This window comes from Narcine bancroftii, chromosome 1 (genome assembly GCF_036971445.1).
Source record: "Narcine bancroftii isolate sNarBan1 chromosome 1, sNarBan1.hap1, whole genome shotgun sequence".
Lineage (NCBI taxonomy): Eukaryota > Metazoa > Chordata > Chondrichthyes > Torpediniformes > Narcinidae > Narcine > Narcine bancroftii.
The window spans coordinates 302,222,007-302,366,185 of record NC_091469.1 but is presented as its reverse complement, the minus strand read 5'-3'; positions in this window follow the sequence as shown (position 1 = coordinate 302,366,185).

Sequence of the window (144,179 nt, the reverse complement as noted above, 5' to 3'; positions counted from 1 at the left end):
ACTGAAAAGGGATCGGAAGTGTTCTGACCATCGATTGAGGATGGAGATCTTGTCGCTGAGGAGGACTTTGCCGTCTGAGCTGCGCAGAGGGCTTTGGACTTGGGGTGAGGGGCCGTACACCGCCTTTAGTGTCTCATAAAAACCCCTGAAGTCGCCAATGTCGGCATTAAGCTGGGTTCATTTGGCGAGGCTAGTCCACCACTCATTTTAGATCTCCCGGAGTTTGCGCTGAAGGTGGCTGCATGCGAGACGGAAGGCTCTTTTTTTTCTCTGGCCAGGAATGCTTTGCAAGGTGAGCCTGGTGGGTAGATCGCTTCTTTGCCAGCAGCTCCTGGATTTCCTAGTTGTCTTCGACAAACCAGTCCTTGTTTTCCCTGGAGGAGAAGCCCAGTACCTCTTCAGTGGATTGCAGTATGGCCATTTTCAGCTGATCCCAGAGGGTTTCAGGAGGAAGTTTGCATCCTCGAGCTTTGCTTTATGTAGCAAAGGTAAAAATACATAAGCGACGTTTTGGGCTTGAGTCCTTCGTCAAATCTGGAAGAATATCAGCCTCTTTAACTTTTTCATACATTTAAAGACTAAACAGGATTTATACAATGCTCTCAAGTATACAACACCAAATACAACATGGCGGCTGCCAAGGTTAGGTATCACGAGACCTCCTTGTTGCCAATTTTGGTGAGCTCCAGCACCTAAAAAATTACCACAGCACCCCTAGGTGTAGCACATGAGCATGCTTGTAATGTGTGTCTCCAAACACATCTTGATATTCTATAAAAGCAATACAATAGGATAAAATAAAGTCAGGTGTACACAATGCTATTTTCTGGTATCTTTTGAAAGCTGTCAGTTTTGTAATGGTTTTGAATAGCTGTTGTGTGAAAGAAGGCAAATGTAATTGAATTGACCCACACATGTTATTTTATCGTTCCTTTTGAAGATTGTCACATTTCATATTGAAGGCATAATTTGCAATTCACCATCTTGTAGAAGCTTCGACATTTCTTTGTGAACAAATGATAGCATTGCTTTGAGGAACAAAAATACATCTAGCAACATTCATGCCTAATGCTTATTCAAAATGATAAAAATTGCAGCAAGATCAATTCACAAATGGCATAGCATCCATCCACGTCTCAGCTCTTCCAATATCATGCTGTTTGTCCACCTGCTTTATGGTACTCTCAGTCCCTGGGATTTCTCTGTTATCAAAATGGAAACAATTCCATGCACACTAATTAGGTGATGATTTGTAACAAGATTTACTTGTGTTTCAATTTTAAAATAATCATGGTATTGATAAACAGATGTGAAAAGTGAGGCATCTATTAAGAACCATTCGTTTATCTTTTAGTATTCTCTTATAGGTTGTGTCAGTCTGCAAAGGAAACTGTTGGAAGATTTAGCTTTGAAGTAAGTGATTACTGAGAATTTGGCTTTGTTAGCAACACTGAAAAGAATGCAACTGCCATACTTGTCAAGCAGAAAATCAACAGCGTTACTGGTATAAACTTTCTAAATGCTCAATCCACTAGGCTAGTGGACCTTTTTTTGGTCTAAGGCACATCTGGCTTCCAGCCTCACATCCATGACTCATTGGTGGCAATGACAGAGCAATCTTTTCAAGTCAAAGGCAGCTCTGTAAGAAACACAACTTTATTCAAAGCATATTATTCCACATTTTTCAAGACCTGCATGGAAACACACTGTGGCCCATGGCCCATTGGCCTGATAGTAAATATTTAAAGGAAAATAAATAGCTTCATCCTTTTTCTTGCACTGGGATCACCTTCATCTCTTATCGCTTTCCTATACTTCATCAAAGATCCTTAATTTAACTGGTATATGTTTATATTTTAGAATAGTACTGGTATTCGAATGTATTTCATTATCTGTAAAGTGTTTGGGAGATTGTATATTCAACAAAGATGGAAGAGACATTACTTTTTTTTTCTTTTACATTCCTGAAAATATTGAAAATATTTGTGCATTTATTTTTGACATAAACGTGCAGGTGCATCATCAAAATTGCACTTTAATTACTCTGGTCTTTTGCCTCTAAATGACTTAATATCTCAACCTCTTTACCCTCCTATAGTCTACCAAACAAAACACTAATAAAGGCAGAAGTCATCATTACATTTTAGTTGGTTGCAGGCTCTGATAGCCCAGTAGTTAAAGCACTGGCCTTGTAAACCAGGGGATGCGAGTTCGTTCATCACTGGGGCCTTATTTGACAAAGTGGCGACTGTCTGTCTTCCATATGGTAGATAAAGTTAAAGAATTTCATATATGTTACATTCTAAATGTAGTATTACATGACAATAATGAAACGTTTACTCAATGCTTCAGAATCAGTCAGCGGTTGGCTATTTTTTGGCTGTTGATGGTGGCTTTGCATTCCAACATTCCACTGACACTGCTGAGTACTTCCAGCAACTCTTTTTGTTTCAAAAGACAGTTTTCTTTTATTTTCAAACTGCAGGAAAATGCTGAGAAAGGATAAAAGCAAGCACAAGGAATATGATAGAAATTTTGGGAAAAAAAAGAACACCATTTACAACCCCTTCAGATTATCATCAAAGTTATTTGCAGCAAATAATTTTCCATCAATTTATTAATATTATTGCAATGGAGGAAAAAGGCAGAAAAAAATTGAAGGATTTTGTCAAACACTGTGCTGGAGTAATTAAGTGGCCAAATTGAAAATACAGGACAAATGTAGGAACAAACGTTTAGTTGATAGAAGATGGAAGTGGTTTGATCGGAATACTAGAAGTGCTGGAATATTTAGCAATACTCTGGCGATGTGGAAGAAAAAGAGGCAGTTTGACCCCAAGTTTAAATAGAGATTGCCCTGCTGACAGTGTAACTGTAGAGGATTCCCACACAGTTACGACTGCACACCATTTCCAGTCCATGAGGCTTTTTGTAATTGTCCTTATCACCGGCATTGGTATCCAAAATGAAAGGGGAATTCTGGTTAAGATTTAATACGGTGAGGTACTATGCTAAAACAGTAAGACTCTAAAATGCATGACTGGTTTCCTTAATTTGATCTTGATATCTGACCTGCCCCCAACAGCACCAGCCGAGATTTATGAACACCTAACAGCTATAGAAATTCTCTTGAAAAAAAGCACTCCAAAAAAGCTCAAACCTTGACCAGTTCTTTGTAGGAACAACTTGAGCAATGGCCTTGAACAACGCAGATCAGATTAAGCCCCAGCGCACCAGAGCAGATTAACATTGCAGAGATTTTTTTAAAGTGCAGATTTCACATAAACATTGCAATAGAAAATCATACAATATAAACATCCAATACATGAATAAAAATCTGTAAAGGAGCTTATCAAGTATGAAGTTTTTTTTTATTGGTGCTCTATAGGTTTTATGGAATCAAATCCCTGTTCTAATGTTTGGTTCCTGGATATCATGAGGGAAATAATATATTTCAAATTTTGCTTATCTCTGCCAAAGATAAATTTCAATCCTTATTTTTTTTATGGGTTGTGAAGCAAAACATTTTGCTCTGCAAGCAAATATTTGATGGTGCAATGGAAACTGCATTGTTAAGTAATATATTACCTTTTGTAAGTTTCCTTAAACTTTCCTAAGAAAAAAGCTTTGTTCCAAAACCTCAATATCCAATTGTCCAAAGCATTTACTGAGATTGACAGGTTAATCATCTATAAGACAAAGCTGATGTAGCCTAGAAATTGTTGTTGCTTTCTAATATAATGGTGCGAACTTCAATTCATACCACAGAATGACTACACAATATTTTCATCTGCACTTCAGACAAATGATTATATATGATGTCAGATACGCAATTGTGCACATCTCTGTTTCAACAACTGTAGTGACATAAAGACTATATTTCAGATTGAAATGATAACTTAATATTTTGTATGTATATGTTTGCAACTCAACATAATTCTTGCCATCGATATGTTTTCTGGACTACTGGATGTAAATATAACTTGGCAAGAAGATATCTATTTAAGGCACTTTTTAGCAGATTATTCACAAGATATGCAAAACCAGGCACAGTCAGTCACTTTGCATTCTTAACGTTTTATGCTCTCACTCCTGTCTCCTTGAGTGTTTTTCTGTAATTCTTTCTGGGCTTTTTTGCATGTCACTAAACTTTGTATCTATTTATGTGAGATGGTATTTTCTCATCTCTTCTTCAAAGAGCAGAAATGTTCACTCCTGCACCAGTGTTTGAACACAAAAGGAGCCTTACATCAAACCATCAGGTAATTGAAACCAAAAGTATCTTTGATTTTCATTGTGCTTCACTCTTAAGACTTCATATTTCATATTTCAGATTTATTGTCATAATACATACATGATATCACATACATTGCTGAGAATCTTTTTTACTGTGGACGAAGCAGAATCACCTCTTACTGGTACCCTGTAGTGCAAAAAAAGGTAAAAAAATAAAGAACTGTAAACAGATAATCAATGTAAACAAACCAACTGTGCAACACAGAGTGAATATTTTTAAAAACCAATAAAGTGCACAAGTAAAAATCCTTAAATGAGCCCCTGATTGAGTTTGTTGTTGACAAGTCCATTGATGGAGGGGGAGCAGCTGTTCCTGAACCTGGTGGTACGAGTCTTGTGGCACCAGTACCTCTTGACGTTCTGTTGACTCAATACAGATTCCAAAAATTAAAATTTACTTTGTACATGATTTTAGGCCCTAAAATAAATAATCCTGCCACTCTTGCCCACGACCGGAGATGAAGTCTCCGGACACTATTCTCAGAGGACACATGTTCTTCAGAGGTGGCCAGAGCTGATTTATTCTTCCACCATAAAACAAAGTCTTCATGAGACCCCAAAATCAAAATAGTTGTTGAGAAAATAGTTTTTGGTTGCCGAGTATGCTGATTTGTTGTTATCATCAAATGTAATCACTCCATTCTGGTTTTGAATCTTCAGAAGATATCAAGGATACTTTTTGCAGTTCTGAATGACAATGAGTCATCAAAGTTTTTCAAGGATATAAAGTGAAGCTGAGAATCTTCTCCTGACATACTCATTCAACACAAAGGGCAAGGGTGAAACATGTATCCAGACTAGTGCTAACTGAAACTTAAAGGTCTGATCTTTCTAGATTAATCTCAGCAATAGCAAGTACAGTTTACATCCTTGATTGCATTTCTACTGCCACAGGGAGACAGGGAGAAGTGGGATTTGTAATCTCTGCAGTGCTTCGAATTTTAGTTCATTTATGGTTTATCTTGCTTGAGATCCATATTAATGCCTTTTGGGACCCATCTTCCAGAGGGTTTTGAAACCAAAATTGTGAGTGTTTGATGTATATGTACTTACCACATTGCTGTGGGAGCTCAACTTGACTGCTTGTTTCAAACTTTGAATGTTTCCAATGGCTGTATAGAAAGACAGTTTGTTGTTCAATGCTCCAAAATATTGCCTGTGTTACACTTTCTAGAAGAAGCAAATCAATGTCACATGGGGATTAACCTACTAATTCAGCAGACAGTCTATTTTTGCTCTGCCTATGACTGTCTGAGCTCTTATCTTCGAGCTTGAATTAAATCACTCATTACAGTTATGCTTTTCATTAAGATCTAGCAAATTAAGATTTGGATGCCTTGTGTTGTTCATAATGTGCATTTAATATAACCATAGAATGAAAGGAGGGTAGTTAAACAAGAAACTGCAGACACTGGGGCCAAATGTAACACACAAATGGGCAGATTATATGCCTGATGAATGACTCGGGCCCGAAATCTTGGTTAACCTTTGCTTCCTATGGATGCTGCATGACCTGTTGTGAAAGGGGTCATTGGCCCAATGAGTCATAATCAGTAACAGGAACAAAATGTCCAATTCCACATCTCGCCTCTTCTTGTAGCCCTGCAAATGTTCTTCTATTGGATACTTTCCATCAGATCTTTGCATTGAATCTGCCTTCACCACTAACCTTGGCAATGCATCCCAGATCCAAACAACCCATTTCATTAAAAATAAATTCTCCTCATGCTAGTTTTGGTTCATTTTACTTCTCATCTAATGGAAAAAAAATGTTCTATCGATATTCTTCATAATGCATGGGGATGTATTATGTATTCTTCTTAACACATGCTAGACAGTTGGAGGGTTCTGTCATTGCCTCATCCTGTCTTGTTTCCCTCCTGTGTGATTACCTACCCTGGCCTAATGTATTTCACCTGTGTCTGATTACCCACCTGTATCTCGTCATCTTCCCTCCCTTTGTGTATATAAGCTGTTGTAAGCAGTCCAGCCTTCTTCCTGAGTGTTTGCCTACTTGTGAGTGCTTTTAATCTTTGGGCTTTTTTTTTAAATTCTGCCTTACCCTGCTGATTTCTTTTCCTTTCCTAATCAACCACCTGTTTACTGAACCTGTGATTCCAAGTAATGATTCTGATAATTGCCTTACTGAAGTTTCTCTGAGTTGTGTATTTAGCTTGATTTTTCTGTGAGCCTAATTCCTTGATGGGTTTGAAGCTCCTATTTCAATGTTAGGAGTATTGGGGATGAATTTAGAGCATGGATCAATATGTGGAACTATGATGTTGTGGCTGTTACTGAACTTTGGCTGGAGGAAGGGCAAGATTGGTTGATGCAGGTTCCAGGATTTAGATCAGTGCTTCTCAACTTTTTTCCACTCCACATACCACTTCAAGTAATCTCTTAGGAGCAAGTGCTCTGTGATTAAAGGATTTGCTTAAGATGGTATGGGAAAGGTTAAGAACCACTGCTCTAGACCCAATTGTTACTGAAATATTTTGAGAAAAATTGTTAGTGGCTCATTTCCTTAGGAGTTCTGAAACTGCACATAATGAGTTAACTAGGTATAATTAAAACAGTGGTTTCAAACCTTTTTCTTCCAACTTGCATACCACCTTAAACATCCCCTTAGTAATTACAGCACTTGTGGGATAGCGAATACTTAATGGTATGTGAGTGGAAAGAAAGTTGTGAACCACTGATTTAGATGATTTAGAAGGATAAGATAGGAGGAGTAGCATTACTGGTCAGGGATAGTATCATTGCTATAAAAAGGAAGATGCTGCAGAGGGAGTGTCCACTGTGTTGTGGGTGGGAGTCTAAAACAGGAGGGAATTATCATTGTGCAAAGAGTAATCCCAAATAGCCCAAGGGATAGAGGAGCAGAAAAGCAGGCAGATTTTGGAATGGTGCAGGAAATGCAGGGTTTTAGTTATTGGTGATTTCAACTTGCCTAATATTGTCTTGCAGCTATTGACTGCAAGAGGAATAAATAGGGCTGAATTTGTCAGGTGTGTGCAAGAAAGATTTCTGGCACAGTATGTAAAATGGCTGACTAGAAGAGAGGCCATAATGGTTCTGGGAAATTAAACTGGTCAGGTGGGGGAGCATTTTGGTGATTGACTACCACTCCCTTAATTCAATGGAGCTGTAGAAAAGGATTAAAAACTTTCAAACTTGGAGTACTTAACTGGGGAAGGGCTAATTATGAATGGGTGAAGCAGGTACTAATGAGAATAAATTGAAAACTAATATTTAAGGGTGAAGGCACAAAAGTTGTATGGAGGATGTTTAGGGACCACTTGCGGGGTTCAAGATAAGTTTGTCCAACTGGGACTAGGAAAAAGAAACTGGCTTTTGAAACAAGATAATTTCTCTTTGAGGAAGTAGGAAGCAGGAAACAGGAAGGCTCATGGTGTATATGGTAGTCAGGAAGGCTCATGGTGTATATGGTAGTCAGGAAGGCTCATGGTGTATATGGTAGTCAGGAAGGCTCATGGTGTATATGGTAGTCAGGAAGGCTCATGGTGTATATGGTAGTCAGGAAGGCTCATGGTGTATATGGTAGTCAGGAAGGCACATGGTGTATATGGTAGTCAGGAAGGCTCGTGGTGTATATGGTAGTCAGGAAGGCTCGTGGTGTATATGGTAGTCAGGAAGGCTCGTGGTGTATATGGTAGTCAGGAAGGCTCGTGGTGTATATGGTAGTCAGGAAGGCTCGTGGTGTATATGGTAGTCAGGAAGGCTCGTGGTGTATATGGTAGTCAGGAAGGCTCGTGGTGTATATGGTAGTCAGGAAGGCTCGTGGTGTATATGGTAGTCAGGAAGGCTCGTGGTGTATATGGTAGTCAGGAAGGCTCGTGGTGTATATGGTAGTCAGGAAGGCTCGTGGTGTATATGGTAGTCAGGAAGGCTCGTGGTGTATATGGTAGTCAGGAAGGCTCGTGGTGTATATGGTAGTCAGGAAGGCTCGTGGTGTATATGGTAGTCAGGAAGGCTCGTGGTGTATATGGTAGTCAGGAAGGCTCGTGGTGTATATGGTAGTCAGGAAGGCTCGTGGTGTATATGGTAGTCAGGAAGGCTCGTGGTGTATATGGTAGTCAGGAAGGCTCGTGGTGTATATGGTAGTCAGGAAGGCTCGTGGTGTATATGGTAGTCAGGAAGGCTCGTGGTGTATATGGTAGTCAGGAAGGCTCGTGGTGTATATGGTAGTCAGGAAGGCTCGTGGTGTATATGGTAGTCAGGAAGGCTCGTGGTGTATATGGTAGTCAGGAAGGCTCGTGGTGTATATGGTAGTCAGGAAGGCTCGTGGTGTATATGGTAGTCAGGAAGGCTCGTGGTGTATATGGTAGTCAGGAAGGCTCGTGGTGTATATGGTAGTCAGGAAGGCTCGTGGTGTATATGGTAGTCAGGAAGGCTCGTGGTGTATATGGTAGTCAGGAAGGCTCGTGGTGTATATGGTAGTCAGGAAGGCTCGTGGTGTATATGGTAGTCAGGAAGGCTCGTGGTGTATATGGTAGTCAGGAAGGCTCGTGGTGTATATGGTAGTCAGGAAGGCTCGTGGTGTATATGGTAGTCAGGAAGGCTCGTGGTGTATATGGTAGTCAGGAAGGCTCGTGGTGTATATGGTAGTCAGGAAGGCTCGTGGTGTATATGGTAGTCAGGAAGGCTCGTGGTGTATATGGTAGTCAGGAAGGCTCGTGGTGTATATGGTAGTCAGGAAGGCTCGTGGTGTATATGGTAGTCAGGAAGGCTCTTAAAGAAAATAGGAGAGCTCAAAGGAGGCATGAGAATGCCCTGGCATGTAGAATTAAAAAGAACCCCAAGGGATTCGGTGTATGTGAAGAATAGAAGGAGGACAAGAATGAAGGTGAGACCACTAATAGATAAAGGAGGCAACATATGCCTGGAGGCAGAGGAGGCTTAGGAGGTCCTAAATTAATACTTTACCCTGTCAATAGTCACAAGAGAAGGACCTTGATCATGGTTGGGTGAAAATTGAACAAGCCTGTGTGCTGGAGAATGTGGAGATTGTGGAAGTGTTGGATCTTCTGAAAAACTAAGATTGACAAGTTTTCAAGGTGTGATGCAATGTACCCAAGGTTGCTTGAAGTGAGAAGAGTTAACTGGGGCAGGAGCTGTAATCTTTGAATCCTCTTTGGCCACAGGGGAGGTATTGGAGAATGGCAAATGTAGTCCCTTCAAAAATTGAGAATCCTGAAAATTGTATACTAGTGAGTTTTGCATCAGTGGTGTGCAAACATATGGACATGATTCTTAAAGATGGGATCCATGTGCATTTGGAGATGTACAGTTTGCTCAGCATATCTTTGAAGGGAAGGTTATGCCTCATGAGTCTAAATGAGTTTGAGGTAGGACGGTAGAAAGTCATGAGACTTGGAATCAGTGGAATCTTCCCTGTGGATTGTAAAAAAAATGGCTTTTAATATTAAAGTGGAGTAGTAGTGGGAAATAGTATTCTGCCTTGAGGTTGGTGACTAATGGAGTCCAGCAGGGATCTTTTCTGGAACCTTTGCTGTTTTATATAACTTGGGTGAAGAGGTGGAAGGATGGGTCAGTAAGTTTGCAGATGACAAGAAGGTTGGAGTTGTGGATGGAGTTGAAGGTTACAAGGGGATACAAACAGGATGCAGAGTTGGGCAGAAAAATGGCAGATGGAGTTCAATCTGGCTCAGTGTGAGGTGATGTAGTTCAGAAGAACAAACCAGAAGGTTTGTTACAGGGTTAATGGTTAAGCTTGGCTGAACAGAGGGACCTTGGGGTGCAAATCCATGTATCTGTCACTGCACAAGTTGAGATTAAGAAGGCCTATGGATGCTGGGCTTCATTAATAGGGAGTTGACATCAGGAATAGAAATGTCATATTGCAACTCTATAAATCTCTGGGAAGACCACACTTACTGCATTGTGCACAATTCTGGTCACCTCTTTATAGGAAGGATGTGGAAGCTATCGAGTGGGTACATTGGAGATTTACCAGGATGTTGCCTGGATTGTGAAACAAGTCTTCTGAGCCAAGGTTAGCAGAGCTGGGACTTTACTTTGTTTAGAAGGATTAGAGGAGACTTGACAGAGGTCTACAACATTGAGAAACATGGATGGGGTAGGCAGCCAGCACTTGTTTCCCAGGGCAGGATCAGCAAACATCAGAGGACACAAGTACAAAGAGATAGAATTTTAGAGGAGATATCAGGGGTAGGTTTTTGAGTTGTGGGTGCTGGGGGGGTGGTGATGAAGGCTGAAACATTGGGGGCATTTAAGAGACTCTTAAACAGGCAATGGATGAAAGAAAAATAGAGGGTTATGGGGTAGGGAGGGTTTAGTACTTTTTTAGGAAGGAATACATGGGTCAACACAACATTGAGGGCCAAAGGGCCTGTACTGTATTCCATAATTTAAAATGCTTTCTTTAAATTCCTTCAACTTGTTCTGTCAAGGTGAACTACAGTTTTATCTAGTTTATCCACAATAACTATCATCCATCTTTATTAAATATACAGCACTGTATAAGCCCTTCTGGCCCCTGAACCCATGCCACCCAATTAAAATCTAATTGACCTGCAATCCCTCTGTTTTAAAGGATGGGAGGAAATTTGAGCACCCTAAGCAAACCCATGCACAATGATTGATGGAATCGTTTCAATAAAATGTTTGTAGTACATCTGTAAAGCCTGTCTCCCAAAACAGGGCATGTTTGAATTGAGCCTGAACTAAACTTTAAAAGTTTATCATGACTTCCTTGACTTTTTCTGTGTATCTGTTTGTAGCCCAGGATCCCATTGTCCTTTTTCAGCACTTTCTCATTGTCCTGTCATTTCCAATAAACCACTTGCATATAACCACAGATGTTTCTTTTCCAGTCACTCTAAGAAATGTACCTAATTTACATTGAGCCCTTGACTTCTATCATGATGCAATGTTGCACATTTCTCAGCATCACCCATTCCACCAGCCTGTCCTTGTATATTAATGCCTTTGTCATAGTTCATTATACCCCTTGTCTTTTATCATATCATCTGCAAACTTGACATCTGCAGATGTTTGGAAGATAATTACCTAGTCCAGTGGTTCTCCACCTTCTTTCCACTTGCTTACGACTTTAAGTATTCCCTATGCCACAGGTGCTCTGTAATTAGTAATGGATTGCTTGAGGTGGTATGTAGTTGGAAAGGTAAAGTTTGAAAACCACTGTTGTAAACATACCTGATTGACCAATGGCAATTTTTCTCAAGCAAAATAGTTCAGTAACAATTGGGTTGAGAGCAATGATTTTTTGACCTTCCCACTCGCATATCACCTTAAGCAATCCCTTACTAATCACAGAGAACTTGTAGCATAGGGATTGCTTGAAGTGGTATGTGGGTGGAAAGAAAAAGGTTGAGAACCACTGTCCTAGTTTTGAATTTCTTTGCTTGCTTCACATAGCAACTTAAGATGAATGTTGTTTGAATAAGTTGACCATGAAAATATGGAGCCCATATTTACAGTATGTTAGTTTGAAAATTTGAAAGACTCTCTGAAAGCCTGTCCTATTGATAAATCTTGGTTCCATTGTTATTTGTATTTTTATGCATCTTCCTAACTTTCTCTGATACTTTAGAGGAGGGTGCAAGGGATAGTTTATATGTACATTGCATTTGTACTTAATTTTAGTTTTATTGATTGTGTAGATGAAAGTGGTTCTTTTAAAATTCTTAAATAAAATGTTTAAAGAGAAGTTGACCATTTTATGTATACTTAGCCATTCTAGTGTCTCATAACTTTTAGCCAAAATTGCATCTCTTCTGCAGATACTCTGGCAGCATCTTTATGCATGGTTAATATTGATAGAAAATTTTCATTAATACCTCTGCCTTAACTTTTGCTTCTCTGATTGTATTTCCCTTAAGGTCTTTTGAGATCCACCTTACCTCTTGCAATGTTTCTCCTACTCACACATTTAGAAAACATTTTTGGAGTTTCCTTTTATGGTTTATTCTTTTGCCTCTAATGTTCTTTTCCCTTCAGAGCTTTCAGCCATCAGCCTCATTCTTGCTTGTGCTAACAACAAGGTGTTATATATTTTTCTGCTGTGAATTCTTCAGCTCTTTGATGATCAAAGGAACTCTGGTTTTACTTTCCTGACATTGCTCTTTCGGACATGTGACCAGGCAGTGTATGAAAATTCCTCTTCTGAAGATTTGTCTACCAAGCTTTGATTCCAACTTTCCAGTTTGTATCTGTTCTCATTTAAATGAAATAGGGCCTTATCCAATTGATTTTTAGCTGGCAAATCCTCTATATTCCTTTGCAGAGTCATTCTAAGCTACATAGCCTGTTTACTGAATATTCCCCCATTGATGGTGGTTCTACTTCTCCTTGCTTTATTTCTAGGCACCAAGTCCAAGCCCCTGCTTTCCTCCATTAATATTTGTTCCATTTGGCCTGGCACATTTCCAAGAATCAAAGCTTTATGATTCTACCTCATTCAATCCATCTCTTTGATTGATGGCTTCAAATATTTTGAAACAAACTTTGGATTTTAACTATTTATTTTTAGTTTTCCCTTCTGAGAGGACGACAGATTTTGCTTCCTAAACTTTTTTGGGTGTATTTTATGGATTTTGAGCTGCTGATCATGAAAATCACTTAAATTTAATTTTTTTTTTAATCACATACTGTTTTTAGATATAACCTATTTTTTTTGTGATTTCATGTTGTATTCAAGTCTACTTCCAGCAAACAAAACCATGAGGAGCAACATGCCATTGAAAATTAATTTTCTGCTTTGTGATCAAATATGCTAAATTCAGTAAATGTTGATTTAATGTTTCTAATTTTCAGATACAGCACATCTGAAATTCTGTTCAGCTTTGTAAATCATAATCCAATTTTTTTTTAGGAAGCAAACCTTTGTGTGGTGGTGGGGGGGGGGGGGGGGAAGGAAAGAGAGAGAGGGTGTGTTGTCCAGTATAATCAGTGACATTTGGAAACAGAGCCTTTTTTCCAGCACAAAACATTAGAATACTATTGAAATGAACCAGGGCATGGCCTTTCTTCCGCCCCCCCCCCCTCCCCCATCACCATGCCCCTGCTTTTGGTTGCTATTCCTCATGAGGCAACCACAGGTACAGCACTTGGAACAGCTCAGGAGATGTACAAGAGGCAAGTCCAGCTATGGGGTTGATCATGAAACTCTGGCAGGTTCAAGCATGACCTGACCCATTATTTGAAATTCAGTACCTTGGAATTGGATTGAATACTAAATCCTCCTCTGATTACAATTACATTTTGATCAGGCTGATCTTTTATCTTTGCCTTGCCATCTAATTATTCTCATTTGGCTGAACATTTCTCCTGATCAGCAGCTTCAATAGATCTGAAAAAAAATTCCTTGAAGGGAAAATGATGAATTTGCATGACAATGCAGTATTGTTTAACCTCCCTGAACTAGCATCCCTTCTGAACATTTAGAAATGCCATCCAAATTGGGACAAATCCTTGAATTGCCTCAAGGCAGCATTTGTCCTTCAGTTAATTGGCTTCCAAGCAATTTTTCAAGGGAATATTTGAGGTAGGATCAAAGAAAAAAAAGTATCCTGATGCCATACTAGACCTTTTCTGTACAACTTGATGCAGACAGAATGCGAACTTCATGCTGCCTTGTCATTTTCATAATTGCAGTGTCCTGTTTGGTTTTCTGCAGTGATGTTAATCAGTATCTTAACATGGTCTGGTGACTGTTCCAATCCACTGACTCTGCTTCACATCACTCGATGCCAGCCAGCACCACTTGAGGTTTAAGAACTGCTGGAAGAGAGCGGAGAGTAGGGCATGGCATTGCGAGGCCTACAAAGTGCAATCACATGGCACACTTGATGATTTATTTGACAGATTGGTTGTGGAAGTGATGAAAAGAGGAGTCCTTTATTCAGAGAATCACTATTTTGCACGTCAAAAAAAGCTGGAATAGTTGGCCAGCATTGATGGATTCCAGTTGCCCTGATAAAACTTTTCTATAGTCGCAATATTCTAGTAAAACCTTTCCCCGTGTTCGTCACTGACTGCCATGTTCAACAGGGAAGTTGAGTGCAGAAAATGAATTTTCAGTGACATCTGCGTCTCGTGGTTTTGTGTGCTTGAAGTAGACATTTAAAAAAAAAAGGAATCCCAAATGAGTTGTCTTTATATTTTTAAAATTTATTGGAAAATTTAAATGATTTTTTATGATCAGCTGCCCAAAATCCATAAAATATTATTGTTCAGGATGTTGTGAAACTATCAGGCTTCTATTAACTGAACCCTGGAACAACTATCAACAACATTCTCTTCTCGAAGCAAAGGGAACATGAAAAGGGGCCATGCGTAGGATTGGTCTTGAGGTGTCCAGCCAGCAGCCAGCTAATCCTGGCACAAGTCATTTACCACAAAAGGGCTAGTATGAGGAATGATTGTCAACTCTTGGACTGTACTCATTGAAGTATAGCAGGATGAGGGGGACCTCACAGGCCATTCAAATGCTTAAAGGCCTGCACAGAGGAAATCTGGCAAGGATGTTTCCCATGGTAGGGGATTCTATAATAAGAGGACATAATTTCAGAATAAAAGGGTGTCAATTTAAGACAGATGTGGAAAAATTCTTTAGTCAGAGGGTCGTGAGTCTGGAACTTGTGCCACAGGTGAGGTCATTGGATGTATTTAAGGCAGAGATTGATGTCAGGGCATCAAGTTTACTGGGAGAAAGTCAAAGTGGGGCTCTGTGGGTGGATAGATCAGCTCATGATTAGAATGGCAGAGCAGACTTGATGTGCTAATAGGCCTACTCTTCCTATATTTTGTGAATATCTCTTGTTTAAGAAAGATGTTCTGGTGGCTCCATTTGGGGGATGGAGGCAATATCTATCTTTTCAGTGCCATCTCTACCATGTCTGCTAGGATGGTTACATAATAGAAGGGGACCCACCATTGACAGTCAAGCTGTGGGATATTTCTACCACCCTAAGAACTTTGTGCTTGACAGGAGGAAGGGATGTTAGTTGTTAAAATGACTGTTGAGCCAATTCATTGATTGCTACTTTGTATCTCTCCCTCTGCCTGCCACTCCGAATGAACAATGGGCCTGAATGTCACATGCAAGATTGCTTCATAGCATTATTAGCTCAATAAGCTCTTGTTTAACCTGTAAAGTGAAGGCCAATTTCCTGCATTGGTCCATGTGTTCACATGACTTGTAATGTTATGCATTGCCCTCTGTTGAGAATAAAATGTTCTTAAGATTGGATGATCAAACCATACTGCACTAATTGTGTTAGATAATTATCTAATTTTGCTTGATCAGCATACTGCTCCACTCAATGAATTTTCAGATCCTTGCTCACACATCATTTATTCCACGTGGAATTGTATCTTTTGCTCATTAAATAAATAAAAGATCAAGACTTTTCTGAATCTGGCTTCAATGATTCTCGTTATTTGTTTGGCTCAAATTTTGGTCATCGAGTACCAGTCATGGAACTTGATCAAGTTTGTGATGCAAGAACAAAGTTTACAAGGAATTAAATTCAAACCAAATCTTCTTGAAGTTAAATAATGGAAGATGTCATTTATTCCTAAGGTGTGCCTATTTGCTGATAGCATTTTGATAAAAGAAAATAATAGGCTAAACTGGAACAAGAATTTCCAGTTGTTCAGTCTACTTCAAGATCAATTGAATAAATGCCACCAAGTTTTAATTTCCCTGAGAAAATTTCCCTGTCCCAAGCTACTGGATGGTCCTCATTGAGGCTTTTCCACACTGTGTTCCAACAATGACCTATTATATAAGCAATCTGTTTATTTTGAAACAAATTGGCTGTAAAGTAAAAATTTGATTAACTTGAGTTTTCATAAATCTTTAATTGTTGTAGCTATTTAGTGTTTTTCAATCTCTTCCAAGTTGTAAATAGTTACAAAAGTTCCTGAAATTCAGATTTATTCAAAGGTCATAATTGGTTTACTCACTGATTAAAGTTATTCCCAGCTGTTTTGGAGGCAAGGCCTATTCTGGTATTATGCAGCACAAAGCTCTGCCACAGTATTGGGAGAGGGTAGTACTGATGAAGCATAGTATTTGCAGCATAGTATTGCTGCATGATATTGACAGAAGAATCTTGTCCGTTATAAGTTTGGAGTGTTTGGGTCACATGACCTTGTGTGGCAAAGGGATTAAATGTACCAGTTTTGCAGAAAATAAACAATGCTTTCATGACCACTGATTAGTAGGATTTGAAGCTTTTGTCTAAGGACTCGATCACTCAGAATTGCTCTTTTCCATGGTTTACCTCATCCCTTGCAAAATTGAATGGTTTATACCAATGGGCATATGATACAGTAGGTTTATTGTTTAAGACTCTTGTACCTTGAGCATCTTTGGGTTACCCCTTGTGTAAAAATGCATTGATAGATTGACTGTTAGACTTCACAGATTTTAATGTCACTTACTCACTCTCTCTACCATGTCTGCTAGGATGGTTACATAATAGAAGGGGACCCACCATTGACAGTCAAGCTGTGGGATATTTATACCACCCTAAGAACTTTGTGCTTGACAGGAGAACAAAAAAAGTAACAAATGATTAATGCAAAAATCTAGACCTTCATTCTTAATCAGTCAGGCTAAAGATAATACATGTAATGCTGGAAAACTGTATTCAATCTGTTGGATTCATCCTCTTCAATTCTTTAGGATGAAGTTTGGAGACAGATATAGATGGTAACAAGGTTACCATAAAACATTTTTAACACACTGATGGAGTGGAATTCTGGACACATGTTTAATTGAAGGATTAAGGTCCTCTCACATTATTTTCTTCTGAGATGAATATTAAGAATATAACACTGAACTTGAATGTTATTCAATGAACATTCTTTAAAAATTGCAATTCAGTGAGTGTGCCCACAACCTGAATGTATTAACCGGTTTTGAGTGTGCATTCATGCCAACATTTTAATCAGGATGGAGAAAAAAAATCCATTGATCATACATCCATTATAGCATGTTGGCTGTCATAAAACATCTTGTCAGCGCTTTTCAGCATATACTGATTGAAATGGCAAGCAAGGTTGTAGGTTCAATGCTCATTTCCATGCTGGGGAAGGTGCGAAGATTAGACTTTGGCAACGCTACAGCAAGAATGTGTTGAATTATAGAGATAGCATATGCCATGCTCTATATTTGCTGGTTTGTTCTAAGATGGAAACTAATAATTTAAGTCCAAGGCAGATTAAAGATGAATGAGCTTCATGCACAACTGCTTATTAACGGGGCAATGATTTGTATTGCAATTAGACTGAAAAATATAGCACTAGTAAATTATAGAAAGCTGTACTAGTACAGTAAAAGAGAATTGCAGTCATTTTCTGAGGTATGTTTTTTTTAAACATTGTTCCACTTCAAGAATTTTGAGCATTTTGAATAAAATTGCCTTTGTATACAGAAATGCAGATGAATAGAAGCTAGGAACATAAGTTAACTGCTTGATGGTGATTTTTAAGATGACTAATTTGTTTTATTTACACCATTCTTAAGATGGCTCACAGTCATCAAGATAATTTCTTCGTCTTTCAAAATACTTGGACTTTTAAGACATAATCGTAAAAAATAAATCACTATTGCTCTACCACAGCTGAGGAAACAAAAACCAATCTCAATATTTTTGCTTGTAATTTCCAATAAACTGATGAATAGTGAGGTAAATAAGGTAATCTGCAGATGTTGGTGTCTAGTGCAATACTGTCTCGAGAGAAACTCAGCAGATCATGCAGTATCCATAAGAAGTGAAAAGTGTGGATGTTTTGGGCCTTGCCCCTTGATTAAGAGGGTTGAAAATCAAGCAGAATTAATGGTTGGGGGGAGGAGCACAGGCTAGCAGATACAGGTGGGAGGGTGGAATAGAAAGTTGAGAAGTGATGTGGAGAGAGCAAAGAGGGAAGAGATGGGGAGCAGAAGGAAGGGAGATAAGTGTGAGATTGGTGGAGGGGTTAATTAATGTACATATCAAATTTGATTTAAGCTGAAAATGCATTAGATCAGTTCTGTTTACGGAGTATGCAGTTGCATGTCTACAAAATGTGACGCACTGAAGTAACAGCAAGCACAAAACTCGAAAGACTGCACAACAGGCTTTATTCAGGTAGAAGTCTGAACACCAGTTCATGCTTTGGTGGCTCCCGTGTGACTAGCTCAGGAGGGGCCGGCTCAGGTCTATATTTGGGTTGGCTGATTGACAGAAGACTGTTGGAGTCGGCCCTTGGGTGGTCTTCCTGCAGGTACAGAGATTGCCCCCTGCAGTAGGCTGGTGGTCATATCACCACACAAATACTCTTCAGCTCCTCTGGATATGTTGTATTAAAGCTAACTGTAAGCTTACACCAGTTTTGATTCTCAAATCAAAAGTAGTACATTCCCAATTGGTAACTCTAAATATTTTGAATTACCAAGAATGGTCTTCAAACCCCTTTAAATTTTAATTTGCAAATTTGAAGAGAACAATGATTTACTGTAGCTACCAATGAACTTTTGGAAAGAAAAACCTGATGGTCTGCTAATCGATGTACTGGTTATCTTTGGTTAAAGATAATACTGTGCCACTAATAAATTAATGCCATATTTCAGTCTGTATTAAGATCCTAAAACTCAGGTTAAATTAGTGACAAAAAAGCATTTAAAATGCATCACACTTTTTGATGAAGCATTCATATCTTATTAACTCGCATCTAAAACAATCGTCACTCAGTCTTCATGACAAACAATAAAACTCTCATCATAAACTTTCACAGTGAAGTTCTTAATAGTGAGGTAAAATCAATCTGTCTTCGTATAATTGGATCTCATGAATAGATATCTCCAAGCATGAAGAACTTTTCATCTGCTGATTCTGCTGTTTTTATTTTGGTGATGGTATTTTCAAAGCAATTTTTGACACTTTAAGATTAATTCAGATTTTTGTAGTAATATCATTGTTGAAGGTTGAAGTTTAGTGAGTGTACTATATATGCCAGGGTATAGGATGACTCCTGTGAAGTTGACCTCCCGAATTTCCACTTAATATGTGGGTTTTGAGATAAACGTGCTATGTAAGACTACCCCAAGCCTGGCACTTACCACTGACCAGTGGAGTGACGCTGTCACAATTCGTGTATTGTCTTTTAAAATCAAATGACATAGTAAACGTTTAAATTTTATCAACTTATTTTAAAGCTAACCACCACCAGCACTTTTCACAGGCCATTTTAAACCCTGTACAGAGCCAATGGCAGTTGGACTGGGTGAATGGAACCAACTGAGAAGTGCTGAGACTTTGCTGTCAAGGTTCGCATGGTATACTTGCTGCAGAAGAGCATTGAGACATTGCTGTCAAGTTTCAGATTTTATTCTTGGTGTATAAAACGACCCCATGTTTTGGGGTGACATTTTTAAGTTTCAAGTTTTGTTGTATACACTGCATGCATGTTGTATTTAATTTTGAGATGATTGGGAATAGCTTAAAAGGCATCTCATGAAATGCTATTTGAGGGAAAAATTGAACTGGTTCTGATTTTTTCCAAAAATCCAACAGAAATGAAATGGAGTTGTTCCAAATTAAGCTTGGATCAGAGAAGAAATGAAAATTTTCAAAACTCTAAGTAGTGCTAGTTTTGCCTTTAATCTCAACATGCAGCATGTCTAAGTTTGGATTTACATGTAAAATACAAGTTCAGGACGAAGGTAGCAAAGTCTGCAGGGAGTAAACTGATTAATGTAAACATCAAACTCTTAAATAAAACAATTTAACAAAGCTAAGATCTTGGAAAATCAATAAGAAAGGAGAATCCTATTAATGAATGAAACCAAAGATAGCGAAGGAACAAAATAATCCAAGGTTTCAAACAAGTCAAGAAAACAGCAGAGGAACTATTGAATATTGTTTCTAGGACACATTTAAATATATAATTTCAATGCAGTGGAGTATAGTGTATTAGATACCCCACTGTAGATGTAATCAGTCCTGGCATATGCATATTAGAGATGCAACCGAATGATATAATGGGAAAGCGAATTGTAAGAAGACTTGAGATGATGGACTGATTTTTCTCTAAAGCAGAAATTGAAAAGTTTTAAAGGTTTTTTAAATCAAGGTTCCTGATCTAGTGAAGAGTGAACATTATTTCATTTGACAGGAGAGTCAATGTTGGGGATATCAAATTAAAATTACTGCTAGAGAATGAAGAGATTTTGAGGAACTATATTTATGTGGAAGATTGCACTGGACAAAATTTTTAAATTAAGAAAAAAAAATTGGGGATTATGAGACAACTTCAATCTTCACAAAGATAATTTCAGATTTTGTCATGTAGTAAGTTGGAGAAACATTAACTTTTATTGAATTTGACAGGTTTGATCGCATAATGATGCTGGCATGTTGCCTTAGTTCAACTGACCTAAAAATCTTTTGCTGCTGGTTTTCATTTGTACTCAGCATCTGATGCCTCTTGTGTTAGTATCCAAAAATAGTCAGCCAGCATTTGAATTCCATTTGCCCTGATGCTGCTTTTCCATGGTTGCCATGTCCTGGCGAAACCTTTCACCATGTTTGTCACTGATTGCATCAGAATTTTTTTTCCTCAAGGTATCTGTTCAAAATGTTGAAACATTTTAATCCATTCATTTCAGTTTTATTTGGAAAATTGTATGTCAAGGTGGTTCATCTGAAATCTTCAATGCAGTGGTCATGTTGCAAACAATGGTAATCTTCATCCAGGAGCTGCTGGCAAAGAAGCGAGCTGCCCACCAGGCTCACCTTACAAAGCCGTCCTGTCCAGAGAAGAAACAAGCCTTCCGTCGCGCATGCAACCATCTTCAGCGCAAACTCTGGGAGATCCAAAATGAGTGGTGGACTAGCCTCGCCAAGTGAACCCAGCACAGCGCGGACATTGGCAACTTCAGGGGTTTCTACGAGGCCCTAAAGGCTGTGTATGGCCCCTCACCCCAAGTCCAAAGCCCGCTGCGCAGCTCAGATGGCAAAGTCCTCCTCAGCGACAAGATCTCCATCCTCAACCGATGGTCAGAACACTTCCAATCTCTTTTCAGTGCCAACCGCTCAGTCCAAGATTCCGCCCTGCTCCAGCTCCCTCAAAAGCCCCTAAGGCTAGAGCTGGATGAGGTCCTCACCCAGGATGAGACATATAAGGCAATTGAACAACTGAAAAGTGGCAAAGCAGCAGGTATGGATGGAATCCCCCCCAGAGGTCTGGAAGACTGGCAGCAAAACCCTGCATGTCAAACTGCATGAGTTTTTCAAGCTTTGTTGGGACCAAGGAAAACTGCCTCAGGACCTTCGTGATGCCATCATCATCACACTGTACAAAAATAAAGGCGAGAAATCAGACTGCTCAAACTACAGGGGAATCACGCTGCTCTCCATTGCAGGCAAAATCTTCGCAAGGATTCTCCTAAATAGAATAATACCTAGTGCCGCCGAGAATATTCTCCCAGAATCACAGTGCGGCTTTCGCGCAAACAGAGGAACTACTGACATGGTCTTTGCCCTCAGACAGCTCCAAGAAAAGTGCAGAGAACAAAACAAAGGACTCTACATCACCTTTGTTAACCTCATCAAAGCCTTTGACACCGTGAGCAGGAAAGGGCTTTGGCAAATACTAGAGCGCCTCGGATGCTCCCCAAAGTTCCTCAACATGGTTATCCAACTGCACGAAAACCAACAAGGTCGGGTCAGATACAGCAATGAGCTCTCTGAACCCTTCTCCATTAACAATGGCGTGAAGCAAGGCTGCGTTCTCGCACCAACCCTCTTTTCAATCTTCTTCAGCATGATGCTGAACCAAGCCATGAAAGACCTCAACAATGAATGCGCTGTTTACATCCGGTACCACACGGATGGCAGTCTCTTCAATCTGAGGTGCCTGCAAGCTCACACCAAGACACAAGAGAAACTTGTCCATGAACTACTCTTTGCAGACGATGCCGCTTTAGTTGCCCATTCAGAGCCAGCTCTTCAGCGCTTGATGTCCTGTTTTGCGGAAACTGCCAAAATGTTTGGCCTGGAAGTCAGCCTGAAGAAAATTGAGGTCCTCCATCAGCCAGCTCCCCACCATGACTACCAGCCCACCCACATCTCCATCGGGCAAACAAAACTCAAAACGGTCAACTAGTTTACCTATCTCGGCTGCACCATTTCATCAGTTGGAAGGATCGACAACGAGATAGACAACAGACTCGCCAAGGCAAATAGCGCCTTTGGAAGACTACACAAAAGAGTCTGGAAAAACAACCAGCTGAAAAACCTCACAAAGGTGAGCGTATACAGAGCCGCTGTCATACCCACACTCCTGTTCGGCTCCGAATCATGGGTCCTCTACCGGCATCAACTATGGTTCCTAAAACGCTTCCACCAGCGTTGTCTCCGCTCCATTCTCAAGATTCATTGGAGCGACTTCATCCCTAACATCGAAGTACTCGAGATGGCAGATGCTGACAGCATCGAGTCCACGCTGCTGAAGATCCAGCTGCGCTGGGTGGGTCACGTCTCCAGAATGGAGGACCATCGCCTTCCCAAGATCATGTTATATGGCGAGCTCTCCACTGGCCACCGTGACAGTGGTGCACCAAAGAAGAGGTACAAGGACTGCCTAAAGAAATCTCTTGGTGCCTGCCACATTGACCACCGCCAGTGGGCTGATATCGCCTCAAACCGTGCATCTTGGCGCCTCACAGTTTGGCAGGCAGCAACCTCCTTTGAAGAAGACCGCAGAGCCCGCCTCACTGACAAAAGACAAAGGAGGAAAAACCCAACACCCAACCCCAACCAACCAATTTTCCCCTGCAACCGCTGCAACCGTGTCTGCCTGTCCCGCATCGGACTTGTCAGCCACAATCGAGCCTACAGCTGACGTGGACATTTACCCCCTCCATAAATCTTCGTCCGCGAAGCCAAGCCAAAGACAAAAAGACAGAGAAAAGATTACACTGGACAATGATTTTTTTATATCAAAAGGTTTGCTTCCACATTTTAAAAAAAAAGCTTGATAAATAACTTCAAGCTGCTAATTTCAGATTTCTGAATCACATAGGAAGTTGGAGAAACATTAAACATTTTAAATTCGTTAATTTAAGCACATAATGACGTGAAGCCAAGCTTTTCTGTTGGTGGCATGTGTTGAACAACAAACTTGAGGATTCCAGGGTTTGTCTTATTCACCAATTTTGCAACCCTGTGTAATGAGGTGCAATAGATAATGAACCAGATAGTGTTTAATTTTAGAAAACTAATTTTATTTCCTACTTTTAAACTATATTCTTGATTCTTTTGCACATACACACTGGTGTGGGGGGGGGGGGGGTTCAAAGTTCAGACTTTTAAATTCAGTGTTGAAATGTCGGGGTTTGAAATTTGATGCCCAGAATTAATGATGAACTGAGAAGACTGGAGTTGTAGCTACTACAGATTCAAATTCTTTGGTGTTGCCTTTAAAGAAATGTCCATCCACACGAGCTGGGGTCATAACATTCCTGGTACTTTTGTAGGTGAGGCTCTAACTGGGCAGTCTCCACAAAGCTTCCAAGACCCTGGCACTGGTCTCTCCAAGTGACCTTCACTGTTAGTCACAATAAAAATGAGCACTTGCTTGCCAAAAGACCCTCCTGGCACAGGTCAATCCACCAAAAAGGCCCAGTCATTCAGAGCATGCTTTGCCCTGAATTCTACAAAAATAGCTGGTCACAAGAGCTGCTTCAAAGAGCTGCTTTCTCCAACATTCAGGGTGGTTCTTCCTTGCAACATCACAAGGGCTTTGCAAATGTATCGAATCTGGAACAGACTGTGACAGACCTCCCCTCAGTTCTTGCAATGTGACTTGTGATGTGTGAAATGATAAATATTAACTGTGACCATTCAGTCCCTCCTGCCTATATTTACTAAAATGGGGAACTTGTAATACAACATTTTGCATTGGATTCACCTGGACATGCTTGGACTAACCCAAACAACTTGTTTGGTGGACAATATACTGGTAGATTTAAAATTTGACAGGTAATTATAAAAAGATAAGTTGTATCTTAAAAAAGCATATGAGGAGGCCAAAATCTATAAAACACCCAAAAATGTTCAGGAAGCAAAATCTACATTTCAAGGGAATGTTTGTTCTGACTCAGATGAATTTGTTGAAGTTGCATATTTTAGTTTATCAAACCAGAAACTCCAAAGTTTCCTCAAATAGAATTAGTTGAATTTAACTCGCAAACGATCCTCTTGCACTTTTTTCAAATGTATGATTTTTCTCCAATTATTCTACTTGAATTTACTTCAGAGTATTTGAAATGTGTCTAAGTGGAAAGAATGATTTTTCTCTGGGACCAGTGGTATTACATGGTTTACAGGGTATTTCTTAAAATGTGAGCATTTCTTCCCTATCTATATTAATGACAATATTCCAAAGAGTCATGTGTCTGAACACCATTCCTATTGGTTTAAAAATCTTCTGCACACAGTATCTAATCTCCTTTTTCAACCCAATCAATTAATCTCTTCTGATGAATAGGATTAGCTGATCATAAGAGAGACTAACTAAATGGTCTTCTGCAAATCCAAGGTGAGTATTACTTCATTTTAATCATTATAAAATCAAAAATTCTCCAATAATGTTAAACAAGCTGCAGGAAAAATTAAGATCCCTCACCATAGCTGTTTGCAGCAGGAGAAAATGAGAACTGTCTGAGGCAGCAGAAAAATGTCTTTGAATGATGCTGCCATTTGCTATTGCCTAATTGAAAACTTGATAATTACACAGAATTGACTTGAAAAGGATGCATTCATTTATTGTTTGATTTAATTTTAAGACCTCATTATTAATTTATATTAACACCTTGGCACCATTGCAGCATTAAAGATGATTTATGTTTGACAAAGTATGCAGCCTTTTGAATGGAATAGTTGACAGCATAACAATGAAAGGATTCTATATTTGATCAGTTTTATTTTCTAATGCTATGTAACATTCATTTGTGAAGAGCTTATAGATTAGTATTGATTCTTCATCATTAAGCTGTTGGTTATGGATCAATGGAAAAATTTGTGGTGAAAGAATGATGAATGAGCAAGTCAGAATTCAATGCATCACCTCATGCAGGATATTTTACTATTCCTAACCATAGTCATTACTATGTTTCTATAAGCAGGTTAAAGGAATGTTAAAGAGTGAAACATGAAAGTCTGCAGATGTCAAAACACCAAAATGCTGGAGGAACTCAGCAGGTCCCCATCGTTCATAAGAGGTAAACATGTATAACCAATGTTTCTGGCCTGATCTCTTGTGAGCAAAAAGCAGGCAGTTGCCTGAATAAAAAGAGTGGGGAAGGGAAAAAAGGACAGGATGAGGAGTGGAGGTCAACAGGAAAAAAGGCCATTTTGGACATGGATAGGAAAGGTGAAGATTGAGATGGGGGTGGCTGTGTGAATTCAGCTAGAAGAATGGAGACCGAGGGAAGGAGCAAGAGAGGAGGAGACATTGGGATAGAGGAAAGGTGGGGTGAACTAGTGGAGAAATCTGATAATGCAATCTACTTGGAGGTTGCCAAGACAGAATATGAGGTGTTGTTCCTCCAATTTGCAGGTTGTTTCAGTCTGGCAGTTTGAGACCATGGGCAGCCATGTGAGAATGGGTGTGGAATTGAAATAGTTGGCCACTGGGAGATTCCCACTATTGCAGTAGGCAAAGTGCAAGTGCTCAACAAAATCTCCCAGTCTATATCTTGTCCCTCTGATGTAGAGGAGGCCAAAATGGGAGCATCATATGCAGTCAATGAATGGTAAACAATGATGGGAATATTCTAACGAGTCAATAAAACAACTGATATTATTGCTCACTGGAATAGTTTAAAATAGAAAATAAGGGGAACTTCTTCCAATTTTTTAAATAAACTTTTATTTTAATGGAGGTAACAATTCAACTATTTACTGAATTATTTTTAATACTAAAACTCCTATTGTCTGGAATGAAGCAATCTCAAAATGGGTTAAAAAAAACGCAAGTTTAAAATTGGTGTGCCTCGTTGTTAGTTCGCCAAGCCACACAATCTTAAGCAACAGAAAATTTACATGGCATCTACCAATCCCAATAGGTGCCAGATACCAGGGGTTTTACTATATTTGGGCTTTGATGGATGAGATATTGTAGGTGGCATCACATGCTCACCTCTGGTCACCTGGCAACATTGCTGACCAAAACCACCCAGAATTCCAAGGGCAAGGCCTGTGGCAGCAGGACCATGGATGATGCAAGTTAGGAAGTCCACCCAGCAAGCCCCTTAATACTCTGATATCAAGCAAAGCTCCACCCTGCCACATTTTGCCAGCTACAATATCTTAACAATATTTTAAACAAATTATTGGCATTTATGATGTTTGAATTTTAAAAATCCTATGATACATAAATGAATTGCTAAACAGGTCCAAAATAATTTTAAAAATGGAAATTGTCCTTCTCAATAAACTTTGAATTCAATGGAGTCATCACAGTTTGAGTGCCACTTTCCAGAGAATGAATTGTTGGGGATCTCAGCAAGATTGAGCTCTGTTGTTGGACTCTGCTGCTTGACACTGCAATTAGTGCATGGAAACCTATGGCAATTGGTATCATTCAGTACATTAGGGTCATAAACCTTTGACAGTGTATGTATAAAATTCCTTGTCTTGACACCAGGTAGTGTTATTTACCAATAAAATCTTTACCATTGGGTTTACTCTTTGAAAGCAATTGCAAAGTGTGCAGTGCAGCCCAGGAAATAGAAAACGACAACAAATTAAACAGCATGATCAAATTATGCATCCTAATAACCTTGCAAAAGCAATTTGCTGACTTTGGAAAAACTTGAATGTTTGAACAATGACCATCTTTTATGGAACACGCAGTAGAAATTTCTCCCAGGCTATATGTAGTTAATGGACAAAATTGAATGTACAGATTGAAGTGAAATTTTGGCATGGTGTTCATTTAACCAAGCTATCTTGGATGCTCAATTCACACACCAGGAAGGAATTTTTACTCCAGGCCTTCAATTCTGACAGGAGTTAAAACCATTCAAACATAATAAACGTGGCTTCCCCTCCATCACGACTCAGCCCTCACCTGCATCTCCTCCATTCCCTGCTCATCTTCCTTAGCCCCCCTCCCCTAGAAACAAACACAGAATCCCCTTGTCCTCACCTACTACCCCACCAACATATTATCTGTTGTAATTTCTGGTACTACTACAGGACTCCACCACCAGACATATTTTTCCTTCTCCCTGGCAGCCTTCTGTAGGGATTTCTCCCTCAATGACTCCCTTGTGTACTGTTCTCACCCATTGCTCCTGGAGATGTAATACCTGCACCCATACCTCCTCCCTCACCAAGGTCCCAAGCAGAACTTTCAGGTGAAGCAACACTTCATCTGCACCTCCAAAGAACTCATTTACTGCATTCAGTGCACTCACTGGCTTTCTCTACACCAGAGAGAGCGGTTGAAGATTAAGGGATTGCTTCACCCAGTACTTCCACAAAAGTGACCTTCTAGTAGCCACCCATTTCAATTCTGAGTCACACTCTCAAGCTCCCATAGCATTTCACTCAACCCCATCCTGATCACCTGCAGATTGGAAGAACAACACTTCATTTTTCATCTGGGTATTCTCCAATCCCAGGGCATGAATATTGAGTTTATTGCATTCCACAAACAAGCTTGCTTTTCTTCCCCAAATTAGTTATTCCAGTTCTTTCTTCCATCTCTCCACCTAGCCTAGACTCCTCCCCCTCCTCTGGTGTCCCCTTCCCCCTTTTGTTATGGCATCTCTCATGTTCCCCATATCTTGAAGGGCTCAAGCCCAAAATGTTGATGTATCTTCACCTTTGCTACATTAAGGCATTGTTTGACCTGCTGAGTTTCTCCAGTGTTTGCATCTTTTTCTTAAACCATGTAAATCTGTTTTGGCAACAATCAAGACTATTTTAATTGATATTCTTAGTTCTTTAGAAGGCATGCATTTTTGACCTTCATTTATCCTGGAGAATTGGTCTGACATTTGGGCATGTGGCATTTTAAAATTTATTGTGTACTTCGTGTGTGATGGGCATTTACTGACAACCCTCAATTGAATTTGAACTTGTTGGTTTCCTGGATCATTTCGGAGGGAGGTTGAGACTTTTGTTTTTTGCAGAGGACTTGTGATTGTATTTGGTTCAAATGGAGTAATGACAGTAGGTTTTAAGACTTAAAAGATATTAATGAACCAGAAGAATTTTATCACCATTTCTAATAGTTTCTTTGCATAGCAATTTTTTTTTTAAAGTAACTAAATATAACTTCCCAGCTGCCATGGTCAGATTTAAATTCAGTGATCCAAATCTCTGGATTACTAGTTCAGTAACATATTCAAAGAACCATCACACTATAAAAATAATTCATCCTTTGATTCAAGTGGAAAGAAAATTGTGGTCATGTGCTCCTGAATCAAAGTGCTTTCCTGGCATGAAAAGATCTGAGAAATAATATCCTGTGTTGATTTATTGGAAGATCTAGATTTTGAGTCTTTTGATTTCCTGTGAATGAGAATGAAATATTCAGCTGGCAGTATATCAAAGCCTTCAAACACAAAACTGAAGTAAATCACAAATGTCTGTAGACACCTTGGTTGAAGTAAAAACACTGGAAACTCAGCAGGTCAGTCTACACAGCAAAGATAAAGATGTGTAACTGATATTTTGGACTTGAGCTCCTCATGAAGGATATTGGACTGGAAGATCATCTCCAGCTCTACACATCTGTTCCACTGATGTCTTCCAGTCCAGATTATCTGAAATGTTTGCCTTCATCCACAAACATGGATTCCCCTCCACCAGCATCAACTCACCCCTCACCTTCATCTCCACCATTTCCTGCTATTCTGCCCTGGACCTATACACAACAATCACAGGATTTCTCCTGTCCTTGCCTACCACCCTACAAGCCTCTGCATCCAACATATCCTCTGGAATTTCTGGCAACAGGATCTCATTACCAAACATAGCTTCCCTTCTTCCCCCCCCCCCACCCCCCCCCCCCCCCATCTGTCTTAGGGGGTCACACCTTCCATAACTCTCTCCGCCACTTACTCCTCCCTACCAATCACTCCCCGGCAACTTCCTCTATGGCTGCAGGAGGTACCATACTTGTGCCCATATCTCCTCCCTTACAGTCCAAAACCCCAAACAGGCCTTCACTTGTGTATCTGCAGGAGTGATTTACTGCATCTGGTGCTCATATAACCCTCTGTACATCAAAAAGACTGGGAGATCACTTTGCTGAGCACCTTAGCTCTGTCCACACTAGTGACTGACCTTCCAATACCCAAACATTTAATTTTTGCATTCCACTCGCATGTCTGTCTGTGGCTGCATGTTCTATCCCACCAAGGCCACCCATAAATTGGAGGAAAAAACATCTGATTTCTGCCTGGGCACTCTCCAGCCAGATGTCATTAATATTAACTTCTCTGGATTCTGGCTAACCTACTCTCCTTTCTCCCTCCCTCCCTTTCCTTGTCATCTTTCCATCAGCCCTCGACCTCTTCCCTCTTTATTCACTTTGCCATCCCTCCTGCTTGCTGCTTTGCCCTCCCTTCTCTACCTATTACCTCCTACCTTTGACACCATGCTCCTCTTTTCCCTTACCTTTTTGTTCAGACACCTACAACATTTTTCCATTCCTCAATGGGCTCAACCACAAAACTTGTTATCTATCTTTTGTGATAGAAGCATCCACTGATATTGAGCTGCGGTGAATGGTGTGGAGTGCATTTCAGAGAATTAAATGCTCTAATGGTAGTTGGTAGTCATCTCCATGTAATGAGTCTCATGAGATTAAAGGATCAATTGAAACTGCAACCATCTGGGGTACTGCACCAAAGTCTTAATTTGCTGTGTCGTTGAGTCTGAAAGCAAATTTGTTGGCATTTCTTTGTTTTTCTCTCCTCTTCCCCCCCCCCCCACCCCCCCTGCCTAATAAGAAATCAAACTTCCAACAGAGCCTAAGCAGGGATATCATTGATATTTTGTGGGAAAATAAAGTTATGAACTGGGTGAGATCAGAAAATGTAAACAGCAATGGATTAGGAAACAGAATATGGGCTAATTTAAAAACAACCTTCTGGAGGGATGCCATGAGCACCCTTTATAGGTGTGGGAAGGAATTGTCACTCTTTTCCTCCATTAGAACTTAGAGTTAAGGGGGAAGATTGGCAATTCAGAGGAGAGTGGGAGGGTTGAAACCAGAGTCAGAAGGTGACAGATGGATTGAAGGATAACTTGTAGATGGAACCAGGTAGGGGAGGGGTGGAATTGGATGATGGGCAGGTGAATGATCAATGATACAGATAAAATGTGGAATGGAGCCATAAGACCGTTGCTCTTTCAGCTTGGTTCGGCAAGCACATTTGGCTCAAGCAGTTGTTTGCCTGAAAGTTTCCTCAAAATGCAGTCATGCCTTAAGCTCCTTTCTTATGGAATTGTACCTTCTCAACAAGTCCCGGCAACACACTTTGAGAATGTCTGTTTCATCCCAAGGGAATCTCCAGATCCCTCTATCACAGTAAACATTACTCTGTGGGAAATGTTTTTTAACTCTCTCCAGCATGACCAGAATTATCTGAGATCAAACCCCCTCTCACTCCCATCATCACTCTATCACTTAAGAAACAGGACCTGTACTAGTTCAAGAAAAACTGCTTGAAGAGGGTGTATGTCCCTTTAAGGGCTCCCTTCCAAGGCTGCAGCTGTGAGAATAAGTGTTGGCAGCTGTGAGATCTTGCAACAGATCAATAGGTGATGCATCAGTGTTTCAAAGGGAAACCTATGATGCTGTTTGGCAAACTTCCCAACTGAAGACCATGATGTTTCCAAGATCTTTAGAACAGTATTACTATCTATCCATCCTCCAAGGGTGCAGTGCTGGAGCTGACAAAATGCCTGCTACTTCCTATAATCCTCCCCCTATGTGTCACACCTAATTTGTGTACCTGCCCATTACATGAATGGGACAAGGAAGTTGCCCAGTACATGAAATGAGCAGGAACAAAGGTGTGTGGCTTCTTTTAATGTCCAACACTAAACCAAGATTAATGAAATGTATGAATTCCAGATCTCTGCAGGAATATAGTGATAGTTAAGACATTAACAAGATTATAGCTTATCACTACACTTAAGTGTATAACTGTACAATAAAACATAATACCTAATTTAATAATATGACAAAGTATTCCATGGTTCCACTCACTAATTATATGCAGAGGTCTGGTAGATTAATTCCAGTAAGGAAACTTTTTTAATTGCCAAAATATGTTGTCTCTGGCCTTTGCTTTCTTGGGTCTCTCCCTTGTTTTTCTCTCTAAAATGCCACCTCTCAGATACACTATCAATAACTCCAAAGACTAGAAGTTACCTGACTGATAGGCTTTTATTACCATCAACAGAAAGCATGTCTCATGTTGCTGACCCAGGACCTAAGCTTGTTCTGCGGGAGGGGTTATGGCATTGCCACCTTTTACTAGTGGAATCGGGGGAGGAGCTACAGGTACAATCAGCAAGGGGTGGGTCAGCCATACACAAACTAACAGTGGTTCTACCTCATTCTCTGTACAAACCTTGAGTTTCTCCTATCTCTCCATGAGTTTTTCTCTTATGTCTTGGTCATTTTCTCTGGGGATTGCCTCTTGGAACTCTGCTTCATTTTGTTCTTTCCTCTTGCTTTCCTGGTCACAAGTCTCATTGTTCCTATTCCATGTCTCTCACTTTCTTCCTGCATCTATCTAGGCTGCGTCTCCCTCCAACCTGGATTTATTCCTTTGTTCATTCTTTTCTTCCCCCACATCTGATTTGGATGTCTCTAGAAATCTATCTATCCTCTGGGTGTGTCTCTCTCTGATGTGCTTGTTTGTGCGTGCGCTCATCCAGGACCTTTCCCCATCCATCTCTCCCTTTTTCCTAGTCTTTCGCTCTAAACTCACTCGTAGAACTTTGACCCCAGCCAATGCTCTTCTCTGACAACTGACAAGTAATTAAAAAAAATATATAATTTCTATTTGAAGGTTCATTTTTGAAGGAATACTGTTATTGGTTTGATCCATTCTGTAATTGGCAAGCACAGGTGGAGGCAGAAATGAGGGCAAAATGGGATATCGGTGCCTCCACTGCCAAGGCCTTGCCCTGCGACTCCAACCAGATGGTGACATCACTCTCTGTGCAAGTATTGAGATTTAGCAGGACCAGTGTCTTCACTCATGCATGTTGGAGTACAGGGACAGTGGAGAGTATCCATCAATCATTTCGCCAACTTGCAGGCTGGCCTTGCCACCATTCCTGATTCGCTAATGCCTGTGTACCAAATGGAAAGTTGAGGAGTAGACAGTATTCCAACTTAAATTCTAAAACTTGTTGGGAAAGGTATGTTCTCTCAAATCTAAAATCACATGTCCCTTATTCATGTAGGATTGATCCTTTTATTAGAGCTGGACCAGTGCTCCAGTGAACTCTGGCAGCGCAACACCCCTGCCTAGACCTTTGTCATTCATAGGCGGCATAATTGATATAGCAAGGATGGCACAGTTGACATAGTGCAATGCCTTTACAGCACCAATGATCAGGACTAGAGTTGAATTCCTTCATGGTCTGTAGGAGTTTGTACATTTTCCTTGGAGACTCGTGTTTTCTCACCTTTCAAAAAAAAATACACCGGTGGTGTAGATCAATCAAGTGCAACTGGACAGCATGGGCTCATGAGCCAAAATTGCATGTAATTGTGCTGTATGTTTACATTTTAAAAAACTGATTCTTCAAGAGAGTTCAAGAGTTTAGTTTGTTCCAACACAATTGGTGATATTGAAATAAATACAATGCTGTTGGCAGAACTACCCAAATATAAAATTCTCAGGCTGTTAATAATATGAGCCTTTTTTAATATATGTTGGAACATTACTGAAAATCCTACTTTTTGTATCATTATTGCCACAACCTGATGTGAAATAAGCACTGAGATTTCTGTGTTGCCCCGTTAGTCAGATTCAGAAGCTCCCATCCTAAATGAATGCTGGTTTATTTTCAACTTCACTGCACTTAGATGGTTTCTGGATGTTGTTACTTCTGAAAGCCAAAGGCACTTTTCCAAAAGCAATAAATTGCACAAAAGCGATTTAGTTTCAAGTGAGGAAGATGAGGAACAAAGCAATGCAGTTTGTAGTAAAGTTCCTTGCATCCATGCTTTCAGAAAAAGAGTCAAAATAATCAGTGCAATACATTTTGCAATCCTGGGGTATCATAATGTGTTCAATAACTAATGAAATTTTTGGAGAGCAATTCCTTTTTGTCACACACAGACTGCATTTAATTTCAACAATGTGCCATACCAAGCTACAAGAGGAATTACTAGCTGAGTATTATTCAGAAATACCATTCATCAGAAACCTATACCACATCTGTTTATTTTCAAATGATGTGGTACAGATTCCTCGATGGACATTAGGGTTGTATATGCAAGTGTGTAACCTTTGAGCTAACGTGATCACCTTAAAGCTGCATGATGTGGCTTCTATTTCACCAAGTAAACAAGATTGACTGTTAAATATCTCATTTGAGAAACAAGAGTTTCAATCATGCACCACCCAATTCATCTGTGTGGTTGACTGAGATTGGAAATGATGCTGGCAATCACAGCAAATTTGTTTTGCTTTAGAGTTCTACGACTGAGCTAAGCTGATAAGTGGGGTGATTGGGAGTTGGTGATCCTCCTGACCACTACAGGGTATCGGGGACACAATGTCCCACATTGGGTTGGATACACAAAATAGATGTATCCAAGGTTGAGTTGACGATAAAATAAGTATGCTGTTATACAGAAGAATCCAAGTTTCTTTATCGCATCTCCAAGAAGAAAGAATCCATCCATTGATCTCCAACATTCTACTATATTGCCACCCGGGAAATCCCAACATCAGTACAATGAGAAGGTTAGCTTGATTGGCTTGATCAGAACTTCAAAATAACAAATCATATAAATGTATTTACAGATTTTCTCTCTGCTTACCGATGGTTGTCAGGACTTGGCGAATCAGAGTAATAAAAAGCTCTCCACATGTCTGGTTTAGTACCATTCCAGCAATGTTTGAAAAGCTGTATCACATAAACTTATTCACCATTCAAAGTATTTACCTCCCCCCACCCAACTACAGATGCTTCATATGTATAATCAATAAAAACTACATGACGCTGAACAACCAAAGGAACTGCTTGGATTAACCATCCAAGACTCTCATAAGCACAAAACATTATTTATTTATTAGCTTAAGTGAAGGCTTATCCTGCATGTGTACTGTATGTCTGATTGTATGTTTGCGTGTTTTGTACTGAGGACTAGAGAACACATTCATCAGGTTGTACTTGTGCAATCGATGATAATAAACTTGATGAAGTGCACCAAAATTCTGAGAGCACTTCTGAAAATACAACTCTATTAACTGCAAGCAAACATTTGGAAAATCATTTGAACATTCCTCTCCAAGCCACGTACCACCCTTGGGTATATGTCACCAACCCTTCCTTGTTCATTGGTCAAACTTCTTGGTATTCACACTATAACAAAAAAAGCATTGTTAAGACACTACTAACCGCAGAGAATGGAGCAATTCAAGAAGGTGATACCCACTCTCTTAAGGCAATTTAGAATTATTCATTCAATATGACTTTGCCATCACTGCCTGCATCCTGTGAATAGATTAATAAAATCATGACTTATGAGATAATGATAAAATTGGATTAGAGCTTTCGCAGTTATTCCACCAGTAGTCTGGCAGAGATCAGGACTCGCAATGAATACTTCCATCTGCAAGTAGAAAGCAACAAGGTTAGCGTGGAACTGCAAAACACTGGTTGTAAAATGGAGAAAAATCATGTTCTTTCAAAAGAAAGGTAACAAAAATTATAAATATTTTCAAAATCCATATTTGTTTTATGAAGTCTGGGTCAAATTGTCAGTAGAATGTCATAGATAAGGATATTCACCTGTATGTGTGAAAGAATGATTTTGTTACTGAATAGCTGTCGTAAAGGGCCAAAAACAAACAGCTAATAGCCAAACGGCTATTTTGGTTTTGTGCAAAGATCAATTTGCAGCCTGCATCATTTCTAATCTGCATTATTTATAACTAAACTTGATTCAGGAAAGTAGGTTTTGCCAATTCAAACATAAATATATTTTTAACCAGCTGAAAAGTGTTAATTTAAGAGTTTTTTTCCCCAATAGATATATTTAATGATGGACAGATAATAAGATGTGCAAAAAGTTCAAGACTTTTGCCAACTAAACAATATCTCTTCAGATGAGAACATTTACCTTGATATTCTTTTTACGAGGTATTGGTTGGACGAGATTGTGTAAATTTGATGTAACTGCCCACAAAACAAATTTTGCATTTTAATGAATTCTTTGTTTGGAGCATTCCTACAAGCAAAAGAAAAGGCGAATCTGGAGGACCTCAATGTGTCTGACAGCATCAATTGAGACAAAGGGATGGTTGACTTTTGTTTTGCTCCATTTCCATCATCTAGTTTCCTGTATCTCACTGTAATTTCAAAATCTAGTTGAATCAATCTAGTTAAAAAAAGTGTTCTAAAATTATTGATGTTTCGATAAACCACTCTCTCAGTCTCATTAATGGAAATTTAGAACCAATATAATCTAAGTCAAAAGTGTTAATCTTAATACTGCATTTGATCATTTAGAGCAGCCATTCTCATGGGGGCCATTGAGTCACCATGGGGGCCACAGAACATTTAATGGGCATGGAAACTGAACATATGAAACATTTTTGAAGGATGGAAAGTACTTTGCTGCATATTTGCCAAGCAAGGTTGGAAACAAGTTCATTTATCACCAGATTGTCCAAGTGCAACCCAATGAAACAATGTTCTCCAGTCCTCAGTGTAACACACTGCAAACTCATACATTGACACAACACACACAAACAATAAATATGCACTGTACTTACACATATGCAAATGTTACAATAAATTACTATTATTGTTAAATAACTAGTTGAGTGGCAAGCAGTCTCACTGCCTATTAGAAAATATTTCTCAGCCTGGTGGTTCTGGCTCTGATATTCCTGTACTTCTTTCCCAAGAGGAGTAGCTCAAAGATGCTGTATTGGGGGTGAGGTGGTAGGGGTCCTCCATAATTTTTCCAGCCCTCTTTAGACAACAGTCCTGGTAAATCCCATCGATGGGGGGCGGGGGGGGGGGGGGGGGGGGGGGGGAAGCTGTGGAAGCAGACTGGAGTGATTCTCTCTGCTGCTCATATGGTTTTGTGGATTGACCTCCATTCTGATGCTCTACAGCAACCATACCACTCTGTGATGCAACCAGCCAGGATCCTCTCAATAAAGCTCCTGTAGAAAGTTCACAGGATGGTGATCAGTAGCCTTGCCCACCTCAGCCTTCTCAGGAAGGAGTTGCTATGGGATCTTCCTGACAAGTGAGATGTTTTGTCTCCAAGATAGGTCATTTCTTAAGTGGATTCTAAGGAACTTGATGCTCTCTACTCTCTCCACTTCTGACCCTGGTCATCTTAAAGTTTACTATCATTGTCTTGTCCACATTGAGACTCAGGTTGTCAATCTCGCACCATATCACGAGATTTCCCCCCTCTTCTCTGTACTGTGACTCATAGTTGTTGCTGATGCGGCTACTACTGTTGTGTCATCTGCAAACCTGATGACTCCGTCGGATCTGGATCAGGTGTTGCAGTAGTTTGTCAGTAGTAGAACGGGAAGGAGTGAGCTGAGCACACAGCCCTGAGGTGTGCCAATGCTCAACATGATGGTGTTTGGCATTCTTCTGCCAACCTGAACAGGCTGTGGTCTTTCCATTAGGAAATCCAGAATCCAGTTACAGAGAAGTTTGTTAACAACTTATCCACTAGTCCCTAAGATATGGTTGTGATAGTACAGATCTATCACCAAGTATATAGTTACAGTATCTAGACTGTGCTTACAGCGATTGGCTGAGAGCTTAGCCATGCCTACTGTCTGGGCCTTAAAGGGTTGTGTCCCTAGCCAGGTCGGATCATTCCAGACTGGTCGGCCACCTGTGAAGAGCTCCTGTCTTTTGCTAATAAAAGCCTTGCTTTGGATCAACAAGTCTTTGGTTCTTTCGACGAGCTCTACAATGGTTGTATTAAATGCCAAGCTGGTCAATAATCAGCATCCGGAAGGTGGGGCATTATTCTCCAGGTCGAACAGGAGTGGTGGAGGAACAAGGCTGTAGCATCATCAGTGGAAAATTTCTGTCTGTAGCAAGAATTGAAGTGGGTCCAGTGTCTCTGTGAGTTGCACTTTGATGCTTTGCATCCTAGAGTCTCGAAGCATTCATAATGGGGGAGGTCAGTGCCACTGGGTGGTAGTCATTGAGGCCTGTTACTGTCACCCTTTTTGGTACCAGGATAATGGTGCTGTTTTGAAGTACATGGGGATGATGGTCTGCTGCAGTGATGTGTTGAAGATGTCCATAAGGACCTTGTCAGTTGGTTTCAGTTAGAGTCAGCCTGGAATGACCAAGATAAATACAGAAAATTGCAAGGTTATCAGAACATTCCTTGCTTCGAAATCTTTGTATTTGACTGACATGGACTATGAATTGCCTTCCATATAGGTTTCATCTTTTGTTCTATTGCCTTCCGTTACAGAAAATAAGTGTGCAGGCAGAAAGGTTTTGCTCCATATTTCACACGTCCATAGTGCCCTTATTTTGCTTTGAGTTTGTGTGATGGGTAGCGAATGTATGTCCCTTGTATGAAGTGCTTTTATCTTGTAGTAGTTAATTTTTCTTACTTTCCAAAATAATTTTACCCATGAGTTCCTTGGCAAAAAAAGAAGTGTTGGCTGTATTCAGTAGAACACTTACCATATGGTTTCATTACATCTCCGCAAAACCCTCCTCTGCCTATGTGCTTGATTTGTTTAAAAACATTTTCAAATGAAAGCTTCAGGCCAAATAAGTATAAAGGGAGGGAAGATAAATTCTTGGATTACTTCAGCATAATTTCTTTTTATTTTTATATTTTTATTGATATTTAACAATATAAACAATTGAACAGTACAATTATACAATGCGCTACAAGATTCGAGAAAGAAAAAAATTAAAACATTAAACAATATTCTCATAAAAAGATAATTTCAAGAAAAGGCAATCACTCAAACAGATGATTAAAGAAATTACAAAAGGGTCTTCTTGCATCATACATGATGTTGAACATCTTTGGCTGTACCTGATACACCTGTGTGACAAAAATCTTTCTAATCTTCAGTCCAATAACAGTTTTCTACAAATCTCACTACTTAAAATAGCGGCAAAGAGGAAGAGCATTAAAGGCACTACTGATAAATCTTTGCAGCACAAGAAAATGATTATAAATGAAACTGCTCTGGATTCCTGTCAGAATTCACTGATAAACAATGAATAGAAATAAAGGAGTGGCAGTTCCAGCCAATCCTGCTCTACAATCCAGCTTAATCACAATGAATAATTTAGATGTATTTAGTTCCAAAGAAAAGCTATGTTACAGGTAAATCCATAAAAAGTAGTTACAGGTAAATCTGAATTGTTATATTTTCCAACTAAGTATTTGAAGGAGTCTTTCATTGTCTTTTGATAAAAATCTATTTTTAATAATGCTCACTTGCTTGTCATGGTTGATTTGGGTAAACATTTTACTTTCAATGTAACTTAGTAAAATTGGTCAATAGTCAACCTTGATCATTGATCTTTTTCTTTTTATGCATCAGTATAATTACAGCTGCACAATAATGATTCTGCTCGAGTGACTTTATCAATTGCTTAATTAAACATATTCATAAGTATATGAGCAGCTGAAATAATTCCCTCCCTCATTTCCAATGATGTTCTCCATTAAAGTGACTTGTTCAAAAAAAAAGTCATCTACAGTATTTTTCAGGATCGTTTTAAAGTTGATTTCTGCGATACGTTTTCATGTAAGCATTCTCTTTGCAAAATTCAAAACCAAGTGGATGACTTCGTTTACTTCAGTATATTCATATTGTGTATCCACTGTGTATTCAGATTGAAGCTTCTGTTCTAAGATCTAGCCAAAATTTTATTGGCAGAAAATTAATCAAAACCATAATTTTCTTCTCTTTTTTTCAGTTTGTACCCAAAGACCAACAATAACACAATATAATAATCTTTCTTCCCCACATTGTTTTGCTATTGTTGGACCAATAGGTTAACATCACCGCACTTCAGGGCTCCAGTGAAAATCAAAATAGGGTGTCATCACAAACAAGACATGGGAGATCTAACCAATCCTATACAAAATCATGAGTATTTTGGACACATAATAAGAATGAGGAAAAATACTCTTATACTGGGCGTTCACTCCAAAATGAGGAATAGGTGACATGGGGTGGGTTGAACATCAGAAAGAAAGCAAAAGCAGAAAGAGCTGAAGAATAAAGTTTTCATTTCCTCTCAAAAATGCTAGAGAACACCTGTTGAACACCTGTTGAACAACCTGCTGAAAAATGCTAAAGAGAACACTAAAAGACACAGGAGGCTGCAGATTCTGAAACACGGAGCAAATTAGCAACCTGTTGGAAGATGCTAAAGAGAACACCTGTTTAACAACCCGCTGAACACCTGTTTAACAACCTGTTGAACACGTTTAACAACCTGCTGAAAAATGCTAAAGAGAACACTAAAAGACACAGGAGGGTGCAGATTCTGAAACATGGAGCTAATTAGCAACCTGCTGGAAGATGCTAAAGAGAACACCTGTTTAACAACCTGCTGAACACCTGTTGAACATCTGTTTAACAACCTGCTGAAAAATGCTAAAGAGAACACTAAAAGACACAGGAGGGTGCAGATTCTGAAACATGGAGCTAATTAGCAACCTGTTGGAAGATGCTAAAGAGAACACCTGTTTAACAACCTGCTGAACACCTGTTGAACATCTGTTTAACAACCTGCTGAAAAATGCTAAAGAGAACACTAAAAGACACAGGAGGGTGCAGATTCTGAAACACGGAGCAAATTAGCAACCTGTTGGAAGATGCTAAAGAGAACACCTGTTTAACAACCCGCTGAACACCTGTTTAACAACCCGTTGAACACGTTTAACAACCTGCTGAAAAATGCTAAAGAGAACACTAAAAGACACAGGAGACTGCGGATTCTGAAACACGGAGCAAATTAACAACCTGTTGGAAGAAGAGTAGGTTTAGCAGCAACAGCAAAAAAAAAAGAGGAATTTTCGATAGTCTAGGTTTGAAACCTTTGTCAAGACTGGGAGACAGAAAAAAGACTGCAGAAGCTGGAATCTCGAGCAAAAATAAGACTGAAAAGAATTAGATGTGACATGAACCAGCTTTAATTTTCTGTTCCATACACATAACAAAGTTCAATGTTCACATTTATTGTCAGAAAACATACATGACACCATACATGAGGGCTAGGCAGAATCTCTAATTGCTGGTAACCATAAACTGTACCCCAAGGGGCTAGAATTGCAAACTAAAGAAAGAAAACTGTCGCATGGCAACCAGGTATCAGAGCTGGGATTTAAGAGGGTGCTGAAGGTGAGAAGGTCTCCCAAATTGTTGTGTCAGGCACTGAAGGCTTCCAGATCCTGTTAGAGGTTGGACGTGGAGCTTGAGTGGCTGATGCAGTTGCAGATGCTGTGGGAGCACTGGAGACAAATCCACGGACACTCTGTGTGTCTGAAAGGACTCCCTTTTGCTTTTATTTTTCTTGTACTGTAAGGGGCATCAGGCACTGCTAATTGCAACTTTTTGTCTACCTTATGGCAGGCAAATGTTAATCCTTTGGACCTCGTGTCCCAGACTTGCTGGGCTACCAACACACACATATACACCGTGTCCCGGTTTTCTGGGACTGGTTTTATACCCAGCCACCAGCTGGTTCTTTCTGGTGTATGTACTGTAAAGTGTATCCTTGCAATGGTTCTGCAAGAAAAAGTACTGGAAATAGAGGTATTAACATTCAAAGTTATTGATTGAGTACCTCAGATTATGTAGGGTATGAACAGGTCAGGCCAGATATAAGGTGATGTCACTGACTGAACAGGTCAACAAACTCTGATTTACCCATGGACCCAGTCTGAAGTACATATTACGAAAGGTTACAAATGGCCAGAGTCCAAAAGGTTAAAGTATATAATGTATGTAACGTTCTTAATGCATTTTATTATTCGGCAATGCCAGGAGCTTTGAACTTTGAAATCCATGTAATGAGTTCTCCCTGTGTCTGTGTGGATGTCCTTCCATAAAAAGAAGAGGCTCCAATATTGACCCCTGAGGAACACGACTACCAATTGACAGCCAACCAGAATATGATTCCTGCATTCTGACTCTTTGCTTCTTGTGTATCAGTCAATGGTCTACCCATGCTTGTCTGTTTCCATGTCCTCTTAACCTGTTAAATAGGCTTAAGTGGTGATGTTATCGTACTGAATGACACAATCTAAATGAGTAGAGTAGGGTGGTAAGTGTGCATCTCTGTGGTGCTTCAGTTTTCAAGGAGATTGAGGAGGAGATGTTCTTGCCAACCCACACTGATTGGGGTCTGGAGATGAGGAAATCCTAGATTCATTTGCACAATGGACTATTGAGGCACAGATCTTTGAGTTTGCTGATTCGTTTTAAGGGAATGATGGTGCTGAATGCCTAACTGTAGTCAATAAAGTGCATCCTGATAATATGAATCTTTGCAATCCAGCTGTTCCAGGGTTTTGTGGAGAGACAGTGAGATAGCATCTGCCTCAGACTTGTTGCTGTAACACATTCACAGAAGATTTTAAGAGTGTTGCATTATGACAATTAAACTTTCAACTTGCTTACAGAAGAAGACCTTTCAGGATATTTGAGCTTTCCTCACAACAGTAAAACTCCAATATCCCCACTCTCCCACTCCTTATTTCCATCTGCCATTACAGCTTATTCTCTCATACATGTTCGCCATTCCCCTTTGATTCCTTTTGCCATTTATCATCATGTACATGTATGTTGCAGGGGTCAAATGACCAACTAGGATATGTTTGGGATGTTGGAGGAAACTGAAAAACTCACAGGTTCTGTCGGACTCTGGCTTTACCCTACCCTAGTCTATGTGTCGTCTGAGTCCAGCGTGCTTGTTGAATGAAATGATAGGAGAAGGTATTCGGTTCAACAATCAGTTTATTACACAGCACAAGAATAAAGCTTAACAGAGCTCTGGTTCAGTCGTTAGTTCATAGGTCACCTGCTCAGTGAGCTATTCCCCAAGACTGACTCCTACTGTCCAGTCTCTTCTATTTATATAGATCAACATTATTACACTAAAGTTGGCTTTCTTTGCTAGATTCCTTGCATAAGATTTATTTCAAGCAATTTCCTGCTCTGCAGTTATCTAGGGTGTAGACCTCCCATCTTAATCCTCAAGACCAGAACATCCTGTTGTCTTGATCAACAATCAATTCATACCCTATATATTTCTAATTATTTCTTTGTTCTCATCTGGCCATAGTCTTCTGTTTTACTCAACACCTCCTTATGCCTTAGCCTTGCTATTGAATTGGTTTATCCATTTTCTTTGTCTCTGACATTCTCAGTTATGGGACTCTTTGATCTCGTCTGGCCATAGTCTTCTGTTCTACTCAACACCTCCTCGTGTCTTACTAATTTGGTTCATACATTTTCTCTCTTTTGCATTTGGAGACAGCAAATTCTACACGTACTATAATCAGCCAACTTTGCTACATACTATGGCTGTTACTTAATTGCATTCCTATTTCCCTTAAACAGTATAATTGAAGTAAATAGTAAATTGTTACATAGTATTGGATTAATGAATACATAATGAATAGTACATAGGCATATTTTCTATGATTACTTAACCCCTTGGTTCCAACAGTCCCCCTTTTGGTCTCATGAAAATGAGACCAACCACCCGTTAACTTATGGGACCGGGACCTCAGGAGTTTTGGTAAAGACCGGCATCCCCGACCCCTTCTTAAACTTAACCTCATAAATTTGGCCATTATGAACACACTTCAGTCCAGTGGGGGCCCCAACACAATGTTCAGGAAAGTCAGTCCAATCCGCAAAGTACTGTTCCAGTTCATTCTGGGCCCCCCAGGCTGACCGCAAACACTTTGTACAGTTGTTTCCTTCTCCAGACACTTCAAGGGCTAGGAACAACATCACCCATAGTCCCCACATAGTGTTCATCACAGCCCCCTAAATTCTGTTGACTTCAATATAGATATATCACTTCAAATACTGATATACAGTCACCGTAATCCAATAGTCTCTTTAAAGGGACCAGTTAAAAAATTCTTAGTCCATAGTTTCTTCATAGGTTCTCAGTCATCTCCGTTCGAATCTGTTCCAGTGTCCGTGTAGGTGGGTCCGTTGCTGTTCACTGACTCCAATGATACCACGTCTCTCCTTTTCCCAGTAGTCGAACCGTATGGGGCATTCTTTCCACCACTCTGTAGGGCCCTGTCCACCTGGGCTCCGACCACTTTCTCTTGATCACCTTCAGCAGAACCCACTCAGCAACGGATGGTATCGGGGTTTCACCTTTCCGTTCGGTACTTGTAACCTGTTGTGAAAAAGCTGATACCAGAGCTGTTAATTTATCATAATAAAGCTTACATCTTATTGGACTTACCTCTTCCTTCATGGTCTGAATCCCGGCTCCAGGTCTCGGAAACTGGTGCCCCGTTTGCAGTTCATACGGAGTAAATCCTGTCACATAACTTACTGAACTCTTATTGACATCAATGCCAGGGGCAGCGCATCCACCCAATTTAATTTGGTCCATGCCTGCACTTTCACGATCTTACCTTTTATTGTTTGGTTCATTCTCTCCACTTTTCCTTGGGATTGTGAATGATACACCGTTCCAAAGGCATGTTTCAACCCCAACATCGCTTCTACTTCCTGTAAATCTTTACTCTTAAAATGTCTCCCATTATCTGACCTGATCTTCTTAGGAAATCCGTGTATAGGAATGTACTGGTTGATTAGGAACTTAATTACCGTCTTTGCATCTTCTCTTTTGGCGGGGATTGTCTCCGGCCAACCTGTGTACATATCTACTGCTACTAAGAGGTATCGATATCCCCTTGCCCTCTCTATCATGTCCGTGTAATCAATTACAATTTCCTGCCCTGGTAACTTAGGCAACGGAAACTGTCCTTCGTGAGTTTTCACAGTCGCCTTGACATTATATGTTATACATACCTTACACTCTCTGATATGATTCTCCACCAGCGCCGGCAGGAAGGGGTGCCTCCAGTGTACCAAATATCTTATCATCTGTTTCTTCCCACAGTGGGTTAACCCATGCGTCTCCTCCAGGAGGGGTTTCATGAGTCCAGATGGTAATACTGGCCTACCGTCCATTGATCTCCACGGTCCTTGATCTTCGGTTGCCCCCCTTTCTTTCCATACCATAATTTCCTGGGGTGATGCCTTCGCTTGTTCCTGATTTATTCCTGATTTAACACCCCTGAATACATTAGGCCATCAATGGTATCTGCCAGACCCACCTCAGTCTCGGGTTTATGGGGATACTGTGTCTGCCAAATGGGAGTATAATCTGAAAGTTCAAAGGTTATGGGATCAACCTGCTTGCAAAAACCCACGTCTGCTGGTCCCACTGACCAAAGGTCCTCAGGGAGAGAATTTAACATAGGGGCAGAGTCGGATGATCCATCTTTTCTCTACCATGAAAGCGTTCAATCTGTCTATGCTCACGGAGGACCCGATCATTTGAAGGGTACAAAATCCTGTACGCCTGACCAGATGGAGAAAACTGCACTGTCGGTATTTGAGTATCGGACCAGTCCTTCAAGGACATCAAGTTCCGACACACCGGTCCCAAATCTTTTGCCTGGTGATTAGTGCCAATTGCAAGAGTGACATGAGGAATGGCCTCACCGGCCATCACATACCACTCCAGCTGCTCAGATGTCAGTGCAACCGTAGCGGCTACTCCCTCCTTTCCTAACACTATGTAGTCCGAATTAATCTCCCATTGCACGCCCTCTACCTCTTCATAAAAGGCATGCTGATAAATTTCATCCCCATCTCTATCATAAAAGAGGGTAACATGGAGGGGGTCCGAGGGAGGGATATATGGGTGTAACATCTGGATCCACAGCTTCCATTGATTATAAAGCTTTAGCAGCCCTCCCTTCTGTGGGTTCTCCGGTTCCAGCAGTCCCCAGTAAATGTCAGCCCATAGTCCCTCAGACGCGGAACCTCCAGCGGCTGACAACAACATCTGAGAACTGGAACAAAGCGTAGTTAATGAACAGTTCATTGAATATCCATTTGGAAAGGTGACCTCTATTCTGCTAGGTCCTCAAAGGATCGATGCTCCACACCTGACCAGCGGATCTCTGCCCAAAAGATTAGTAGAGCACATTGCCGACAGAATATATTGATGTGTGAAAGTCTGTCCTGCCACAGAAGTGACTAGTGGTGTAGAAAATGGCAGATTTTCTGGTGTACCCGAGAACCCTATCAACTGGATGCTAGAGGATGATTTTTTTTAGATTGATACTCAGCGCCAGTAAGTGTTGAAAATCTGGCACCCATATCTACTAAAAAGGATACTTCCATGTCCATCACTTTAATCTGCAGGAAGGGGTCTGCCAACCTAACCTGCTTTTGGGTGCTCGGGCCCCGTCGCTGCTGGTAACATTGCTCCTCCTCCGTCAGCAATGGGAATTGTCTCGTCGGCGCGAGAGCCACATGGGGTGCTTGATGTACCGGGGGTGGCACTGATGATCTCTGGGGCTGGACCCAAGGCTCATATTGTGGTGGTCCATATCCCCTTCCCCCAGTGCCCTGAGGATCCCATGCTAGGGGGCAGTCTTTCTTCCAGTGTCCTGGCTGACTACATCCAAAACATACGGCTGGCTGCATTCATGGAACACCTCGAGCTCTCCCTCTTACTCAGAATTCCCCCATCGGACCTCCAGTCCTGCCCCCATAGGTGGGACCTGGTGCCCAATTTGGGGCCAGGTGCCAATTCGTATTATTCCCTTGTGGTGGCTGCGGTGGCTGCTGAATCATCTAGTTTGCACATTTTGAGGGATTCTTTTTTGCCTCATTGGCCTTTTTCCTAGCCTCTTCCAATTGGAGCTTAAGGAGTTGCACTTGTGCAGACTCCGTAATTTGTTTGTCCTCCTCTTGCTTAGCCCTATAACGCTTCATGTGATGGTTCAAATGTTTTTCCCATTGCTCAGTCGAGCAACCAGGAATATCAGGGTTATTCTGTAACACCTCCCTGACTACAGCTGGCAACCCGTTCGTTATGGCAGACCTAAATAGTGTAGTTTGCAAGGGTCCTGTGTCTGGGTCTACTCCGGCTTTATCCGTCCAACTCTCTTTACACTGACTTAAAAAGTTCGAGATCTCCTCATCCTCCTAAATGGAAAATATCAGGGACTGCATGACACCGGGGCGAATGGGAAACTTCTCCCGCATTGCACCTCCTAGTGTCGTAGCATGTTTTGCAAATGGTTCGGCATCAGGGCACACAGTGGTTCCTGCGACCATTTCTACCTGCTGTATTTCCCACAGCCCAAGCTGTTTGCCTAATAATGCCCTCCAGTCTCGCATTGCTATCTTATGTCCCATCATGTGTTGGCAGAACTTTCCCATCCACGCTCCGCCTCCCTCAGTAGGAGGTGGCATTTTATCCAAAACACAATTCATATCGGTGAACGAGAAGGGTTGATACATTTCCCCAACTTGTGGTTCCTTATAAATTAGCGGCATCTGTCTATATCTTTCTGGGAGACGTAATTCCTCCCGGCTTCGCAACTCATATCCCGAAGGAGAGCGAGCACTTCCCTGACCCTGTCTTTTGTGTGTGATCACTCTTCCCCTAATAGTGACTGGCTGTTCCTCATCCCCGCTCTCCACACTTGCACTTGCTATCTCATTTTCCTCGTCCCGAACTCTCTCCCGCTGCCATCGTACACTCACTGGGTCACCTCCCCTCATTGCCTCCTCTTCTTCCTGTTGTCTATTGTGAGGAGTGGGGGTGGAGTGATCCTCTGACATTCCTAATGAGAAGGCATTCTCAAGTGTTTGTTCTTGCTCTCTCTCATTTGTTTTTTCCAGTCGCATACTAGTTTCCCTTACTTTACATACATCGTTCTGTATTCTCTTCGTCAATTCCTTTATTGTCTCCACACTTTCCTGCACAACTACTTTAAGTCTCTCTTTCACCTCCTGGATTTCTTGTCCTGTTAATTCAGTGACATTCACTATTCCCTCATTTATCTGCATCACTGGCATCTGGGGAATCGGATAAGGTGGTGGCCACGTCTCTGGTAACTTTGGATATAGCGGGGCTGATGGCTTAACCTCCCCTGTCACCTCCTCCCCCTTTTCCTCCTTTTGGATAAGGGATGCCTTTTTAGTAGAATGCTGAAGGTTTGTTTCCACAGTCATGCAAGCCAATGTCATATTATGTAAATTTGCCTTCCTCTGTTCCTTCGCTTCCTTCTGTTGTTTAAATTTTCTTCTATTCAAGATAGATCCTTGTCCCTTTTTGTCATGTCCCTGTACCTCCTTTTGGCTTCTCCTAGATACCATACAAGCCTGATTTTTTTCTAATCCTAGCGGCACCTTCCCCTGACTCTGCAGCTCTTTCCATATCTGATCGTATCGTTTCATAGCCTTCCTCACCCTTTGGTAGTCCTCCCATTAATTGACTCCTTGTTTTTTCCCACTGCTGGTTCACAGATGGAGGAATCCATACACATCCCCCATACTCCTGACATTCCCCTAATTCTTCTTCCATCTTTCATTCCTATCTTTTTTCCTTCAGACCTCGTAATTCAATGAGTCTCTCACCTGGTAGAATTTCGCCGCCCTTCAACCTACTGTGAACCTTCACGCTTTCTTGTAACCACAAAAGAAAAACTTAACACAATACTCAACCAAATAACTCTTATGCAATACTAAAACAAATAACTCTTATGCAATATGTTAACTAAATGGCCAAGACCTTTAACTTTTATAACTATGTCTCTACTCGGGGACTCTAACCCCTATTCCTCTAGGGGGCATCTCACCCCCATTTTTCCAGGGGATTCTAACCCCTGTTTTTCCAGGGGACTCTAACCCTCGTTTTTGTCCAGGCGACTCTAACCCCCGGATTTCCAGGTGACTCTAACCCCCGGTATCTCCAGGAGACTCTAACCCCCGGATTCTCCAGGGGACTCTAACCCCCGGATTTTTAAGCTTTATTCTTTGGCTTCTACTAGGACTTTTGCAGGGTGGTGATAACACACAATTTTATCATTGCCAATAGCAGAACTTAGTTTAAACAGGCGTCTGTTTACCTCATTTTGTTGAGTGGCCACTTGTTGTTATCACCACACCACAATCGACCGTTGTTTCATTTCTTTCTCTTCCGACACTTCTCCATCTTCATCACGTCGGGGTCACCAGAATGTCGGACTCTGGCTTTACCCTACCCTCAATTTAGTCTATGTGTTGTCTGAGTCCAGCGTGCTCGTTGAATGAAGTGATAGGAGAAGGTATTCGGTTCAACAATCAGTTTATTACACAGCACAAGAATAAAGCTTAACAGAGCTCTGGTTCATTCGTTAGTTCATAGGTCACCTGCTCAGTGAACTATTCCCCAAGACTGACCCCTACTGTCCAGTCTCTTCTGTTTATGTAGATCAACATTATTACACTGAACAAAAGTTGGCTTTCTTTGCTAGATTCCTTGCATAAGATTTATCTCAAGCAATTTCCTGCTCTGCAGTTATCTTGGGTGGGTAGGTCACATCTCCAGAATGGAGTACCATCGCCTTCCCAAGATCGTGTTATTATATAGCGAGCTCTCCACTGGCCATCGAGACAGAGGTGAACCAAAGAAGACGTACAAGGACTGCCTAAAGAAATCTCTTGGTGCCTGCCACATTGACCACCGCCAGTGGGCTGATATCGCCTCAAACCGTGCATCTTGGCGCCTCACAGTTCGGCGGGCAGCAACCTCCTTTGAAGAAGACCGCAGAGCCCACCTCACTGTCAAAAGACAAAGGAGGAAAAACCCAACACCCAACCCCAACCAACCAATTTTCCCTTGCAACCGCTGCAACCGTGTCTGCCTGTCCCGCATCGGACTTGTCAGCCACAAACGAGCCTGCAGCTGACGTGGACATTACCCCTCCATAAATCTTCGTCTGCGAAGCGAAGCCAAAGAAGACACCTCCCATCTTAATCCTCAAGGCCAGAACATCCTGTTGTCTTGATCAGAAATCAATTCATACCCTATATATTTCTAATTATTTCTTTGTTCTCATCTGGCCATAGTCTTCTGTTCTACTCAGCACCTCCTTATGCCTTAGCCTTGCTACTGAATTGGTTTATTCATTTTCTTTGTCTCTGACATTCTCAGTCATGGTACTCTTTGTTCTCGTCTGGCCATAGTCTTCTGTTCTACTCAACACCTCCTCATTTCTTAGCATTCCTACTAAATTGGTTCATACATTTTCTCTCTTTTGTATTTGGAGACAGCAAATTCTACACGTACTATAATCAGCCAACTTTTCTACATATTGTGGCTGTTACTTAATTGCATTCCTATTTCCCTTAAACAGTATATTTGAACTAAATAGTAAACTGTTACATAGTACTGGATTAATGAATACATAATGAATAGTACATAGGCATATTTTCTATGATTACTTAACCCCTTGGTTCCAACAGTTCACAGGGATATCAGGCAAATAGAATGAAGCTCAAAAGAATGGTTGTACCATAACTTTACAGGAAGAGTGGTAGATCTCTTAGTTATTTGTATTACTAACAAAGCAGATGAATGGAAACTGGTTCAGCAAAGTTCTTGAGTTTTTGCTCCTTTCCATGCATTTATTAACAAGATAATATTCATCTTTATATGGGTTTGTGAAATTATAGGAAGATTACAACATTGGGCCCATCGAGTCCCAGTTAGTGTCATAGAGCATGGCCCAATTCATCAGTTCTAATGAAATTGTCATTCTGGGCTCATCCTCCTGCATTTTATCCATGTTCCTTCCTATCCATATATCTGTCTAAATGTCTTCTGAACAGCTTCACATCTTCCATACTTTTGTCTAGCAGCTGGCAGATTGGCTCAATGCCAGTCCTTCTTCACAGCCTTCTCCCTAAAACCCTGCAATTTATTTTGCACTTCAGATCTTTATATTTTTTTCTTAAGAATCCCAAATTTGAATCTGCATCAATAACCTCTTCCTCATTCTTAGTGGAGCATCCACATCCTCATTACTTATCCATAAAAATCATTTTGTTATGCCGCTTTTGTCAATCACCTTTGTTTCTATGTGTTTTGGTTCTCAAGTTGAATCTTCCACCAATAAAGAGAGTTTCTCATTGTTATATCCGGCAGTTGCCAATTCCTTTCCCTTTTTTTTTCCTGCTTCAAAAGGGAAAATAAAACTGTGGCCTCTCCAAAATATTCAAATGACAAAAGGCTCTTATCTCTAGAGCTATGACAGGCCCTCTTCACTCTGCTACCAATGGGAGGGGTCAGGAGCCTGAAGATGAGCTCTCAGTAACACAAAATGGGTGTTTCTACTGAGCTGGGAAAAGTGCGGTGATGCTAGGTAATGCAAGGTGAAGCGCGGTGATGAGTGGTGACACCTCGAATCTGGCCGCACTGTAAACACATCCGGTTGTGGCCGATGTGCAGCGATTCGAGGTGCTTCGGCGTCCTACTTCTGAGGTGGTCGATGCGGGGTGATGCGATGGACGACCTCGCAGTGGAAACACCGTGGGTGACTCACCGGAAGTCGCGATTTTTCTCCCGCGGTTTTCAATTGCTCATCAGACTTCCTGGTCACCTTGCATTGCCCTGCATCACCTCGCATTCCTCGCATCACCTCGCATCGCCCTGCATCACCGCGTATTCATCGCTCGGTAGAAACAGTTCAGGTAGTCCTAAAATGCACGGTGATGCGAGGGACAAAACATCGCGGTGATGCGAGGTGATGCAGGGTGATGCGAGGTGTCCTTAGTATAACCACACACAAAGACAGTTTCTTTCCCTCTGCCATCAGATTTCTGAATGAACAATGAGCCACAGACACTGCCTGATTTTATCTTTTTTCTTGGGCTATTTCATTTATTTTGATCTGTGCTTCGTAGAAATGTTTGCATTGTGATTGCTGCAGCAAAATCACAAGTTTCAGGACATACTCATGACAATAACTTCTGATTCTGATTTTAGCAACCCCTCTTAAGAAGAGTCTTGTGTCTGTCTTAAATCAGAACTGGACAGAATACTCCAAAAATAGCCAGACACTTGATTTTCTTTTGAAGTATCATTCTGGCTTCCTGTCTGTTATGTTCTTTGCCTTTTCTTCATTCTCTCAAGATCTCATATGATTTTCTTGTGTTATCCGTTCTCAATCTGCCATCTGATGTGATCTGATATCACTCGACTCCTTTCAGAATTATATGTTCTCATTTATATTGCCTTGCCTCTATTTTATTCTGGCTGAATTGTAGCAGTTTATATTTTCCTGCCTTAAATATCATCTGCTACATCACTACCATTCCACCAGCATCCTATATCCTCCTGAAGTCTTTCATAGCTGTGTCACTTCACGAAGCAAAATGAATTTTTGACCTTCATAGATGTTATAACCTTGTATTTTGTGAAAGACAATCAAGTTATCATCTTTGATTTGAATCATTTGCAACTTTTACTATCTTTAAAGCAAGAGCACATATTTAATATATTGTTGGTTATTACAGGAAATCAGATGGGACTGTTTTTAATAACCATCTTACTGTTGGAACTGTGCTATTTGGTGGAAGACAATTGAGTATTTCCTTTACCCACTGGTGAGGCCAAGCTTCTTTTGATTTGGCAATGGTGGCATTTTGAACATTGGTTTTCAAATGTTTTCTTCCCACCTATATACCCCCTTAAGTATTCCCTATGCCATAAGTGCTGTGATTAGTAAGGGATTGCTTAAGGGGGTATGTGGGTGGAAAGAAAAAAGTTTGAAAACCATTGTTTTAATTGTACCTAATTGACTTGTTACATCATGGCTTCATAACCCCAAAGGAAATGGGCCAGTGACAATTTTTCTGAAGCAAAATATTTCAGTAACAATTGGGTCAAGAGCAGTGGTTCTCAACCTTATTTTCCCACTCACATATGACCTTAAGTAATCCCTTACTAATCACAGAGCAGCAATGGCATAGGGATTTCTTTAAGTGGTATGTGAGTGGAAAGAAAAAGTTTGAAAAATATTGATTTAAAACAAGACAGCTAATCCGAAAGGCATGTGGCTGCCTACACCTGAGCAAAGAGGATTTGTGCACACTAGACAGGACTAAAAACAGAAAGTATTGAAGCTCGATTTGACCTCATAACTGAGCATATTTATGGATAGAGCCTGAAGTTCACTCAACGGCAAGAACCAGCTGTAAAGCAATGTAAATCATTTAACTTTACATTGGAGCAGTCTTGGACTAAATCAACAGTACAATAGTAGGGCAGAAGGGAAGAGAGGCAATCAGGTTGCCCTAATGATTACTGGGTTCTCAGGGTTGAACCAACTTCCATTTACGTTGGTGATTGAAAGGTAAGAATGCAACAAATATTTTGGATAAACTTTAAAAAAAAATTTTGTTAATGATCATTAAAATTCTGCAAGCTTGAATAATAATTAAGTGTACAAGGTAAACAAGGAAAACAATGAATATGAGATTACCAGTACAACAAGGGATAATAAAAGTGCAATTATATAAAATCTAAATTTATAAGAGCTGGAATCAAAATTATTCCAATCCACAGTAACATTGAAAAGCAAACTAATTTAGGATTGATGCTGATGGTTTTGGCAGGGACACCTTTATACTGAACAAGATTCATTAATCAATCGTTACCTTTAAATGTTTCAGACACGAAAGGACATTTTTTTTGAGTGACTCAAAATGATTTACGTGAAACAAAACAATTCAAATGAAACAGTTTATGAGGCTGAGAGCTAGATCAGCAAAATGTTTGGTAACTTTTTTTCCACAAACTGAAGGACATTTGCAGGAAAGTCATTTGATTCTTTGAGTTTCATGCATATCTGTGATATGCTTTGGGATGTCCTTTGAAAAATCGATTAAAAATTGGGGGCAATTATTATTTGCACAATTTCCCCTTTTATCCTTCATATGCAGCTCCTCAGATTGAGGATGACTTGTTTCCACTCCCTCCAGTTCTGTGGGTTCTGAGGTGGCTGATAAACAAAAGCTTCTCCTCAATCTGAAGTGGAGAACAAACTGGTTTACTGATGAATATGCATGATGTTCATGCTCAACATGAGAAAAGGGTCATACAAGGGCAAAACAATGGGGAAAAAACATTTAATGGCTGTTAAGTGAAATTCAGTAAATTCAAGCAAGTTGTAAATGTTCACGTGAAAGGAGAAAGGGCAGGCAAGAGCTGCACTGTTGAAGAACTAATTGTTCTTTCATTAAATAATAGACTGAAGTATTTTTCTTTCTTTGGCTTGGCTTCGCGGACGAAGATTTATGGAGGGGGTAAAAGTCCACGTCAGCTGCAGGCTCGTTTGTGGCTGACAAGTCCGATGAGGGACAGGCAGACACGGTTGCAGCGGCTGCAGGGGAAAATTGGTTGGTTGGGGTTGGGTGTTGGGTTTTTCCTCCTTTGCCTTTTGTCAGTGAGGTGGGCTCTGCGGTCTTCTTCAAAGGAGGTTGCTGCCCGCCAAACTGTGAGGCGCCAAGATGCACGGTTTGAGGCGATATCAGCCCACTGGCAGTGGTCAATGTGGCAGGCACCAAGAGATTTCTTTAGGCAGTCCTTGTACCTTTTCTTTGGTGCACCTCTGTCACGGTGGCCAGTGGAGAGCTCGCCATATAACACGATCTTGGGAAGGCGATGGTCCTCCATTCTGGAGACGTGACCCATCCAGTGCAGCTGGATCTTCAGCAGCGTGGACTCGATGCTGTCGACCTCTGCCATCACGAGTACTTCGACGTTAGGGATGAAAGCGCTCCAATGGATGTTGAGGATGGAGCGGAGACAACGCTGGTGGAAGCGTTCTAGGAGAACAAAACAAAGGACTCTACATCACCTTTGTTGACCTCACCAAAGCCTTCGACACCGTGAGCAGGAAAGGGCTTTGGCAAATACTAGAGCGCATCGGATGTCCCCCAAAGTTCCTCAACATGATTATCCAACTGCACGAAAACCAACAAGGTCGGGTCAGATACAGCAATGAGCTCTCTGAACCCTTCTCCATTAACAATGGCGTGAAGCAAGGCTGTGTTCTCGCACCAACCCTCTTTTCAATCTTCTTCAGCATGATGCTGAACCAAGCCATGAAAGACCCCAACAATGAAGACGCTGTTTACATCCGGTACCGCACGGATGGCAGTCTCTTCAATCTGAGGCGCCTGCAAGCTCACACCAAGACACAAGAGAAACTTGTCCGTGAACTACTCTTTGCAGACGATGCCGCTTTAGTTGCCCATTCAGAGCCAGCTTTTCAGCGCTTGACTTCCTGCTTTGCGGAAACTGCCAAAATGTTTGGCCTGGAAGTCAGCCTGAAGAAAACTGAGGTCCTCCATCAGCCAGCTCCCCACCATGACTACCAGCCCCCCCACATCTCCATCGGGCACACAAAACTCAAAACGGTCAACCAGTTTACCTATCTCGGCTGCACCATTTCATCAGATGCAAGGATCAACAATGAGATAGACAACAGACTCGCCAAGGCAAATAGCGCCTTTGGAAGACTACACAAAAGAGTCTGGAAAAACAACCAACTGAAAAACCTCACAAAGATAAGCGTATACAGAGCCGTTGTCATACCCACACTCCTGTTCGGCTCCGAATCATGGGTCCTCTACCGGCTACTGAAGTATTAGAGGCTGAACAACTACAGATAATCCTGTACGTTGGAACATTTTTTGTGAAAATCAGTAGATTCCACCAAAAGATTTATTGTGCTTCCCGACCTTTAGGTGACAGCAATATATGAGGAGCAAATCAATCAGGTCCATGCCAATATACATGTTGATATGTCATTGAAAACACGTCCCTAACAATGTAGAAAATTGTTTGGTCATTTGAAGCCTCCATTCTATTGGCTAGATCACTCAGGACAACTGTTTTTAAAAAATCTACTCAAATGTATGTATTTCAAATTGAAATATCTAACCATCTGATCCAAAGTAGTGACCTCAGTAAAAGCCACAAAGATTACTTTCACTGAACATGTCTTACAGCCAGTGTTCACATTTTCCATAATATCATTCAGAATTGCTCTGGCTTCAGATGGATTCAAATCAGGACCAAAAGTAGCAATAATTCCACATTACAGCCATAGGAATAGTAAGAACTGGGGGGATTCTTTTCTTTCTTTTAAAATATTTTATTAACATTGAAATTTCACATCCAAAAAATAGAGTACATATGTTAAAAGTAAAAAAAACATACATTACTCTTAAATCATATCAATTCATCCAAGGCACGCCATATTTTAATCAAACAGACCATATTGCATTATTATTTTATTATAAAAAAGAAAATCTAAATCCACTACCAAGAAAGAAGTTGTTTGACCAAAAAAAAGAAGACAGAATTCTTATCAGATTGATAAATTACATCATTAATCATGTGGTGAATGCCAAGTTGCCTGTCTCCCCTCTGGCGAGCCTTGCTGTACTAACATTGGCTGTGCATTATCTCTACTGTTAAGGACACTCCCCTTGGATATAACTGCATATGTACCTATTGTCTTTCATTATTGTACCATGAGTTTCTGCTAATAAAAGCCATGATTATTGTTTGACCACATCGTTTTTCTCTACTTCATCAACTGGCACTTCAAGTCAACAGTTCTATCTTCATAACAAATCAAAAATTATGAAAGTAATTCAAAAAGGGTCCCCTTATTCATAAATTCTCATGTAATAAAAAGAAAAATGTGATATTGCACAAAATTTCTTTTAGTCTAATGTAAGGCAGACAAAGATTCGCCATCAACAGAAATTGTCTAGCATCCTTCACAGCAAGAGGGAGTCCCCATAGAGTCATTGAGTTTCCATGGATTTGCCTTCAGCTCTGCTGCCACCTCCACAGCCAAACAGCCTTCAGTCCAAACCATTGGCCACCTGAGCTCCAGATCCAAACTTATGACTCGATCAGGAAGCCCTTTGGCACCCTCTCGAATCCTGGTTCCGATACCTGGTACCCCTTCAGCCAGTCTCAAGCCAATCTCCAGCAGTCCGCAGTCTGCATGGGTTGACCTTGACCCCAGCATCTGCCAACATTTTTGTTTTACTGGGCAGATTCTTTCTGAATTCCTCTGAATATCTGTGGATTGACAGCCCAGTTTATCCTTGTGCTTAATGGGATAAAATTGGTTACTTGATTTAAAATTGTCTTATTTTTCCACTGCATTTTGTCAACAGCTCATTTCTATGGATGGTAGACCAGAAAATGGGAAAATCTTACAGGACCAATACCAATCAGTGCAGGATGAGTCTAGATTTTTGCTTAAATGCCAAAGTGAGAAGATACATCAAGATTTGTTTCTTCTAATTGACATACCAATCATATTTAAACTAATTATAGTAAAATCGCTGTTATCTGGAATTCAAGCGACTGGCAGCCTCAAATATCTGCCAAAACAATTGCAGAAAATAAATAAGTAAAAAAAAACACGGAAGTTTTAAATTGGTGTAACTCAACGTTAGTTCACCAATCACGCAACACACAATCACAAACAACCAGAAAATTCACTTATCTGGCATCTACCAATCCCCACAGGTGTTGGATACCGGGGGTTTAATTGTACACATTGCATGAATTCCTACTGTTTAATCTAAGACTTCTACTTATTTATAAATTGTTGATTATTTTGCTGAACTTCAGCACTAAAACTGTGATAATTGCCATGCAGTTCACAAAAAATGAGCAATCTGACTGGTATTTGCTTTTTTTCACTGGGTTGACCCCAGAAGGCAAAGAAGATTTTGGAAGGGCAAACCAAGGGAAGACGTGCACAGTAAATGGTAGGGCACTGAGGAGTGCAGAGGAGCAAAGAGATCTTGGAATACAGATACATTGTTCCCTGCAGGTAGACAGGATTGTAAAGAAAACTTTTGGCATCTTAGCCTTGATAACTCAAAGTACTGAGTGTAGGAGTTGGGATGTTATGTTGAAGTTGCTTAAGACAATGGTAAGGCTAATTTTGGAATATTGTGTGCCTGTTTTGGTCGCCTAACTACAGAAAGGATATCAATAAGATTGAGAGAGTGCAAAGAAGATTTACTAGGATGTTTCCAGGTCTTCAGGAGTTGAGTTACAGGAAAAGATTAAACAGGTTAGGGCTTTATTCCTTGGAGCGAAGAAGAATGAGGGAAATTCGATATGAGAGGTATAGACAGAGTGGATGTAAGTAGGCTTTTTCCATTTAGATTGGGGGAGATAAATATGAGGGCTCATCATTTTAAGGTGAAAGGGGAAAGGTTTAGGGGGAATATTAGGAGAAAGTTCTTCACTCTGAGAATGGTGAGAGTGTGGAATAGGCTGCTATCTGATGTGGTGAATGTGGGCTCATTCTTGAGTTTTAAGAATAGATTGGATAGATACATGGATGGGCGAGGTGTGGACGGTTATGGAGTGGGAGCAGGTCAGTAGGACTAGCAAAATAGTGATCGCCATGGAATAGAAGGGCTAAATGGCTTGTGTTCTGTGCTGTAGCATTCTATGGTTCTAACATGAAGAAATAGGAACAGCAAAATGTTCACTCACTTACTTGAGCCTGGTGTACAGGGAAATGTTTCAGATTCTTTGAGCTCCTCAGGAAAGGATTTAAATAAAGCTAAGAGATGTGAAAATAACCACATTTCCTAACAGGCCTTCCGGCCCACAAGCCAGTACTGCTCAAATACTCCAGTTAACCTAGAAACCCCGTACCTTTTGACGGGTGGGAGGAAACTGGAGCACCAGCATGAAACTCACGCAGACTGTGTAGAATGTACAAGCTCCTTACAGATAGTGCCAGATTTGAACTCAGGTCGCTGGCACTGTAATAGCATTGTGCCAATCGCTATGCTAACTGCTGTCCAATCATGAAGCATGTGTAAGCGAGAGGAGTTTCACAGCAGGCTTAACTCTGATGCTTCTTTTATTTGGTTGTTCGAGCACGCAATAATTCAGCAGTGGGCTGCATGGCTGAACAGGTTCAGCAATTGTCATCATCCACATAAAATGATCAGCATTTCACTACATATACAGTTGACAGACAGTCACAACATGCAAAAGTATCTCTCCACAGCTCCATTGAGATTCCGTCTGTCCCCTCTAACCTTAAAGCTTATTATTAGCAGAGGGAGCCAGTAATGCAGAAGATTGTTGCAGTTTGGCTCATAACAAGTCAACTGTGCATATTCGGCAATGATTTAGAGTCTGGGAGCTATAATCGTGCTGGCAAGGGCACATGAAAGCATCTAACAGTGTGCCTCAGGCAAGGTGTTCATGGCAATGATGATGTGCTAACTGTTCATTCTTCTTTGGCTTCTTCTTTGGCTTGGCTTCGCGGACGAAGATTTATGGAGGGGGTAAATGTCCACGTCAGCTGCAGGCTCGTTTGTGGCTGAAAAGTTCGATGCGGGACAGGCAGACACGGTTGCAACGGTTGCAGGGGAAAATTGGTTGGTTGGGCTTGGGTGTTGGGTTTTTCCTCCTTTGCCTTTTGTCAGTGAGGTGGGCTCTGCGGTCTTCTTCAAAGGAGGTTGCTGCCTGCCGAACTGTGAGGCGCCAAGATGCACGGTTTGAGGCGATATCAGCCCACTGGCGGTGGTCAATGTGGCAGGCACCAAGAGATTTATTTAGGCAGTCCTTGTACCTCTTCTTTGGTGCACCTCTGTCACAGTGGCCAGTGGAGAGCCTAACTGCTCATTATATCGCAATCAAAAGCTGATTAAAAAAAACATTGACCTGGACTTCACATTCATTGGCGGACCAATTGCCCTTGCAGTTGAACCAGCAATCTCCATGTCACTATCTTCATCAGGCATCAGTTCAAGGGATCATTCTGCAGTTGTTTGGTCATTAGAATGGCTGAACAGTCAACTATAATGAAGAATTCCCGCTGGAGGAAAATCCACAAACTCAGTCGGCACTTTTAAGCTGTAGCACCTGGGTAGCCCTCCTGGGACTAAATTTGAAAACCACTGTTTTAAGCGTACCTAATTAACTCGTTATGTGCATGGTTTCATAACTCTAAAGGAAATGGGCCAATGACAATTTTTCTCAAGCAAAATATTTCACTAACGGTTGGGTCGAGAGCAGTGATTCTCAACCTTCCCTTCCCACTCACATACCACCTTAAGCAATTCCTTACTAATCACAGAGCCCTGGTGGCATAGGGATTGCCTAAAGTGGTATGTGAGTAGAAAGAAAAAGGTTGAGAGCCATTGATTTACAAGTGTATGGCAGCATTCTCTGGGAATCCAAAACGTATTGGTTTTACTGTATGAACATTGCAGCTGAGTTCTGTCGGTAGTGATTTGGTCGATAAGATCCTATGGCATTTTACTAGAGCTAATCCTCTGTAAAGAAAAAAAAATAACCTTTATGCCTGAACTCAAAGGTTAGCATGGGATAGAATGCTGATCTCAACAAATGATGCAATAAACATCACAATGGAGTGTGATGGTACAACAGAGAACACATGCAATTTTCCCATTTCACGTTGGACTGCCCTGATGATTTCAAAAATTGCAAATCCAGAAACAAATCTTGTAAAAACCATCCAAGGCCTTGCTTGCTTTGTTAATTTGATTAGTCCAATGTTGTGGGTACATTCAAAAGCAATTCAAAGCTGTGTCTCTTTCAACTTATTGTAGAAGAGAGAACATTACTCAATTTTGAACAAGCGAATCTGTGCACTTTGCAATTAAATTGAAGCAACTGGAAATCAACAAGAGCCTCTTCAAGAATTGATTGTCAGCAGAACTGCCAATCTGTCTTTTACAGAGAAGACTATTTCCTGGAAGATTACTTGCAACATGTTGGAAGGAATAATTGTATCAAGTTAAAAACTTAAGTATTAAAAGTAAATCAGGAGTGTGTGCAGTTACCATGGTTGAAGTAAAAACATAATGCTGGATAAACTCAACTGGTCAAACAGTGTACTTTACAGCAAAAATAAAGGCTTGAGCCCTACATTAAGCTATGAAAAAAATCTCAGCAGGCACACAAACAAAATGATAGGAGGGAGGGGTAGGAGGAGGAGCACAGTCACAAAGGCAAGGAGGTAATAGGTGGAAAAGGGAGGGAGGGCACACCAGTCTTGAGCCCACACCTCCTGCCTCACCACCACTCAGGGGCCCAAACAGTCCTTTCAAGTGAACCAACACTTCATTGTGTATCCTCTTGAGTTATCCATGTGTCTGGTGATCCTCTTGTGGCCTTCTCTACATCAGAGAGACTGGACACAGATTCTAAGATCACTTCCTCCAACCATTATATTCTTATGGGCATCCGTTAAATTTAGGAAGGTTTCCTGTATAAACTTCTCATCATCTGTATTAGGCGCATAAATATTCAAAAAGGTCCATAGTTCAGTCTAAATTTGGCAATGAACCATATAGAATCTACCTGCTAGATCTATCTCAACACGTAGGACATCAATTGGAAAGTTTTTATTAAATAAAATTGCTACACCACCCCCACCCCCCGATTTCAAATTGAATGAAGAAGATGCAACATAGCCAATCCAATCTCTTTTCAATTTTAAATGTTCTTTTTCTGTCAGATGCATTTCTTGTAAAAAGGCTATATCTACAACCATATTTTTAATATGTGCTAATATTTTCTTCCATTTAATGTTTTGGTTAATCCTATTTATATTAATATTTGTTTTATCGACTTACTAATTACTGCATAATTAACCTTTAGTGCCATCATTCTGTCCCGTAAACCTCCACCAAGCAATCAAATACTTCTGCATCCTTCATGCATAGTCTCTGCTCACCTGACAATCTAAGAATAAAAGAAAGGGTATGAATACAAAGTCAAATATGATGCTAAACATAATACCATTGAACAGAAAATACAAAAAGAACCCCCTCCCCCACCCACCAGTTGCGTTGCTAACCAAAACAACACTAAGATCTTCCCTTGTGTGGGCCATGACCAAAGTCATGGAAATACACATAAATCAGTAGTGGTCAGCACCTTCCTCCACCTCTCCCCAAGCCTCTGAAATAAACAATATATTTATTTTATATTATATTTGAAAAATAAACTTCAAAATCATTGTTAAACTCCATCTCAAATAGATAAGTCAACCACACAAAAATAAAACACATTGCTTTTTATCCTCAAAGTCTTCAGCCTGCTTGTTGATTCGGCATGTTTCCAACAAATTCTTCTACCTCATGATGATTTGAAAAAAATCTGGTTTGTCCATTTGGGAGAAATATCTTCAAGGTCGCAGGGTGTCGTAGATAAAAAACCGATATCCTTTCTCCCACAAGGTCTTTTTCACAGGGTTAAATAGTTTCCTTCATTTTAAAAGATCTTTACTGATATCTGGATAAAATAGAATTTTAACCCCCCCCCCTATCTTTACCTGGTCAACCACCGAGACCGATAATAATTCAATGTTTGAATTATCTGGACAGAGAAGCAATACTTCGGCTAGCAGTGCAAAATGCGAGAAAACGACAAACTCCGTTATTGATTCAGAATAGTAGAGTTTTTTTTAATCCTGACTTGAGTCAAGAGGTTATTCAACGCCGATGTCGATTTAACCCAGTTAAAGAAGCTTTGGGGCATAAAGGTTATAAGTCACAAGTCATAAGTCATAAAGGTTATGAGACACAAGCATTAAAAAATAAAATTAAAGAAATGGAGTTGCAGCTTGATGATCTGAGGCTTATCAGGGAGAGTGAAGAATTTATAGATACAACGCTCAGGGAAGTGCTTACCCCTGGATTGGGGGGGTCAGGTAAGTGAACTACTGTCAGGGGAGGGGGGAAAGTTGCTAGCTCTGTGGTGAGCACCCTGGTGGCTACTGCTCTTAGCAACAAATATAGTGTATTGGATAACCTGCCAGAGGTTGCACCAAGGGAACCGGTGGTGCAGAAAGGAAGGAAGGGGAACAAGGTGGTCATTGGGGACTCCATTGTCAGGGGAACAGACAAAAGATTCTGCGAACCTGACAAGTGTCCCCGTATGGTGTGTTGCCTCCCAGGAGCCAGGGTACGAGTCATCTCGGATAGGGTTCAGAGTATCCTGGGGGGGGGAAGGTGAATGGCCAGAAGTCCTGATACACGTGGGTACAAATGACGTGGATAAGATGAAGGAGGAGAACTTGAAGAGCGACTACCGTGAGCTCGGAAGGAGGTTAAGAAGCAGAACCTCCAGGATTGTAATCTCGGGGCTGCTACCATGGGTGGGGGCAAAAATAATAAAATCAGGAGGATAAATGTGTGGCTGGAGGAATGGTGCAGAGTGCAGGGATTGCCAGTATTAGGTCAATTCATTGACCATTGGGATCTCTTCTGGGGAAGACAAGACCAGGAGAAATGGTTTACACCTGAATGCAATGGGGGCCAATATACTGGCAGTTAGGTTTAAAAAAGCTGTCAGATTTGATTTAAACTAATTTGGCAGGGGGAAGGGAACAGGACTGATAGGGAAGCAGATAGGAGAGTGAATATAGGGGAGGTTCCGTTAGACAGTGAAACGATAAGGAAAAAGGGAACTAAAAAGAATAGGAGAGTAGGGGCAAGTGCATCGAGAACAAAGGTGGAGGGAGAAAGGAGATATGGTATCAAGGTATTGTGTATGAATGCACGGAGTGTAAGGAATAAAATGGATGAGCTTGAGACACAAATGGCAATGGGAGGTTATGAATTTGTCGGAGTAACGGAGACATGGCTGCGGGAAGGGCAGGATTGGGAAATAAATGTTCCCGGGTACACGTCCTATAGAAAAGACAGAAAGTTAGGAAGAGGAGGTGGGGTAGCTCTGTTGGTAAGAAATGAAATTCAGGCATTTGAAAGGAAAGACATTGAAACAGGTGGGGTAGAGTCTGTTTGGATAGAATTAAGAAATTGTAAAGGCATGAGGACCATAATGGGGGTCATTTACAGGCCTCCGAAAAGTAGCTTAGATATCAGTAGAAGTATAAATCAGGAATTAAGAGTGGCGTGTCAAAGTGGAAGCAATACAGTAGTTATGGGGGACTTTAACATGAAGGTGGACTGGGATAATCAGACAGGGGCAGGAGCACAAGAGCCTGAGTTTATTGAATGTCTACGAGATACTTTCTTGGAGCAGCTAGTGGGGGAACCTACCAGGGGGAAGTCGATTCTGGACTTGGTGCTGTGCAGTGATGCAGAGTTAATAAGTGACCTCGATGTAGGGGAGCCATTAGGGAATAGTGACCATGGTATGGTTACTTTTGAGCTGCAATTAGAAAGGGAAAAGGAAAGGAAGTCGGAAGCATCTGTACTGCAGTTAAATAAAGGGGATTATGCAGCTATGAGGGAGGAGCTAGCCAAAATAAAATGGAAAGATACACTAGCTGGGAGGACAACTGGGGAAAAATGGCAGGTATTTTTGGACATTTTTCACAGGTTTCAGGACAAATTTATTCCAAAGAGGAGGAAAGGATCTAGGAGATGCAAATGGCAGCCGTGGCTAACTAATAAAAACAAGTGTAATATCAAATCCAAAGGGAGTAAGTATAGGATAGTGAAGCGGAGTGGGAAGTTAGAGGATTGGGAAACCTTCAAAGAGCATCAGAGGGTAACTAAGAAAGTCATAAGAGAGGGGAAAATGAAGTACGCGAGGAAATTAGCAAATAATATAATGGAGGATAGCAAAAGCTTTTTTAAATATGTGAAGAGGAAGAAATTGGTTCGGTCTAAAATTGGTCCATTAAGAATGGAAAAGGGTGAAATTATTACCGGAAACAAGGAGATGGCTGAGGAATTTAACAAATACTTTGCAACTGTCTTCACCAAGGAGGATAAAGGTTATGGTCAGTTAGGGGGTAGTGGTCATGTGGTATCAAGAGACTTGGGGAACTTTCCTGGGGAAGTAGGGGATCTAATGGATATCCGGATCCAGAAACAGGAGGTTGTGAGTAAATTGTTGGGACTGAGGGCTGATAAATCCCCAGGGCCTGATGGGCTGCATCCCAGGGTGCTTAAAGAAGTTGCTATGGAAATTGTGGAAGCACTGGTCGACATTTTCCAAAGTTCCATAGATTCGGGGGAGGTCCCTGATGATTGGAGAGTGGCTGATGTGGTGCCGATTTTTAAGAAGGGAGGGAGGGAGAAAACGGGAAATTATAGACCGGTCAGCCTGACATCGGTGGTGGGGAAGATATTGGAGTCTATCATAAAAGGAGTAATAGCAGAACACTTAGGCAGAAATAATAGTATAAGGGCTAGTCAGCATGGATTCCTTAAGGGTAAGTCATGCTTGACTAACCTTCTGGAATTTTTCGAGGATGTGACAAAGATGGTGGACTTGGGAGAGCCAGTGGATGTGGTGTATTTGGACTTCCAGAAGGCCTTTGATAAGGTACCGCACGGAAGACTAGTGGGCAAGATCAGGGAGCATGGTATTGGAGGTAAGGTGCTGACATGGATAGGAAATTGGTTAAGAAATAGGAAACAAAGGGTTGGGGTAAGCGGGTCTTTTTCAGGATGGCAGGATGTGATGAGTGGAGTGCCGCAGGGATTGGTATTGGGTCCTCAGTTGTTTGTAATTTATGTAAATGATTTGGATGAAGGGATTATTAATAACTTGAGAAAATTTGCAGATGACACGAAACTGGGTGGTGGTGTGGGGTGTGAGGAGGATGTCAGGAAAATGCAGAGGGACGGATAGGTTGGGGGAGTGGGCTGCTGAATGGAAGATGACGTTCAATGTAAGCAAATGTGAGGTTATCCATTTTGGGGGAAATAATAGGAAAGTTGACTATTATTTAAATGGAGACAAGCTAGGAAGTGGGGAGGAGCAAATGGATCTGGGAGTACTTGTTCACTGGTCACTGAAGACTAGCATGCAGGTTCAGAAAGCTGTGAAGAAGGCTAATGGCATGTTGGCTTTCATAAAGAGGGGATTGGAGTATAGGAACAGAGACACCTTTCTGCAGTTATTCAGGGCCCTGGTGAGACCCCACCTGGAGTATTGCATCCAGATCTGGTCTCCAATTTTGAGGAAGGACATACTAGCTATAGAGGGTGTGCAGCGCAGATTTACAAGGTTAGTTCCAGGGATGGCGGGGTTGACATATGCTGAAAGGCTAGAAAAACTAGACATGATTGAGGTATACAAAATTATCAGGGGGATAGACAGGGTGAAGTCGGATTACTTGTTCCCAATGATGGGGGAGACGAGGACTAGAAGGCATAGTTTAAGATTACAGGGTAGGCCCTTTAGGACGGAGATGAGAAAACATTTTTTTACCCAGAGAAGTGTGAATCTGTGGAATGCTCTGCCACAGAGGGTGGTAGAGGCAGATTCGCTGATTATGTTCAAAAGAGAGTTAGATAAGACTCTAGTGGGCAAAGGAGTTAAGGGTTATGGGGATAAGGCTGGAAAGGGGTACTGATGGTAGTGATCAGCCATGATCTGTAAAATGGCGGTGCTGGCTCGACGGGCCGAAGGGCCTACTCCAGCTCCTATTGTCTATTGTCTATTGTCTATTGTCTACTTTTCGCTACCCGGCAGAATTGAAGATGTTTTAAGGAGATCATCAGTTTCGGTTTTTTGAGAATGATCATGAAGCAATGAGTTTTACTGATTCATTGCCAGACATAAGAGGACAAAGACGTAGTCCACCATTGTCTCCTAAAGAAAAATCTGCTTGTTTTGGAAACGGAAGAAATGGCAGAAATGGGAAAAACGGGAATGGAAAGAGTCCAACTTTTTCTGAAATGGGATCTCCGAGACTGGAATCTCTTGAATGAATAGAAGAATTTTCTTATTCTTATTCTACTTTTTTTGTTGTTATTATGATATTTTGATGTTATTCATTGTTTGGCTGGGGAGGGAAAGATTTGCTCTAAGTCCTTTACTAGTCATCAGCCACTGGTGGGTGACACACACCCAATTTTTGTTTAGGAATTACTACCTTTTGGTATTTTTTTTTTGGGGGGGGGAAGTTTTTTAAATTTTTTTTTCAAATTTTCATTTTAGTTAGTTTTTAATTTGTGATTTTTTTTCTCCTACTAGAGGGCCTATATACGTTGATTTGAGTTTTCATACAAAGGTATTATTGGTATTTAGCAACAATAGTAGATATGTCAAATTTAAGGTTTGCTACTTTTAATGTTTGGGGTTTAAACAGTCCGATTAAGCGTAAGCGAGTCTTGGCGTATATTAAGAAAATGAAAATTGATGTTGCTTTTTTACAAGAAACATATTTGAATGTCAAAGAAAGTATGAAATTGAAGAAGGACTGGGTAGGGCATGTATATTCTTCTTCATTTAATTCTAGGGCTAAAGGCGTAGCAATTTTGATACATAAAATATTATCTTTTGAATTACAATCAATGGAGGAAAAGGCAGGATGTATTCTTAAATTGAATTGTAAGATTTTTAGTGAATTTTAGACTTTACTTAATATTTATGCCCCAAATACAGATGATGAAATATTTATTTCAGATGCATTTTTATATTTGGGTCAGGCTAATGATAATATTTTAGTTGGTGGTGATTTTAATTGTGTTTTGGAACCTTTATTGGATAAATCTCCGAAGAAAGTTAAGAAATCTAAGATGACAGTTCAGGTTCAAGTGTTGATGAAAGATCTTAATTTAGTAGATATTTGGAGACGTCTTAATCCGACAGAGAAAGATTTCTCCTTTTATTCATTTAGACATGAATCGTTTTCAAGGATTGACTTTATTTTAGTATCGGCACATTTACAAAGGAAAATACAACAAGCGGAATATAAAAGTAGGGTGATTTCAGATCATTTTTTGTTATATTTTACATATGCAACTTCTGAGAAAATTCAAGAGGCCTATCGTTGGAGGGTTAATACAATGTTATTAAAAAATACGGAATTGATTGATTTTTTTTGAAAAAATAAATTAATTTTTTTAAAAGAAAATTCTAATTCTGTTCAAATAAGTTTGTATTATGGGATGCTATGAAAGCTTATTTGAGAGGACAAATAATTAGTTATACTTCTAAAATGAAAAACAATTGATTAAATCAGAGTCTTGACTTAGAGAAACAGATTGCTGAGTTAGAAAAGGAATTTCAGAAAGATGCTACTGAAGATCAGAAAATAGAATTAACTAGGTTGAAATTGGAATATAATACTTTGCAATCTTATCAATGTGAATGTGTGATTTATAGGACTAAGCAACGGTATTATTAATGGGGAGAGAAAGCACATAAGGTATTGGCATGGCAATTAAAGAAAGAATAGGTTTTGAGGACTATTAATGCTGTTAGACGGAATTCTTTTATTACTTATAAACCTCATGAGATTAATGATGAATTTTGTTCATTTTATAAAAAGTTATATACATCTGAAGAAAAACAAGAAATTAGATCGATTGATTTTTTTTAATCACAGTTGAATTTACCGATATTAGAGGATGCAGATATACAGAAGTTAGAGGAACCATTAGTGATTCGGAAATTAAAATGGCTATGATGGAAATGCCGAACAGTAAATCGCCTGGTGATTATGGATTTTCGGTTGAATTTTATAAAATCTTTTATGATGATTTCTCTACAGTGTTTGGGGATGTATTACGTCAAGTTGGAGAACATTATAAATTACCTGAGTCTTGTTCTAGTGCTTTAATCACAGTAATTCCAAAGAAAGATAGAGATCCTTTGAAAGTATCTTCATATAGACCAATTTCGTTGTTAAATGTAGATTATAAAATAATAGCTAAAATATTAGTGAATAGATTGGCTAAATTTTTAATTAAGTTGATTTATATGGATCAAACAGGTTTTATAAAGAATAGATATTCTTCAGATAATATTTTGCGCGTGATTAGTTTGATTAATAGGTTTCAACAATCTTTAGATCATCCAATGGTGATATCTTTAGATGCAGAAAAAGCATTTGATAGAGTTGAGTGGAATTTTTTGTTTAAAGTTCTGGAGAAATTTAAGTTTGGTCCTTTCTTTATTGGTTGGATTAAGGCTTTATATAGTAAACCAGTAGCTAGAGTATTGATGAATGGCTTGATTTCGGAACCTTTTAAATTGACTCGATCAACTCGTCAAGGTTATCCTTTATCACCAGCTTTGTTTGCGTCAGTGATTGAACCTTTAGCACAGCTGATAAGACAAAATACACAGACACAAGGTATGAAAGTTTTAGATGAGGAGTATAAAATTAATTTATTTGCTGATGATGTATTGGTGTATTTAAGAAACCCAGCTCAGTCACTTTTGCACTTGAAGGAGTGTTTAATAGAATATGGATGTCTTTCTGGATATAAAGTTTATTGGGAAAAAGTGAAATATTGCCAGTAAGTGAAGGAGATTATTCAGTTTATAAGAATATTATTAATTTGAAATGGACTGATCGAATTAAATATTTGGGTATAATTCTGAATGTTGATTATCAATTTTTATATAAATTAAATTATGTTCCGTTAATTAAAAAAAAATAAAACTGATTTGATTAAATGGAAAGATTTACCTATTAATTTATTCGGTAGGATAAATACAATTAAGATGAATATTTTTCCTCGTATGCAATATTTGTTTCAATCTATTCCATATTTACTTGATAATTTTTTTTGAGATTTGAATAAAATGGTTAGGGAATTTTTATGGAGAGGTAAATTTTCGAGAGTAGCTTTGAATAAATTAACTTGGAAATATGAGTTAGGGGGATTATGTTAACCACATTTTCAAAATTATTATGAAGCAGCCCAACTTAAATTTATTAGTTCCTTGATGGATTTGGAACGGCCTCCGAGTTGGGCCAAAAGTGAGATGGCAAATATTTCTGAATTTGAAATACATCAATTTTTGTTTAGATGCAATATAAATTTGTTACAGCAATATATTGTGCCCATACTAACACATTTAATGAAGCTATGGATTAAGAAAAATAAAATGATAGGCTTTAGGCTGAATTATCGGCTTTGACTCCATTGTATAATAATCCACTTATTTCTTTTTCAATACATAATTGAAGTTTATTGCATCGGAGATTTAAAGGTGTGAAGAATTTGGGAGATTGTTTTAAAGAGGGTACATTTTTATCTTTTAATCATACGAGGGACAGTTTTGGTGTTGATAAGAACTCTTTGTTTCTCTATTACCAAATTCGATCTTTGGTAAAACATACGTTTGGTAGAGATATGATTTTACCTGAAATGACTAAATTTGAGATTTTTCTTATGAAGGTACCAGAGAAGGGTTATATTTCATCTATGTATCAAATATTACAGGATGGTATGGATAAAAAGGGTTGGGATAGGTCGAAACGTAAATGGGAAGCGGACATTGGTTTTATTTTTTTTCCGAGGATGATTGGTTAGATATTTTTTATGATAGTGTAACTCAATTGATAAATGCACACTATGCAATGATTAACTATAATTTTTTACATCAATTATACTTAACACCTGAAAAATTTAAAAAGTATCATTTTCATGAATCAGATTTGTGTTTTAGATGTGGTAATTTTGTTGGAACTTTTTTTCATGCTGTTTGGTCATGTATACATATACAATCTTTTTGGAAGAAAATTCAATTGTTTTTAGAATACCTGTATAAGATTAAAATACTTTTAGATCTGACAGTGTTTTTATTGGGTAGTTTGCAACCTTTGAAAAGTTTGGGATTAAATAAATTTCAACTTGCTTTTGTATATTTAGCTTTATCTGTAGCGAAAAAATGTATTGCTAGTAAATGGAAAGATACAAATATGATTGATATTAATAGATGGCATAATGAGATGAAATATTGTTTAATAATAGAAAACATTACATATGTTTCATGTGATAATTATAGTTTTTTTTTATTAATAAGTGGTTGTTATATTCAGAATATTTACATTTCTATTTAAAAAACGAGGTCTTATAAAGAGAATCTATAAGGACCTGGAAAATCTCAGGATGTACCGACCTGAGAGAGCCTCTGCTTCCTCAGGAGTTTGCAGAAGAGCTAGTGGAGTTGTTCAAATGAACCGGTACGGACTTGAAGGGCCGACATGGCCTGTTTCCGTGCTGTAAACGGTTATATGGTTATATGGTTAATTGATTAGATCTTAATATGTACGCTTAATTTTAAAAAAAATTCTTTTTTTCTTTCTTTATGGCTCTCCTTAGGAGAGTTGGCTGAAGGGGGCGAGGGTTCTTTTCTTTTTTTTCTCTATATATATATATAAAAAAATAACATTAATGTTTAGCGTTAATTGTTGTATATGTTATGTACTAATTGTTTTTTGAATGACATAAATAAAGTTTAAAAAAAAACTTCCTCCATATCTTCTTGCTGCACCTGATATCTTGTTGGAAGTGATTATAATACAGTTAATCGGGGGCCGTGTTCCTTACCCGGGTGCAATCGTAACAGTGAAGGAAACCCATAGCTTTGCTGACACATCCAAGCTGGCCTAGGCCGACTACTACGACTCGGGATTTGAAAGGGCCTGCAGAGTAACCAATGTTAACATGTTGAAAAGCTCTCAAACGATATGCCCTGGAATGTTTCTGAGAAACTCTCTCACGAGAAAGGAAATTAAAAAAAAGCACCTGAGAGCAAGAATAATGAATTCATGTATAAAATATTGTGCTGTCTTTCTCCATGTCATTCAAGAGGAATTACTGAGTCAAGATGATGATACCATTCAGCAGCTGTTGTAAAAACGAGAGCAAAGGAAATACTTATATCCCTACGAGGGAGTTTGAAATTGAAACCCATTGCAGGCAGAGAATGGTTACAGGTCACTGAAGGTAACAATCAGAACAGCTCTGCTTTAAGATCAGGATTCAATGATCAAATTAACCTCCACACCAGGGTCATGCCCAGCGCGGAATGCCACACTGACCACCGGCTGGTTCGCTGCAAGCTCAACCTTCACTTCAAGCCAAAGTCCAGGAACAGTAAAGCACCCAGAAAGAGGTTCAATGTTGGAAACCTTCAGTCAGACGAAGTGAGAGGAAACTTCCAGGCAAACTTCAAAGCAAAGCTCGAGGATGCAATCCGCCTCATGGACTCGTCCCCTGAAACCCTCTGGAATCAGCTGAAGACTACCATACTGCAATCCACTGAAGAGGTACTGGGCTTCTCCTCCAGGAAAAACAAGGACTGGTTCGACGAAAACAGCCAGAAAATCCAGGAGCTGCTGGCAAAGAAGCAAGCTGCCCACCAGGCTCACCTTACAAAGCCGTCCTGGCCAGAAGAAACAAGCCTTCCGTCGCGCATGCAGCCATCTTTAGCGCAAACTCCAGGATATCCAAAATGAGTGGTGGACTAGCCTCGCCAAACGAACCCAGCTCAGCGCGGACATTGGCGACTTCAGGGGTTTTTATGAGGCTCTAATGGCTGTGTACGGCCCCTCACCCCAAGTCCAAAGCCCGCTGCGCAGGTCAGACGGCAAAGTCCTCCTCAGCGACAAGATCTCCATCCTCAATCGCTCAGTCCAAGATTCCGCCCGGCTCCAGCTCCCTCAACAACCCCTAAGGCTAGAGCTGGATGAGGTCCTTACCCGGGAAGAGATATATAAGGCAATTGAACAACTGAAAAGTGGCAAAGCAGCAGGTATGGATGGAATCCCCCCAGAGGTCTGGAAGGCTTGCGGCAAAACTCTGCATGCCAAACTGCATGAGTTTTTCAAGCTCTGCTGGGACCAAGGAAAACTGCCTCAGGACCTTCGTGATGCCATCATCATCACACTGTACAAAAATAAAGGCGAGAAATCAGACTGCTCAAACTACAGGGGAATCACGCTGCTCTCCATTGCAGGCAAAATCTTTGCAAGGATTCTCCTAAATACCTAGTGTCGCCGAGAATGTTCTCCCAGAATCACAGTGCGGCTTTCGCGCAAACAGAGGAACTACTGACATGGTCTTTGCCCTCAGACAGCTCCAAGAAAAGTGCAGAGAACAAAACAAAGGACTCTACATCACCTTTGTTGACCTCATCAAAGCCTTTGACACCGTGAGCAGGAAAGGGCTTTGGCAAATACTAGAGCGCCTCGGATGCTCCCCAAAGTTCCTCAACATGCTTATCCAACTGCACGAAAACCAACAAGGTCGGGTCAGATACAGCAATGAGCTCTCTGAACCCTTCTCCATTAACAATGGCGTGAAGCAAGGCTGCGTTCTCGCACCAACCCTCTTTTCAATCTTCTTCAGCATGATGCTGAACCAAGCCATGAAAGACCTCAACAATGAATGCGCTGTTTACATCCGGTACCACACGGATGGCAGTCTCTTCAATCTGAGGCGCCTGTAAGGTCACACCAAGACACAAGAGTAACTTGTCCGTGAACTACTCTTTGCAGACGATGCCGCTTTAGTTGCCCATTCAGAGCAGGCTCTCCAGCGCTTGACATCCTGTTTTGCGGAAACTGCCAAAATGTTTGGCTTGGAAGTCAGCCTGAAGAAAACTGAGGTCCTCCATCAGCCAGCTCCCCACCATGACTACCAGCCCCCCCACATCTCCATCAGGCACACAAAACTCAAAACGGTCAACCAGTTTACCCATCTCGGCTGCACCATTTCATCGGATGCAAGGATCAACAACGAGATAGACATCAGACTCGCCAAGGCAAATAGCGCCTTTGGAAGACTACACAAAAGAGTCTGGAAAAACAACCAACTGAAAAACCTCACAAAGATTAGTGTATACAGAGCCATTGTCATACCCACACTCCTGTTCGGCTCCGAATCATGGGTCCTTTACCGGCATTACCTACGGCTCCTAGAACGCTTCCACAAGCATTGTCTCCGCTCCATCCTCAACATTCATTGGAGCGACTTCATTTCTAACATCGAAGTACTCGAGATGGCAGAGGCTGACAGCATCGAATCCACGCTGCTGAAGATCCAACTGCACTGGGTAGGTTATATCTCCAGAACGGAGGACCATCGCCTTCCCAAGATCGTGTTATATGGCGAGCTCTCCACTGGCCACTGTGACAGAGGTGCACCAAAGAAGAGGTACAAGGACTGCCTAAAGAAATCTCTTGGTGCCTGCCACATTGACCACCGCCAGTGGGCTGATATCGCCTCAAACTGTGCATCTTGGTGCCTCACAATTCGGCGGGCAGCATCCTTCTTTGAAGAAGACCGCAGAGCCCACCTCACTGACAAAAGACAAAGGAGGAAAAACCCAACATCCAACCCCAACCAACCAATTTTCCCCTGCAACCGCTGCAACCGTGTCTGCCTATCCTGCATCGGACTTGTCAGCCACAAACGAGCCTGCAGCTGACGTGGACAGTTACCCCTCCATAATTCTTCGTCCACGAAGCCAAGCCAAAGAAGAAGAACACTGTGTACTTTCCCCTCTGCTATCACACAAGGGTTCTGTGCAAATTTAAATAACAATATGAGTGTCTATATTGTGTATTCTTTTGTTAATTTATCTCCTAGGATTGTTTCACAGATACACTTTTTACCCTGATACTTCAAGCCAGGTAAAATCCACCTTTAATATGCCATGCCTACCAGTATAAACACAACAAAGGCAGATGGGGGTGGGGTGGTAATTTCAGATTTATCTTTTGTCCACCAAGTGAGGTAGTATCAGAGGCAAAGGGGGGGGGGGGGGGGAGTGTAAAGGGAAAAGCTATGTTGTCAGGTCCAAATGGGAATGGAATGTGATGACATCTTATGTGTGCAATGTAAATGTAGGAATTTTAAATTTAACCGACAACTACGAAGTTGCCAACAATTAGGTTATATTCAAATCTCAACATGTCTGGCAATTGGTGAGATAATAAAGTCCGGAACCTCTTACCCTCAGACCACAGGACGAAACTAAATGACAGTTAACGGGAACGGTGAAAGATGGCCTGATAGTTGAAAGGCTGCCTACACACAGGACAAAACTAAATGACAGTTAACGGGAATGGTGAAAGATGGCCTGATAGTTGAAAGGCTGCCTACACACAAGACAAAACTAAATGACAGCTAATGGGAAAAGTGAAAGATGGCCTGATATTTGAAAGGCTGCCTACACAACTTTGGGACCGTGGCTTTGCTCGGGGCAAGGCATACGTAATAATCAAGTTGACAAGCCTGTGGAAAAAATTTCCTCAGGTCATGGACCATAACAGCAGGAGTGGAAGAGGGTGCCTGGACTGGCCCTATTTTGACCATCTGAAGACAAGCCACTCTGCAAACTTAGTTGCTTTTCTGAGCAACATGGAAGATCCAGCTTCCCTTGAGACTGTTCCTGCTGCTTCTTCCTCCTCCAGCAGCAGTGCTGATGCCTGAGACGTTAGCAGGTTGGAGACAATCAGGCTGCACCTCATGACCAGCCAGGTAAAAAATATTTTTGTTTGTGATGATCATCTTTCTCATGTGTTTTTGGAGTGGGTTTGCCCATATGGGCCCTTCTTACTAATGTCACTTGTGTTGTTTTGTTCTCTGGGATGCCATCTGCATCCTATAAAACAGAAATTAATTAAAGCACAAGTGGTTACAATGGAAATAAAGGCTCTGCTACTGTCAATGGACCAGGATGATGCAGAGAGGGATCACCTTTATTTGGGAAAGCAGAGGGACCATGAGGAGTGGATGAGGAGCAATGTACAGAAGGCAGAGATGGTGGCACCGGAGGCCGATAGACAGGAGCGCACAGATCAAATGAATGGGGTTGGGGCCATGCTCCAAGACATTCAGCATCAAATGAAGAATCAGGCTTCACTTTTGCAGAACTTGATTTCACTCATGGTTGCTTCTGTACCACAGTGCCCTGCACCCTCTCCACAGCACCAAACACCGGCAGGCCAGTACCGCACACCTTCACCCCAGAGGCAGTACTATTCTTTGCCACCTCGTGACAATAACAGCCTCGTCCAGAAGAATGAAGCCTATGAGTCATTTAATCCACCACCTTCCTCCAGCTGCTGGAGTGATTGAGCAGTTGTCCATACTATGTTGTGCCTTACGACTTTTAAACATGGTAATAGGTGTCTTCTTAATTTACACAGTTGTAATAAGTCATTTGCAGTTTTTTTTTGCACTCTTTACATGTTGTCTGTGCACTACAAATTTCTGTGCCATAAAAATTTACTACAAGTTGTTATTTGTTGGTTTAATCAGTTTACAGAGTTAGTTTACAGAACATTTAATGGTTTTCACAGATAGCCTGGTCACTGTATACTTGTGCACCATGATAAGCAACTCAATCAGGTTCAGGGAGATTGGGTATCTCAGTGGCAGGAGATGCTCCTTGTTAATTTCACATATATTGTGTAGAAAACAACAAACAACAGCGTCTGATACCAAAGTGGTACAACTATCAAGTTGCTTGGCCAGGCACCTCCTGCTACCTTTGTTCAAAAGCATTTTCTACCATCATCCTTGCTGAGCTCAAGCAGTAGTTATAGCTTCGCTGATGTTGACCGAGTGCGTGGTGGTGAGTGAATCCCTTTCTGAGGGGGTAAGCTGAGTCTGCGATTAGATGCACGGGATTTCAACTCTTTTAACATTTTTGGATATCTCTGGGCAGATCAATATAGATTTGTAAGTACTTTATGCAACCTCTGAAATCACAAACAATCAGTTTGTTATGCTTTCTAGTGGCTGTTTTATAATAACAGGATAGAACCTGACCCTTGCACTTGTCATTAGTTTGATTTTAAATAGAGTCAGTCAGCCACTCCACAAGTATTTATACACACACACACATATATATATATATATATAGAGTCATTACATCCTATACAGTTTCATGTGACGATAAAAACACAATTGATTGCTTGATCCACACATACCTGTACATTAGTGTACAGTGGGGTACCGGCCTTGACCTTCGGCCTTTCTGTAGATGGGTGAGTTGGCTATAATTTGAACATCATGCATGAAGCCAGGCCAACCCACATACACATCTGTGAAGCTGGAAAAACAAAAGATTGAGTATGTAGATTGACAAATGGTACACATTCATTGATAAGACAAATAATTGTAATTCAGACCAAGATCCTTACCAGTAATTCCACTAACCTTTCCAACTGTAGTAGGCTTGAGGGTGGGGGTGGGGGGGGTGATGATGGGAAAATGTGAACCATTGATGGCAGCAGTGTACATTCAATATCACCGCTCTGCAAATCCATCCATTGTCTTCTGAAGACATGCACCACTTGGCAGTTCAACAAAATCTTTAGAAAGGGCTCTCTTCAATGCTGCAGTAACTTGGTGTATGAACACATACACAGTGGTGACACTGACACCAAAAATGGAAGGATTTTCACATGAAGTAGCATACTACCACAAAGCAACGGCAAGTTTAAGACGAGGTGCCAGAGGCTGTCATCAGTTTGTTGTCTTATGCCTCAGGTGGGGCTCAGTGAGTTCCAATACAAAGTCAAACATGTCCCAAGACATACAAAAATGACTCCGCCACTCACCTTCATCAAAATTGTTGAGGACATTAGACCAGAACATGGGCCCCTGTGGTCTCTCTCTCTCTCTCCTCCACAATTTGCTATCTGAGACCAACGCAAATTGGCTCAGAAGAACCAAGCGTCTAAGGTCTGCATTCCTTTCTGCCTCATACTGCTCCCTGCTTCTCTTCACGTTCTCTTCCAACATTTTTCTGATCGTATGAACAGGTCGTTCACATGAATCCAACATCACATGCTTCAAAAAGTTGACTATGATGCGGAGAAGATTTGCTTGTGTTTGAAGAGTGCAAAATATGTAGACGGAGAACATAAGAACCTGCTGTTTATCTGCCATTATTGTGTAAAGAGCAATGTCACTGCCCAGCATGTATGTTTTACATCACACTAGATGCCAACACTGCTGTGCTACACGTTCCACCTCTTTTGCTTCAGGAAGCTAGCTTGGTGTGTAAAAGGACTCACTGGCCCAGCATTTCTTTTGGGCTGTGTGAACAAGCAAGCTGGCTTCCACTGACATGTTGCATACAGAAATAATGCAGGTTTTTAGTATAAAAAGTGAAAGAGTGTCAGACATACCCCCGACAGAGATTGATGAGCCTTAACGGTGAGAACAAGGAGGTACTCTCTTTGAAGTCTGCAACCACCAGTTCAGCTCATGATGTTCATTACATTGCAGAGAATGTCCAATGGGTGGAATGTGTGATCGGTGAGACACTAGGTACATCAACATCACTCTGGTGAGGGCGAAAGGATAGTTTTGGAGCCATTTTCCTACTTTCCCGCCCATAAATCCATAGAACCATAGAACATTACAGCACACAGAAAACAGGCCCTTCAGATCTTCTAGTCTGTGCCAAATTATTATTCTGCCAAGTCCCACTGATCGGCACCCATTCCATACCTCTCCATAACCTCCTGACCAAATTCATTTTGCTCCTCCATACCACTATCTGTTCTTGGATTCTGGTTCCCATCCCTCTGCAAATTTAGTTTAAACCATCTGGAGCAAGACCAGCAAACTTTCCAGTAAGAATATTAATCCCCTTCTACTTCAGATGCAAACTGTCCCATTGGTATAGGTCCCACTTTCCCTGGAAAAAAGAGCAGAGTGATACAGAAATCTGAAGCACTCCCTCCTGTACCATCTCTTTAAGCATCATTTTCCTCCTATTTCTAACCTCACTATCACGTGGCATGGGTCACAATCCTGAGATTCCAAAAGTGGATTTACTATCCTTCAACTTAGGGCCTAACACCTTGAACTCACTTTGCAGAATCTCACCACTCTTCCTACCTACGTCATTGGCCCCAACATGGACCGCGACATATGGCTGCTTACCTTCCCTCCTGAGAATGGTGTGAACTCAGTCTGATATATCTCAGACCCTGGCACGAGGGAGGAAGCATACCATCTTGGATTCTCAATCGCTCCCACAGATCCTCTGACCTGTTCCTATGACTGCAGCTCGCCTCTTCTCCTCCCTTCCCTTCTTAACCACAAGGCCAATCTCTGTGACAGAGACTTTACCCATTTGCTCTAGTGGACTGAGAAGGATTACCCTTCAAGAATAGACTAATACAATGATGCTTGTTACATTGTCCAGTTTTCCATGAAGTGTGCATGAAATGGCTGGATGCACGGGAGAATCCAGCTTCAAAAATTGTTCCCCTTTATTGCAACCATTTCCAGCATGGAATTGGCAACCAGTTGTATGTCAAAATTCATAGACCCAACCATAATGCAACATTTGATGGCTGAAGATACAGCTTCCATTGCAGCGCGCGCGCGCACACACACACACACACACACACACACACAGCCACTCACCCACCACCCACCCACCCACCCTATTTTAACCTTTATTATAAAAAATATTTTCTCCAATTATTGCAGCTGGAAAGGCAACTCAGAGAACCTCTCCATTCCTTCTGCTACTGAATCACGAGCAATCCTGCAATTGCTTCTTAATCCCCAGGTGTTGGCTTCTTTTACTTTTTGGACATAATTCCCTTTAATCAGTCCATGATATGTCTTAGTTGCAGACACATGATCTAACAAGTCAAGAGTCAAAAATATGCATTGCATGATTATTGATATCACCCCCTCATGTAAATAAATCCAACATAACTATATAATTATTCCACGTGGTCAGGTTACACTGCAACTGATGATCTAAAATTGATTTTGCATCAAAATGTGGAAATAACCGCATACATTTTATGCATGAGGCAAAATAATTTCAAGACCAGTAATTTTCTCTGCCTTTTTAAACTAAGTGTTCATCAAGATATTTGCTGACAATTCAAATGCATTGAAATGAGACAAAAGTCCTTGTTTTCAGTTGGTAAGGTACTTACTTTCCAATTTCATTCCTATTAGAGTCAATAAATAATGATATCGAATAGAAGGGAACAGAGCACAATAAGGTTTTCCAACAATTAATCCAAGATATTCTTTTTACCATCTAAATCATCTGATGGATTTAAATGGTTTGGAATAAAATCCATACAACTCCAATCATCACCCAAAGTTCATCCCCAAAATCCAATGGGATTATTCATTTGACATTATATAGCATAAATGGGGGGGGGGGGGGGGGGGACTCTTAAATAGGCCTTTATAATATTATTCTGATTCCTTCTTTTTGTCCTTTCATGCATGGCAACAACTTTTTATTTTTTAAAGGATAATTATTGCAGATTTTTTTGTGTTTTTTTTGTCTCTTCTGCTAACAAAGTTATTCTCAGAATCGTGATTTAAAATTTCATTGTGGTATCACTAATATTGTGAATATTTTTTTCCTTTTTTAAATTTGAAAGAGAACACATTTCTGTTCCTTAGGAATAACTTTTACAATTTTTTTTGGCTGCATTGTGTTATTTCTCACTGGAAGAATCAAATGGAGAATTTTTTTGAATTCATTATAATTTTAATTTTCACGAAGACCTGTCATGCAGCACAATGACAATTAGAAGGCAATACAATACAATAGCTGGAGACCTGCAAATTATTTGTAAACATGGTGACACTACATTGTCTTGACACTCATCTAAATTTCAGGCTGTGCAGTGAAAACAACACAAGATAAATCCTTAGTCTCCAATAAAGAGTTTGTTTTCTGAGCAAGAAAACATTTTTTTTTAATTTCATTTTTTTAAATTTAGACATAGAGCACAGAAACAGGCCATTTCACCCCATGAGTCTGTGCCACCCAATTTACCCCCAATTAACCTACACCCCCCCTCCCCTGTACATTTTAAATGAAGCCTCCAGAGAAAATCCACATAGACACAGGGAGAACATACAAACTCCTTACAAACAGCACAGGACTTGAACCCTGGCCACGTCCCGATTGCTGGCGCTGCAAAGGTGTTGCACTAACCGCTATGTTATTCTTCTACTTTTATTTATTAAAGTTTCTATGTTTTACAGGGACTTGAGCAAACAAAATTTGATAGCAGATATCATAAAGACAGATGACACATTGACTGTTTAAAGTGATTGACTTGAAGGAATATATTGAAGAAGCTCCAAGGGAAATAGACAGTGATTTAGTAAGAGTGCCCTTGGAGCTGAAAACTTTAATGGACAATTAAAGTTTTGTTTCAGCCAGGAGACAATGTGAGTGTACTGGGACTTGGCACTGATTTGGACATGGATATCAGAGTTTAAATGGCCTCAGGTGTACAGTAAGTGGAACAAAGGAAGGTGACTAGAAATTTGTGGAAATAGTTAAGTCGAGTTAAGAAAGGCACGGATGAAGGAGTGGGCAACATTCCTGAAATGAAAATGGGCAGATTGAGTGAGAGTGTACAAGCTCAGCTTGGACTAAACACGAAAAGTTCACAAGCAGGTTCATTTAACTTTAGACAGCTCATACATTCCACATTCTATCCTAAATCTATCTGGTTTTCCTCACCAGATGCTAAATGATTGGTGTAGTGTTCCCAGCATTTTCTATTGCTTTTATATTAGATTCAAGCATTTGCAATGTTTTCCCATTACTGGGCGGGGTGGGGGGAGGAAGGATCTTGACAGGGGCATTCTAATTTGCCTGTACACCAGTGGCGGATTAACTACCACCTAGACCCCTAGGCTGAGTAAGGCTCCCTCTGAACTTGACACCCCTGCCCCACCCTTCGTTGAATAGAATTTTTCTTTGGCTTGGCTTCGCGGACGAAGATTTATGGAGGGGGTAAAAGTCCACGTCAGCTGCAGGCTCGTTTGTGGCTAACCAGTCCGATGCGGGACAGGCAGACACGGTTGCAGCGGCTGCAGGGGAAAATTGGTTGGTTGGGGTTGGGTGTTGGGTTTTTCCTCCTTTGCCTTTTGTCAGTGAGGTGGGCTCTGCGGTCTTCTTCAAAGGAGGTTGCTGCCCGCCAAATTGTGAGGCGCCAAGATGCACGGTTTGAGGCGATATCAGCCCACTGGCGGTGGTCAATGTGGCAGGCACCAAGAGATTTCTTTAGGCAGTCCTTGTACCTTTTATTTGGTGCACCTCTGTCACGGTGGCCAGTGGAGAGCTCGCCATATAACACGATCTTGGGAAGGCGATGGTCCTCCATTCTGGAGACGTGACCCACCCAGCGCAGCTGGATCTTCAGCAGCGTAGACTCGATGCTGTCGACCTCTGCCATCTCGAGTACTTTGACGTTAGGGATGAAAGCGCTCCAATGGATGTTGAGGATGGAGCGGAGACAACGCTGATGGAAGCGTTCTAGGAGCCGTAGGTGATGCCGGTAGAGGACCCATGATTCGGAGCCGAACAGGAGTGTGGGTATGACAACGGCTCTGTATACGCTTATCTTTGTGAGGTTTTTCAGTTGGGTGTTTTTCCAGACTCTTTTGTGTAGTCTTCCAAAGGCGCTATTTGCCTTGGCGAGTCTGTTGTCTATCTCATTGTCGATCCTTGCATCTGATGAAATGGTGCAGCCGAGATAGGTAAACTGGTTGACCGTTTTGAGTTTTGTGTGCCCGATGGAGATGTGGGGGGGCTGGTAGTCATGGTGGGGAGCTGGCTGATGGAGGACCTCAGTTTTCTTCAGGCTGACTTCCAGGCCAAACATTTTGGCAGTTTCCGCAAAGTAGGACGTCAAGCGCTGAAGAGCTGGCTCTGAATGGGCAACTAAAGCGGCATCGTCTGCAAAGAGTAGTTCATGGACAAGTTTCTCTTGTGTCTTGGTGTGAGCTTGCAGGCGCCTCAGATTGAAGAGACTGCCATCCGTGCATAAAGTGAATAAAGTGATATTAAGTTACATTAAATAATTTGTGTCCAAACAAGAAATTTAATTGTAGTGACAATCCTTTCCAGAAGTGCTTTCATGCAACCATGTTCTAACTGGTATTGTTGAGTAATCAAGCATGGTCTTCACTTGGAGTTAACAGTTTGGAGTTAAAACAGAATGCCTCACCTTTTCTTGGAGAAACAGCACAGCCAACTTCTCCTCATCTTCTCACCAATTGTAAAGGAGCAGTAAAACATGGACTTGCTAAAGTGATGTTTCTGTTTACCTTCATATTTTATAGATTTCACAATACTGGCATTCATGTTCCAACAGACTTTGCTGCCTGTCATTAACCTGTAATCACGCATGTTGACGTCAACGCGTGACATAATAATGTCATCACGGTAAACACAATCTCGAGGCTAGAGCACCAAGTCCTAAAAGCATTACCTCCAAATGTTTATATGTTTGGAGACTAATTTAGAAAACAAAATATTATTTGTAATATTCTATGAAAAAAATACAACAGTATTGAAATGTCATCCAAAACACTCATGTGTATACTCAATTAAACCTTTTATTTGCTCTTGGAGCCCCCTTCCCTTCTGGGCCCCTTGGCTTAAGCCTACTTAACCTAACAATTAAACCGCCACTGCTGTACACAGGAACTTTAAAATAATCAGGAAATGCACTTCACATAGCATTATTCTTGAAGCTATTTCTTTGAAGTCACCACACTCTGGGTGATTACTTTTCATGCCCTGTGATTGAGAATGTCTCCAATTCCCAACTTGCATGTAACAAGCAATAAAAATACATGCTCACAATACATACAAATTTCACAACATAGTTACTTTGCCTATTTTGTTAATAATACTTAATAGACAGTGCAGTCACTTAATGGTTACTGCTGCTGCCCAGAGCTCCAGAGAACCAGGTTTGTTCCTCAGCTTGGTTGCTATCATAGAGATTCCTTATACTCTTCATAACAGCATGGATGTCTTTCCACATCCCAAATGTGTGCTAGTTGTGTAATTGGCCAGAGAAATATCTGCTTCATTGTAGGTTAATAATAAAAAAAGAATCAGAAGGGAGTTGTTGGGCAGGTGTACAGGGAAATAAGGACAGGGAAATTGGAACAATTGAGATTGGTCCCTTGGGTAAACCAAATAGCCTCATTCTGGGTTCTAAGATATTGATTTCTATGATTAAACCATTCTGATTTTTAAAATTAAATTCTAGTAGATAAAATACAAATTCTGACCAGAAATGGAAACTAATTGGCATCAAAGATATATTATCTTGGTCAATTCTGTTACCATGTTAGCAATTAGAGACGTTACTTTTGGCTGTGAATTATTGCTGCCCATAATATTCACTTCATAATTGCAAGTCACTATGTACTACAATTGTTATGGCATTGTCATATAGATGTAACAAGGTTTGAATTAATTTGGCTGAAGATGTAAATTAGACCATAAGCAAGACTCCAGATTACATCTGACTGGATGGTGATCCAATCGTCCAATTGATTCTGATTTATGACAAACCATAGCCGAGGATTTGTATTGAGAGTAACAAAACTGCCCTAACATTTGAAACATGGCAGCAACTTCTAGAGAGTGCATTTGGACATATAAACATGGAAATACCAAGGTTACTGCTTCTTAATATAGTGTAATACACAAAAGGGCTGATGAAACTCAGCAGGCCATGCAGCATCCTACAGGAAGTAGAGAGTTATCAGGTGAACCATGCAGAGCATTCTGGCTGGTTGCATCACTGCCTGGTGTGGAGGTCCCTATGCTCAGGGCAAGAAAAAAAAACTCCAGAGGGCTGTTAACTTGGCCTGCGAAATCACGGGCACCAGTTTTCACTCCTTTGAGGACATCTATAAGAGGTGGTGTCTTAAGAAAGCAGCCTCTATCCTCAAGGACCCCCCCCCCCCTCTACCTAGGCCATGCCCTCTTCACCCTGCTACCATTAGGAAAAAGGTACAGCAGCCAGAAGATGAGTACTCAGTGGCACAAGGACAGCTTCTTCCCCTCTGCCACTGGATTTCTGAATGAACAATGCACCATAGACAATAACTCACTTCGTCTTTTTCTTTATCTTGCACTTTTAAAATTTATTTTGTAATGCGGTTCATATAAATATCTACACAGTGATGCTGCCGCAAAACTTTATGACATGTTCATGACAATAAATTCTGATTCTGATTCCAAGGTTTCAGGCCTGAGCCTTTCATCAAGTTATGAGCAAGAAGTTGGCAGGTGCCCGATCATATCTCACCTGAAATATTGGATACCCTTTGCTTCCTATAGTTGCTGCATGGCCTGCTGAGTGTATAGCAGCATAATTACAACATCTCCAGCCATTCCTGTTGAACTCCTTAATAGTGTATGTTGATGAAAATTTTCCACAGAGCAATCAAAAATTTATTGAAATGAGAAGTTCTACTCTCCTAAATTTTGTTCCAATCTTTTGAAATAAGTGCAATTGAGTTTTCAACTGCAAATTATAGTTATTGTTTAATTGCCTCTCTAGAAGGTGAAGATGCATTTTATTTAAGTGGAGTCAAATTTGCTCAGGTAATCTTTCATTACATACCACATTTCTTTTAGTTTGCTCTTTCAAGTTTCTTCATGATATTTCAGCTTTTACCCTAACCTTACAAAAAACTGAGGTCCTCCATCAGCCAGCTCCCCACCGTGACTACCAGCCCCCCCACATCTCCATCGGGCACACAAAAGTCAAAACGGTCAACCAGTTTACCTATCTCGGCTGCACCATTTCATCGGATGCAAGGATCGACAACGAGATAGACAACAGACTCGCCAAGGCAAATAGCGCCTTTGGAAGACTACACAAAAGAGTCTGAAAAATCATCCAACTGAAAAACCTCACAAAGATAAGCGTATACAGAGCTGTTGTCATACCCACACTCCTGTTCGGCTCCGAATCATGGGTCCTCTACCGGCATCACCTACGGCTCCTAGAACGCTTCCACCAGCATTGTCTCCGCTCCATCCTCAACATTCATTAGAGCGACTTCATCCTTAACATCGAAGTACTCGAGATGGCAGAGGCCGACAGCATCGAATCCATGCTGCTGAAGATCCAACTGCACTGGGTAGGTCACGTCTCCAGAATGGAGGACCATCGCTTTCCCAAGATCGTGTTATATGGCGAGCTCTCCACTGGCCTCCGTGACAGAGGTGCACCAAAGAAGAGGTACAAGGACTGCCTAAAGAAATCTCTTGGTGCTTGCCACATTGACCACCGCCAGTGGGCTGATATCGCCTCAAATCGTGCATCTTGGCGCCTCACAGTTCAGCGGGCAGCAACCTCCTTTGAAGAAGACCGCAGAGCCCACCTCACTGACAAAAGACAAAGGAGGAAAAACCCAACACCCAACCCCAACCAACCATTTTTCCCCTTCAACCGCTGCAACCGTATCTGCCTATCCCGCATCGGACTTGTCAGCCACAAACGAGCCTGCAGCTGACGTGGACATTTACCCCTCCATAAATCTTCGTCCGCCAAGCCAAGAAGAAGAAGACAAAAATAATACATTTTTTTTATCATAGATTCTTTAAAATAAAATAAGCAAAAAGTAGTGTTTTCTATTGATGGGTTCATCAGGCAACTCAGACAGCTTTAGATTATTACTATTACAGAATGCCTGCGGTCCCTTTGAATTTAAGTTTGGAGGTAGCTGATATCAGAAAAGAGAAACCTATGCCTTTAGAATTCACAACATTTTTGCAGGCAGCTTTCATTGAGGTCAGCGCAGAAGGTCATCACTTTGCTCATCAATGGATCAACTACACATTGATCCATTTGTGAATCTCACGTGATGATAAACTACAATGTTTGCTCTTCATATAGAGCACTATTCAGTGCATTTCTGAATTTTTATGAGTACGTATTTGCCATTCATCATAAGATAAGCTGTTCAAATATTTAGTCATCTTATTAGCCTGTGTTTGTGTATGCTGAGCAAGATAAAAAGGAAGAAATTTAATGTGCAAATTGATTTTTTTGCAACAATTTCAAATGCTGCAAATTTTTCTTCTGAATTCCATGGAAAAAAATCATAAGCTTTAATAAAGGGGACATCTGATGAAACTTTTGATGGGCTAGCATTTTTTTTAAATACCAGAGTTGAGATATCTCACGAAAAGTACAGGAAATGTAACCAGATCTCCAGCCAAGCAGTAACAATCATGAAAAGGAAGGGTAAGCTGTGGATTTGCACAATCTGTGAAATTACAGAGGATGTACAAAAGTCTGTATGTCTGGAGAAGCTGTGACTGCAAGATGCTTTTACATCATAAGGCAATGAATGGACTGGAAACATAAATGCCTGAATGGATCCTTCAATTCAAATAAGCATGTGATCTGCTTTATGGAAATTCCTGCCTATGTAGCATTCAGAATTCCCATTTTTTAAATCTTAGTTGTATTTTCAACTGTTATTTCCCTGGGCGTCTCTGAAACAGCAATTATAAATGAGCTTTCTTGATATGAGGAAGAATCACTAGGGAAACGTTGCTCCATACTTCCTGATTGGTTGTTGATGTTTCAGTGGTGGGGTCAAGGCCTTCCACCTGTGTGTTCTTTGCTGTGTTCTTGTGCCATTATCTAATGAACGTCAGGGGCCTGAGTCAATGAGTTTGTGGCAGAGAGAAATGATACTTACTCTATGAGGTATCAAAGACCAGTGCTTAATTTATTGGAATTGGAGCTACAAGCCTGTTCTACAGATCAGAGATATGAGATTGATTCCACCATGACTGCTGTAAATTCAATTTGGGGTAAATCAATTAATTTGGAATTTCACAACAGGAACTATAAAGCTATGAGATGGATCTTAGTTATTATCCTTCAGAGGAGAAAAATATAACCCTCACCTTACCTGGCCTACACGCGACACCAGACCCATCAAGATGGTTCATTCTTGAGTTGTCAGAAACATTCATAATGCGTGAACGAATAATTAAACTAAACCTGCCATTGAAATCTAATTTCTTTTTAAAATGTAAATTTTGTCTCTTTGCTTCTTAAATTAATTTCACCTGAAGTAATTTTCACCCCCCCCCACCCAATGTTGAATCTTAAGAATAGAATAATTTTGTCAGTACGCTTCTACTTAATACATTTTATATACCTGTCATAATTAACATATGTAGTCAGGTTAATTTTTTTCACAAATATTTAATTTCCTTTCGTCTGCTTCTAAATTTCTCTTTGGGTTTGGGCAGAGTCAAAATTTCTTTGAACAATATGAGGAAAAGTTAAATGTAATGAGCATCCCACATGAATCAACAAGAAGTACTGGCTAGATTGAATGGGATTGAATCCATTAACATAGTGCTGCATTGACAAGGTCTTATCTTCTGAGTCAGATACACAAACAAAGGCTCATCTGCTTGTCTGGCTCAATGGACATAAAATATTTCAAATGACCATTGGAAAGAAAGCACCAGAGGTTCTCGAGAGCCTCAGCCAACAATTCTAACCCTGCCAGAACTGATAATCTGTAGTTATTCATGTCATTTAATACAGGCATGCTCTTCGTGTACACAGATTACCACTAGTATAATTTTTTTTACAAATGCATTATGAGACTCCATTAACATTGACTATTTGCAGAGCATAACATTTGCAGATTGAATGTCCCAGACAGTCTGTAATGTTACATTGCTACAATGCAGTCACACCACATGGGTCGCCTGCACAACCAGGATCACTGCATGAAAACAAGTTTAAAAACATCAATAACTGAATACCACTGCTTGAAGATGCATTGAACTGATTTTTTAAAAACATGACAGTGAGATCCAAATAACCTGAGTAATATAAATATTAAATCTTCTTTGGCTTGGCTTCGCGGACGAAGATTTATGGAGGGGGTAAAAAAGTCCACGTCAGCTGCAGGCTCGTTTGTGGCTGACCAGTCCGATGCGGGACAGGCAGACACGATTGCAGCGGTTGCAAGGGAAAATTGGTTGGTTGGGGTTGGGTGTTGGGTTTTTCCTCCTTTGCCTTTTGTCAGTGAGGTGGGCTCTGCGGTCTTCTTCAAAGGAGGCTGCTGCCCGCCAAACTGTGAGGCGCCAAGATGCACGGTTTGAGGCGTTATCAGCCCACTGGCGGTGGTCAATGTGGCAGGCACCAAGAGATTTCTTTAGGCAGTCCTTGTACCTTTTCTTTGGTGCACCTCTGTCACGGTGGCCAGTGGAGAGCTCGCCATATAATACGATCTTGGGAAGGCGATGGTCCTCCATTCTGGAGAAGTGACCCATCCAGCGCAGCTGGATCTTCAGCAGCGTGGACTCGATGCTGTCGACCTGTGCCATCTCGAGTACCTCGACGTTAGGGGTGTAAGCGCTCCAATGGATGTTGAGGATGGAGCGGAGACAACGCTGGTGGAAGCGTTCTAGGAGCCGTAGGTGGTGCCGGTAGAGGACCCATGATTCGGAGACGAACAGGAGTGTGGGTATGACAACGGCTCTGTATACGCTTATCTTTGTGAGGTTTTTCAGTTGGTTGTTTTTCCAGACTCTTTTGTGTAGTCTTCCAAAGGCGCTATTTGCCTTGGCGAGTCTGTTGTCTATCTCATTGTCGATCCTTGCATCTGATGAAATGGTGCAGCCGAGATAGGTAAACTGGTTGACTGTTTTGAGTTTTGTGTGCCCGATGGAGATGTGGGGGGGCTGGTAGTCATGGTGGGGAGCTGGCTGATGGAGGACCTCAGTTTTCTTCAGGCTGACTTCCAGGCCAAACATTTTGGCAGTTTCCGCAAAGCAGGACGTCAAGCGCTGAAGAGCTGGCTCTGAATGGGCAACTAAAGCGGCATCATCTGCAAAGAGTAGTTCACGGACAAGTTTCTCTTGTGTTTTGGTGTGAGCTTGCAGGCGCCTCAGATTGAAGAGACTGCCATCCGTGCGGTACCGGATGTAAACAGCGTCTTCATTGTTGGGGTCTTTCATGGCTTGGTTCAGCATCATGCTGAAGAAGATTGAAAAGAGGGTTGGTGCGAGAACACAGCCTTGCTTCACGCCATTGTTAATGGAGAAGGGTTCAGAGAGCTCATTGCTGTATCTGACCCGACCTTGTTGGTTTTCGTGCAGTTGGATAATCATGTTGAGGAACTTTGGGGGACATCCGATGCGCTCTAGTATTTGCCAAAGCCCTTTCCTGCTCACGGTGTCGAAGGCTTTGGTGAGGTCAACAAAGGTGATGTAGAGTCCTTTGTTTTGTTCTCTGCACTTTTCTTGGAGCTGTCTGATGGCAAAGACCATGTCAGTGGTTCCTCTGTTTGCGCGAAAGCCGCACTGTGATTCTGGGAGAATATTCTCAGCGACACTAGGTATTATTCTATTTAGTAGAATCCTAGCAAAGATTTTGCCTGCAATGGAGAGCAACGTGATTCCCCTGTAGTTTGAGCAGTCTGATTTCTCGCCTTTGTTTTTGTACAGGGTGATGATGGTGGCATCACGAAGATCCTGAGGCAGTTTACCTTGGTCCCAACAAAGCTTGAAAAACTCATGCAGTTTGGCATGCAGAGTTTTGCCGCCAGCCTTCCAGATTTCTGGGGGGATTCCATCCATACCTGCTGCTTTGCCACTTTTCAGTTGTTCGATTGCCTTATATGTCTCATCCAGGGTGGGAACCTCATCCAGCTCTAGCCTTAGGGGCTGTTGAGGGAGCTGGAGCAGGGCGGAATCTTGGACTGAGCGGTTGGTACTGAAAAGAGATTGGAAGTGTTCTGACCATCGGTTGAGGATGGAGATCTTGTCGCTGAGGAGGACTTTGCCGTCTGAGCTGCGCAGCGGGCTTTGGACTTGGGGTGAGGGGCCGTACACAGCCTTTAGAGCCTCGTAGAAACCCCTGAAGTCGCCAATGTCCGCGCTGAGCTGTGTTCGTTTGGCGAGGCTAGTCCACCACTCATTTTGGATCTCCCGGAGTTTGCGCTGAAGATGGCTGCATGCGCGACGGAAGGCTTGTTTCTTCTCTGGACAGGACGGCTTTGTAAGGTGAGCCTGGTGGCTCACCTTAAATATTAAATGAACAGCTATTATAAATCTCATCCAATGATCCAGCTTCAGTGTCTTCCAAAGCTCCCTTTCTGGTTTTGGTGTTAGGTCAGCTTCTGCATTAATTAGTTTTGTGTTTGTACTCAATGACAATTTATTTTCTTTGTCAAATTTGTTTGGGTCTTATAATATTTCACTCCCTGGTCTGGACTGGGCCCAAATTGGATGCATCTTCAAAGGTTCCTTTTATTATCCCATAATAATACATGAAAATGTATTATGCATGATATACTTCATATTTTGTCTGCTGTAAGGCAAACAAAGAGTGGTCATTAGCATGCCTGGCACCCTTAACAATAGGAGAAAGAGAGTTCCTTCAGAGACTGGATTCACCTCCATTGCTCAAACATTGTAGCCAGTTCAAGCCATTGTTCGCCTGAGCTCCGATTTAAACCTCTACCATGATCAAGAAGCCTCCAGGGCCCAAGGACCTGCAAGAGCTCTTTGTGCCCTCAGAACCCTCTCAAATCCCATTTTCAATACCTGGTTCCAATGAACCAGTCACCACTCACGCAACCTGTGTGAGTTCTTTAGCCGCTGAGCCCCTCACTGGTCTGCTGCCGTGGTCACCACCCTGTAGGGCCTTCTCTGCTTCTTCTCAACGAGGAATGTTTTCCCCATTTCTGGTGCTCTGCACTGGTCTGCTACTCTTATGGGATCTGCAATTCCTTGTGGTACATTGCCCAGTACAGGTGCCGCATTCTTGATCAAATAATTCAACATTCGCATATGGCTTATCTCTAGCAGTGATCATTTGATCAAAGCAAAAACTTTGATTCTGCTTATCTGCTCCTGGCCCTATTTCCTGCTGATGTGAACACCACTTGCGATCTGGGCTAAGAACACAAGCAAACTGAACAAAGCTGTGTTGATGATTTAGAATCAACTCTCTTTCCACTTAAGAAGCAGGATTTTGTGGAATACTGAATACATCTCTCTTCAGGTAGGTGGTTAGGGTTTCCTTCTGAGGTTTGCATATCCATGCAACATAGGGCAGCACAGTTGGTGAGATGGTCAGCTCAAAGCTGTAACAGTGCCAGCGATCAGGACCGCGGTTTGAATCCTGCACTGTCTGTAAGGAGTTTGTACGTTCTCCTCGTGTCTGTATGGGTTTCCTCTGGGTGCTCTGGTTTCCTCCCACCGTTCAAAATATTCTGGGTGCTGTAGGTCAATTGGATGGCATGAGCTCATGGGCAAACAGGGCCTATTACTGTGCTGTATGTCTAAATTAAAAAAAATTAAATTTAATTTAAAATTTAATTTAAAAAAAATAACATTTTAAGACATTTTTTAAAAAGATCTCATAGCTGCTCTTTGAATCCAGAGAGTACAAAGGAATGTTAGTTTGTTGGCCACCATCCAGATTCATAACATTTGTAAAAGACAAGGTCAAAAATGAGCTCTTCAATTCACCCAGGTAATGTATATTTCAACTTCTACTCATTCACAGGATGCCTGGTAGTGGTTCATTCTGTAAACCCATTCACTTCTCTTCAATTAAATTTGAATAACAATTGATGGGCACCATGATATAGTCATTGCTATTTCACAGAAGCCCACATGGAAAAACAACCAACTGAAAAACCTCACAAAGATAAGCATATACAGAGCCGTTGTCATACCCACACTCCTGTTCGGCTCCGAATCATGGGTCCTCTACCGGCACCACCTACGGCTCCTAGAACGCTTCCACCAGCGTTGTCTCCGCTCCATCCTCAACATCCATTGGAGCGCTTTCATCCCTAACGTCGAAGTACTCGAGATGTCAGAGGTCGACAGCATCGAGTCCACGCTGCTGAAGATCCAGCTGCGCTGGATGGGTCACATCTCCAGAATGGAGGACCATCGCCTTCCCAAGATCGTGTTATATGGCGAGCTCTCCACTGGCCACCGTGTCAGAGGTGCACCAAAGAAAAGGTACAAGGACTGCCTAAAGAAATCTCTTGGTGCCTGCCACATTGACCACCGCCAGTGGGCTGATAACGCCTCAAACCGTGCATCTTGGCGCCTCACAGTTTGGCGGGCGGCAACCTCCTTTGAAGAAGACCGCAGAGCCCACCTCATTGAAAAAAGGCAAAGGAGGAAAAACCCAACACCCAACCCCAACCAACCAATTTTCCCCTGCAACCGCTGCAACCTTGTCTGCCTGTCCCGCATCGGACTTGTCAGCCACAAACGAGCCTGCAGCTGACGTGGACTTTTTACCCCCTCCATAAATCTTCGTCCGCAAAGCCAAGCCAAAGAAGAAGACATGGATCATTATCAAGATTGCAAACAGAATTTTTGGAGGGATTCTCCTGCAAGTTTGGGAAATGTTGCATTTGCCTACCAATGATTTGAAGTAATTCACAAACATGACCACAAAGTACAGCTGACCATTCCTTTGAGATTTTCATCCAACATCTTTTCTCTCAATGCCCTTAATGCACTCCTGCTTTCTTTATAATCCCCTGTGTGGTTGTGGAATGGTTTAACTTTCTTGTCCGTACATTGGTCAAATTCTACTAGAGCACAGTACAGGCCCTTTGGCTCTTGCTGTTGTGCCGATCTATATATCCTACCAAAATAAAAGACAAAACCCTTCTTTCCCCGTAACCACCCTTTTTTCTTGCATCCATGTGTCTGTCTAAGAGTCTTTTAAATGCCCCTAATGTTTTAGCCTCCACCATCATCCCTTACTTCTGATGTCTCCCCTAAACATTCCTCCTTTCACTTTCTACAAATGTCTTCTGGTGTTTGCTACTCCTGGGAGAAAAAGGTGCTGGTTGTCTATCTATGCCTCTCAGAATTTTGATGACCTCTACTAAGTCAACTCTAATCCCTCGACACTCCAAAGAGAAAAGCCCTAGCTCTGCTAACCTGGCCTCATAAGACCTATGTTCATTCAATGTATGTTTATGGACCCTTTTCCAACACAGGGTCTTTGTACGTCTTTTCGCTGATTACAGATGCAATCACTGGAAAGCCTTCCTTGACTGTATGGATCCCAATGTTTCTTCCAAAGTTACAGTATTCCATGCCTAGGTATGATAGATTACCTGCAATGGAATCTGCTTGAAGCTCTTCTCATTGGTTTATTCAGGCTTCACCCAACATTTTCATGGTTGCAATGGATGGAAGTTTACAGTGGAAGATTTGTGCACAAAACCAAAATGCCGCAAAGATGGCAAAATGCCAGGTAACTTGTTAGAATACTCCAAGTCAAGGGAAGAATATTGGAGTGTGAACTTCCCTTCCTTATCAATTTGAGTTCTCAAGACAACGGTTAATCACCTTGAACTAAAAATAGAATCTCATCTTCCCAGTACTTGAATATCAAAAATAGAGTATTTAACCTATCTAGTTCAATGTTCTCTGTAATAGTGGTTTTACTTTGAAATTCTTGCAACATTTAAAAGGAAATCAGATTTTTTTTTTTAAATCTGAAATGCTGTGATTTACAAGGAAATGGACCATAAATTCAGAAAAATGATCAAGAGGATGGGTCCTTTATAGTTACTATGGAAACATTGAGTCAATGTTTTTCTGTCTGTGTCATAAATTTTGTTGAATCTGTGCTTAATCTTCAATGGCAAGGTACATCACTTCCCCAAAGGGATGAGATGTTTTGGAAATCTCTATCTCAGAACCCTATGGAGCCTCAGTCACTAATATCTATTCAAGAAGGGAATCGATAGATTCTTGGATATTGGAAGCATTGTGGGCTGCAGTCATTACAGAAATGTAACACAAGATGTAAAAGATCAATAATGGCCTCTTTGACTGGCACAGCAGGTGTTTGAAATCAAATGATCTAATCCTGTTTCTAATCCTTAAATAAAATTTGTAATCAAACTAATCCAGTCCTGCAAAATACTTTAAATTTAATCCAAAATGCTTAGTCTAGATGAGGTGTTCTGATGCTGCATGTTGACGTAGTGGTTGGCACAATACTATCACAGCGCCAACGAGCTCCCGCATTGTCTGTAAGGAGTTTGTACATTCTCCCCATATCTGTGCGATTCTTCCAGGTACTCCAGTTTCCTCCCACCTTTCAAAAACCTACCAGCGGTTGCAGGTTAATTGGGGTATTTGGGCGTCACAGGCTTGCGGGCTGGAAGGGTATATTGCTGGCAGACGATGCCGCTTTAGTTGCCCATTCAGAGCCAGCTCTTCAGCGCTTGACGTCCTGTTTTGCGGAAACTGCCAAAATGTTTGGCCTGGAAGTCAGCCTGAAGAAAACTGAGGTCCTCCATCAGCCAGCTCCCCACCATGACTACCAGCCCCCCCCCACATCTCCATCGGGCACACAAAACTCAAAACGGTCAACCAGTTTACCTATCTCGGCTGCACCATTTCATCAGATGCAAGGATCGACAACGAGATAGACAACAGACTCGCCAAGGCAAATAGCGCCTTTGGAAGACTACACAAAAGAGTCTGGAAAAACAACCAACTGAAAAACCTCACAAAGATAAGCGTATACAGAGCCGTTGTCATACCCACACTCCTGTTCGGCTCCGAATCATGGGTCCTCTACCGGCATCACCTACGGCTCCTAGAACGCTTCCACCAGCGTTGTCTCCGCTCCATCCTCAACATTCATTGGAGCGCTTTCATCCCTAACGTCGAAGTACTCGAGATGGCAGAGGTCGACAGCATCGAGTCCACGCTGCTGAAGATCCAGCTGCGCTGGGTGGGTCACGTCTCCAGAATGGAGGACCATCGCCTTCCCAAGATCGTGTTATATGGCGAGCTCTCCGCTGGCCACCGTGACAGAGGTGCACCAAAGAAAAGGTACAAGGACTGCCTAAAGAAATCTCTTGGTGCCTGCCACATTGACCACCGCCAGTGGGCTGATATCGCCTCAAACCGTGCATCTTGGCGCCTCACAGTTTGGCGGGCAGCAACCTCCTTTGAAGAAGACCGCAGAGCCCACCTCACTGACAAAAGGCAAAGGAGGAAAAACCCAACGCCCAACCCCAACCAACCAATTTTCCTCTGCAACCGCTGCAACCGTGTCTGCCTGTCCCGCATCGGACTTGTCAGCCACAAACGAGCCTGCAGCTGACGTGGACATTCCATAAATCTTCGTCCGCAAAGCCAAGCCAAGAAAGAAAAACATCTCAATTAAATTAAATTAAAATTAAAACCAGCAAGTGCTGGAAACACTGAGCATGTTAGTGGGGAGAGTTAAGGGGAGTTAATGTTCTAGGTCAATGCCCCTTCATTCGAACTAGGTCGTGAGAAAACAAGCATGCAGTGAAGAGAACGTGATGAGGTGTGCACTAATTTTGAGCAGGTAATGCCATGCTTTCAGACCCATTTAGTTAATAAATCAATGAGCAGAATCAAGATGGAGGAAAAATAAAGAAAAGAATACATTTGAATAGTGAGGCAGAGACAGAACAATGCAATGATAAAATATGGAAAGAAAAGAGAATACTGGGAATACCCAGTACCTGTAGGGAAAGAAAAACAGAGCTGACTTTATAGAACAGTTAAATATCAAAACCGATGGTTCTGACACAGACACGAAAGGTTGGGAATCTTAAAGTGTTAAATTCCATGTTGAATCCCAAGTGCTGCCATGTACCCGGGTAGGGTAAAGATAAGGCGCTGTTACATGAGTTTACACTGTGCTCTCTTCGCTGAGATTAGAAACTTGAAGTGGGGCTGATCAGAGGCCAAGTGTACGAACACTGAAACATCGAGCTTCATATAGATGCTTTATTCTGCAAACCTTCGTCTGCTCTATAATATCAATTAGTTCTTAGAAGCCTGAGGACCCTTTTTATAAACAATAAGTACTGTAAACAGAAGATCAGTGAGTCATTGTATTGGAATACATATTCAAAGAGCAAGAGTACCTAACATTTTTTTAAATTTCTGGTCTCTTTATTGAGAGCTTCTTACTGCAATATTTTGGCTTCAAATGGTGTCTCATTTAGTGGTGTCACTGCAATAGAGAGCCTGACGCACAATATTTTTGATAATAGCTCCCAATTTAAACACTTGGGCAAAGGGAAAATATTAGAAATGGCACATCCATTCCTGCTTATGTGACTCAGCCACATATGATCCATCAATCAAATGGAAATAGTCTGCTATATGTTTGCCTGCAATATGTTCCTACACTGCAAAGTAACCGTAATTCATTCAAGCACATGGTATAAGCAATATTTAGGAGAGCACATGTCTTGCTTCAATATTATTGTAAGGCCAATTCAGTTAAAGCATTCAATAGTTGCATGTGTGGACCATGTGACTCTCTTTGGCTTGGCTTCGCGGACGAAGATTTATGGAGGGGGTAAAAAGTCCACGTCAGCTGCAGGCTCGTTTGTGGCTGACAAGTCCGATGCGGGACAGGCAGACACGATTGCAGTGGTTGCAGGGGAAAATTGGTGGGTTGGGGTTGGGTGTTGGGTTTTTCCTCCTCTGCCTTTTGTCAGTGAGGTAGGCTCTGCGGTCTTCTTCAAAGGAGGTTGCTGCCCTCCAAACTGTGAGGCGCCAAGATGCACGGTTTGAGGCGATATCAGCCCACTGGCGGTGGTCAATGTGGCAGGCACCAAGAGATTTCTTTAGGCAGTCCTTGTACCTTTTCTTTGGTGCACCTCTGTCACGGTGGCCAGTGGAGAGCTCGCCATATAACACGATCTTGGGAAGGCGATGGTCCTCCATTCTGGAGACGTGACCCATCCAGCGCAGCTGGATCTTCAGCAGCGTGGACTCGATGCTGTCGACCTCTGCCATCTCGAGTACTTCGACGTTAGGGATGTAAGCGCTCCAATGGATGTTGAGGATGGAGCGGAGACAAAGCTGGTGGAAGCGTTCTAGGAGCCGTAGGTGGTGCCGGTAGAGGACCCATGATTCGGAGCCGAACAGGAGTGTGGGTATGACAACGGCTCTGTATACGCTTATCTTTGTGAGGTTTTTCAGTTGGTTGTTTTTCCAGACTCTTTTGTGTAGTCTTCCAAAGGTGCTATTTGCCTTGGCGAGTCTGTTGTCTATCTCATTATCGATCCTTGCATCTGATGAAATGGTGCAGCCGAGATAGGTAAACTGGTTGACCGTTTTGAGTTTTGTGTGCCCGATGGAGATGTGGGGGGGCTGGTAATCATGGTGGGGAGCTGGCTGATGGAGGACCTCAGTTTTCTTCAGGCTGACTTCCAGGCCAAACATTTTGGCAGTTTCCGCAAAGCAGGACGTCAAGCGCTGAAGAGCTGGCTCTGAATGGGCAACTAAAGCGGCATCGTCTGCAAAGAGTAGTTCACGGACAAGTTTCTCTTGTGTCTTGGTGTGAGCTTGCAGGCGCCTCAGATTGAAGAGACTGCCATCCGTGCGGTACCGGATGTAAACAGCGTCTTCATTGTTGGGGTCTTTCATGGCTTGGTTCAGCATCATGCTGAAGAAGATTGAAAAGAGGGTTGGTGCCAGAACACAGCCTTGCTTCACGCCATTGTTAATGGAGAAGGGTTCAGAGAGCTCATTGCTGTATCTGACCCGACCTTGTTGGTTTTCGTGCAGTTGGATAATCATGTTGAGGAACTTTGGGGGACATCCGATGCGCTCTAGTATTTGCCAAAGCCCTTTCCTGCTCATGGTGTCGAAGGCTTTGGTGAGGTCAACAAAGGTGATGTAGAGTCCTTTGTTTTGTTCTCTGCATTTTTCTTGGAGCTGTCTGAGGGCAAAGACCATGTCAGTAGTTCCTCTGTTTGCGCGAAAGCCGCATTGTGATTCTGGGAGAATATTCTCGGCGACACTAGGTATTATTCTATTTAGTAGAATCCTAGCGAAGATTTTGCCTGCAATGGAGAGCAACCATGTGACTCTAATCTTAACACAACTCACAGGAATGGATCTCATAGCAAAGTCATTTTTAAATTTGGAAAATTATCACATTTTACCTACATGACATTGAGAGACTTCACAAAGATTTCATTTTTTGGTATATAATTTGTTATTATATACCTTTAAACAGGTACATTAAACAGAAGGTTATATTGTTATCCTAAATGGACAGGAGAGTTAGGTAGTAGATGTGTTTGATTTCTAACAATGAAGGAGTGTCACAAACAGCCTGGAATATTCACCATCTCAATATCTCAACACGTAATTGTTAGATTGGTATGGTTTGGGGACACCAATACACTTGAGTATAAAGCCCTTCAAAAGATAATGGGCACAATAGGCAAAACCCTCCCCAACATTGAGAAAATCTAAAGAGAACTCTACCGTTGAAGAGCAGCAGCAAGCAGCAACGATCCACACCACCCAGCACACACTTTGTTCTTGCTGCTCCCATCAGGAAGGAGGTCTAGGTGCCACAAGACTCTCACCACCAGGTTGAGGAACAGCTGCTATCCCTCCACCAGCAGAATCGTCAACAACAAACAATCAGAGACTCATTTAAGGAATCGTACTTTCGTAGTTTATTGATTCTTTTAAATCTCTGTATTACATAGCTGGTTTACATTTTACTTGTTTACACAAGTATATATAGTCTTCAGTACAGTTTATTGCACTACCAATAAGTGGTAATTCTACCTGGCCCACAGGAAAAAAAAAGAATTTTAGGGTTGTATTTGATGTCATGTATGTACTCTGACATTAAATCTGAACTTCTGAATTTTGAACTTAAACTTTCCAAAAGAAACATAACCATTTTAGATATTAAGCCTCAATGCATTTGTAAGGAGACTACAAACTAGCCACGGAAATATTAGTTTTTCTTTGGGATTGTTGTAGGGCATTGATCATTCGCTTGCCAAGCTTTGGAGACTTGTACATCAAACTAGGTTTATTTTTATATGGAATCCTGTTTATGCGAGGTATCAACTTACATCAGTGAGAGGACTTAGGAGTAAAATTCATTCAAGCACATGGTATAAGCAATATTTAGGAGAGCACATGTCTTGCTTCAATATTATTGTAAGGCCAATCCAGTTAAAGCATTCAATAGTTGCATGTGTGGATAGTGGTCAGTCTTAACACTGGATTATTGCATAAAACGATTGCCATGTCACTATTGAATAAAAATGAGACAATATGAGTTTGCTGCCATGTATGTTGGGAGCCCTGAAGGGTATGACTGAGTTTGAGTAGCAGTCAACTTGTCTATCAAGTGAATGAATGTTCAGTAAAAGTTCTTAAATCTGGACTGCTCAGGGTCAGTCCAGATTTTCAGTATTCTCGGGCAGTACTTTTAAAATACAAATTTAAGAAGGAATAAAGAAGAGATGAACACATACATTTTGATAGTTTATTCATTAGCAAATACAGAATGCTTCATTAATCAAAATGAACTGTCTTAAAGGTCAACACTTGGTAAAAATGTGAACATAATCTTTTTCCACAACAAAAAAAATCAATGTAAAATGCTTGAAATATTGTTAAAAATTCACATTGTAAAATACAGTACACAAGTTAATTACTTTGGGATAAGATTGTTAAGCATGGTCACATGTTGCCACCATGCATCTGTAGTGCTTACGCATGCATGCACGCACACAAAAGCCCGCTAAATTTTTAAAAAATCGAGAGTCAGGAACCTCATGTGGTCTGGATCCTGGCATCCAGATTTTTGGATTTTTACTGTATTCCTTAAAGCAAACAATACTAGAGAGGATGAAGGTAAATATTCTGAGTGCCCTGAATATGCAATAAGTGAGTGTCATAAAGTAAATCTCTTGGAGCTGAGATGACATTTGTGATCTTCTCACACCACATCAAATTTTTTCACAAAATGAAAAATGTAAATTAAAAACACAGAATGCTGGAAATAATAATTCAGTCAGGCAGCACCTATAAAGTGTTAAACAGATTTGATATTTGAGGTTTTAAATATGATAAGAGGTATGATCATTAGTTTAAAAATTACTAAACTATCATAATACGATAAAGACAAAACATTTGCATCAAATCTGGTGCAAAGCCAGTCTATAGGAAGACTAACTTCACAAATGTTCTGAAGAGCCAAGTTTAAAAGGAATTCACATTTATTATCATATGTACCCAGATGCTGTGATGAAGACTGCTGAGATAAGTTGAGGGGCAATATTGTGCTGTACAATCCAAGTAGGCTGACTGAGCTTCGCCCATGATGACTGAGCCTTAGGTTGAAAAACTGTTCAGCTGTGCAGAGATAACAAGTTCACACTAAATGAAGCCATTCCTGCACGATCATAGATTATGAACAATATCTGCTACCCATTTTGGAAGGCTTCCACAGAAGTTTGTCAAGATAAATGCTTTTCACATTTACATTGACCATTGTTACGTACAATTAACTCTCAACAAAGACAGTCAGCAGCATCTGATGAACATGCACAGATATTCAGATAGAAGTAATGGATTATGATCTATTATCTGGATAAAGTGTTTGCTAAATAAAACCTGGTGAATTCATTTCAGTTCGAGACACTATTCCAAATGCTGTTTTATCAATCTATGCATTTACTTAAAGTGAATTGTAAAAACAGAAAGTTTCATAGAATACTATAGCACAGTACAAGCCCTTCAGCCCTCGATATTGTGCTAACCCATAAAATTATTTTTTTTTAAAAAAGAACTAAACCTTTCCTGCCCCATAACTCTCTATTTTTCTTTCATTCACGTGCCAGTCTAAGACTCAATATTCAGGCACCCACAACTCTCTGTGTTTAAAAATCTTCCCTCCCTTCACTTTGTACACTTTGTACACATTCTCTTGTCCATCATTCTTCTTGGATTATCACTGTGCCTACACTATAACTTCGCACATGGTTTGATAACTGGTAAGTAGCACTGTGGTGGATGAGGAGAGTATCATTTGTTAAGCTTTGCTTGCATTCATCAAATGCATTTTGTTCCTCCTTATCCCATATCCATTTCACATCTATTTTACAACAGGTTATGTGAGAAACATAGGAAGATCTTATGAGAGATAATAGAATATAGGATGCAAAGCTAATATGAATGAAATAAGGAATACTGGACTAGACAAGAGGAAGTTAAGTAGGGTTGAATTCCGATAAGAGTGTGAGGAAGGGTTATGCAAGTATAATAGAATAAGGGTCTTATAGTGATAGACAGAATTAGCAAGTTCTGCATATAGATAGTAAGTCCTGGGGGTTGAGATGTGTGAATAAGGACAATGACATGATGGGAACCAGACAGGATACCCCATAGTCTTTCAAGTTTACAGAAACTGCACGTAGGCGGACAGAATTACCAAATGCCAAACCAATCCAGGAGGCAGAAGAATGTTAGGGGGGGGAGGGTACCTCTACACTGAAATGAACTGTATAAAAGTTGGGTGAGCCCCAGTATGTGTGTGTATTCCCAGGGTAAGGGGAAGCACCCAACTTTGCATTGTTGTACAATAGATGTTCTTTGTTCTCAATTTTTGTCTTGAGCAAAATCTGTGAAGGTACTTCTGTTTCTCACAATTGGGGGCTCGTCCAGGATCGCACTCCCTCCACTGACAGAGTGCCCGAGGACGGGTGTAGGTGCACCCCGGCTGATTCAGCTGGACTCACGGATGATGGATGACTGGTCAGTGGATGAAGCAAGTGATATCCGAGAAGAGGCATTGAGAACAAACGACAGGAGAACGTTAAAGAAGCGTGCTAGGAATAGCTACTGGATCCCGGTAAGAGGAATTTATTTACCTGCTAGTATGGCTGGAGAAAGTAGCAAGGGAAACAGTCCTAAAGAAGGACGGGAAGATCAGATACCTAAACATAGTCCGTTAGGATAAATGTTATCTGATTGGGGTGCGGGGAAAACCCGTGGGAAAGATAAACAGACCATGGTCAGGTATTGCTGTCAGGAATGGGTTAAGAATCCGATAAAAGGGAGTTCGGTATATTGGCCAAAGTTCGGATCCGACGAAGACTGGATGTGTCAGGCATTGAACATCTGGCTCTACCAAAATCAAGGAGGTAATACCGAGAGCAGAGAATATGCAGCCTGTTGGCTCAGTGGATCGTTTGAAAAAATGATTTTGACCGAAAAGGAATGTAAGAACAAGAAGGATGAGGAACCTTCTGCCCCTAAAATACAAGGATGGGATGTGTTACGTTCCTTTCCTCCGCCTTATGTTCCCCCTGTGCCGGCTCCTAACTCTCCCCTCTCACCTACGCTTTACCCTTCTTTACCTTCCCCTCCTCCTCCACAGTTAGAGTAAGAAAAAGAAAGTAGGGGTGGTATGATGACCCGCTCAGAGAGTACAAGATTATGGCCTCAATTGACACGAGAGGGAGGAGACTTTGATTATGAGGGTCATTCAGAACAGTGTGAGACCCTTTGGGAGGGAAGGGCAGAACCCTTTGATTTGTCTCCCGGAGGGCAGGAACCTAAACATCATAGAGGAGGGGATAAGCCAGAAATTAACTGGATGAGACATTTTCGAGAGGTTCCCTTGGGAGGGGATGTTGGGGGTCTTGGGTTCGTAAATGTGCCTTTGATTAGTACGGAGGTGCACAATTTTAAGAAGGAAATGACCTCCCTGATAGAAGACCCTCAGGGATGTGCAGAACAATTAGATCAATTTTTGGGGCCGAATATATATACGTGGGATGAATTAATATCGATCTTTAAGGCTCTATTCACTTTGGATGAGCGTGGAATTATTCGCCAGGCAGGGATTAGAGTCTGGGATAGGGAACACCAAGGGGGACCAGAGGCGATACCTGGACTTATCTTCCTAATTGCTGCAGACAGCTGTGGAGGCCAATCATTGGGTAGATATAAAGCGGAGTTTAATCGGTTCTTGCCCTATGTGCTGCTGGTAAAATCACACTGAAGTGCTGAAGGAACTCAACTGGTCTTTTCGGCACCCATAGGTGACAAAGATAGAATGCCAACATTTTGGGACTGAGCCCTTCTTCAAGGAATAAGCAGAATGATCCAGAAGCAGGAAATCTCAGAAAGTTTCAGAATTCAAAATGCTGGCTGGGGGAGGAGTCCAGACCAACAAAAGTTGTTAATTGGATATGATAAGGGACAAGCTCCTGGACTCCGTACATCATCCAAATGAATGTGAACACATAGGAGCTATGACAATAACACCCGGCAGTGAAAAAAAGAACAATTTCCTGGAAATCCAAAGTAAAACCAAAACATTCTGGTAACACTTTGCTGATTAGGTAACATCTATGGGAAAAGAAGGGTTTGAGCCTGAAGTATTAACTTTGTTTCTTTCTCCATGGACCTTGTCTAACATTCTGAGATTTCCAGCATTTTCTGGAGTTGTTCTACTGTGGACTTTGTGTACAGGAAAAATGGCTAATGTAAACGTACAGCAGATTGTCTGACTATTAGAATCACCTTCCCAAATATGTGATATCCAAATTATTCTCCTCAAGCTGATGATCACCTCGGAATTATTTCCTATCAAATATCAAAATCAACTTAGAAGTGCCCTTCTTCTTTGTGTAAGGTATTGTTCTCAATAATGCAACAACATTCTAAATGTATGTGGAGCAGAGAACAAAGTTGCAAAGATAATGACTAACCTGTACAAAGGTTGGCACATCATTTTGCTGCAATGAGAGAAATGCAATCAATTAAATCACAGTAATCAATCAGGTCATTTAATTTGTTCTTTAAATTGGACATAATTTGGTCTTTAAACAAATAAGGTAAGCAAACTGTAGTCCAATGGTCCAATGGAAATGAACTGTGCATGCTATTCTTGGAGATCTCTGCCACTATAATCTGCCACAACAATTTGTGAAGATGAACTATTAATATTAATCACAAGGTGCCAATAATAGATAACTGCATGAATATACTGCTCCAACTGAAACATCAATCTTCTTTGAACAGTGATCTGCACATAAGGATCTAGATTTCATCTCCATTCCTTTTTTGAGTAGTGGATTGATAGAGAGGAATTGTAGCCCATACATATCTTACATTAGGAGTCTGTAAATTTAATCAGAGATTGGATTAGCTTGATTATGTGATCTCAGATGACATGCAATTTTTTTCTGTTAAATGTTCTGGAAGTTGTGATGTGATTAGCAGGCACTATTAAATTCTAACCTGATATTATAAATTGAAAAAACAGGATTAGTTTTCAAAAGAGGAAATGCTGTTATCCTGGAGCAATAGGCAGAGCATCCTATCAAGTAATTAAAATGAATCCCTATCAAGTAATTAAAATGAATCCCTAACAAGTAATTAAAATGAATGCTGCAGGTACAATCCTTAATTACAACTAGTACAATATTTCAATGAATTCATCTTTCAAAGTTTTAGCTGGTCTGTGTTCCCAAATCTTAAGATGGTGCACATTTACAAATGGTCATAAAATCGTAGAATTTGCAAGAAGAGTACAGAAGGCTATTCAGCCCATTGTGCAAAAGATGGTTGTTCATATGATGTCAGCCAGTAAGTGAAACACAGAAGTCTGCAGATACTGTGATTATAGTAAAAACACGAATGCTGGAGGAACTCATCTGGTGTAGAAGCATCCACAGGAGGTACACAGATAAAAGGTGATAATTATATATGGAGAAGAGGCCAGGATAAAAAAAAAGGTGAGAACTGATAGTGGGATGGGGGTGGCGTCGTGGTTTTGCACTATGAATGCAGAGCTGGCATCTGATGATCCGCCCTCCTTCCTCTGCCTATTCTTTAGGCCCTTTCATACTTGCAAGTAGTCCCAAGAATTAATAATCAATCAGCCTAAAAAGGGTCTAGTGTGGAATGAAAATCGTCTCAACGCCGACATGAAAAGACGTTATCTTACAACACCTAGTGCAATCCCCGGCATCTGTAGATGCCAGCATTGCAATCAGGCAAGGGTAGAATGGACAATTGCAATCTGGGACAGAAATGACCCAAGGTGAGCATAGGAATGAGAAGGAAGAAAATATTAAAATGAAGATATAAACTTTGCCGTGGGAGCAGGAGAGGGAGGAAAGTGCTAGCAATAAATAGCCATAGCGTACAATTCATAAACACAGCATGGAAAAGTTGGTAGCACTTTCTCCCATAATTTATAAAGACCATAGGAAAAAGTGATGGCGGACTGCCCTCCCAGAATTCCATATGGCAGAGAAACCCCTCCATCAGTGCTCCATGCATGCAGCATTGCATACAGCCCTTTCTCTACCTCACTGAATTTTGGGAGGCAGGTCCACCATTGCTTTTCTCCACGATCTTTATAAATTGTGCGCGGTAGTGCTACCAACTTTCCCACGCTGTTTCAAAATTGACCGCTATTGTTATTTATTGCTTGCACTTTCCCACAGTCCCTTATAAAGGTTTATATAGGTTGGCACAAAAACAACAGAGGCTGAAGGATCATTTTGTATTGTACATAAAGCTTAATTATGTTATAATTAGGCATGATTAATTTTGTTCAAATATAAGATCATAGTATATTGATCTGGATTTAGGGCAGGTCCATCATCGGTCAATGTATCATGACGTCTCTGGTAGAAGGTAGAACAGTCCTAACCCCAGCGATGGCTCCTTGCAAGTGTGAATGGGTGCAGTATCCCTGTTAACAGTGGTCAAATGTGAACAGCAAAAATGCCATTCTTGTCCTGGGACACTGAATGGCTGATTTAGTGGGACACAAGTATAAGAGGAGCTTTTTATTCAAGGACTTCCCACGTTTTCTCATACCTTGAAGAAGGATTCAGCTCTGAAACATCGGTAATATATTGTTACCTCATAAGGACCCTGTGAGACCTGCTGACTTCCTCCAGCATTTCTCTAGGAATTAATGGCCAATCGGCCTAGAAAGGGTCAAGTGTGAAAGGAAAATCATCTCAAATCCAGCTTGAGATGATGTCATCTCATGCTGGGGATAAACTGCCTCGACTCCTAGTACAATCCCCGGCATCTGCAGACGTTGGCGTTGCAATTGGACTGGTGCAGAAAGGGCAATTAGATTCTGGAATAGAAAAGACCTAAGTTTTTGCATGAGTGCAGGGACATGACAACGAAAAGATTAAAGTGAAGGTATAAACTTTGCCATGGGGGGAGAGAGAGAGAGAGAGAGAGAGAGAGAGAGAGAGAGAGAGAGAGGAAATAACTAGTAATAATAGCAAAAGCGGGCAATTTTTGAACAGCGTGGGAAAGTTGGTGGCACTATAGTGCACAATTTATAAAGACTGTAGAAAAAAAGCAATGGTGGACCTGACTCCCAGAATGCTGTCCACCTTTGTATGTCCTGAAAAGTTTATTCGAATCTTGAGACTCTGCCACAAAGGCATATTTGCCACAGACATAATCAGCACAGTAGCAGTGAGCCAAATCAAGTCAAAATTTCAAGTCAAATTTGGAGTGAAACAAGGATGTGTGATTGCCCCAATGTTGTTCACTACTTTTATTGCAGCCATCATCCAAATTATAATGGATGATCTACCACCAGAAATAGAAATTGTCTACAGAACTGATGGCAGACTTTTCAATCTTGCCTGTCTCAAGTCCAAAAAGCAAGACATCCACGAATGATCTCATTACGTAGATGACAACAATGTTTTTAGCTCTCTCAGAATACCACCTCCAACACATTCTGACTGCCTTTGACTGTGCATACACAAAACTTGGGATTTACCATCAATTGAACCATGAAGACTCTAATCATCTACCAACCATCACCAACTGTGGCAAATCAGATAGAACCATCAATTAAACTTGGCAAAACAACAATTGTAAATGTGGGCCACCTTCCAGATCTTGGAAGTCACTTCTCTTCCAATGTCGACCTTAATGACGAGATACAACATTGTCTTAAATGCATTGGAACTGTTCTTGGATGTCTCCAAATAAGAGGCTTTTATGATCATAACATTCAATCAGACACCAAAATGTTAGTGTACAAAGCAGTGGTGATCCCAAAGCCTCTTTATGAATCAGAAACCTGGACAATATACTGACGACATCTGAAGGCATTTGAAAAGTTCCATCAATGCTGTCTTGGAAAGATATTAAAAATCAGCTGGGAAGATAGAAGAACTAAAGCCAGCAAGCTAAATAAAGCAAAAACAACAAGCATTGAAGCTTACGTTATTAAGAACCAACTAAGATGGAGCGGTCATGTTGCTGAATTGGAAGACGAACGTTTGTCAAAATAAATCTTATACTCCCACTTTAAAGAAGGCAAACATAAAAGGGGTGGACAACAGAAGAGATTAAAAGATGTCTTAAAATCCAACATGAAGAAATGTAGCATCGACATTAATAATTTGGAAACCAATGCCGAGGACAGGAAACTCTGCTGAGAAGGAACAGCAACTTTTGAAGTGAACAGATGTGCAGAACTAGAAGAAAAGAGAAGTAAATGGAAAGAGAGGCATCAACAACCAAAGCCTGATCTGCTATCTGGAACTACATATCCTGAATGCAGAAGATCCCAGAGAGTAGTGAATGTTTGGAATTCTCTATCCAGGGAAATGGTTGAGGCTGCTTCATTAAACATATTTAACATTCGGTTAGATAAATTTTTACGTGATAGAGGAATTAGGGGATATGGGGAGAAGACAGGTAGGTGGAGTTAGGTCATAAATTAGATCAGCCATGATCTTATTGAATGGCAGAGCAGGCTCGATGGGCCATTTTTGGCCTACTCCTGTTCCTACTTCCTATGTTCCTATGTTCAAAGCCAAGATTGGATCTATAAGCCACTTGAGACCCTATAAACAGATCAACAGAACGGTCCATCATCCTTGACCTCGAGGGATAGCCAAGATGACAATCAGAGAAGAGATTATACAAAAGTAATATTCTGTTCATTAGAAGGGAAGAGCCAGAAGGCTCACTGACAGCCACTATAGCATATATAATTAACAAAGAGTTATGCTCAGAGACATGAAGACCAGTCAATTTAACAAAGATGACAGAAAAATTAAGGGAATTCCTGTAAAGGAGAAAATAGGATCACATAGACTAGGGTGGTCAACCTTTAATCATTCGTAGGCCAGATGGTGTGACTGTAGTTGAATGGCATGCTGTGGAGGGGGGGATGGTGGCCACGGTGGGAGGAGGAGTTGGAGGCAACATTGGATGGGGGGATGCAGGTGGTGGTGCTGGATGGGGGGAAAGTGGTTAATTTGGATCGTGGGCTGGATGCGGCCTGTGGACTCCGTCTAGGTGGGACGGGTGCACGTGGTCATTTTGCTTGGTTTCCAGGCCGGATAAATTTGGATCTGGCCAGTGGACCATAGGTTGCTCGCCCCTGACATAGATTGTAGAACACAGTACTGCACAGTACAGGACATTCTGCTCACAATGTTGTGACGACCTATATTAACATTATCCGTGTCAATCGCGCTTCCCTCCCTCACAACTCCCACTTTTTGTTACATCTGGGTGCTGATCTAGGAGTCTTTTAAAGCCTCTAAGGTATCAGCCTAAACCATAACTCCCAGCAGTGCATACAAGGTGCCAACTACTCTTTGTGTATAATTCTACCTCTGCCGTCTCCACTAAAGTTTCTTTCGCTGAACTTAAACTGATATCCTCTGGTATTAGCTTTTGCTGCTCTCAGAAAAAAGATTCTGGCTCCCCATTCTATCTTTATCCATAATCTTTTTTATCTCTATTAAAACACCTCTTATCCTCCATTGCTCCAAAGAGGAAAGTCCTAGCTCACTCAAACCTTCCTCATGAGATGTTCTCTAATCCAGGCAGTATCCTGGTAAATCTCTTCTGCACCTTTTCTAAAGCTTTCACATCTGTCCTTTAATGAGGTGACCAGAACTGAACAAAATACTCTAAGTGGAGTCTAATTTTATCGAGCTGCAGCATTTCCTTAAACTCTTAAACTCAATCCCCCAACTGATGAAGGGTAACACATTATATCCTATCCAAACCACATGTAAACGCTAGGATTTTAAAAGGCATAGTCCTCCTTAACAAATCTTACAAGGTCTTTCCACTTACAAAAAGCACTGAAAAGGTTATTGCAATTCAGTAAGTGTAACATCCAAATTTTCAATAAAGACCTTCATAGGTTGATGAATAAGTTCAGAACCTGTGTAATTAAAGGACTGGAGGCATTGTGAATATCAAGCAGATTCATGGCAGAATACAAAGGTTGGAAGTAAATGGCAGGCATTCGGAACTGGTAGAATGCAGGAAGTGTGTCTCAGAGGGACTGGTGATGAGACCACTGTTGTTCATAACTCCCATTAACTCATCTGATTTTATTGTAGAGCAGACCAAGCTCTTCATGTGTGGACAGATGCATGATGAGCTGTTCACTCAAATGGCACATAAAGACACCTGTGAGATCATTTGGTCAAAACTCTCCTGCACACACAAAGTGTAAGCAATTGTTAAAATAGATCTAAACAAAAGGGCTAACGTTTGCTTTGAATTAAAATTATCCACTCAGCTGGGCAATGCTATACTGTTTGAAATAACCATCCACCCCTCACATAAGGATTGCACCTACCCTTCTTGTAAACAATGACCTCAGCACTCCAATCCAATCACCTACCAGACATCCCCCCTCATATTAGAAAAATCTGCCCAATCACACACCTCATCAGCCAGATTTGACCATCCAATGATAGGAACGAGCCACTTTGTCCCTTCACCTGGATTGAAACTCTTTCACTCTGAAGGCAGCTGAAGACACGCTCACCAACAGTAGTGCAACTATGAACTGAAATTGTCCAGAATTTAATTTCTTTGAAGTAATTAACATCCCTTCTTCAATAAGAAGACCAATATTTGCAGAAAATCCGCTTGGCTTCAGAGAAAAGATCATGGATGGCATTTGGGAATTGGTTTGGTAGAAAGCCAGCACAGATACAACTGGTGAAAAGATTTCCTTCTGTACTGTAGTCATTCTTTGATTCTGTGCTAATACTGTGTATAATATAGCAGATGTGGTCTCATGCCCTATAAATGAAGTTTAAACGCCCCATTTTTATATGAAAATCCCCTAGCAATAAAAGGCAACATTTTGTTTGCTTTCCTAATTGTCAATGTATACTGTCCTTTGGCAAATCGTAGACAAGAACACTCAGATCCCTCTATGTCTCAGAGATTTGCAATCTCATACATTTATATAATGTTTATTTTCTAGTTTTCTTGCCAGAATGGTTAATTTCATGTTTTCAAGTGCAGTATTTTGCTGTATTTACTTGATTTTAGTCCACTGACACCCTATTTATATCCTTTAGTAGTCTCCTAATATCCCCCGCACAACTGAAATCACTGCAATGCAATAAATGGCAGAGCCATTGGGAATATTGATATTCAGAGGGATCCTGGGGTGCCTTTGTATAGCTTCCTGAAGCTGGCAACACTAGTTGATAGGATGGTAAAGAGAGTGTATGGTATACTTGCCTTTATCAGTTGGAACAATGAGTATAAAGTCGGGAAGTCATACTTTAGTTAGGCAACATGGAATGCTGCATCAGAGAGCCAGCAGTAATCATCAAGGATCCACACCACACAACACGCGCTCTGTTATCACGATTTCCATCAAGAAAGACACATAGGTGACATGAGACTCATAGCATCAGGTTCAGGAGCAGTTGCTACCCCCTCCATTATCAGACTCCTAAACAACAAACTCAATCAGGGACTCTTAATTTGAACATTATTTATTACTGAATATATATTTTCTGTATTGCACAGTCAGTTTATTTGTACTTCTTTCTTTGTTTGTTTTTTTTCTCTTTTATATACATGTATTTTCTTGGGTAAAGTATTTTGCACTGCTAATGGTTGGAGGTTCCGCATGGTCCGCAGAAAGGGGAATCTCAGGGTTGTATGTGACATCATGTACAGCATGTACTCTGACAATATATCTTAATTTTTAACATATTTAAAATATTGTTTGCAGTTATGTTTGCCACATTACAGGAAGGATGTGGACACTTTAGGAAGGGTGCTAAAGAGGTTCACTGGGATGGAGCCCGCCTTTGAGAGAATTAGCTGTAGAGAAAAGGTTGGACAAACTTAGATTGTTTTCTCTGGAGTGTCGGTGGAGACCCAATAGGACTATATAAAATTTTAATAAATATTGATAGAGTATTTTTGCCCAGATGGAATTGTCAAATACAGTACAACTTTGATTATCCAAAATGGTCAGGACCAGGCCTATTTCAGATAAACAATATTTTTCGATAACTGGTCATTTTTTTAAAAACAGCCCAGTAGCAAGAACAAATCACTTTAAACAACAATGAACAAGGGAAGGCTTTTAATGAAATAATGTTTCATTCTCTCCAAACAACAAGCTGAACAAAATAAGATAAATCGAACACCAAAAATTCAAAATTCTACTCGGAGGTTTTTCCAAATTCTTTTCAACCTGTGACGTCAGTTTGGCTCCGAAAATTTTTTGGATAACTGAGGATTTCTGATCGTTTTGGATATCTTTATTTATCTGAAATTTTTCGGAGGTGAAAGATTTTTCTGAAATCCTCAGTTATCCGAAAAACAATTTGGAGTCGAACAGACATCACTTCAAGGTCCAAAAAATGTTGGATAACTGAAGATTTTAGATAATCCATAACATAACATAACATAACATAACAATTACAGCACGGAAACAGGCCATTAGGCCCTTCTAGTCCGCACCGAACCAAACACCCCTTTCTAGTCCCACCTCCCTGCACAATGCCCATAACCCTCCATCTTCTTCTCATCCATATACCTGTCCAACCTTTTCTTAAATAATACAATTGACTCTGCCGCCACTATTTCTCCCGGAAGCTCAATCCGATTTTAGGTCATTGGACTTGTACTGTACTAAGTGGGATACATTTAAAATAAGAGGACAAAGTTTCAAGGAAATTTGTGACATTTTTTTAAACACAAAGAGTGATAGGGAACTGGAATGCTCTGACAGGGAGGTGATGGAAGTATTTAAATTGGAACACTTAAGAGGCATTCAGACAAGTACATGTACAGGATGGAGGGATGCAGACCACATGCAGGCAGATGGATTAATGCCTGGTGTCTGTTCCAATGTTGCACTGGTGCATGTTGTATCTTTCTGTCATCAGCAAATTTAATAATCATACCTTTGATGCCTAGAAACCGATTCTTTAATAACTGCTTCTTCAGCATTCTTCATTAATTTTAACCTCAGTAAACAAGAAAATCTGCAGATGCTGGGGTCTTGTGCAGAACACAAAAGTGCTGGAAAAAACTCAGCAAGTCACACAGCATCCAGAGGAAGGAAAAACAGTCAACAGTTTGGATTTGAAACCTTCAACAGAACCTTAATTAGCTTGCATTACTAGATAATGATTCTATCATGGGCCACAATCATTCCTGCCCTTCCCAATATAAGTTGGAACCCAAACCTAAAACGTTTGACTGTCTTCAACCAGTATCAACATAATTAGGATTACATAACATTAGTGCATTGTTTTTCTTGCTATTTAAATGGACATTTAGATGGCAATGGGTAACTCGAATGAGCAGGTTTAGAAGAACCGCATGCAGCTCCAACACATCCCACAACCACAATTTGAGAATGTTTTCTCCAGCATTTAGCTGCTGAGGCACTCGTTCTGTTCTCCTGCTGGGACATCATCAGCACTAATCCATTACTGGAAGATCCTATGACCCTGGATGGCTTCTCCAGGTCCCTGGAGCAGGAAGCAAATAGATGTCCCATCAGCGAAGATATTTTATTCACAGAATAAGAATGATGATAATGAATTTATTGTCATATACATTCCACAATGTACATATGGACTCAAATTCTTACGCTGCGACTGAACTGGGACTTTGTAAAACAACAGCTGCAATAGAATACTTAATTGGTTTAAAAAGAGACAATGTTGATTTGATTTTGATTTCAGTTGTATTGTCAGAGTACATATATGACATCGCATAGAACTCTGAGATTCTTTTTCTTGTGAGTGAGGCAGTATTACCACTTATTGGTAGTGCAAAAAAAAACCATATACACAATGTACACATGTAAACAAATAATATAAACAAATAAATACTAAAGCTAGATAGATAATAAATACTCACAGTTAACCAGGTACAAAAAAAAAGATTTTGCAATTGTGCAGAACAGTCCTTATGTCATGTCGGAGCAGTCCCTGATCACTATAACAAGGGGACTTTCAAGAGCCCTAATAACATTTCAAAAAAACTTTCTCTTGAACCTAGACTTGCTGGTCTTCAGGCTTCCTCAGAATCTTTAGAGACACCAAACCCTCCCTGGGTTTGACAGATAAACAATCTATTCATCAGCTTCCTGCAACGTGTTGAATATTTCTCCATAACATTATTAATTCAACTACATTCATGTGCCTAGACAGCACTCTCCATGGATGTCAAAGTCATATAGACTCTTAGTTTCATTCTAGCAGCAGCTGCTGATTTCTGCCATGTTCTTCAACATGCTGCTCCCTATTATAACATTGAGATAATCTGACCTGCACACTTGTGAAGTTAAACGTCAGCTACTTTGATGTCAGTAAAATGTCAGTGGCATCTCACGCACAGTGATGAACCAAATATCGATGGCTTTAAATTTAAAATTATATTTAGACATACTAACAGGCCATTTGGGCCCATAAGCCCATGCCGCCCATTTACACCCAATTGACAATCCACTTTGCTTAGCACCTCTGCTCCGTTCGCAACCACAGCAACCTCCCAATGGTCAACCATTTCAATTCCAGGTCACATTACCTTGCTCACATGTCCGTCCATGGCCTTAAATATTGTCTCATCCTGGCCATCCACAAATTGGAGGAAAAACACCTTATTTTCTGCCTGGGCACTCTCCAGCCACGTGACATGAACATTGACTTTACTCCATTCCATTAAACCTGCTTGCCTTATCTTTCCCCTCCCCCTTTCCTGTCTTTCCAGTCCTTTCACCCACACAGCCCTACCATCCCCCTTCCCCTTCATTGCTGCTGTCCCCTTCCCCCTTTCTCCACCTATCATCTCCTGCCTTTGCCACCATGTTTCCCTGCACTCCCCCCCCCCCGACTCTTTTGTTCGGATGATTGCCAGCATTTTCTATACCTTGATGAAGGGCTCTACCCCAAAATGTCAGTTCTGTATCTTTACCTTTGCTACATAAAGGACCCTGTTTGACCTGCTGAGCTTCTCCAGCATTTTGTGATTTTACTTCAGCCATGGTGTCTGTAGAATTTTGTGATTTACTCTTGACCTTCAACCATGAGTGCAGGCAGCCCACTGACTATTCCCTAGCCCATAAAGAAAGTCCTTAAAGAAAGGCCAGGAACATTTGATGGATAGAAAAAGCCTCCAGAGAAACACATGAAATGTAAATGTCAGAATCTTGAGCATACAACAAGAAGCTGGAAGGACTTACTGGGTTAGAGGCATCCCAGGATATAAATGGTCAATTAACATTTTGGGTCTCTACCCTTTATCAAGAAAAGCAAATGTTAAGAATCGTGAGAAAAAAAAAACACATGATGGTCAATGTCAGGTTTCCAGGGAAAATATGCAGTTACTTCATCAATGGGAAATCTGAACTGCTGGAAAATTTTTAGTATCTAGGGAAATGAATTGTGTAACACACGAGCTAAACATCCATGTGACTTCCACCTGTTTGTTCCCCAACTGTAGAAACAATTATTGCAATGTATAAAAGGCCATTAATCTCATGAAGGCAAGATTCCATTTGCTGCATCAATCCAAGACATGGTACTAGTTTAAGCCAGTCTAAATTATTTATTGCACTCTGCTGCCAACTTCACAATCTTGCAAACCTTTAAAATCAGCCGATGCCAGAGGAAAAGTGGCAAGGAAGTACAGAGCCTGAGGATCGCGGCATGGAGCTCTGAGAGTAGCAGGTGTGAGTGCGTGAAAAGAAGAAAGGTGCCAGTACTCTCTAACTATTCAGCATCTATACCCTTGTCTCTTTCATCTCCCTGATGAGTAGGACAGTTTGCACAAGATAACAGGGATCAAATACAGGTCAAACAGGATTTTGTGGATTCAACCAACATTTATAACAAGCTGAGAGGCACAATCACTGAGAATAGCTACAAACATTAATGAAATGGGAAACTAAAATCGACTATTGAAACCTCCTTCTGAAATGTCTGTTTGGAGCTGGGCTTAAAGGATCAGTGCTTGGCTACAGTTTTGTGTCACTATGTGAATGGGAAACTGTTATCCACTGCTTATGCATTACAACTGATTAGGACAGAAAGAACATTGATCTCATCAGCAAAAGCACACTGCTGGAGAAACCCGACAGGTCTAACGGTGTACTTTATATAGCAAAGAGAACGGTGCAGAACCAACATTTTTAGGCTTGAGTCCTTCATCAAGATATGAACAAAATTTAGGCAGGTGCCCAGGTGGGGGGAGAGGGGGGAAGGGCAGGGAGAGGAGCACAGTCCCACAGACAGGAGGTGATAGGTGGATAAGGGAGGGAGGGAGGGTACACCAGCAGACAAGGAGAGAGGAGAATGGCTCTGTGAATAGAGAGGGAAGGGGGATGGAGAGCTGGAGGAAAAAGAGAGGGAGAATGGGGAGTAGGCGAGCAAAAACTGGAGAAGTCAACATTAATGCCATCCAGTTAGACAGTTTCTCCAGCATTAGTGTTTTTCCTTCAAGCGTGATAAATGCAGTCTTTTGTGTCTTACTCTTGGATATCATCTGACCTATTCAATATTTCCAGTTCTGTTTTTTACAACTAAGTACAACAGGATGAATTATCATCATTATTTAAGAGGGAGAAACAAATTTCAAAATTTGCAGTAGACCGTCCCCCGTCTCCCACCCCCCCCCCCCCCCAACCCGCCGACCCCAGATCAAGTATATGTCAAAATTAGAGCAATATGCTAAGGGGTCATCTTGACACCTGTAAATTGGTCTCGAGGCCAAGCTGTTAATACTTGGTCTGAGCTTTGCCAATGTGATCACTGATGGCATTATTGTGCTGTAGATCGTGCAGCTGTCTCATAGCTCCAAGGGACTGGGTTTGATTCTGTCCCTCATTACTGTTTGTGTGGAGTTGCATATTCTTGCTTGAACTGCATGGCTTTCCCATAGGTGCTCGTGTACTCCCCACTCCAAAAGATCATTGGGTTCATTGACTATCACAAATTTCCCTTTGTTTAAGTGGGTAGCAGAAAAATCAATGGGTTGGTGAGTTGGAATGTCAATGAGTAAATGAGGAAATAGGTGAATGAATGGGATTGATCAAATCAGTTTTAGATCTGGTATAGACTCAATGGCTGAAAGGTCTCCCTTGCTCAGGAAATTTTAATCTGGGCTATGATTTTCTTTGCAGTGAAAACATGCTATAAAATTTCAGACACAACTTACAGACATTGGATACTGTAGAAAGCTTTGTGAAGTGGGAAGCTTTCGCTTTTTAATAATAAAACATGACAACAGATTTGCATGCAATCAGTAATTGTAAAGCTGACAAAGCAACATAGACTCAGTTCAGACAAACTGTGATCACAGTAAGCCCTTTCAGACTTCCATGTAAAATGGGGTTAACCAGGCATGGGGTTAATGCCCCAGTTACGTGGCAATTCAAAAGGGTCCAACTGGGCCAACCTGGTTAGAGCCCAATCGGGCCTCTGACTACCTCAGAGGTGGTCAGGGAACCCAGTAAAATTTACCCAGGTCTCCTCCCTGGCCGATTTGCAAAAGAAAATGGCTGACCTGGTTACTCCGGTGATGTCAGCACTTGAATGAGTGTGTTACCGTGGCAGCAGCTTGGTGTGAAGTTCAAATGCAGAGGGGGAGTCTGCAGTGCAATTAGTTAATCGAGGGTTTAAAACGTGGTAGGAATGTGTTTCTAGCGTATTTTTAGGAGGTGAATTTTTAGTTCATTTTATCTTTAGTGATTGTGCCTACTAAAGTGTGTGTTGTGTGATCACACTCTGTGCTTATTTAGAGAGAAGGACGTGATTCCAGCCTTTAAAACTGCAGATTGTGTCACCAGAGATGTGACTGCAGATCATCTTGCACACCTCACCCATTTGGACCCCTGTGTAGATTTCTCCAGGAAAAGGGAAATTCAACTAGATTCCAGGCAGTATCTGTTGTGATATTTAAAGAGGACACCTTCAATTGGCAATTCTGCAAATATGAATAATGGTTGATGTATGGTTGGAAGCTGAGGTCCAAGAGCTGGTCTCCATAAGGGGAGATCCCAATGCAAGTCAACAGTGATCTCGTACGGTGTAAAAAGGTCTATGTATGACCTCATTGTGCTGAGGCTGAGGGAGGTAGTTTACAAGAAGACAAAAACGCAGGTAATAAACAAACTGAAAAATCTGCACAAGAGATTTCTGCAGGTCACCGAGCACAATACTCACAATGGCAAAGAGCACTTGGACTGGCCCTATAGTCAGCAGGCATTTCTGATCTGAGGATGTTAGCTCATCTGCAGCCCCTCTTTCCCTGATGGCCAACTTGGATAGCCCACCAAATGTTGAAAGCCATGTGCCAGCAAGGCAGGCACCCCGTTAGAATGTCCCATTGAGGTATGACCCTGGCCCCTACTGAGCCAAGTGCTCAGGTTGGTAGAGGTGAGATAGAAGACACCCTAGAGAAGGACCCAAATAGCCAGACACATGACTGTGTGAGGAGCCTGGAGCATGTGCCATCATGGATAGACATGCCCATGGACACCCCTTGTGGACCAAGCACGCCGATGATGGAGGGGGTACATGTGGACGAAAGGCTTGAACAGTGCATGCAGAAGCAGCATTCAATGCAAGTGTCCTTCACGTTTTATATTTGGTAGTGTTTGTCCAGTTGTAATTTGATTCTGACACATGTGCTCTACAACTTCTGTTTCAATGCCCTGCAAGCACGGAGAGGAGGGGGAAGAGGAGGAGACCCAATCGGGAATAGGGCCTGACTGTGGCGATCCAGAGCTTTGTGAGGGAGATGGAGATGGAGCAGGAGGAGAAGGAGCATGACCGCATGCAGCACGAGAGAAAATTGGAATAGTACAGGGTGATCAGCAGGGTGTGGTGAGGCACAGCGGGGAGCCTGACCACCCTCAGGATGCTGTTCACGAGCAGACCTCCATGATGCGGGAGATGGTGCACCTTATGAACTGCTACATTGCACTTCAGTCCTGCCCACTGGAATTTGCCATTCACTTGCCCTCCCCCTTTCTTCCAACATCACCCTCCCAGCAAACTTCCACCTCCACAGTCCACCCGAAGCAGCCCCAAATGCAATACCCCCCTTACCTGCATGCCAACCCACAGCGGGAGTACCATCCCGCTTCTGTGGAGAGCAATCAATCCCAAGGGGAGGGTGAGTATTTCCATTCCCCCCACCCCTACTTCATTCTTTATGCAGGGAAAAGAAGGGCATCCAAACAGAGTTAAAATATTTTGTGCATTTCAGACCATTTATTTGGTTAGCTCATGCCATTTGGAGAGAATGTTGTCTTTGACCTCACTGCTAAATATGCTTAGAAGTGCAATCTCCACTCAGGTAATTTTGGCTTTGTCAACTTCAATGGATCTTAATGTGCAGCATTAAGTGAAACCTAATTATACATGCATTGAGCAGGTCTAACCCAAAGATAAATTTCTCCTGTGTTCAATGGCAATCAGATCCAACCATTTGTCATCTCAGATATCTTGTCCATACAGCCAATGTTGGAAGAGCATTGTTCACACTACATTTCTCAGCACCTCCAGCAAACTCTTTGCTGATGAAGGCAATAGAAATTTAACTAGACTAATAAGATAGATGGACAGCAAATGAAAGAGTCTATCTTTGGCTGAAACTGCTGGAAAAGAGTGAAGACTAGTTCGCCATTGGGCCTGAATTGCAAGGCTTGTTGTCACATGGAATGTAGCTTTGGAATAATGGATCTTTTACAAGCTAGAGAGATTAACTAGTGAAGTGTCCCATGAACATTTAAAATCCAAACCAAACAGAAAGTTGACAAAAAACTTAAAGTCATTGGATTTTGATTCTCCCGACTTGCTGATGCCACTGAAGTGCAAGAGGAAAAGGAAATAGAATAGAAAGGATGCTTTTCTCTTTCATACTGAGCAAATCCAATCAATTACTTATTCCAATGTAAAAACAAGATGGAATCAAATAAATGGTACAAGAAAAAATGTTGCACTGAAATGAACCAACTAATATTGGGATGATATGTTAAAGGTGAAAGCTTTTGGGGTGTGTTCTGAATGAAAACCAGTGATCTCATTGTCAGAAATGCAAACAGGATGGACATTGTATTCGTGCTCAGAATCACATCATCATGTGTTGGTAGGGCTGCTGGGTGCCCTTGTAACTGTGATGCTCTTTTCGATAGGTGCAGCTAGCTGAGATGAATTCTGTGCAAAATGCAAATCTTCCTGTGTAGTTTCTGAATGTCTAGATTCTAAGGGGAGATTATTATCAGACTAACAAAGTACGCAGGAGCTAAAAATCTAAAATTAAAGCAGTAATATGAAATCATCAGACGGCATCTATGGACAGAGAAAAAGTACTGATGTTCTCTCAGAACTTTTGATTTTTCATGAGACAGTGTTGATCAATGTATTAGCTCTTGTTAAGAACCTGCTCCAAAAGTTAATAGATTTCAGATGGAGTTTCACACAGAAATATCAGAATCAGAATCACGTTTATTGTCATGAACATGTGTCGTGAAATTTGTTGTTTTGCTATTGCAGTGGTTCTCAACCTTTTCCTTTCCACTCACATATTACTTTAAGTATTCCCTATGCCATAGGTGCTCTGTGATTAGTAAGGGATTGCTTAAGGCGATATGTGAGTGGGAAGGGAAGGTTGAGACTCACTGCTTTAGACCCCAATTGTTACTAAAATATTTTGCTTAAGAAAAATTGTCATTGGCCCATTTCCTTTGGAGTTATGAAACTATGCACATAACGAGTCAATTAGGTACGATTAAAACAGTGGTTTTCAAACTTTTTCTTTCCACCCACAAACCACCTTAAGCAATCCCTCACTTATCACAGAGCACCTATGGCATAGGGATTACTTAAAGTGGTATATGAGTGGAAAGAAAAAGCTTGAGAACCACTATTCTATAGGACTATTTTGCATTATAGATGCAATAATTGCTATAAATTACATATCCATAAGCACACTATGCATGTATGTGCATGTGTACATACACACAGATAAGTAGAAGAGAACATGGCCTGTGAGGTGAGGGTTGTTGATTATAGAACCTGTTTTCTTAAGACACCACTCTTGCTGATGCCCTTGATGAAGTGACAACTCTATTACAACCCTTTGTAGCCCTTTCCTGCCCTATGAATTGGCACCACACAGTGTTGCAACCAATCAGAATGCTCTCCATGATACACCTGTAGAAATTTGCAAGAGTCTTTGGTGACGTACCAACCTCCTCAAACTCCTAACGAAATATAGGGCAGGTGAGCCTTCTTCATGATTGCTTTGACATAAAGGTCCCAGGATAGATTTTCAGAGATGATGAGACCTAGGAATTGGAAATTCTTTACCCTCTCCACTGATGACTCCTCAATGAAGTCGGGTTTGTGTTCTCTTGATTTTCCCTTCTTGAAGTCAATAATCAGTTCTTTAGTTTTGCTTATGCTGAGTGCCAGGTTGCTGTGACACCACTCAATTAGCTGATCAATCAATCTCCTATACCCTTCCTCATTGGTGTCTGTGTTTCTGCTGACAATTGTGCCATTGCCAAATTTATAGGTGGCATTTGAATTGTGACCAGCCACAGAATCATGCATGTAGAGAGAATAGTGCAGTGGGGAAGCAAGCATCCTTAAGTTGACAGTGAGGAGGAGATGTTGTTACCGATCCACATTGACTGTAGTCTTCCATTGAGGAAGTCAAGGGTCGCGATGCAGAGGGAGGAGCAGAGGCTCAGGTTTTCTAACTTGCTGCCTGGTACTAGGGAGATGTTAATGTTGAAAGCTGAGCTGTAACCATTGAAAAGCAGCCCGTATAATGTTCTAATACATGTTGGGTACTCAATTTTGCATGCATTATATTTTACAATAATTCAATACAGCACCAAAACCATTACATGTGCTGCAGTCTTGAGAGTTGAAGAATTTTGTTTTGTGTGTCTTCATACATTGCCATTGAGTATAATAAATATAAACCAGTTCATTGAAATTATCATTCACTGCCAAGATTTCAATGTAATACTTCATAATTATTGTGAAACTCTCCACTGGTAAAGAGTGCATCACCTCATTACTGGCAAGAATAATTTTATTTTGCATCAGTTTTCTAGCAATAAGTGTGGATGCATATTCAATTCAGTGGAAATGATTGAGTATTTTTAGCATGGATAACTCAGATAAACAATTAGTAAATCCAAATACAATTCTGATCCAGCCTTAGGAATTTCATTTTAAATCGCATTTTATTAGTATCTAATTCTAATCCGAGTGTAATCCTCTCCCTGGGAGGTTTGGATCCCTTTAATAGAGGAAATGAATCCAAACATCAGTTTCATCTATTATTCATGCTCTTGGTAAATTATGCATGTGTTTGGTGACTTGCAATGCCATCAGTAAATCTGCGTCACCTTTTGTCCACCAACAATATCACGAAAGGATCGATTGTAAAAGGAGCTCTCACCTCTCTTGTACTGCGCTAAATGGAATCAGCTGCTACATGCACCCAAGGACTTTCAGCCACAACTCAATTGAAATAACCCTGGTGAAGAAGAAATGACTCCAAAGGACACCACTTGCCTAATCTTTATCTCTTTTTTTTGTGCATACCATTAATTTATTCAGAACAGGTCAAATCAGGGTTAGTGTTTAGATTTTTAACTGAATTCAAATATAAAAAAAGTTCTTACATTTAAAGATGATGATCCACTTTATTGTCATTGTATTGGTAGATCAGCCACTGAACCACAATCAGCTTCGACTGGAATTTAAAATATAATTACATACATTCTTTGGCTTGGGTTCGTGGACGAAGATTTATGGAGGGGTAAATGTCCACGTCAGCTGCAGGCTCGTTTGTGGCTGACAAGTCCGATGCGGGACAGGCAGACACGGTTGCAGCGGTTGCAGGGGAAAATTTGTTGGTTGGGGTTGGGTGTTGGGTTTTTCCTCCTTTGTCTTTTGTCAGTGAGGTGGGCTCTGCGGTCTTCTTCAAAGGAGGTTGCTGCCCGCCGAACTGTGAGGCGCCAAGATGCACGGTTTGAGGCGATATCAGCCCACTGGCGGTGGTCAATGTGGCAGGCACCAAGAGATTTCTTTAGGCAGTCCTTGTACCTCTTCTTTGGTGCACCTCTGACACGATGGCCAGTGGAGAGCTTGCCATATAACACGATCTTGGGAAGGCGATGGTCCTCCATTCTGGAGATGTGACCTACCCAGCACAGTTGGATCTTCAACAGCGTGGATTCGATGCTGTCGACCTCTGTCATCTCGAGTACTTCGATGTTAGGGATGAAGTCGCTCCAATGAATGTTGAGGATGGAGCGGAGACAACGCTGGTGGAAGCGTTCTAGGAGCTGTAGGTGATGCCGGTAGAGGACCCATGATTCGGAGCCGAACAGGAGTGTGGGTATGACAACGGCTCTGTATACGCTTATCTTTGTGAGATTTTTCAGTTGGTTGTTTTTCCAGACTCTTTTGTGTAGTCTTCCAAAGGCACTATTTGCCTTGGCGAGTCTGTTGTCTATCTCGTTGTCGATCCTTGCATCTGATGAAATGGTGCAGCCGAGATAGGTAAAATGGTTGACCATTTTGAGTTTTGTGTGCCCGATGGAGATGTGGGGGTGCTGGTAGTCATGGTGGGGAGCTGGGGGGTACGATTAAAAAAAAACATACAATCAAAACATACAACAAAGTGTATCCAATTAAAACTACACTATTCTAAAATGAATTGTTAAAAATTACTGATTATAAAATTCAAGTGCAGCACCACTCAGTGCCGTAAGTTAGTGTTTAACATTGTCATGGCTTCATAAAAAAAAAGCTCTTTTTAAGCCTAGTGGTACACGAGCAAAGGCTCCTCTAGTCTCTGTCCAATGGTAGGAGAGTAAATAGTTCATGGTTAGGGTGTGTTGAGTCTTTGATAATATTTCTCACCCTGCCCAAGCATTGTTCCCTATAGATAGATCTGATGATAGGGAATGGCATTCCAACAATCCATTGGCCAGTTTTCATTACCCACTAGAGTGCCTTACACTCTGTACCACAACGAAATACTGTATGTCTGCACACTCTCAATTATGCTTCTATAGAAATCCAGCAGTATTCTTGAGTGGAGGTGGATTATCCGCATATATCTCAGTATATAAAGATATTGTAGTGCCTTTTTGATCAAAATTGATGAATTCAAGGACCAAGTGAGATCAGCAGGGATATGGATCCCCAGGAATTTAAAGTTCTGTAAACACTCCATCACCACATGAGTGTGGCTTCCTGGCTATCTAAAATCTGCAGATATCCTTTGTCTTTTGGGTATTGAGTAACAGATTGTTCTCAGCACACCACACCCTATCAGCCGTTTCCTCATCCCCTGTAATCAGGCCTACCACTGTGATGGCACGTTAGAACTTAATCATTAAGTTTGTACTATACATAGGAACACAGAGGGAAAAAAGTGAATACAGAAGGGGGCTCAGCATGCAATCCTGCATTCTGGTGTTCAAGGTGAGACTGGAGGAAGAAAAATATTGCCCAGCTTAACAGATTGAGGTCTGTAAGTAAGGAAATCCAGAATCCAGTTACAAAGGAATGGGCTGATATTGGACAAATAAAGTTTGGTTATCAGCTTTGATGGTACAACAGTGTTGACATCCAAACAGTAATTCATGAATAGCATTCTAATACAAGAATGAAGTTGATCAGGATGAGTCAAAGTAGAGTGTAGCACTGTTGAAATGGCATCTTTTGTTGACCTGTTAGTAGAATAGGCAAATTGATGTTGATCCATAGTGGCAGGCAAACAAGATTTCAAGTGAGATAGAACCAACCTCTCAAAACACTTTGCGATGACAGGAGTATGTGCAACTGGACGGTAGTCATGTAGACTCATGGCAGTAGAATGCTTCGGCACAGGCACGATTGTAGCAGTTTTAAAGTTTGTTGGGACAGATTGAAAATAACCATAAAGACCCAGCCAACTGATCTGTCTCTGCAGGCTCTAAGCACAAGACCAGGTATGCCATCCGGTCCATTTAGAGATATAGCATTGTGACATGAGCCCGTGTAGCCCAAATACACCCATGTGACCAATTAACAATCAGCACTGTACATTTTTGGTTGATGGATGGAAACTGGTGGAGAAAATCCGCGCATGTGACAGGGAAAATGGACAAACTCCTTAGAGACACGGCTGGGTTTGAACTAGATGGTGCTAACCACCATGCTGCCCAGTTATATAACAATGTAGTTGCTGCATTAATATACTTTTGTGCTTCCAAATTCCAGCTGAATTGTTAAGCACTGACAATATGTTTCTCTGCCTGTTAAATGCGGGGAAGCAAATTAATCCATGTAAAGTTCAGTGCTGATATTCCCTGTTAGTTCTCGCCAGAGCCCTGAGGGCAAGTTATCAGATTCACAGCATACTTGTTGCCATAGTGAATGTCACACACTTCAAAGGTGTTTTTAGAAGGTTCTGGTCAATTTCTTTGTGTGAATAAATTAGTGTTAAAACAGCAGTGGTTTGTGGGTGGGAGGAAAGGGTAGTGCAGTGACGACCTGGAGATGGAGAAGTTATGGATTGAAGCTGTGAAGCGTGAAGCGGCATAACTTGTGCATATCTGTGTAATCGAGGTCTAAACCTAAATGGGGAGAGTTTAGTGAATTTGTCCGCCACTTTTTCCATCACCTTACAGTCAGGTATTTGGCACACAGTTCCACTGACATTCTATTTTGATGGTGAAACAAGAAACAGAGGCAGAATTTGAAGAAGTGCACCTCGAGGACAACAGTGAGGTCTTGACTGGTCCTGTGCTTCACCTCCACCTGTCCTCTTGTTGCCATCTGTCTTCCTACTCAAAAATATACTGATCTCCGACTTGAATGCGTGCAAGAACTGAGCAGCCTCAGCCTTCTGAGATACAGAATTCTAAAGATTTACAGCTTATTAATTCAGTTATAAATGGAGTGATTTATTTCACAGACTCTCCATTTCGAAGAAACAAGCCATTTCTCATCAACTTTCTCAATCCGCTTCAGAATCTTTTAGAAATCTGTGATATCACCTCCTGAACGTTGATGTGACAGTCAAGAAATCATACCAATGCCTTTATTTTGTTAGAAGACTAAGGAAGTTTGGTATAACCCCCTTGTCCCTCAACAATGAAAGCATATTTACTGTGTACATCTCACTACTGAGCTGATCTGCTCAGCATCAGAAGAAGCTGCAGGAGTTAATGAATGCAGCTCAGAACATAATGTAAACTTCCCCTTCATGGATTCCACCTGCATGCCACACTGCCTAAAAAAGGCAGCCAACATACTGAAGGGCCCATCACTCTCTCTTCTCCCTCTTCCCATCAGGGAGAAATTTCACACCAATAGGCTTAAAGGCAGTTTATTCCCTACAGCTTTCAGGCTCCTGAATGAACCTCACAGCAGTTTTATAATGCTGCTCTTGCTCAGTGATAATTGATATTACTCTTTTTATTCAATCCTACCCTTTATAAATTGTGCTCTTTACACAGTTGGATTAATGTTAGCCTGCTCACAGAAGAACCCTTCTCACTGCATTAAACCTTAAACTTGTAGAAGCGCTGGGCGGTATTAATGGCAACTCTTTGTCTGCAGAAGGGAATTTTGTGTAATATTACATTTTCAGTATTATTTCATGACAATACCGGATTCTTGAATCTTGAAGAGGAGCTCCTCTTGCTTCCAAACTTGCTTCCTTTCTGACAAAGACTCAACAATCTGAACTTCTGTTTCAAAGATCATTGATCAGGAAGGTCAGACCTTTGATCTGAAAGAACCACTCTAATTCTCTTTCCACAAATGCTTTCTGGATTTTCTGTTTTTGTTTCAGATTTACAGTATCCATCAGTTTATTTTTATGTTCAGTTAATGTGGATTGTGTGAAAGGTCTCTGCTGGGCTCCCAAAATGTCCAGACCAGTTTGTTTTTGACTGTCAGAACTAATTGCTGGAGCCGCGTGCCACTTATTCCTCACCTATTTTGTGTGTGCAGTTTGTTTGACCTCATCACACCCTGGAAGGTCCTTTCAGTCTCATGGATTTGCATGTAGGTTCACCTTGTAAGTATCAACTCAGTTTGGTTGGGAATTATTCTAGATGTTCCCATTGAACACACATGTCTCTCCTTTGACTAACAATACCCTCATTATAGTCTAAGTAACAAATTATGAAAGCCAATTCATTTCAAGATCTGTGAAACAAAATTTGAAACCAGGATTGGTATGTCATTAATTTTTTTTAGTTGTGCGCCAAATGCATAATTATGTAGATTAAAAGATGTTACCAGATCTCGGTATCTTGTCAGAACCTTGCTGCTTTTAATAGACTCAATTACATTGAAAATATTTTTGGGTTAGCTTGAACCATAAATTGATTTAAATTTGACCTTTTTTTATTTTCATTCATGAGTGAATGATAAATAGTAATTATTATTAACAGAGATATTGAGACACCATGAGGCAGTAAAAGGGGAAACATTCTCGAATCATTCATTTATGGTCTAAGACCCAGTTATTGGAAGTGGATGAGGGGGAAATTGCCCTGCTTAGCTCTTCCACACAACTTGGTAACCTTGGGTGAAAACTCATTGCATAAGTGCTGCTATTCCTGGTAAATTACACCCAATATTCAGCCACAAAGATATAAAACCATTTAACAAAACATTTTAGTGCAATCATCTATGGGTAATTATTCACCACCACTGTAGCTCAGAAGTTTCCTCATGATATCACTTCCTCGGTCTTGTCCCCTGACACATTTTGAGCTTGGTGGATTGCATGACTGGCAACAGATCAGTTGTCATTAACTGACAAAATCCAATTCATTTGGTAAAACTGTTCACAGTTACATTGCATTTCATTTCTCAAATCTACAGGTGAAGGAGCTGCTGACTGCCTCTGCTATCTGAGTGATCATATGTTCATTCCTGGAAGCTCCAAAGATTGTTTTGAGACTGACTAGAGATTCGGGATACTTTGAGGTGATTGCCAGGTCACTCACTACCAATTAAAAGATAAGAAATTTTTGAGCATTTAAATAGCCAACCATTTACCTGGTTATCAGCAACAAATATGGTAAAATCCCCATTATCCGGCACTCAATCAATCGGAAACTCAAACAACCAGCAAAATAAATCAAAGAAATAACTAGATAACTATGTTTCATATAAATGAGACCTGGTGGATGGATCCCGCAGGGGAGAGCTGAGACTTCATTGGACATGCACAGAACTAGCAATGCCCCACAATGCACGTACATTCTTTTCGCTGTCGCCACTTGCATGGAGATGAGTTGGGTCATCAGCAGAGGGAAGGGGCACCAAGGTCCTGTCTGGCACACTTGAGTGGATATGAGTCTGGTTGTCAGCACAGGAAGGTTCACCGAGGGTTTAACCAGGACATTGGCGTGGAGGTGAGTCAGGTTGTGCTGAGAGCCTGACTGGGACACTTGCGTGGAGGTGAGTCAGGATGTGTTGAGAACCTGATCGGGGCACTTTCATGGAGATAAATTGAGTTGCGTTGACAGCCCGAATGGCACACCAGAATAAAGAGCTGGTTGATACTGCTAGCCATTAGGATGACTCTCTCAAAGTGTCTCCAGATCCATGCCTGATATGAGTCTTTACCTTTATTAGAATAGTATAAATCAGATTATCTGAAATGGTTGGGACTAGGCCTACTTTGGATAAATGATATTTTCGGATAATTTTTTTAAAAACAGCCCAGCAGTAAGAGCAAATCACTTGTAACAGTGTTTAAATAACAACAAACAACAAGGGAAGGGTTTTAAAGCATGAAATAATGTTCAATTATCACCAAAAATCAACCTGAACAAAATAAGATAAATCCAACACCAAGAACTCAAAATTGTACTTAGAGGCTTTTCCAAAATACCAAAATGTTTCAACCTGTAACAGTTCGGCTCCAAAAATATTTTGAATAACTGAGGTTTTTTGATTGTTTCGGATATCTCCATTTATCCAAAAAAATTTCAGAGGCGAATTTACATTTTTTTTTGGATAAATGAGGATTTTTGATTTTTCTGAAATCTTCAATTATCTGAAAAAAAATTCAGAGCTGAACAGACGTCACTTCCAGGTCCAAAAATCTTTTGGATAACAGAGGATTTCAGATAATCGAAGTAGTACTGTATTAGGTATATTGGTAAGGCTTTATCTGTAAACTTGGGGGAGTGGGTTAATTATAATGGTGACATGGATAACGTAGCAGCTAGCACAAAACTGTTACAGTGTTAGTGACTGGAGTTTGAATTTAAATTGACATTTTGTAAGTTATGGGAATTTTACATAATGAAAGACTACAATATGGATATTTCTCAAATTACCATATTTTGCATTGTTGCTTGTCTTTTAAATGGTGTATTTAAACATTGTAAGAGTGAATCTCAGACATCCGGATAATTCATATTTCTGGCATTCGTGATTCCGGTAGGTGCCGGATAATGGGAATTTTATTGTACCTCTCACCTGCCATGAGTGGCATGGTCACATTTCACCTGTTTAGGGCATTGGACTATGAGTAGAATGGTCTATTCATTAAGAAAAGAGATCCATTCATTGGAATTAATTAAATTATTATTATTGGGCGAAATAATGCGGAATGAATGAATTGATTGGGTGGGTTTGCATCCAAAGGAGTTTAGAAGAGGAAGGAGGACTTAATTCAAGCAGCAGCACAGTTAGCGAAGCAGTTCGTGCATTTTATTACAGCACCAGTGACCCGGTTTGAATCTGGCGCTGTCTGTAATGAGTTTGTACATTCTCCCTGTATCGGTGTGGGTTTCACCAGGCCACTCCAACTTCCTCCCAGCTTTCAAAGTGTATGGGGGTTGCAGGTTAATTGGGTTACTTGAGTGACATGGGCTGAGGGCTGGAAGGGCCTGTTAACATGCTGTATGCCTAAATTAAAAATTTTAAAATTTAAGCATAGGTCTTGAAATATTGTGATGAGTGGATGAGGAGAGATGATGTTGTCTCATGGAATAATTTAGAAATATGAGTCATTGTTTTACAAATATATAATTATCAATTTAAGAGAGTGATAAAGAAAGTATTTTCAATCTGAATGTTATACGACTTTGGAACTGCCTTCCTCAAAAGGTAGTGGAAAAAAAGGTGAATATTCTGAGGCTGAGCTGGATAGATTCTTGTTAAGCACAGATGGGAGTTGTGGTTGCATCTGGAGATTTGAGGTTGCAATTGGGCAAGGTAGGAATTCGGAGTTGAGTTGGCAATCTGATCAGACAGATCGGATTGGATGTTTGGACAGGCTCCTGGGGCTGAGTGGCCAGCTGCAGCCTGTACATAAGATCAGTGGGAAGATTACTTTCCCGGCTGCAGGTTAATGTTTCCTGAGTTCAAGTGAGCTCCCTGCAATGGCTTTATCTCCATGAGTTTTGAATGTTTTACTTTCTGAATTAATGCAGGATTAATGGGAAGCTACATGCTTAGGACAGAGGGCTACTAATGGAGTTAGAAGTTTTCCAGGGGAAGTTTATTGCATTACTGAACCTAGAATCAGAAGTTTATGACTAACATTTTGATTTGGTTGCTTAGCACATTGTTACTGAAGAATTCATTCACATCCAATGCCCTGTTATTTTAAAAAAAAACATGAACATTAACATAAACTTTAACCAATCAGGCACTGAATCGATGAGGAGTTTTGAAACTGGTCCACTTCATTTTCTGCATCTGAATCCAAAAGAGATTGAAAAACACCAAAACTTTTCCATCTAATCAAATCAAGAAAATAAAATGTGTGCATTAGAAGGATGTTTACATATAGTGGTGAAAGGTAAATAAATAATTTATGTCAGTTTGGTGCAGATATTTCTGAGGCAAGGTGCTGATGGAAGCTTTCAATCACATGTTCAAAAACAGAAGTTACTGCGGTTGATAAATAAGCAGCAGATGTGACTATATTTCAGAACTTCTAGAGATGACCTTTTTCGTAAGACAATTGAAGCAGAAACTTTTCATTTTTAAGTCTACCCCTTAGGAATTGACAGCAAATACTTTTCTGTGGATGAGCGCTGTTGAAGGTGATGCCTTTCAAACTAGAATTTCAACTGTGCCCAGTCTGCTCTCTCAGTTGAAAGTCCAGGTGCTATTTTGAGTGAATCCTGGTCTACGTTTATCACCTCAATCAATGTGAGCAAAATAAATTAACTGGCTGTGGCTGTTTGGGGAATTTGCTCTGCACAAATTATCCGCCAGTGCTTTGTGATAAAAAGCATTACATCTCAGTATTATTACGTAAATTTATGTCCTTTATTCGGTTTTTAGTTAAGCACAGCCTGCTATTTACAGCAGAATACTGTGCACTTTCACTGTTCAGAAGAAACTCACTCTTTCAAACGTCACCAAGTAAATGCAGGTGGATGCCTCAAGCCCAGTGGAATATTAACTTTGCAATGACTTGATATTATTGAAGCCATTACTGAACTCTTAAACTGAAGCTCTCGCTATTATGTCTTGATGGTTAGCATAGAGGCAAACTGCTTCAAAAGGCAGAAAATGATGGAATTTGAAGGTAGTATCGCCTTTGCCAAATTTGACTTGAACTATCTTTGTGGGGAAAGCCAGTTACAGCTCACAGAGCAGTGCAACTCAGATTACATTTTAAAAAGTTTATTAAATCAAACCCCTGTATTCTGCACCTCCAACTGCTTTAACCCTTAATTAATTTATTTATTTTTTAAATTTAGACATACCGCACTGCAACAGGCCATTTCAGGCTATGAGCCTGTGCCACTCAATTAAACGACAACCCAGTATGTTTCAAATGGAGGGAGGAAGCAGGAGCCCCCAGGAGAAAACCCACCCAGACACGGGGATCACATACAAACTCCTTACAGAAGTGTGGGATTCGAACCCCGGTCCTGATCACTGGCACTTTTACAGCATTGTGCTAACCACTACACCAACCATATTGCCCATAAGTTACATCAGGTGTCCATCTCTCTATATATCCATATCTCCACATCAGTATGTATCCATTGCTCTTTGTATCCATATACCCATGTATCATATCTTTATTTATCTCAATCTCTCTATATCTCTTTATCTCTATATACACTAATATTCAATCTTGTTGCAGTTCTCTTGGAAGCTACCTGTTAATTGCTTCTCAGTGGAGAAGACAGAGAAGGGAGGTTCTGAACTGGCTGCCAGTTGTCGTCATAAGCAACATTGAAAGAAGAAGAGGCCAAATGACTAACAGAAGCAGAGATTCAAAAACTGCAGATGGTGGATGAAATCTGAAATAAAAACAGAAAACACTTAGCAGCTCCAGCAGCATCTGTTAAGAGAGAAACACAGCTAAAAAATGGCAGCATTGTCATAGCTGTTGTAACAGCAGCGCCCAGGGACAGTGGGAAAGGAGATTGTAGCACATCGAGTGACTCAAAGACCTGTTGACTCAAACTAAGGCTTTTATTAACAAAAGACTGGAGCGTAGTACCTCAAGGTCGACCAGTCCAGACTGACTTGGATCTGATTAGGTGCAGCCCTTTGTGACCTGGCCAGTAGGAGTGGCTATGGCTCTCAGCCAATCATTATCACTATATGCAAATATATACAGTGGTGATAGGATCCCAAAGTATCACAGAGATGCAGCACTTCCTTGAAGGGTACTACCACCCAGTCCTGCGACTGCGGAATCTGGGCTCAAGATGGCAAAGCCTGTGTTCAGCAGTGGACCCGAGGGGTTCAGATTCCGGGGAGCAGTGGACTGGCACTGAGCACTAGAAACAGGGAGAATAACTCCCCCCTCCCCAACCCCATGTTGAGTTGGAGAAGCAGAAGAGATGATCTAAGGACAATGACCATGGTGGTGGACCAGCAAGGGGCCTCTGCGGCTGAAGCAGGTGGTGGGCTATTGGTGACATGTTGACAAGGTACCCACAGGTGAGGGCTGCTGCAGACTGGGTCATGAAAATCAGGTCTCGGATCAAATATTCGAGAGGGTTCTCAAGGCAAGAAGGGCTCCTAAAGGGCCCTGGACACTGAAGGCTTTCTCATCATGTCAGAGGTTTGGATCTGGGTTTGGGTTGACAATGTTTTGAACTGAACTGGAATCTTGTGCACAGACATTCAGTGACACTCTTTTGCTTCTCTTTCTCTGATGCCGGGCAATGTTAATGATGAATGTTTGTCTGCCTTATGGACGACTAAAGGCAATTTCATGTAATATTACATTTTTTTGTTTTATTACACAATAAATAGTATCTAATGTGATCTGATAATTCAGATTGAAGATCTTTTGTCTCTTTTCTATCTCAGCAGGCAGAGTATCCATAGATATTGTCCACTAACTACCAAGAACACTCCTCTTCCTGCTCTTTCTCCCAGTTTCTCTGTCTCTGCTGTATCAACTTTCAAGGAGGTCGGAAATTTCCCCTTTTTCAGGGAACACTTTCCCTATACTGTAGACGATGGAGCCTTCTCTGTAATGATAGCATGCTAGTGATAATCCTGACCACTAGAGGAAGTCAGAGATGAATTGTTGCAGCTAGGAGTAGATTCCAAATGGATGCCTCCACGAAGTTATGAGTACTGCAGCTAATAAAGTATAGTTGTTATAAAATAACCCAAGTTTCTTTATTGCAATAAAAGAAATATCACGTGGAGTGGAAGAAATACCAGGAATGTGCAATGAGAATCAGTCGGTAGCAGCAGAAAACATGGAGAGTGTAAAGGCCCTGACACTGTAAATTGGACTGGAAACGTCAACCATGGGTAGAGGTTGTTCAAACAACAATTTAGACTGTACCTGAAAGACGTTGGACTCAATAGCAAACCTGATGTACAGAAGATTTCACCGCTACTTACTGAGGCAGGACCTAAAGCACTAGAGGTTTTCAACACATTTGTTTTTGTCGAGGCAGCTGATCAGGGCAGGTTTGACAAGGTTATCGAGATGTTTGATGAATACTGTTCACCAAATAAAAATGGAATGTTCGAAAGGTACATGTTTCACTCTTGCTTCCAGCTGCAGGGAGAGAGTTGATACTTTTTTTTAACGGACTTGAAATTAAAAGCAAGAATATACACTGCAGGATTCAATGATCCATGATCAAATTGTGTTCAGGATTATTGATAAGAAAGTGGGTGAGAGGTTGCTGCAAGAGACAGAGCTTACCTTAGCTGGAGCTGTGAAGATGTGCCACGCCAGTCCAATAGCTCTGCAGCACGTGAAAAAAATATTACAGAGGTTAAGCCCCATGATCTGATCGTTATTTTTCCATCAACCAACATTGCTAAAGCAGATTTTCTGGCCACCATTGCATTGCTGTTTGTGTACAAGTTAACTGCTGTGTTTATTATACTCTCACTCTTGCATCTTTTATGTATGTGTGTGTATCAAACAGACAACTATAAAGCACTTTAATCAGAAAGGGGGTATGTAAATATTTTCTCAGAGCAAGAATGCATTAAAAAATATTTCAACAGATTTTGAATAGTGAATTTTATTGTAAAATTCACAGCTAATGTAGCTGTCAATAATCTTCCAGGCTACTTTAAAAAAACACACACACACACCCTTTACATTGGTTTCACAACTGAGCAGTGAATCACTTCTTCTGTATTGTCAGCAAAGGATGTCAACATGTACCACACAGATGTGATGAATGTCTACATGGCAGCTGGATGTTATTTTCAATAGCATATACCAATTCATCATCCTCCATTGCGGAAAATGAGAACTAGTGTACGTCATTATAAGGTACTGAGAAGATAATGGGAAAATGTGGGTTTTGCAGTCTGGTCCATCAAAATCCTCACCTGATTTCTATTACATCGGAGTCTGTGAATGTCCCTCCATCCAGTGAATAGACATTGACATTATCTTAGTGTCTTGAATGCAAAACACAGTGAGTAATTATGTCACGTAGCTGGTGAAATTGTGAAATGTGAGTATTGATGTTTCAGTAACTCTGAAGGTAAGGTTAGGCATATGAATATTCGATTGGAGAGTCTTGACTGATAGGGGTTGTTGAAAGATAAGAAATGTTGGGACAAGATAAATTGGGCAGTGGTTCTATTGTTGCATCCCATGCTGGTCTTGAACGACAGAAATATGGCATATACAAGTGAAATAGTTGATCATATGCATTCATATGAAGTCATTAAATATGTTGCAGCATTGTATCCAAGTTTTGGGGCCGAAACTCTGAGCCTCCATGGATATTTCTTGTCACAACCATAACATTGTGAACAAAAAGAGTCTTTTTCCAAGCAAGGAAAATTAGAAATTCTCTTCCTGATCATCTGCTGAACAAGATCCCTTATCAATTTCTCCCATGATCAGTTGATCATTACACTTTACAAAGCCAGATTTAGTTTATGCACAATGGTGAATGATCAGGGGTTGTTTCAGAAGCTTACATTGGGTCTCATTATAATAGTGTACGAGGCCACCGAAATGTTAGAGAGAGAATAATGTTCTGCCTTTACTGGAAAGCTGATCTTGACTCTGCATGATATTGTTCCAAGAAATTGCCTCACATACCTTCCATGGACTTGTCAATTTGATGTGCCCCGTTGACAGGAGATTTAAGTTAGTGCATTGCCTTTGTTAGAAGCCCTCATTATTTCTGGAATGAAACTTGCTAATTAGTCATTCTAATAAATGCACAGAAGGAGGAAGAGTCAAATTCCAGTGACAGTGCTAATTTTTCAATAATTGTTCAGTGAAAGTAATAAAATATCCCCTTGTAGGTTACATTTTAATGTATCGATTCTGCTGAAGATTGCTTACTTCAAAAAGTAAGTTTGAAAAATGCTATAGATAAATATCAACATGAGCTGCTCAGGACAAATCTATCACATTTATAGCTCATAAACTGTAACAACTATTGGAAAATATAATAAAATGTTGTTGTAAATATAAATCTGTTTGGTCATGGAATATTAATCCACAGTCTGCCTCTTTCTATATTTGCTGTTGGGATTTAGATGATGAGATAATGTTGGAAAGATTTCATTTATTCCAAGTACAAACTGCTGGAGAAGTTCAGCAGGTCTTGTGACATCTGTAGAGGAACAGGGAAAGGTGATGTTTCGAAGCTTCAGTCCCAGGTTCGTCCAGCAGTTTGCTTTTGGGACAAGATTATTGCACGCACAATCATTTGTGTCCCCAGACTTTATTTATTGTTCTGCCTGAGAAAACCCAAAAATTGTTGACAAGCCATCTCCTTAAAACAATGCCATTGGTAAGGAAATCCTGGAACTCCAACACGGTGAAAATAAATGTGGCAATATATGTTCGGGAGGTTATGAAGGGATGCAGCATAGAAACGCGTCCATTTGCTCACTAAGTTCATGTTGACCATTAAGCTCACTTTTACACAAATCCCATTTTTATAGATGTTAATTTTCCAGGTGATGTTCCACATCATTCCTGTTCTGTAGTTGCAGTCACATAAGAAGGACTTGTACATAAGGCAAGCTTGGTGAACTTGTGTTTAATGAAAGAGATTTCTGCAAAAAAAAGTTTTGTCCAACTTTTACCTGCTTTTCAGCTGTTTGCCCACTTCATCTGAGTGGATGGATGATGGAAAGTCAATGAGGTCTGATATTGAGGTTAACAATGATTTTTCATTCAGATCCCTGCTTAGGATGGCTGTTGGTTCAACAGCTTTATATCTGGGAGTTAATTCATTCCATCTTCCTTTCTCTGAATCTGGATCCTTGTAATAATAAGACTGTTAACATAATTGTATGACTGGACATTTTATGAATTAAAATTGAATTATTCCACTTAGGTTTTAGATGACAAATGTACCTTTTGCCACTGACAAATTTCTTTCAGCCAAGTGTGTGATTAAAAGTTAAGCAAACGCCAAAGTAAGGAGCAAAAGAACACTGCTGATGTCAAACTAAAAAAAAATCAACTCACCAAGCTATAACCTATGAAATGTCAAGAATTATGTCCACTTTACAGTTACAAATGAAATTGTATTTACCTTTTCAACCACAGCAAAACATACAGACCATTTAGAAGTCTAAACATTGTATATATTACTCAAACAATTTAAAGTGATGCCAGTATTGAAATGTATTCCAAGCTGTAGTCTGATTTCAAATTCAAGTTTAAGTTCATTGTCATGTGCACTGAGGTAGCGCATGGAAGTTGGTTTGGGGAGCATTCCAGCTCATTAACCTGTACCTAGTAATAACAAGTAAAACACAGAACAGAGTGCAGAGTTACAGAGAAAAATCAGTTAGTACAGGGGTGGATGAGTCTTTTGATATGTTGGCTGCTTTTCTAAGGCAATAGGAAGTGTAGATAAAGTTAGTGCAGGAGAAATGGTGGGGGTGGAGTGGTGGGGGTTGTCATTGGTGTGACAGTCTAAACCTTCAAAAACTTTCTGCAGTTTATTGCAATCTTGTGTTGAACAGTGATGCACCTTGACAGGATATTTCAACAGTTCATTTGTAGAAGTTGTTGATGCAGATGGAATGCCATTTTACATTGGCTTCTGAGGAAACAGATGCCCTGATGTTCTCTCTTGCTATTCTTTCAACGTGGCTGGTACAGAACAGATGGTTAGAGATGTTTCCTATTTGGAACAAAATGTCTGCTATCTCGATCTCAGCATTGTTGATGCAGTCACGGCTCTTCCAGAGGACTATGACCAGGTCATTAGTCAACCAGACAATTAGGAAGATTAAGGTTGTTGTCTTGGCACCATCAATGGAACCCCATCTCCCTTCTACATTTTGATTCATTATTGTTTGAGATCCAGCCTATGATAGCGATGTCATCTGTGAATTTATAGATGGATTCAAGATTCCTTTATGTTTTTTAATTTTTTTTTTATTTTTCACACTATGAACCATACTAACCAAAATACACACAAACATTTCCCTCTTGAATATACACAGTATCATTTTCTCCCCTTTTTCCCCCTCCCTTCCCTTCCTCCTTCACCCCCCCCCCCCACCCACTCAATGTTCAACCTATATGATACATTAAACCCATTAAAAAATGTCATCACACAATGAAAATAAACAAGAAAATTGTGTCATCTACTTTTACACACTGGGTCAGTTCATTTTGTCTTCTTCTCCTCTGTCATTTTAGGTGGTGGAGGTCCGCGGTAGGACTTCTCTGTTGTGTTCCATGTATGGTTCCCAAATTTGTTCGAATACTGTGATATTATTTCTTAAATTGTATGTTATTTTTTTCCAATGGAATACATTTATTCATTTTTATGTACCATTGCTGTATTCTCAGACTATCTTCTAATTTCCAGGTTGACATAATACATTTTTTTGCTACACCTAAGGCTATCATAATAAATCTTTTTTGTGCTCCATCCAAATCGAGTCCAAGTTCTTTACTTCTTATATTACTTAGAAGAAAGATCTCCGGAATTTTTCCCGGGTTTAGGCAAGTTAATGGCATTATTATTAATAAGATTCCTTTATTTTCAAGTAATCAATACAATGTTGCACAGAATTTGTTTTTTTCTGCCGTAAGGCAGATAGATTTGCCATCGGCAGAAACTGCCTGAAGCACCGCTTACATTCAGAGAAAGAGAAGCAAACTAGAGTCCCCTCAGAGTCACCGATTGTCCTGGATTCACCTCCAGTGCTCCCGCAGCTTCTGCGGCCACACAGACTTCAGTCCAAACATCAGCAGCCCGAGCTCCAGATGAACATCCGACATGATCAGGAAACCTTCACTGCTTTTGGCACCATCTCACATCGCAGTTCCAGTACCCCTTCAGCCTGTCTCATGCCAATCTTCAGCAGTCAGCCACCTGCTGTGAATCCCTCGACGGCAGCTGCCAGCAGCCCACAGCCTGCATGGGTTTCTTGCCTCGGGATGCCAACAGCCCGTCACCTGTGTATTCTTCAGCCGCAGAACACCTCACTGGTCCTCCGCTGTGGCAACCATCCCATGAGTCATCTCCTCTGCTTCTCCTTCTCAAACGGCGGGGAGGAGGGATGGTGTCCTCCCTGTTTTCTGGTGCCCTGTGCCAGTTCTCTGCTTCCCCAGAGTCTGCAACCCCTCGTCGCTGCTGCCGATTATTGGCACTACCATCTTGGGCACGGACCTTGCGGTTGCAGAATTTTAAATTAAACCATCATCAGCTCCATTAGCAGGTCATTAAAAACCTATACAGATCTGACAGCAGACGGACTGGGTTGTTGGAACCAACAGGAGCTCTGTGTTTCCGCTCCCTGCTCTCCATGTTTTGCACCAGTGGCAACGCTGCCATTACATAGCGCCAGGAGAGCCGCTAATTTTCATCTAGTCAGTTTGATTCAGGGCAGTGTTTGAGACACTGGTGCTGCAGCAAGTACAGTCGGGAACTGAGTACACAGCCTCGTGGGGCCCCAGTGTTGAGGATGTTCGTGGAAGAGATATATTTTGAAGTTTATTATCATCTGACTTTACGAGGTGAAACAGCATTTCTCCGGACCATGGTGCACACCTACACCCAAAAAATACCTAGCACATAATAATCACAAGGCACTTTTTTCATTTATTTGCCTGTGCTCCAGTTTTCAATTCATAATCAAACAATTCACATGTAATTAAAGTGCATATTCCTGATTTTATTCTGGGTTATTTGTATACATTTTGGTTTGACCATGTAGGAATTAGAGCATGTTTTATATGTAGTCCTCTCATTTCAGGGCATCATAATGTTTGGGACATTTAGCTTCACAGCTGTTTGTGAATACTCAGGAATGTTTAATTGGTCCAAGTATAAAAGAGCTAGGCTTCCTTCTAATCTTTTGATCACCTCTGGAGTCTGTAGTTGCCACTTTTCATCCTGAGGACCAGAGTTGTGCCAATGAAAGTCAAAGAATCCATTATGAGGCTGAACAAAAATCAAACAGTAAAAGAAAATGCTGAAATCAACAGTTTGGAACATCATTAAGCAAAAAAAAAGGTGTACTGATGAGCTCAGTAATAGAAAAAGGACTGGTATTCCAAGGAATTCCTACACTATTGATGACAGAAAAATTCTCATCATAATAAAGAAAAATCCCCAAGTATATGTGCGACAGATCAGAAACACTCTTCCGAAGGCAGGCAGATGCAAACCATGGCAAATTGCTCATGCCATCTCTCGACTACAGGTCTCATCTGCTCACAAGACTTTTTTTTTCCAGAATTCTGCAGGATCTTTCAAATACTTCATGGCAAACAATAATCTGGCCTTTCTGTTTCTATGGCTTACTGGTGATTTGCATCTTGGAGTGTAGCCTCTGTATTTCTGACCATAAAGTCTTCTTTGGACAGTCGTCATTGACATATCCACATCTGCCTCTTGAACAATGTTTTGGAAGTTAGAATTTAAAATAAATATATGTATATATATTTTTTAATAATATACTTGGTATCAATCTCACAACCTGCAGGAAGAGTCTATTTCCTAATCTAGCAGTGCCAATTTTCATGCTCCTGTACCTTCTTCCTGATCATAGCTAGTTGGAAAAGGTCCTTACTAATTCTGAGACCCCCATTTAAGCAATAAATGGTGAACAATGATAATACAATAGTGGATTTAAGAATAACATGCATGATAGTTGTAGGGTCCTCAAACTGCTGACCAACGTATCATGGTCAATATTGATTCCCCTAGGTGATAGACCATCAAGAAACTAGACAATTATTTTACATTGAGGCACATGCAAACCTATTTATTGCTCTAATACTCTAATAACTCCCATCTATCAGATCTTTGTTTCTTCCCTGAAGTCATTTATGTTCAAATTTCACATCAATGAAAAAACCATTTATAAAGAGATTGTCTTCAGTTAATGATGTGAATTATAATTTGGAAAACCAGACATTTTCTCTGTCATTTCCCAAATATAAAATTATTATTTGAAGATTACCTGCAACGATGTGTGCAGACATAAGTATATGCTTTCTCTCCTCATGAAGGCCCTGGTGAAATCTAAGACAAGAAAATGAATCAGAGTGAGTATAAATCCATCATCCTGCCAGTTAAGATCTTTTGTTCTGTGATCTTTAACCTTTCAAAAAAAAAAATTCACTGGTTAGTGTGGAAATGTGACAAGGTTTGCAGAGATTTTTGTACGTTCTTTTCTTCTCTTGCTATGTTACCCGAGATGTTCAATAATCTTAACTCCCTTTCATTATATTCTCTTCTCTGAATCCACAGCTTGCCTTCATTGCCCTCATTTGATAAGTTTAGGAATGTGTTCTAGAAACATAGAAAATCATTTATTTATCAGAATGCAACACTGGGTATAGTGGAAGGGTAGATGAACATGGGGATCTTGGAACACACTTACATCCCTGAATATACCAGTAGAGGTAGAGAAGGCTTGTAGGCATTGGCATTTATTGACTAATGCATTGATGATTGGAGGAGGAGGTCAATTCAAATTTGTACAAAACATTAGTTAGGACCCAATTATGTCTTTTCAGCACATCACTGGCTGGTCTAACAAAATCTGAGAGAATACAAAGAAGATTCATGAATATTTAGCCAGGATTGAGAGTTTAATTAATGACAAGAGATTAGTTAGGCTGGAACTGCTTTCTTTAAAATGCAGCAGTCACAGATTTAACTGATGTGTATAAAATTCCAAGAGTTCTATACGGGATGACCTATCCTCGATCCACAACACTTCCTCATTAGCCATGAAGGCACAGCAGAGCCTGAGGAGGTTGAGGGAGGGTAGGGTACTGGCCCTCATCTTCAGGACATTTTACAGGAGTATAAATTGAGAGTGTTGTATCTGGCTGCATCATTTTGTGGAATGGTAGCTTCAAAGCATTGGATCGTAAGTCAATACAGAATCTCAACAAGACAGCCGAGAAGATCACTGGGATCTCCCTTTCCTATATTAACGATGTTTACCAGGGCATTGCTTAAAAAGGGTCAAAGAATTATTGAGGACACTTTCCATCCAGCACACACCATGATTGACCCTCTACCATCAAGAAGAAGGTACAGATATTTTGGTCGATATGGTTCATAATGTGGTAAATAAAAAAATATTTAAAAACAGAAGAAGGTACAGGACCATTAGAATCAGGCTTGCCAGATGGGGAAATAGCTTCTTCCCACAGGATGTGAGATTGATGAATAGTACCACATAGCCTAGTAAACCATCCAAAATATTTATGTATACTTATTTTAAATAATATCTTTATGCGTATATGAGATTATTATATGCTATTTAGTGTGTGTGTGTGTGTGTGTGTGTGTGAGACCATGGTCTGAAGAAATTTTGCTCCATCTGGTTGTCTATGCGCCGTCAGATGATAATAAATGTACAGAAAAGAAACAGAGATTGTGGGCCTTTACATGGCGTAATGCTGCCTTGAAGGCAGCTCAATGATTAAAAAAAAGTTAAATTTACCTTTTTATGGAGAAAGCCTATAAGGCTGATCCAGCAATGCTTTTTTACTGAGGTGTGTCAGGAGCCATCTTCCGGAGTCAGGGCAAGTGGCACAGTAATGTCACTGTGACGTCAAACATACGCACTGGCAAGTGAAAAATTAATATAAACATTCCCTCCCACCAAAAAAGAACAAAATTATTATTTACTGCAGTCAAACAGGTACTTTTTAAACATAAATCTACAATAATATACATTAAGTATATGACCACACTGAGCACTTTAAAGTTGGCGCTCCTGGGTTATGGGCTGACAACATCATTGCGATGTCATCAGCCTGCCCCTTTGCAGCTGCTTTCAGCGGCATTGCCTTCATGGAAGAAGTGAAGAGAGGTCGCTCAACCTCTGAGTCTAACCCCCTCTAGGCAGATGGGAGTTCGCCTCCTGAATCCAACCTCAGAACTTTCAACAAGGTAAGTGAAGCGATGTAAAGGCTTTTTTTTTCCACTATGAAAAGGCCTTGTGAGTGAGCATAGAAGGATTAAATAAAATTTATAGAAGATTTTTTTTTCTATCCAAAGTGTCATGTGGCCTGGAACTCACAACTTGAGAGAATGTGAAAGACAAATATTGATATTAATATAAAAAAAAACTGCTTGGATTATCACTTGAACTGGCAATGATTTATTGGGTCATTGATCAAGAGTTTATAGCTGTGATTAACCTGTACAGTTCTTTTTCAATATATCTATTATTATAAACTCATGATCTGGACAGTATTCAAACCTGCTTTTGAGATCTGCTACTATTTCCTTTAACTCTAATTTGTTTACAGACAAACATAATTAACTCTTCCAACTCAAAGGCTCTGAAGCAGTTTTGGGTTATATTGATTGCCATTGCTGAAGGGACATAAATCTCAGAGTCCTGTACCTAGAGATCAGTGAGTTAAAAGGATACATGTAGGTCAAGCCCATTAAAGACCAATTGGATACTGAGAGTGAATGGTTTGAGGTTTGGAGAAGGTAAAGTACATTTGGGCTGGAAACCAATTGAGAGCTGTTCAAGTCTCTTTAATCTGTACTTGCTGTCAAAGTCTCATCAATTCCAGGTCTTAGGTGCCTGATCAGACAAACATGGAAATCCACCACTTTGACAATGATAGTAGGTTCTGCAGTTCTCAGCTCCTAATAAAATTCAACAAGACAGCTATGTCTTACTCAGTTTCCCCAGTTCGTGCATTGGGGAAATGGCTCTTGGATCATGCGCCGTTTTGGAGTTTACGCAGGATCTACCACTTGAAGATTTCATAGGGATTATAAAGCTGCAAAAATAAGAAATGGAAGATTTTTCATTAATCATCATTTTTTTTGATATACAGCATGGTAAAAGGACTTTCTGGTCCACAAGACCATAACCTCCAAAAACAACAATAAACTTATGATCCCTGTACATTTCATTTTGCTGGTTGGGAGGAAACTAGAGCTACTGGAGGAAACATACACGGAGGATGTACAAACTCCTTATCGACAACATCAAATTTGTAACAGTGTTGCGCTAACTACTACATTAATCCTGCCACCATTTTTTTGTTTAAAGTTCCAAATGATTTATGTGCACAATTTGAAATATTTTAATTTTTCAATTAATTTTGGTTTAATTTTTCAACAACTGATGTGATTATAACTGTTTCTGAATGTTGGGGATTCAGAAGCTGAATAAAAAATAGTTTTGACAGTTGTTATAGCTACAAAAGTGCAGGAGGCACTTTTCCATTTGTCAAAACTCAAAGAATTTAAGCATATGGTTCCTTCTGTTTTCCTGTTACTGCTTTGACATTGCTGCTGGAGTCAGGCTCACAAGAAAGGCCCTTTGGTTCCAAATAAAGTATCTTCAAGCATGCATAACTGCAGTGGGGATATTAGATGTCTAGACATCCCATCAAGATACACTCCTTTACCTTTTATGTATTCTGGGCTGAGAAAAATAAAGAAATCTTATTGCAATTTAATGTGCACTGTTATTTTCTCCCTGATCTAATTATATTTCACAATAGAATCACTGACCTATTTAGAGATCACTCTTATTAAATATCGACCCTTTTCTGATGAGTTTTCTGCTTTATAAAATCTTATTATTCATCCATCATAAATGTCAACAAAGGGACACTTGTTCATTTAAGCTGTTGCATACAGTTATGAAGGTCAAATAATGAATGGCATCATTTGCCACAAACTTACCAAATAATACACTTTAACTATCTATTCCTGGACAGAAAAGTGTCACTTTCAATCCAGTTGCTTATTTTAGACAATTACTGGTAGATGCACATGTTATACTCATTGTGGTTACCTGAATTTTTGAGTTACCTGAA